Genomic DNA, 124,435 nt, shown 5'->3' on the forward strand with positions numbered 1-124,435 from the left:
ACAGTGGATCTCTTGTTTTTGCCAAACTGAAAAATTGTTTGCATCATGAATGATCAATAACTGTCTTGTGAGTTTCTTTCCAAGGCCAGTCCTCAATCTTCTTACAAAATGTTTGCCCTTGCCAAGTTTGTCACTGAGCCCGGCACCACTTGGTTGTTTGAATGATAACTCTGGAATGTGGAAATTCACCTGTTATAAAGTCACTGTGTCTAGGTAGTACATAAGTGAAAAGATAGGGCTTATCACACATAAACTTCCAAAAGGAAAAACAAAGCAAGAATTTTAGAGGGAAGATTCTCTGCCTATCAGCTAGGCTTATCTTACAGAGACTCTCTGCCTGTAGACTTGACATCTGGCTGTTCTAAAATAATGTTTTGGGCTGTTTTAGAAGTTGTTATCCTCACATTGTGTACTCCTAATTTCCCCAGGAACATTATTCTGCCTTAACTGTTTTGGTTTTACCACTTCCTGCAGTTGTATTTTCCCATATGACTTGTGGCACGGTTTCCTCCTAGTTCCCCTCTGTCAAAAAGGAGAATAGAAGCTTGGGCATACATAGCATCTCCCCACAGCACTGTTGGCTTCTGGTCCCCTGGAGCTGTTTAATTCATCCAAGAGATAGTGATAGTTTCTTTTTCCTTTTCTGCCACAAAATTGACCACCCCAGAGTCATCTGCTTCTCCAGACCAACCAGATTGCTTCATGAAGTCCTAGAAATACCAGCCAGAAAATGCCATCTGGCTCAATCAACTGGCTTTTTCTCTACATCTAATTTGCTCTTCTATACCATATCTACAGTGATGCATCTGCCCTCAGCTCTCTATTCATTGGCTTCCTGTTATACTGACAAAAATAAATTTGACAGTACACACTCTCTGATGGACTGAACTTGTTTTAAATTTATTCTTCTAATAATGTTGCAGAAGAAAATTTGGAGAAACAATGGTGAAATGTGTCCAAAATGTCAAACCATGGAGCAGAATGAGATGCTGAGATCCAGCTGTGCAATTCCACAATGGATCTCCTCTCAAAGATCTGCCAGAGAGGAGCTGGGCTGTGCTACTTGTGGCTTCAAGTTAACTCTACACTGAAAGTTGGCACAAAGAGGAAAAATGTCCCTTTTTCTCTCACTTCTAGCATTTTCCCAGCAGGGACCAGTGGCCACCAGCCAGGTTTCAAAGAGAGCTATGATTGATGGGTGAATATGTAATGGGGAAAATATCTTGCTGCTTCCTCATGTCTGATTCCCACTGCTTTTGCAGGCTGTATCCCAAAGCACTGCTGGGAATAAACAAGTGAGTTTCCTTTCTTGGACATCTTGATGCTCACGAGATGGACAGTTCAATGTAAATTCAGTTCATGCTCATTAAGTGACGATTTGTCATTTGTATACAAAGGTGCATATGCAGAGCTTCCCAAATAATCAGAATTAACAAAGACTCATTGTTAATGGTGGAAATTATGGCTTTCAGTGGTCAGATCCGCTGTGGGTGGAGATCAATATAATTCATATAGAGTCCTCCTAGTGCCACTGAAAATAGGTCTTCGTTCCTTACTGTTCCAAACTCAGCAATGAGATTGTTAATGTCCTCATTGCAGAATGCAAGGTGGGTATTTAAATAGTGTCCTAATGACAGAAAATGATAGAGAAGTAAAGGACAGCCTTGTTGCAGATTGCATTTTTAGTTTGCGGGAGTATAGGCATCACACAAATGAGAACTTTCTTGTTCCTCTAGAATAGTTTTTTGGGTGTTCCTGGAGGGCTGCTGGTTGTTTGGTTCTCTCTTGCTAAAAAGAACAACTTTTTGATGACTTCCCCTAAAATCATTACATCTTCCATTAGATGAAAAGAAACGTCAAACCCCTGTAAATAAGTGAAAAAATAAACCAGTGGCAAGAAAGGCCCTATTAAGTATTTATTTATTTTTTTCCCCACATTTTGATTTCCCTGTTTCTGCAGTGAGTATGTGGCCATCCATTTTTTTTTTTTTAATCTTCAAATTCATTGAGTGCCAATGATTAGTTGTAAGGCAAAAAATCTTCAGATGCCTAGATAGTGTTCTGCAGATGTTATCCATTGTAGGTGATGCTGTCTTGAAGTTAACTACAAAATAATAAAAATCCCAGCCTCAGAGAGAGTCAGAGAGCTCTTGGGAGTGGTAATGCAGTACAGAGCCTTTCACCCTGAGGTCAGCAGGTCAAACCCATTCCAGATCAGGAGTGACCAGCAGTTATTAAATGTCTGCTTTCAGATTTGCAGAGAGGATTTGCAAAGTGTTGCTTTTATTACTGCTACTGGAAGGCCATTAATGCGCCTATATTGCAAAATCTGCTGATCTATGTCATTCATGCTAGACACCATGGGAGTGAATACTTTATAAATGTCCAGAGATACAAGTTTATTTACAGTATAAAAGTCATCAGAGTTGTCACCATTTGCCCTTTAGTGAGCCAGCTCAGTGGAAAGATCAAAGATGCAATTGACCATGGTTAAGAACTTTATTCTCTTACCTTTAGATATGGTCTCTGGGGTCAAACTCAGAACACTAATAGTTCCCACCACAAAGCTAAGTCATTCTTCTTGGGTATTTCACTAGAGATGTTTATCATCAAGAAGTGTCCAAGAATCTTAAATCACTGCAAATAAAACAGTGTGCAAATCAAAAGATCAAATGCAATAAATTGATTGAAATAAAAAGAAAAAAATAGCAATTAGAAAACAAAATCCTGTATTTCTCTAAGTCTGTTAGGGGCAGTGCTGACAAACATACTCACCTTCCACAAGAAATATAGCTGCAGGCAGTACATTAGACATGTGAAAGGAGTACTGCATGAAGTCAAAGAAAATCTAAGCTTCTTTTCCTCTGCCATAAATCATAGCATGTGTTTTTTTTTTCCAAGGCAAGGTGAAAGATTGATTTTTGCACAGTGTAGGGTTGCATATATTAGCTTCTGATTTTCAAGGAAATGGCACCATTTCTGAATTACGTGACATGCATTATGTTGTCAGTTTCAACAAGTGAAATAATATCTAAACTTACTCCATCCTGTAACCCTGTTTTCTTCTCTTGTGCACCATCCCTTCTCCCTGATTGCTGCTGTTCAAGCAATCTCTCCTAACCAGCTTTCCTTCTCACTTTTCAGCTGAAATTTGAGGCTGTGAAAGATATTAACTTCTCTGAGGCAGCACTTGAATGAAATCCCTATCCCCCATCACAGATTTAGGAGGTCAAATGCTTTGACTGAAGGAATCAGAGTATATCCACACCATGTAAAGCAATACTATACATTTACTTAGGATGTCACTGGCATTCTAATAAACAGTGTAACTGGATCAGACTAATTAATCCAGCTGGAAGCTAAACAACGATGTCAACTTTGCATCACCATGAAATCTGTTTTTGCAGACCGTGCATTGCTCATTACCTACAGTAAACCACCCAGGAGGATAAAGGAGAAATAAGTCTGAAAGAACAGAAAATAAAAAAGTATAACTGTAGAGGTGAGGACATGAGTTTTAGGAGGAAAAAATGGAAGCACACAAAAGATATGGAAATCCTAAGCTTAATTAAACCTTGAAGAGGGGAACCTATTGGGCTTTCTGTCTTAAAACCAGTGGTGCCAATAGGCCGCCTTCACAGTGGATTCCTCCCCTGGCAGTGCCACTCTAGAGGCCCCGAACTGTAGCAATGTTGGTGCCTTTACAACAATTTGTGTTTGCAAGCTCTTTGTACAGCACATCACGTACAAATATCAAGCACAAACTTTCATTTGTTAGAACAAGAGAACAACAATGGAATTGCTCTCTAAAATGATTTTCATTGGAAAGTAACTAGAAACCATCTTTTTCCATCTCAAGAGTTAAAGTAATTGGCTTGAATTCAATGATGGCCTAACAGTAGGGGCCTTGAGTCTATGCCTAAACCACCCTCCTTTATTAATTATTACCTTCTATCATGTCTATGAGGATAGTCTCTACAGGCAAAATTTTGTGTTGGGTACAGACTGGTATGATTAATGGGAATCTCCAATCCAAGCAGTGGAACTCTCCTAAGCTAATTGCATCCATTTCCCCCTCTGCCTAAATTCTGCTTTAAGCCAAGCTTTACTATTGCCTGTAGTTTGTGCAAGGCAATGATCTGAAACACTGAGGGACTTTTCAGGTGGTTTCATTCCAAGTTGGCTTACTCTGCATCCACATCAGTTGGGAGCTGGCTGTGCCACAGAGATAGTATAAAATGAATTGCTTCATACTAATGCCTTTTCCTAGCTGATCTGAAATGAATTTGGGTTCTCCGGGTTAGTGGATTCTGCCACAAATCTGGGCAGAATCCAGTGTGCAGGCAGCCTGGCAAAACAAAGCAGGGAGGTTCATATGCCCATTTCACTGCTCGAGCCTCAGCTCTGCTTACCCTCCCTCCTTCTGCTGCTGAATGGCCAGTTGTTCAAACAGCTTTTTAAACAGTGAATTTAAAGAAACACAGACAAGGTAGAAACAAGATTACAAGGTCACAGAGGTGAGGGGAATTGACCCCATCTGAGAATAAAGGAAACACGAGCGCAGGATAGATGCGGTCTGTGCTCTGCTGCGGTGACCCTGCCTTATGAACTGTCTGCCCAAGAGCCCGCTGCTCCAGCTGATTTCACTTCCTGGCTCTAGGTGCCAGTGCTATGAAGACAGATTTCTTACTGCTCCCCACTTGCTGACACAGGCCTCCTGTGAGCTTGAGTAAAGGAGGGAAGCAAAATCTTTACGGGACCAGCTTCTTTGTGGCTGTTTTCTGCAATAGGAATTTTTTGCTTAGAATTGTATCTGTACAGCGCGGCAATAATTGCATTTGGATGTTATGTTTTTGTTTGTTTCTTTCTTTTTTTTCTCTTTCCCTGTGAGGCCTGAAAACACATAAAAAAATGTTGAAATACCCCTTAACAGGATCCTCGTGGGTGAAAATCCCATGAAAACATTTCTGTTTACACAAAGTAGGGAGCAAGGTAAGCCTTCATTCGTGTCTCAGGTAAGGATGACATTCATCTGAACTGAGAACTGTATGTTAAGTGATGACTAGTTGCTGCAGTGACTTTCTCCACAGTAGCAAATTCTCCCCTAACTACCTGTTGGATTGAAGTCTTTGCAAGGAGAGAAGTTTAATTTAGGAGAATCGCAAACCCCCAAGAAGCTGAACTCCAAACCCCCAAGAAGCTGAACTCATATTTTTCTTTGAAACTTGAGATTTGCAGAAAGAAGTCTCTCTGGGCCCTATGTGGAGAAGATCTCGCTAGAGAAATGAAAATGGGGAGGAGTGCCACAATAAAATCACGTTGCTTGGAGACTGTGATGCTGCCATGCCTGTTCAAAGGCTTGCACTCTAATCTGGGACTGTTTAGAAGGGAAGATACTCAACGAAATGAAGGTCACCACTGTTATTCCAGCTATGCACTACCCATCCCATGCTAATTGTGTTAATCTTGCTTCGGAAGGGTGTTGGAGAAATTAATTCCTTATATACTGTAAGAGGCGAAATCTTGCACTATAGATGAGGGCAGGGTGACCTGAAGAGTTCCTTCCCCCACAAATAAACATGCTTCTCACGTCAAAGGGAACTAAGTTTTTGGTATATCCCAAACATGCAAATGTCAAACTACCCCACAGCTCCTCGGGCTGGGTCCTCAGGAGGCTTTTGAGGTTTAAAAACAACAGAACTTGCTTCCCAGCTGCAGGCTCTGAATGGCATATCTGTTTGTTATGAGCTCTCTGAGCAGCCCCAGATCTCTACTACTTAATTTCTATTTGTGGATGGATACGGCTTGCTTCTACTAGGTGTATTTAAAGACTGTAAACTAACTCTTTTACTGATATGGGTGTTCCTTTCAAAGCTTGCCGGATATTTAAAAGACTTTCTTGGCCTTGGGCACACAGCATTACATTCTGCTCTACTGCTGTAGTTTACTTGATGTTGACAGCTCCATTCTCCCTCACAGCACCTTGGTACATGGCTCCTTTGCACGGAGGCTGTCTGAGGTGTTCCTTTATGTGTCTTTGGGTTATCGGCCCTCCATTTTTCTCCCTTTCCCCCTATAAATATTTTTCCATACTTAACCTCTGAGTTATTTTTTCTTTCCTCTACACTGGTATTGAGGTACAGTTTTCCAATATGTAAGCATTTCCATTTTTTCCCTCCTCCCCCCAATATTTGGCTAAATTGGACCAGAATCTATTCTTCTCTTAATTCCTAATATACCAGAAGTTCCCCAGACTCAGCAAGGACTGTTGGAAATTATCGTCCTTTCAGTTTCTGAGCGAATGGCAGCAGCACTGTTGACAGGGATATCATTTTACAGAGAAGCCTCTTTGGGGCTTTCTTGGTCTGCTGTCTGAAGGACAGACTCATCAACAGAAAGGCTACAGCCAAGGATCTGCACCTCTAAGGTCTTCAGCCCCAGCAGAGACCCCCAGGAATCTGGGCAGATTTCCATTGGAAGTTTGCCTTGGATTCAATAAAATTTCATTAAACCCCTACTGTGCCAAATGTAGCATATCGGGCTCAATGAAAAAAATTTCACTGGCTCTCATAGTTTTCCCAATACAATTCTCTGGCCCATACTTTCTATTTCTACTGCCTCTTTGCCCTCACAGCAAAATTAGCTGTTGTATACAACAGCTGTAAACAAGAGGAGAGCTAAACTGTTAGCCAAAGACCACTACTGCAGTGACCCAAAATAATTAAAAAATAACTGAAAAATTTATAGCTCTGCCAGATTGTATCTTAGTTGTCTGCTGTCTCTTATAGACTTCTCTGTACCACGCTTTCCAGGATATCCCAGCCTAGGCCAGCTTTCCTTTTGTAATTTCACTGCTAGAAGTATTTGTGGAACATGTCTTCAAAATATTGCTACTACTTTAGGAGCTCCCATCACAGTGCCAATTTTTGTCAACAGTCTTTCTCAAAACCATGGAGCCACAAATATTAATAACAGAAATAAAGTTACAGAAATTTGGAAAAGATCTTACAAAAAGCGATGTTGATCTGAATCTAGAAAACATGCTTTACAAAGGGGAGTGAAAGCATTGGCTCTTCTCTAAATGTATATATATATATATATATATATATATTTTTTTTTTTTTTTTCAAAGAAGACAGCTTGATCTATAAACTAGCTAAACTTTCTTTTTGATGCACTATGTGGGATAACTGGTTTATTCTATGGCAACAAAACCTTGCTAGATCTTTTCAAATTCAGTTTAAAAACATTGCAGAAATAGAATGAACTAACTGAAAGCATTGAGAATTGTCTCTACTTTGCTGTTTAGATGACAATTTTTTTTTTTTTTTTTTTTTTTTTTCCAGCTCGGATAGAAAGTGTAATCATACTGCAAGAATTCTTGAGTGACATGGGATTTTATTTTTTGGCTGGTGCTTTGTGGAAGGGGCAGATTAGAACAGTTTCTTCTACATTAGAGATTTAAGGTCTGTGAAATATTTGTAGCACCCATGTTGTGAAAGCTATTTCATGCTTGCATATGCCAAAGCCCTGGGGAAATGTAATCCTAACATTTCCTTACCTATTTACATAGAGGAACACTATGATCACACCGAGAAAAGTACAGAGGAATAAAACAATAAAGATGGTTCAATGCATAAAAATAAGCTTTAATTCATTTTCCTTTGAGTTTAACTGGATAAAAGCAGTGAAACATTTTATTTTTACCCGTAGATTTTTTACAAATAGACTTAAAATATTTCTCTTCAGATTTGTGGCTCCAACAGCTGCAGCTGAAACCAGCAATCAGCAAAGCCCCTTGTTTTTATTGGAGCTGAAGTGGCTTGTTGAAAATGGATTGGATTACGGGGATCAATCAGCAGCAGGTCGAGGATGCAGAGGGAACTCTGCCAATGCAGCCGGCTGCCAGGAGCAGCGAAAATCCTTGGGCTAGTGGCAGGTCCTAATGTACTGGAAAATCCATTGTTTTACAAAGAGCTTTGGAGATAGGAAGTGGATCGAGTTGCAGAAGAGTGCAAAGATAACAATAATTCTCCCAAGTTCCTCTTGTTCCTTTGCACATGGCTGAAAGGAAAATAAACTCGTTAGAGATGCTGCCTGAGTGTGTGTCCAGCCAGTGCCAGGAGATGAGCAGAAACAGGACAGATGTTAAAGCATGGTTTGTCCTGAGTCATAATTTAGGAAACAGAGCACTTCTGAATTTCGATAGCAGTCATCTTAGAAATCTGAAAGCTGCTGTATGTTTCTGTCCCATGCAGTTCTGGATTCTCCAAGAACGGTGATGATTGCTGTTGCTTTCCATTAAATTACAGGGTTGAATAATATTGCCATTGTTCTGGAGATGGTCAGTTCTCAATGTATTAGGCCTTGGTTAATGTCAGGATGAGCTGACACCCCTTTGTCTCCCCAGTCACACAGCAGATCCATTACCCAACTTGATGAGAATATTACTAAATAGACTAAAACCAGAGCAATGAATCACTTCAAAGTTCAACTCCTTTAGACTTCAGTGTTGGTTCTGTACTTGCCACTTGTGAATTAGTCCTCTCATTCAGCTGGAGCTGTCTCATAGCCATTTGAAGTCTGAAACTTGTTCCAAAAGAGACCACAGATGGCAAAGACACAGTCATGAATCCTGCCTGCCCTTGCTGACACAGGAATCAGAGTTTCTAGATGAAAGACAGGCATTTGCTGATCTACACTCATGAGTATTTGGGAATATCAGCCTCCAGCTGGATGTGAGCTTTGCTAAATAGAACAGTAGTTCACAATTCCAAGAAATATTTGCAGTGTGTGGCTTGTTCTCTTGAACTCTAATCACACGGCGAAGGAACACATGTTTTCCTCAAATATCGCCATTATTAAAAACAGGTAGCTCCACTAGAAGCACAGAGGCAGAATGGATCTATCTGATGACAACATATATTCCTTTGTCAGTGGCAGGATATGGCTCCCATGAGACCATGTGTCAGATATTAAACTGATACTGCACTTGAACTTAGCCAAATGTCTGGCATGAAAGGGTTAGAAAATCTACTTCACGAGCAGGGTTTATAACAATAATAAAAGTTCTCCAAATTTGGGAGCCTAATGAAAATCCATATAACAGTCCAAGAAAAGCAGACCAGTGGAAAAAGTGAGGCATTTGAATATTCTCCCTCTTTCTGTGTCGGGCTCTGGTACCCTTGGTGGGACTGACTCTTAGGCACTGAAGAGCTACAGTTCCCCTCAGAGGAATGTTCTCCTCCCTGACAAAACAAACAAACAAACAAACAAACAAACAAGATTTTGAACTGTAAAACGCAAAGAGAAAGTTTCAGAGATTTCTTATTCTGACTTAAAATTCCAAATTCTCTGTTAAAAAATTTTGGGAATAAGTTTTTTTCTGGACAAAGAAAGTATTTCATTCTGAGGAAATCAGCATGCCTGATTTCAATGTCGACTCTTAAAACCTTGTGGGATAAGATGGAATGCAGGGGTTTTTAAATGTCCAAATGACATGGTATTTTCAAAGGAAAATGGCAAACATTTATTTCTCCAACTTGAAGGCTTCTGAACATATTATTCTCTGGAATAAAGCACCAGCAAAATGGAAGAGTTTTTCGAGTTTTTCCTTTATCTTTTTTTTTTTTTTTTTTCCACTGCCTTTCTCCACTCCATTTTATTTTTATATTTGAGCCATAGTTGGATGATTTGGGAAAGGAGTGTCTATTTCTGGTTGTCCAGTGGAATTCCTGGAGCACTTTTAAAAACATTTTTGGATAGTATAATAATATAATGAAATTCAGGGATCCTGGGATATTCAGTTTAAAGTGGAGGAGGATTATTTCTGTTTCAGGCAATGTCAATTTTCCAAGTCAGTGATACCGGTGTCTCTCCCAGAGCATAAAATATGCAGGAATAGGTAAGATGGCTGTATTCTGTTGCTTGTAAGGCTGAGGATAACCAGAAAACTGTTATTTTCCAAAGTTTTGTGGTAGAGCTGCCAGGAAGAAGGGCATTATAAGGGAACTGTAACCCCTTTTGTGGAGGACTGTCTTTCAGACCATATTTCATTTGAACTGCTTTCTCATCCCAAAAGCTCAGGGACATCTTCAGAAGCACATTTCCAAATATTGGACTACCTCACATATCCTCCTGCCGTACTGTGCACAAACAGTGAATTTCTGTCTGCTGCCAAGACTGTCTACTCACTAATTTTTTACATTTATAATAGACTGTGAGTATCACGGGTTGTCACAGACCATACAAGGACTCCTGGATCAAAGAATAGATCTCTGCTACTTGAATGGGCAAAAATGTTAAATATTATCTTTTAGGTAGATGGCAGAGAAAGAGTGTGGCACACAAAACATTTTGTATTTTAGGCCCTGGGTGAGCTGTCTGTGTAAGTATGCATGTAAACTGTCAAACCCTGTTTATGCCTACTGATGCAAAACCATTGTATACCTGCATCCCATTTAGAAAGTTGTAACCAGTATATGTGGATTTCATCAGTTAATATTTCCTTTGCATTTCAGGCCTAAAGAACTGACGAGCAGAGTGCTTCAGCCAGTCTTCTGCAAAAGTCTGTGAACATGTAAAATACTATACATATTACTTTAATTTTGCAAACAAAGCCCACTTTATGTTGAAAGATTCAATTTGTGCAGCAATGCTTTGAATGGAAACATTGCTTGCCCATGTGTGGTAGGACGAATAGCATTTTAAGTGACTCATCAATGGCTCCCATGACATCCTCTTAAACAATCAGAGGCACAATAAACCAGTGATTTAGATGAAGAAGCTTCTTGCTGGAGAAATAGATCAATAGAATTTAATGGAAAAAGTCACTAATTTTTACTCCAGAGTAAACACTGATGATGTGACTAGAAACTGGATAGTTCCTAGGCTTGATTCTCAAGCAACTGACATGTTCATGTGCAAGATATTATTCATCTTTGCTCTGACAAGGATCTTCCTTTCTCCATTTCCCCCATCCCTCGTAGGAATCAGGTTTGGCTAGCAGGCACCTATGTAACTTGTATTTCATATTTATCTTGCTGCAAAGCAAGACTCAGCTTTGGTTACTGTGGCCAATTGATAAAACACGTTTACCGGTGCCTTAACCAAAGAAAGAAGACCCTGGAGATTTCATGGTAGCAGAGATTTTGTGTGGTAATTAGGGGCCTGCCTAATTTTTTCCACGTCTTTCCCTAGATGATGGAAGCCTCTGAGTCTTCAAAGAGAAAGAAAAGAAACAGGATGACTATGTCTATGTCTTTGCATCACTTTCTACTCAATCCTCATGCAGTTTCTCTTGCCAGCTATCTAGAGGTCCAGAGCTGCCACCACTTTCCCCTGTATCTACACTGACTCAGGGGATTTTCTGGGTCCATTTGTTAGGTCACATCACCTGGAGGTATGCATCACTCATGTTATGTCAGAAGGATGTAAATCGTGCTCTTGTCTGGACAGCGGGGTTCAGCAACAGCACAAGCAAAGCATGAATGGCCTCAGCTGTCTGTGCTACACATGGCTTCTTCTTTTTCATAGTCACGTTTGGTGCACTTGGGGCTTTGCTGAGCACAAGACTCCTCAACAGACCTCCTGCACTCTCCAGTAAGGTATTCACTCAATTTGGGATCACCTCCTTGTCTCACCACACCTACATGCTGGAGGGAGGAGAACTTTCTGTCCCAAAGGGCATGACACTGCACATCTTTCTTGCAACATTTCCTAGGAGCAGAACAACCTCTAGCCTCTGCTTTTTTTTTTTTTTCTTTTTCTTTTTTTTTTTTCTTTTTTCTTTTCCTTTTTTCCTTTAAAAATTAGCATTGAATTAGGCATTGAATTAATTTTAGGGATTGAATTAATAAAGGTAGTGTTTGGATGGTCAGAACAGGAGCTGCAGTTCACTTTGCACTTCTACCCTGAAGGGAGCATCTCTAGCACAGATGAGAAGACTTTGGTTGCAGATCTCTGCAAATGAGCTTTGTTGTTTTTTTTTGTTGTTGTTTGTTTTGTTTGGTTTGGTTTGGTTTGGTTTTCTTTTGTTTTCTTTTGTTTTTTTCTTTCCCCCACTGGCAGCTAAGGGACCTCCAAGGTTCCAGGCTTTTACATTTTAAGAAGTATGTTTTAACTGCTCACTCATAAAGCACAAGCCTGTCTGGAAAGAAAAACATTGCAATCTATTATTTGTTTTGTTAATTGATTCAGGCAGCCGATGGAGAACTCATGTATGGGGAGAACCAATCTAAATCACTTTTATGAGCAGAGATAGTCGGTAGGGGATTTTGTTTTTACTGAGCTGCGTTTGGATATTCGGTATCAAGCTTCCTAAAAGGACGTAATCTTGAGATTATAGCTCTCTGTGGAGCCATTGGGGTCACTTTGCAATTACCCAGATTTCCACACTTCAGGTGATGAGAAGGGAATGGCACAGGAATGGTGTTCTTGTACTCGTGTCAATAGAGGAGGGCCCTTTCCAGGAATGGAGGAGGTGCCAGTTTGCAAGGGTTGGGGTGAGTGCAAAAGACCCAAAAACACACATCTATGCACTTTTAGGACACCTGATAATCATACCTGGGAACAGTATATATTTCCTCTGAAATTATTTTTCTTGTGGATTTTGTTGTGGTTGGATTCACTACAGATTTGACTTCCTCATTTAAAGCCATCATTGCTAAGCCATGGACAGGAGGACTAGAACAGGTAGAAAATTTGTAGATGACTGTGATCAGCTGGCCTCAAACTTTTGTTTGTCCCTGGTAAAGGACACCATCAAGCTAGACTTCATGCAGAAGGTAACACAGAGACATCAGCTTTACAATATAGCATTATTTCTGCAGCTTAGAAACTTTCCTGCATCCTGAAGTAGTCTTTAGGAAAACAGACAAATAAGCAAAACAACAGGAAAACAAAATATAAACCTGAAATAACAGTATGAAAAATCAAAGCAGAGTTGGGATCATGGTTTTCAGTAAAACACACAAACATGAAAGTTCAATGATACAGGCAGAAGTTAACTGGGAGTTAACCCACTTAGCCCCACGAGTCAGACTGAAATGTATGGAATAATTTTAAGGATTTAGCCTCTCTAACAACAGAGGTTTCCTTCCTTTTTTTTTTTGCTTGGGTCTCATGATGTGCATTTGAGAAATGGTCAGGCAGGTTGTAAGCCTCAGCATCACTGATTTTAGATTTGGTTTCACATGGACCAAAATATACCAAGAAAACAAAGTAAACATACCTGCTGTTTCCAGGAGGAGAGAGGGTCTTCCTCAATATTTAACTGCAGCTTTCTGTGATTTGTTAGCAAAGTGTATGGTCATTACATACCCATATACATTAAGTATATTATTCATTGTGATCCTTCACAACAAAATTAAAAAAGCAGTGAGAACGATCTGCTCTCCTACATGTATATATAATATTTATGTGGTATATGTAACAGATATTAAACATATTCATAGACTCTTATGTGTTTACATAGGTAAATCAAAATGCTAACTGCATGGTTTATTGCCTTGTAAAGAGTGCACTGAAGCTACACAGAACTTCAGACTGTGTGAATGCATGTAACTTCATGGCTTTCTCAGGTTTTGCACTGCAGGGATTATTGTACTTCAGATGAGTGATCCATATTTTTGGAGTGAAACTTTCTGAGTTTTAACCTTATCAGTGAATCTGAAGTCAGTGATGGTATATTCCTGTTGAGTTTTGGAGGAGAGCTCCACAGAAGGCTATTAAACATGGTGGTTAAAATACAACCTCTGATCCAGTAAGTCTGTAAGCAAGAATTGGGAGGCAGTGAGAGGGGAAGGATTATTCTATACTCGCCTTATTACGCTCTTTGCTAGACACCCACTGCTGACTGCTGCCAGATGTATCTTGCACTAGATGGACCTTTGGTTTGACTCAGTATGGGTGTCTCTATGTTCTGTTGCAATCTATGAAAAGTGTGATTACACGTGTTGTAGTGTTGTTACTAAACAGTTCTTGGAGTGGCAAAGCTGCCAGTAATTTTTAGAGCAAAATTTTTACAGAAACCTTTTGAGTTTTGTTCTGTTTTGGAAGAAAATTAGTCCCCAGGTCAGTCTGTGAGGTCACTCAATCACTCAGCACTTCGATGCAGATAGCCTTCCAGAACACGCTGAGAAAAGCTGGCTATTGGTTCGTGTTTCACACCTCCTTAATTACCCACCTGTGTTCCTTTTATTATCAAAGCTTGAATAGGATCGCTCATAAAACGGAGGCCAAAAGGAAATTGCTGGTTTGCTCAGATTGCATCACCAGTGTAAAATGGAATCATTTAATATCTGAACACTCTGCCCCTTTCATTTTCATTTTCCTTTGTTCCTTCCATGCCACTATGGATCTTTCCCACCCAACACCTATGATGCACTGATCAGCAAATGGGGGAGGGAGCCATAATTTTTCTCAGTTGTATACCGTTTTTTCAGTCTAAAATCTAGATTTCACCCAAACTGCTATTTCAGTCCAATGAATTATAGAAAAGTAGCACCAGGTCTCCTCAGCTATGAGGAAATGCTCACACCCCAATTTCTAGTTGGGCTGCTCTGTGAGGGGTATCTGAAGAACCAACAGCTTGAATTAGGAGCTACATGGAGTGTCCACTCTGTCTTGGCATCTGTAACCTGTGCGTGTGGATGCATGCAATCCAGTGCTGTATGGCTTCTTACCTTACAAACCTGGTTCAGATTTGTAAACCAAATATTTAGGATTGTGTATACTTTACTGCATTTGGGGAATTGATGTTTGTCTTCCTTGATCTCCAGGATTTTTTGTGCTCATTCACTCACTACGTTTTCATTTACATATAACTGGAACTGGCTTTGCCCAGTCTGACCTTTCTGTATCTTCACTAGGGCAAAATCCTGACATCATGGAGAGCTCATTTAATGATCTAGGTCCATGTTAGTTTAAAACAAGTTGTGCCATAAGTATCATCACTTCCAGTGGCATCCTATGAATTAGGGCTTCAAGGGTCAATGTAATGTGGATTTTCCAATGGTTAAGGAGGAAATATCCATGCAGTCCCATGAGGACTTTGTTAGTAGAGTGATTTTTCTCTACCCAGTGACTTCTGTTCAAGAAATAGGCAAGAACATAATTTTTTATTCTTCCACATCTGTGCTAAATTTAGTTGAAAGAAGTAGACACTTAAAAATCATTGGGAAACTCAGACAGTCATGTACTGAGACACAAACAGGACAGGCTCACAAGTTTCATTTCCTTGGGAAATCAATCTAAAAGTAAAACCTCCTCACTATTTTTTTTTTTTGTCTTTTCCTTTATCCAGCTCCTCTTCTGAAGGTGCTTAAGTTATTCCATGTTAGTTTGGAAATGCAGTCAGTGATGCCAGCCCGTCACCTGGTCTCAGTTTTCACCAAGGTGAGCTAATTCTGTGAGTGCTGTATTTTGACTGCACAATTAACCTAACTCACCCAGACCTTTTATCATGCTATTCCTTTTCTTCACACCAGCATGGTACTGATGTTAATATTTTCTCCAGGATCTACAGATCCTAATTTTCATATTTCTTCCAAGTAGAAGAACATACATGGTTTCAGTGTATGATGGAGAAAAACAAAAAGATACTAGTGCTATAAAAATATCTTTTAAAATTTTTCATAATCCATGCCTCAGCCAAAAATAGTGCAGCAGACACATCAGTGTGATCTCACCATCTCTGTCTATGACAGGGCAGCAGTTACCTTTAGGGGATAGCAGTGGCTGATGAATCCGGATGTTAAATCAGGGTCAGCTTCAATGCCAAGTAGCTCCTTTTGCGATGGCTTTTCCAACAATGGGGCTTTGAAGAAATTTCCCCCAGAGGAAAAGGAAATGGAGGGAGTTTTCCTTAAAAAACAAAAACCAAAACAGAATCCTGCTTTGCTGGCACAGCAAGTGATGAGCTTGAAGCCAGCTTGAGGCAGTAACTGAAGGGTTTTGCCTACTTCACTCTTTGCTCCTGTTCTTCTTGCCCAGGCTGCTATGTCCAGTGGTAACTCAGGAAGGGGACCAAAGAAGAAGGCACAGCAGTAGTTCAGGCTGTGCCTGCACTAGGAGAAAATATTGTGTTCTTCTTTGAGGTTCATGAGGTACCTGGCCTGGAGCTTAAACCCTTGTGTAGACAAGTCTGCTGTGTGAACAAGTGTGAGCAGGCCACAGTAAAGGTTATAGGGAGTAGCCAACATTTACCTCTCACCACATGCTTTTACAACTCCTGCTCCATCTTCACTGGCTTTGTCATTTTACTTCCCAAACTCTGGCAAACAGAAAGATATATGCCTCTTTCCCCAGTGAAAACGACAACGTCTTTGAGCAAACACTTGTGTAACAGAAATCCTTACAGCTCAGTCCTTTGCTATTACTTTTGCTATGGGTAAGGCCAGTGCTCTTCCTTCTCAAATGAGGGCCTCCCAAAACAGCTTGAGGTACAACCTAAGAGCAGAAATTTTCAACTATTTCCCAGTGCGATGACATTAATGCCAAACTACATCTGTCTAGGTGGCAGGAGGTCCAAGAGGGATTGTCAGCTCTCTTAAATGCCCTTTCAGGTATGGGAGCAACGGGGCAGAAGTCAGAGCACTGGGTCTTGCAGACTGCAAAGGACAAAGCTATGGGAATTGAAGGTGTAGATAAGAGTTTGTACAGGTTTTGGCAGGTTTGTGTCATTTCATCCACTCAGGGTGGAGGAAGAAAATCACAAAGGGGACATGCAGCAACAAGGAAAAACTGTTTTCTCTTTCAGACTCTTCCTGTGCTATTCTTCTTGTCCATTTTAACCTCCCACTTTCATGAAATAAAAATGATGGAAGCAGATAAGAAGTGAATTCAATTAAGACTGATTCTTCCCCTTAAAGGGGAATCCAGGAAGCTCTCTGCAGCCCTGTTTCTCCCTTTGAAGTGTTGTCTTATCACCCTCCTCCCATTAAAATATAATGGGCTAGCAGTGGGTGTGCTGGGATTTGACACCCAGTGGGGAACCGCACCTAATCCTACACCATCACCTGATCTGGTTTGGCTTATTTTCACAAGCCACTGACCCCATCTTCACCATTCAAAGTGGAAGAGGGGGAGGACCAGAGAATTATTGTGGAGGACTTAGCCCCAGCTAGATGGCCTCTGCATAGGTGTCACGGAAGAGGGTTTCAAACACGGCCACATAAACAAATGCCTGCAGGCAGGACTGCCTACAGACCTCCATGAGGAGGGAGGGGAGAGGGTTTATCAGGTGTCTGGGCTCATTTGATCACAGGATGCTCTGGATACTGCCTTTATCTTCCCAACACTGTGGGTTGCGGTGACTCACCAGTCACTTAGTGGAGTGGGAACAGCTTATGGGTCACGGCAACAAACAAACAAGGAGAGGAGCTGGGGAGACAGAAGACATCTGCTCTGACACCATGGGCCTTATCTCTGTCGCTGGGCTGCATGCACAGCGCCTTGGGTCTGGCCATGGTATCACTGTGGGCAGCAGAGCCTTAACTGAGCTGCCATGAAGCTGGGGGTACGATAAGGAAGGGTGCAGAGATGAGCTTTATGGTTTTCGGGAATGGCTGGGGTTTCCTTCAGAGATGCAGAGTTGTTATTGCCTCTAGAAACTTTCCTGTTTCCTAATGAGAGTGTCTCAAATAATCTACTCTAGTAGCTCTTCCATCCGAGTGATGAACAACACCGGAGCAAGGATTCACCTTCCATTTCAGCCTTCTCTTTCTTCAGCCATAGAAAGGCAATGGGAACTGAGGTTCTCATCACCATGCACAGATGCACTCTGTGCATCTCTCTTCTGGCATACCACTAATAGCCATACCAGAGTGCTCACAAAGGGCAGTCCTATAAGCATATAAAAAGGAAATGCTTATAGGACTGCCTATAGAAAGGAAAGCTGTTCCTTCTTTTCACCTACTATGTGGAGGGTAATGTGCTTTACAGCCCCATCTAGGAGAAAAACCTCAAATATTACACAGCAGATAACCTGCCCGGGAGCATATTTCCTGACCCACTAGCTGCCTTGTCACATCATCTGGACATTGTTCTGGTGGTTGCAAAAGCCTCGGATGGGACTGGGACTGAAGTTTCGCTCTGGAAGAGTAAGATAAATGATGAGGGGCATGTAAGGGTTTTTTGAGCAACAGCTGCTTTTTATATCCTGTCTTCCCCTGTTTTTCCTTAATTCTGATGGACTTCCCTGGGTATTTGCGAACAATTTTTTTTCAACAAAAATGGAATTAATTCATCTGAGCTGTAGATTAATACCTCCAGTCATTGCAATCACTCATCACTGCTTGTTCACAGATGGCAAAAGGAAGAGCAGAGTTTGGCATACCTGGTCTTTTCCCAGGCCTGTTTCTTTTTTTTTTTTTTTTTTTTTTTCCCTTTCTCTTTTTGACCAGTCAAAACCAAGACAGTGCTGTTCACTCAACACGGCCTCAATTTTATGATTATGAAAACAGCATCAGACAGCAGGTTTCCAAGAAGAGCACAGTCGCGTGCACGCCTGTCTCATATGTGAGATAATCTGTAATGATTTTGGCTTCTGACAGTGGCTGTCTGCAGTTGCAGAGATCAAAGTCCACAGAGAAACTGTACCTAAGTACACAAGCCTGACTGGTAAGTAACACCAACACCTCATGAAACTCAAAGTAAAAAGTTTGGATACTTTCTTTTTTTGCAAGACTTTTCCTTTCAAACTCAAACTAAGAAAACCAGAAGATGAAACATAATGCATGTATCATGCTTGATCGTAAGACTTGGTCAAAAAATGTAACTGAATTAAGAGAAAAAATTCCAGCTGGGTTTAGCTAGCACGATGAAGGTGCACCAGCCTCTCTGGCCAGCTATAAACAAGGCACAACCAGTGTTATACTGGGCTGCCTCTGGTTCCCCAGCAGCAGTGACCCGATATCTCACACAGCTCCATTAACGGGGGACAGCTTTTTGTAGCAATCAAGAGCAAGGCACAAACTCATATCTCTTGAGATATGGCAAAACATTGGGATGACTCTTTCCCAGGAGCCCTTTGGCTCCATGTCTGGGTTTTATTGTTGCTACTCACCTCACTGTCTCGAGCACAGTATCCCAAATTCCTCTTTACCTATTTTTAACCAAAGCTGAGAGGAACTCAAATCCAAGCACAGTAACTTAGGCACAGCAGCAGCCAGAACTGAGCTAGAAAATCAAATCCAAACATCATTTCTGATTGTCAGGTGACCTTTGTGATTTTCATCTCTTTTGATGGCTTCAGGGAATTGCTTGTCACCATCAGACTGTCTTTGGTTGTTTATTAATTGTGTTTTCTCCCTAATTAAGTGACCAAAGGTTTCTAAGGGGAAAACTGGCTACGAGTGAGCATGAAATTTCATAAAAAGTTTCCACCATGTAACCATTCATGCCAAAGTCTTCAAAGCTTTCAGGAATTATGAATTTTTACACAAATACGGGTGATTTTCTAATATCTTCAGGTATGAAGATAAACAACAGGATGAATAACTGGAAACTGAAATCAACAAGGAAGTAAATCTGTTATGAACTTAAAACAGTCATTTTTTTTGGTCGAGTTCTGGTCCAACTACAGAGAAAGTTTTGCTCTGTTTGGTTTTCTTTTGAGTCCCACAGAGGCTTCAAAGTAAGAGTTTAGGTTCAGTTCTGGGTTTGTAAAGAAATAACAATTTGAATCAGTTTTCAATTTGGGTTTGGGCTTGATTCAATGCTGTCAAGTACATTCACAGAGTGATTAAAACCGTTCCAACAGCTCTGGCCATGAGGAAGCTCAGGCAAACCCAGAGGACATGCAGATCTGGACAAGTACTCTTGTTATTGGTTAAATTTTTCTGCTAACTAAATATTCGCACAGACCAAAGCCCCATTGTTTTAGGCAGGGCAAGAAGCAGGTAGTAAAAAAATAACCTTGGTCTGACAAATCTTCCGGCCTATAGACACAAAGCTGGTACAAGATGAGAAAAAGAAGCGGTATCTTCTTTCACAGATAAAGAACTGAGGCCCGGAGAGGTGAAGTGGCTTGGCAAAGACAGCGCAGGAAGGCTACAGAGGAGCGGGGAGGTGCACCCGAGTGCTGCGAGCCCCTCGCCGTAACCGCAGGCTGTCTGTCCTTCCTGCCTCCCCGGCCGTGCCTGCGCGGCCGCTTGTCCAGCACCCGCTCAGATCTCCATAAAATAAGACAGAGCAGCGACCCACACGGCTGGGGGGAGAGTGGCGAGAAAGAAAGCCCGTTTATTTTTCTTTCTGCTACTTTATCTCACTTCAATGGGAGCAGTTGAAAATGTCGAGGATAAATGAAAACAACTGTTGGGCATCGGTCCAAGTGGTTAACAAAGAACCCCAAACTCTTTTAAGTCCTACAACTGAAAGGTGCTGGCATAAAAAGAATAGCATTTTTCTTTGTAGAAATCATTTGTTGAACTCTCTAGTTCTGAACAGGACTCATTGCCTTCTCCTTGTTCACTTCATCCACGCTGTAGAAACAAGCCACTCAATAAAAGTAGAATTAAAAAAAAAAAAGAAGTTATTGCAATATTAGATATTTCCTGACAAACACCATGTTGTCATTCACATGTGACATCAGTCTAAGGTCCTGCCATAAATGACAGTCATTAAAAATCCAGTGTGAGGGCCCCCCCTCCCAAAATCATGTGTTGCTCTGGAGTTGGGGTCAAATGCCAGGGCAGGTAACTATTTTCATCCTCGACTGGACAGCGGATTTCCTGCTCTTTGTGAGTCTGTGGTGCGTCCAAAAGCACCTGTCCATCCCTGACGGGTGGGAATGCAGCACCAGAGAGGGGAGGTGGGTGGGTTTGGTCCGAAGTTTCTCCTGATAGCATAGTGAGGCTGCTTTGGAAAATTAAGCAGGAAGCCCAGCGAAAATTTAGTCTTTGAAAGGAAGTCGCCAATGCAATAAAGTGGAACAGACAACCAGAATAGGTTTTGTAACCCAGTAAAAAGGCTGACCTGTGTAACTTGGGCTATGGAAGAGGTTGCTCAGTGAGGAGAGCTGTGCTTTCTTCAGTGCTGGAAGCATTTTGGTGCCAGGGTAGGAGAATGTAGAGAAGATGTAGCCCTAGGGCTTTGATGCCTACAGTGCAGATGAATGCTGTCTTGATCTGATTTGAGAGGCTGAAGTTGTGGCTGTGCCTTCAATGTTTTGTGAGAAAGTCAACCTTTCACCTACCCTGTGGTTAGTACAGGTGGGAGCAGGAGCACAGCTGTAATATTAGGGTGGGCCAGACCTTGTCGTTATAAAACTCTGTTTTCACCTTTTTAAAATGTAGTTGAAATTTGGGTTGAAATCTAACAGATTGGATGCCAGCATTAACATTATTGCTTTAAAAGAAAACAAACAAACAAACAAAAAATCCTAGAATGTGTCTAGAGGGAAAACTGCATTGTTCTACTAATGTAAACCACACAAATTTTTGAAGCTATCCCATTGTGGCCTTTAAATACCTGTGCCATCTTCATTCTCCCTTCTAACAGCATGGTGAAACAAGTAGCTAATTTGACATTTTCAATTCCTCTTTTCTTCTGAATTTCTGTGAGGGGGGACAGAATGATGAAAATGGACACCTCTGGAAAGAAAGGGAAGAATTTACAACTTACAGCACCTCACCCTTATACTAGGCTAGATTAGGACCCGTGATACCTGTCTCTTCCCATTACCCAGCTGGCAGCAGAGACCCCAGTCCCAGGAGAAACCTGCCTGCCTCACTGTGCTCTGATGAGAGGACAGCTTTCTTCTGGAATGGGCTCATCAGGCCTTTGTTCAGATGGCTGAAGTCCTATCCAGATAATGCAGTTGCTGTATTTCTTTTCTTAACTGTTTAATGAGGATGCTAAATGCCCCTGAAAACCTTAATTCAACCTCTTTTATGGCAGTGTTTACTGCCTTGAATGATTATATGTGTGATCCTCCCAACCCCCAAACTCCAGTCCTTTATTGAGTGCTCAGGAAAGCCCCACTCTGCAGACAGAAATAACTTATCTTCTGGAGACATCTGCCTCTGCTGCCAACAAATCCCTATCTGGGATGGTCAAAACCCCTCCAAAAGTACAGATTTGTTCCCTACAAGGGAGTAGGCACCACTTACAGTACAAGGAAGATGTAATGAAAGAGAAAGCAAGCTCTGAAAATGTGCATGAGATCAAAAACTCAAACTGGGACTTCCAGAGTACAGAAACATGTACACATCCAGCACTTCCTAGGAGAGCCCAGGGAACCAGGGGGTGCCACCTGTAAAGCAGACATCACTTGTCTCCTCCACAGTCTCAGAGATTCCTTTTTTTGGCCATGGCGATGCAGAGATCTTGTAAGACTGAGGAGATGCAAATGTGAGAAGGTGGTGAGGAAAGTGCAGTCTGAAGCTCAGCCACAGTTCTGGAGAAGGCAGAACAAGCTACCGCATTGTGGTCTGCTCTGGGCAAATCCTTACATCAGTTTCTCATAAGAGGTTACTTAGATTAATCCTGGCTTTGCAAAGTTTGGGTTTATGGAAGTCCTGAGCTTTCACAGTTTCACCTGTGGTAAAGGTAGTCTGGTCATAAGCAATAAACAAGGGCGCACTATCAGCTGAAAACTCAAATCACGGGCCATTTGTACTTCTCAGACTTGAGAGAAATGTGGATCTTAATACATCTGTGCATCCATTCTCCATCCATAAAGCAGCAGTGACACCAGCCAAACTAGCTGCTCAGCAGTAAGCTGTGAAAATAAACCCATTATCATCATCATTTATGAAATGCTTGGATTCCTTTGTGATAAATGACATAGACAGGCCACAAGGAAATGAACAATCCCAACTTCAGAGCAAAGTTTGAGTAGTGTGCTGAAAAGAGATGACATGGGACCACATGTTGATCATATATGTTAAAGTAAAATATTCAGCATCTCCTTATTAAGCTAGCACTGCTTGTGGGCTGTTAAATTAAGCAAGGGTGCTACCAAAACCAAAATATAATGAAAACAAATAAGGACATCTTTCAACCCCTTGCAATTCAGTAGCTGCAAGAATATCCTTCTCCAAAGTTTCTGTGCTGGCATATGTCTAAGCAGGGAATATCTAATGGCTTCAGAAAACTAAGAGGGTGAGCAAACAGGCCCAAATGAGGATTTACATGACAATAGCATCAGGGTAGTAAACCCCACCCATTCAGTAGCATCTCTCCTTGCTCTCTTCTGTGTTCAGCCCTAGAAAATCTCATCCTTTCATGGGTCTGAGTGTGGTTCTTTTCACATTGCTGTGCAAAAGGAAGGGGAGAAATAATAAGAAAAATCAAATTTCCCCTTCTGATTTCTCTTCCTGATTTCTCAGACAGGAGAAATTCCACCAAAATTAAATGAAATCAGAAAAACAGTGAGTGAGATCAGAATTAGTCTCTAATCATTTATTTAGAATTCCCGAAGGATGACAGAAGGGAAAAGCTGGGGACATGCTGGAACATTGCCCCAGGCACATTCAGCAGTTATTAAAAAGAATTCACTTCCATGCAAATTGTATTTCATCAGCTAATTAAGAAAGTATTTATCCTCTGCTTTAATTAATATCTTGTATCTTCCTTCCGAAATACTTAATCATGGAATGAAATCATCATAGAAATATTGCCCTGAAGTTAGCATCGGCATTTTATATCTCAGAAAATCTCACGTGTGTGTGTATGTGTGTGTGTGTGCGTGTGTGTATATTTTAATAGCAGTAATTATAAACTACTCTGTCAACTTACAGGGCTGCTTTACATTTCTGGCTTGCTGCCAGTTTTTTTTTTTTTTTTCCCTTTTTTTTTTTCCCCAGTGCCTGATGAATAGCAACTGTTGTGTATGCTAGATCTGTGCTCCATTTAAGCAATATCCCCAAAGAAATCGGTCTTCTTAGCTGTTAAGCACAACTTTGTTAGGCAGTGCCTGGGGCAATTGACAAAACCCATTTGTTAACTAAAAACTGTAATCAGTGGTTTGTATATCGGCAGTGTATACTTTCAGTAAGGCCACATTATAATAGATGGAAAATCGGTTATTTCCTGAGCATCAACAACCAATTTTCCACCAGTTAGGCTGGAGATGTATATCCCAGAGGTATGTAGAAAACAGAATTGACTGGTGTCAGCTTAAGCATGGGAAACTAGCAAAACACATGGTAGACTTTCTAAACAAACTAAATCAGCCATGCTGCAGTATTGTTATTGCCACCTGTAATTTAAGTAGAATTTACAAATCTTGCTATGCTATTAATTTTGCATTGAAGTGCGAGACTTTTCCCAGGAAATGTCTCTTATTTGAAATGTCTCAATCCAGACTGCTTACAGTCCTAAGAGAGGAGTTACAATTCAACCAGAAGTTACAAACTTGAAGTAGGTGTGACTGAACACAAGAGACCACCTTGAGGATACTAGTGCCATCCGGGCTCAAAAATAAATCTATGAATCTCTAAGATGAAGCCTCACTTCCTTAACCAAGCCTTACTTGTGCTATTAAATCAATAGGCAATGTTCAGTCCAGTGGAGCACCGCTCACATGAGCACTGTAATCCCATTCATTTTGAAGGCATTCCTCACCCAGAATACTGGATTCAATGCAGCTAATCCATTAATATAAACAAAAACAAACACCAGCAGGATGTAGCTTATCAGTTATTTCTGAAATGTTCTTATCTCCTGTAGAGTTTCTCCCTGGGAAATAACGTGCAGACTTTTTTCCTCCTCTTTCTTGCAAACGTATGGCTGGAGCGCCCAACAACTGCTAAAATGCAAACCAACAGTCATAAGCCTATTTGGACTAATTCACTCACTTCAGTGGTCTTGGGCTTTTGGGTGGTTTGAAGCTTCCCTTTTGATTCAAGAGCTGGAAAATCAGGCCCCACATGCAAGCGATTACGTGTGTCATCAGCCAATGGCACAGAAAGGTCACAAGACCCTGATTTCAAACCTTTAAGTGTTTGTGTGTGTGTGGGGGGAATCTTACTGCCTTAACAATTCCCTTTTTTATTTCTCTTCTTAACATGATAAATTATTAGAACATTATTAAGTTAACTCTTCGTTAAAGAGCATGACAAATCCCTAAGTGAGAGAGCGGTGCCGTTGGACTGACTGGCCCCTGAATCTTGCTGTTACAAAGAGAATGGTTGCAATTCCTTGTGACGTTTTGCAGTGAAAAGATGGATTAGTAGGCAGGCATGTGCTGGAGCTGTAAGTTACAACTTATCTCTGAAAGTTTTAACTTTATGCCTTTGCATGCCTAAGAAGTCATTTTTAAAGGCGGCTTTAGCCTTTATGAGTCCCTGTGGATCTCTGCGCAGATCTGTAGCTGCAAAGACAGTCCAGGCTCTTTGATGAGGGCCTGGGAGTTCAGGCAGGACAAGAGGAGCCATGACTCAGTTTCTGTTCCTGAGAGTGTCACTGACTCCGGCCGTGTCACTAAAGTTCTCCAGGCTCCAGCTTTCCACATAAAACAGGCATAGCCAGATCTGGAGTCTTTTATTGTTTTGTGAACACTTAAAGAAAGGGTTGGCTAAATAGCATCCTCGGGAAGTATGAAGAAGTGTTTCAGATCAGTGTTAGGGGAGAGTTAGGGGACTCCCTGCATCCACACCTTTGTTTTCCCAGTAACCTTGTTGCTGAAAAGGACACTGTAAAGGGCTCAAAGTCCTGGTGGAGCTGGTGTGAAGCCTAATGCAAAGAAACTGTCTTTGTCTGTGCCTTCTTCCTCTTTTCCTTCCCTTCAGAGCTCAGTCCGTGTTGTCCTTTGGTCAATTAAGGTCTCAGGTATTTTTTGCTGACTAAACAGTTAAGAAATCCAGGCCCCTAATTCTGTGTCCATTAATGTCATTTCTTCTCAATATGATCAGGTTCCCTTTAATTCCTGTATATAGGACTTGGTATTTATTACATTGCAGCAGTCTGAACATCCAGAAGTTCAGCTCCTTGGACAGAACTATGTTGGGAACTATCCCAACGTTTTTATCTGCCAAACTTAGAAAAATAATACAGAGAATCAGACCAAAGATAAGAATTCTTGGGATTTGTTCTGGGGACAGATATACTGACAGATCACCAGGATAAGACCACCACCGCCCAGTCCTGGAACAATAGAGCACTTCAGACATTTTAAAGGCTTTTTTGATTTGTTTAGGAGTCTTTTCAGATTTGTGTCAGTTCTTGTATTTTCTGATCTTCACCCGATCAGTCCCCTCATTAAGCAGTGGAGATGGATGCTGCTGGGAATTTTAGTAGGATCTTAGGATGTGACTGACCTTAATTGTTTTGCTTTTCCTTTTATAATAACAAAAATGACATGGCAGTACCAAGGATGAAAAGACATGGATGTTCAGCAATGTGATTAGAAGGGCTGAAGCGGAATATGCATGTGTATACAGAATATATCTGCAAACCAGGCTGTGATTTACTGCTAGGCTTAGAAATGCTTTAAAGACTTCTAAGCACAGGAAGAAATATGCTGTTAGTAAAGCTTCCGTGTTATCAGCCCAGCTAAATAATGATGTGCAATGTGTCATGTGCAAAGAATATATTAATGCTTGGATAAATATTTTCCTAATGTCTGCTTGGTTGATATCTCCTTGGCATATAACCAGTGGATAGTAAATAACACTCATGTTTCTGTTTACTTAAGGTCTATTTTCTCTCCTGCCTTTTACATTGGCAATAATTTTGGGGGCTACAGGGGAGGAAAAGGCTGAGGGAACTGGAGCCTTGTAAAATGTTTGTTTTCCTTACAGATTTCACGAGAAATAAACTGTTTATGTTTTAGTGTTTCACTGCCGTGGAAATGTTAGATGATTTTGTGTGACCATCAAAGTGTTTAATGCTTAGCCAAGCAGTAGCATTATAGAGAGTGGGAGGGGAAGAAAATGAGAAACTGTGGAAACACAATGAAAAAAAACAAATGAGTCCACTTTACCTTGTAGCTCCTAACACGTTATTTTTCCTTGCTTGTGGGCATGACTTAATGCTGGTTACTCCCCTTGGCTTCAAACTGCATTCATTTTAATCATCTGTTTTGACAACCTCTTTCCCCCTCAGGCTCATCTCTAATTGAATTTGTCATGCAATCCTCACCTCCCCTGAAATTGTTTGTACGGGAGGGAGGCTGGGAGGCAGCTGGACCCAGGTTGGTTTCCGTAGTGTTACCTCCAAAAATCATCCTGTTCCAGGTCTCATTTGCAGCTGAGGGTCTTGGTATTTGGTCTGAGTTCCCATGAATATGGCTGCTGTACTTCCAGACCTCATCTAGGACCTTCCCATAGGATTTAGTGGACTTCCAGTTTGGATTCTTACCAGCTCCTGCACTTCCTGCTGTCTTCCATATCACAGAGCAGATATGCTCTTAAAGAGCTTTTTATTTTGAGAATAGATTTCTCCCTGCAATCCCCAAAATGCAGCTTTCTAGCTCAGTTCTTTCCTTTATGACCTCCCTGTAAATCAAATGATGTCAGTAGGATGCACTTAGCAGACAAGCAAGGATGCAGACCTGAAATTCTGTAGCATTACGGACCTCATGCACCAGGTATACAGGCACGGCAGAATTCGGCATGTGATCTTTAGTGAAGTCCCAGCCAGGATTTGTGATAGTGGCCAAAATGGAACTTAAGAGTGGTATTTCTTAATTTTTCTCACTCAAAGAGAAAAAAGTGTCCTCACTCAAAGAGAAAGTGTTCTCACTCAAAGAGAAAAAAGTGTCCTCAAGCCTGTCCATCTCAAATACTGTGCTTTTATTCTTAACAAAGAAAAAGAAAAGGAAAGGAAAGGAAAGGAAAGGAAAGGAAAGGAAAGGAAAGGAAAGGAAAGGAAAGGAAAGGAAAGGAAAGGAAAGGAAAGGAAAGGAAAGGAAAGGAAAGGAAAGGAAAGGAAAGGAAAGGAAAGGAAAGGAAAGGAAAGGAAAGGAAAGGAAAGGAAAGGAAAGGAAAGGAAAGGAAAGGAAAGAAAAAGGAAAAGGGAAAAAGGAAAAAGGAAAAAGGAAAAAGGAAAAAGGAAAAAAGAAAAAAGAAAAAAGAAAAACAACAACAACAAAAAGTGAAAGTATTGCATGTACCAGTTTTTGTACTCAATATAAGGTTTGTTTGCTTTTTACCATTTCCATTGCTGAATTCATCCGAGCGGTTCCATCTTGCTTGCTCCAGTTGATAGTGTTAGGCACTGGGGGGATTAACATAAGGACACTCATCTTGGTCCTTGGCATAAGTGGAGCCATCATGTTGTCTTCATCTACTCAAAAGCGCTGTGTCAATATGTCCCTGTAAAAAAAGTGTTCAGGGTGTCTAGATAACACGTGTCACGTGTTTGACACACCACTGTGTTATCTCATCTGGCCGAACACTAAAGATAAACAGTGTCATGGAAGTGCACACGTGCTTTAGACAAGGTCTGTGATCAACTCAAATTTACAACCTTTATGTCTTACTTAAGCATAAACAAAAATATAACAGACTTATATTGTCTACATTTTAAGATAACCAGTAGGAAAACTTGCATTATAAAATCAGAAGTGTTAACACTGGAAGTCAGAACATTTACCAGCAGAAACGAGAAAATTTCCTAATGGGTGCCAAAATACAAAAGAGATACTTACTGTTATTTTAACTAAATGCTATTTATGTACTTGTTTTGTTTTCTAGATACAGATCCCTTCTAAAGTGTATGCCTAAAAATCTTAAAAGTCATTTTTTTCCATTGTTTTCAACAGATTTTTTTTTTTTTTTTTTTTCTCTGAGCAGCAAACGTCTCCCTCCCTGCTTTGGCCCCCCTCAGAAACAACTCTGTTTCTCTTCGTGTTACCAGAGTGAAGAGGAAATACTTTGAACCCTCCAAAATCCTGTTGTTTCACTGATGAATCACAGAATTTAGTGGTGGGCTAAAGAGGTTACTTTTCCTACAGCAATGCAATCTGGAGTAGATGAGAAATCAAACTACTTATGGCACTACCATTGTAAACTGGATAAATGTTTCCAGACAGTGGATTCCAATTTGATCTATCGTTTTCTTTCTTTCTCTTATATGCAGATCATGTGAGGGACTTACAAATAAAGGATATAATGTCAGGGGGATAGGGGTAGGAAATGAAGATTAGTTTCCTTTTCTTCTACCTTCACCACCCAGTGAGAAGTTAATTTTGGCTGTGTTCAATCTGAGTTCACAGAAGGGAGAACACTAAAAAGCTTATTTCTGGTAAAAGTCCACTGCCAAATGAAATGGAAAGAAGAAACAAAAATTATAATAATGAAGACTGAATTTGAATTGGGGAAGAACAAATATCCTCTTCAGAGTTCAGCTCTCGTCCCTTTGGCATCTTGATTTGCCAACTCATTAGGAAACATCTTCTCAATATTTTGCTCTAATTTAAATGGACAGATGCTATTTCTCCACAAAAGGAAGTGGTATGAAGAAAGTCTGTCAGAGTCAGTTTGGCATTTTCTTTTGTTGCATTTTGTGTTTATTGACCTTTTTTTTCCCTTCCCACAAATAAACTCAATAAGATAGACACAAGTCCTTTGGCAACAAGGAAATAGAAATCACTTGTGGGCATGTGTGCCCGCATCTGCAATCTCAGAAAGCTAAGTCAGGGTCCAGGTTTGACAGATCAATGTCGTATATATCTTTTGGATGCTGGCAGCAGTCCTTTTTATTTAGCATAAACTGAGTACTGAGTGGGCAGAAATATATGGGCTTACCCAAGATACAGCACTGAAAGGCATGGTAGACTGATATTATATGTACACCATGGTGCAAAACATCTGAAGCCTGTGAGGTCCCATGGCTGTAACTGGCAGGAAGACTGTAGAAAGCTGGCCAGCCCTGCTTTGAAGGCCTAGCCTCATTCCCCTCATCCTCTTGGCCCACTTGCAGGAAACTCTGGGTGAGGTTTATGGACTTATTTTTGCAGGAGGTCAACTGAGAGGCATGTAAGTCCCCAGTGGCCTTGGAGTCCAGCAGAGCAGGACTGGATTTTATTCCCATGGCTCTCCTTACTGACTGTTCTGCAAATTAAGTCCAGAAGCTTCCAGAGTAGCATAAGCAATAGATGTCTTCTAGCTTACATCTAGCTAGGAAGAATATTCATTCAGAGGCTTGCATTCACCATGGCCCCCAAGCTCCAGAGCCACCTTCTTCCAGGTGACAATGACAGTGGAACACCCCAGAGATCAAACTCTTAATGGGACATACAGAGGAGCATGGGGGTTCTCCAATGCACACCGAGTATTGGTCTGAATGCCACACCGCTAATGTATCTAATTACACCCCAAATCTATTTGTTCCTTGTCACTTTGATTTATCCTCTTCCTTAATGCCACGTTGAGTGCTGGAGCACAGCCTCACTGGAATCACTGCTCTGTGCCAACAGGCTGCTGGAGCATATCTGATGAGTTAGGCCCATTGAAATCAATGTGCAGGTTCCCATGGGCTCACTGGGGCCTTGCAGTGACTTCTAAACATACGGCCCACTCTTCCCTCTTCCCGAGCTCATGCAGGAAAGCAGCACAGTGGAGCTGGTTTGGAAATCACAGCCAGCAATGACTGACCTGAACTCCCCTTAGTCAGAGACCAAGGTTATTCCAGAGTCACTGCTGCAAACTTCACCGATTCCTGTCAAGGAGAGCTAAGCTGTTAACCTGAAATGCTCCCCCATCCTTCATACCCACTGTTTTATTTTGTTATGTAAAACAGTGGATAAATATACAGCCCTCATCTGCTGTGTGTAAAGGAAGAACAGTGCCTGTCAGGAGAGGAGAGCCAAGAGTTTGCTCCTTACAAGGTTATGCTTGCTCTTAAAAAAAAAAAAAAAAAAAAAAAAAAAGTTTATACCAACTGGGAAATCACAGGCCATGGAGGAAGGTGGTGGCACTGGGCATCTCTCCCCAGGACAGAAGAGAGGCTGCATGCTACAGAAGGCATCCTTCCAGCTCTTCTGCATGTCAGCTCCAAAATGAACGCGTGGACCTGGAGTTACACGGTGCACACGCTGTGGGGTGTGATGAGGTGATTCTGAGCAAACAGAGAGCTGTTAGTGAACAGTGATCCTTAACAGTTATTTCCTGTGTGATGAAATACCCGTCACTTGTGATCAAAACCTATCACTTAATCATATGGCATTTTCCTTGGAAATATGCATTTACTTGGAACATTCATGTTTCCCCCCCCCTTTTTTAAGGAAAGGTTAAAATATACTTTTCACACAGACTCAGAGCTGCGATTCCTCTCTCTGTTCTTCATTCCCATGGCCAGCACTGGCTTCTCCCCTCTGTGACTTGCAGACATGGTCCTGAGAAGTTTTTCGGCATTTGGGAGACAGCCAAGCCCTACTACTCTGGGTCCTGCTCCCAGGTTCTTTCATGTCTCTAATAAGACATGAACTCTGGATTTTTTTCACAACTGGAGCACTTACACTCCTCTCAGGAGATAAATGTTGTCTGAGATTGCACTGGAAGAGTTCTCCCAGGAGGAGAGTCAAGCACTTTCTCTCCTCTCTGTCTGCCTTACTGTTGTGAGAGGTGGGAACGTAATATGCACAAGGCTTCTCCGATGTGTCAAGTTTCGTTGAAATCGGCCCACGTGTTCAGGAGTTGTAAGGGACGGGTGGAACAGCAGAAGGAGAAGGACAGACTGTATGGGTCCATTAAAAATTCAGTTGCAAAATAGCGCTAGTTGTACCATCCCTTAGTGCCACAAGAATTGGGGTTTCTGTTAGCGATTTAAACCCACTCCCAAACGAGATACACCGCAGATGAGATTCAGCCACAGCTCTCCTCACTCTCTCTTGCAAGCTTTATGAATATCATTCTTTTCATTTCCCTTGCTGACAGGGCCGCAGACGACAAGGCCTGCAATTGCAGAAGACGCTGCAAGAGCCCGCTGACAGGTGATTAACAGCTCCTGGATGCTGTGAGCCCGACCACACTTCTGACCACGAGAGCAGTTAAACAAATTATCAGCAGAGCCGTTCTGTGGTTAACTAACCCTTTTCTCTAAACAAGTCTGCTAATGGCGTTCCCAGGCCTGGCACCCCTGTACTCTTGAGAGCCAGGCACTGCACACTGAGACAGGTTGCTTCTCCCATTTAACAGACCCCTTTACAACACAACAATAACAACAACAAAGACCAAACTAGAAGACAAAAACAAATCTGAACTCTTAATATCATGCACAGCAAAATTTGGAGAAATGAATGCGTTTTAATAATTTGTTCTTTGGGGAGTCTTGCAGCAAGGTGAGGAAGCTGGGATTTATTTGGCCCCATTGCAAGGCAGTCTTTTGTCGGAGTTTTCTGTCAGAGCCAATATTTTGCTCTTCATCCCAGACAGGGCCTGAGGGAATGGGGTAAACCCCTGATGTTTCAAAAGATACAAGAGACAGAATCCCAGAAGTTAGCTGAGACCCTAAACACGGGCAGCAATTGAGCAAGCACTTCCCCTTCCTGCTTGTCCACAGCCCTTGTTGAAACCAAACCGCCCCAAGGGCTGAAGGGAGAGGAGGAGGAGTAACCTGGGGCAGGAGGGAGAGGAAGCACTGTGAGGAGCTGACTTTATGGGGGAAGGGGATCCACATAACCCCCTGCAGGGTCATAGCAGGCTTTGTAGAGTAGTGTGTACAGGGGGCTTCACGATAAGTCTCTCAAACAGGATTTGATCATAAATAGGTCACTGATCTGGTAGGAAAAGCAGCCAGGTAAACATGGGAGGTGGCCCAGGGCCTCTCAGGGACAAAACCTTCACCTGCAGTAGCAGGGTGCTCCAGAGCTGCTTCTGCCTGCTGCTTGAACTGTACTCAAGTTTTGGCTTGACCTCACACTTTTATTGTTGAAAACTACTAAATTCTGAAACCGTAAGTCTTCCCTAGGTTGGCTGACCTGCAGCTGTCCTGAGGGTTGTATCACCAAGATGCTCGTACCTCCAGACACTGGGTGCTTGTATCTGCCATTCCCCAGGTGTCATGGGGATTTGTTCTTCCCCTCACACATGAGAGAGCACCTGTTCCTGAAGACATACCACTGAGGGTCCAGCACTACCTTGTAGCAGTATTAAGACAAACTGTCTACCTCAGATGCCTCCCTGGTGTATCAAACTTGCTCAAATTTATAAATGATGAGTTGAGTTAAGAGTGGAAGGGAGATGAGGAGGTTCCAGGCCTAGGGGTGGTTAATCTAATGATGGGGACATCATTGTTGTGACTTTGCAGAGACTTTGGGTTCTTGACATCTGTCTGTCTGTGACTGAGAGTATAGTCTCCTGACAAAACAGGTGCTTAGGGCTAATTTCAGTCTTTGCTCTTCATTTAGAGATGTCTGGGTGAAACTGAATGTGTGAGGATGGAGGACGAAAGAACATGCTTTAGACCTTAAACTTTTAGCTGTGTATGTGTTGTGAAATTTTGGAGGATTCCTGTCATACAGTGTGTTTTATAGCTACTCCTCAGGAGGCTATAGTCATCCAAGGTATAGATATAACCTAGGTCTTCTACAGATCTAAGATGTTCTCTAAAGACGCTCCAGTACTCCAGATCACTTGGAATCCTCCCCATGCTTCCTGGGCTTAGCCATTTTCTGGGACTGATGGGAGGATAAGGCTATCACTCCAGAGATCATTAGATCACGTCCTGAGGGCACAGTGATGAACACACTAGGTGCCACCCTGATTGTGTCTACTTAGAGAAGACAGGAGAGATGGAGAGATGGAAAGTTATAACGACCCACATAGAGTAACCATTTTCATTATAGCTTCTCCTCTTTTGTCTTTTCTCCACTTTTGTTACAATGTAGGCAAGGAATCCTTGTCATGACAATCAATTCAATAGCTCTCCAAGGAATAAAAGCAGATGGTTTCACACCCTTACACAGTGAATTGTGTAAATGAGAGAAGAGTCATTAAGTGCAATCACTAGTGAGAGGTTTTCAGCTCCAGCAACTCTTTGAGGTGTGTGCAGAGAGCACAGAGAGAGAGTACTTACCATACTTAGGCAAATAGAGTTTGGAGAGAAAAACATTATGCAAACCTTCCTTTTTTCTTTACAGCTAATTTAAACAGGTGGATGTCTAAAGTCCAAGCTTGGAGTGCTTTTCACTTCCAAGGCTTTAGAATAAACCACTTTATTTTTCTCCTTAATGCATGGATGAGAAGTTAGATCTTCTCACAATCTGGCTTACACTTGGCATACTTAACCCTGCTGAAAGTGCTTCCTATATTGGTTCAAAATTGAGAAGAAAGAAGAAAACGAAGTTGATGGAGGAAGAGAGGGACATTCATTTCTGTTCTGCCATAAATCTCATCTGGGCTCTCTTTTTGATTTAAAAGAAAATACCTGAAGGTCAAATCACTCCTTCATCCATCTGGTTCTTCAGAAGAACTTAAGCTTGCTGTGGTGCACCCTCCCTTCCTGCTGAAGCTTTGCAGAGAGGAATACAAAACTGAGGGGGCCAAAGGGCAAGAGAGGAAATGGTCTTGGGCTGTAGCAAAACTGCAGATGTAAAGGAAACTGCCAAACTTAAAGAGAAGACTGGAAAGTTCTAGACATCAACCTGTAGAGTTTTTGGACTGTGGTTTTGGTCTAAGCACCTAACTCCTATTTTATTTCATGGAATAATGAAATGTTTTCACTATTTTTTTCATCCCTTTGTAAATGGTTGTAAGTTCCTCAGCTAGAAGCTGGATGAACCTCAAATTTGCATTGTGAGTAAGTGATGACAAAGAGTTATCTTCTACTGTATGTCCTACACCATTGTTATGAAATCACAAAACTAACTGAAGTGCACCTGTTGTGTTATGTGAGCTGCAACAGCCCTATAGTCTCCCTGAAACACTTTCTTCTCTCCAGTGCTCCTAAAACCCACCTTCATTTCCCTGTGCACAGCATCTTGCACCACAAAGGCCTCCTTTGAAAAGACACTACAGGTGTCTGCTGATGGATAGTTAACTGCACCAGGACATCACCACCTGACCAGACTCCTGATCACAGGTGTAGTTTATCAAATTGTGGACAGGGCAGGTTTGTGTTTAACAAACCCTTTTGCTATAAGAAGCCTGATAATGAAGGCAGTCAGTTTGGTATCCTCTTGTGCTGCTAGTTCAGTCTTTTGGGAAGGGGAAAGAGAAGGAGAAGCATTTAAGATCGTTTGATGCTCCACAGAGCAGCGTTAATGAAAACTGAAGGCCAGAGGGAGGGAAGAGAAATTGCCATCTCCTCAGGAAGGAACTCATCAGACTTCTCACCAGGTCTGTTTTTTAATTAACTTTGTGACTGTGATACTCAGTGGGTCTCAGTTGGATTCAGTTGTCTTACTGTAATTGTCTAGTGCCTTAAGATGTATCTTGGGCTTCCAGTTGCCCTTTGGATAAACGTGGGTCTTTGGGATGTCTGCCTGTCCTGTGAGGGTGCTTTGGATATCATGAGAAGGTTAATGTAGCCAGTCACTTGCATTATTCAAAGTCTGGTACTTTTTCTTCTCATCACAGCATTGTATCAAGGTGTTCTCTAGTTTTGGAACCAACCATATTATTTACATACAAATTACCCAGAAAGAGGCCAGGTGCAATCACCTGCAGGATTCACTGTGAAGGGCATTGCTAGGACAAGGAAGTTTTTTAAGAAAGAAATTTTACTCCTGCCCTTGGTTTCCAAAATGAAAGCTTATTTACCCTGTGTTCTTAAGGTCAGAGGATTGCTTTCTATGACAAAACCAAGACAAAAGTCCACTTAAGTCTGGTGATAGTTTAAGTGGTAGACATACTGTTTCTTTAAGTTGAAGGTTTCAGGTTTTTTTTTTTTTTTAGTGGTTAAAGCAAGAATAATGTGCAAATGTGTAATCAATAGCACACTTTCTGAATAAGACTTCTTAAAGAAAAAAGTTCTGAATAGTGTAAGATTTTTTTTTTCTGTTTTCCTGTCCTCTGATATGTTGTAAAACTTCTGTTTTTACTGTGTTTTTGGAGCAATAGGTTAGCTTTGCCAAGAAAAATCTACAAGTTCATGTGTGTCTATATAGCAGTCAGAGTAAGTTTCTGCAATGTTGCTTGATTTTGCAGAAAGATTTGTCAGCAAAAGCTATCTCTTTGTACTGTAAAGGACCATGAACAAACAGCATTTCTGGATTAAACATGTGTTGCTTTCAAATCAGCCATGTAAAAATGAGGTCACTTGCAGGTGAGCCTATCAGTCAAAAATGCACAAAGGACTAATTTTTTCCCCCCAGTGGTCACAAGGAGAAATTAGGGGAGGGAGAGAGAACTGTGTTTTGCCAGCCCAAATCAGAATTTTGTGGGTCATTTGCTGAAATGAGGAAAATAAAATCAGTCAGTTTGGGCCACTCCATTTCACTTTCAGGTTATTTAGCTCTGAAACTAATGACGACAGTTTTCAAAGAATGATCTCAGAACTATCAGAGCAGATATAAGACTACAAAATCACATAGATGCAGAGGGAAAAAAGCCTGTCCGGTTAGTTCGTAATGGTGTATTGGAGAGACAGCGTGATTTAAGTACTAAATTTTTTCCCAAAGTTTTCAAAGCTGAGCCTCCTTCAAAAAAAAAAAAAAGTGAAAGTACTCTACCCTCTCTCCTCACTATGTAAATTCAGCAAAAGCTCAGACAGCGGCATGTGTAGCAGTTTATGATGGTCTTCTTGTGCTTTGAGTGATAAAATCAATAACAAGCAAGTCCTGAGGGCAAGGAACAATTTGGAGGTACTGTTCCAGGCTCTCTGCTCATTTAAGGTGCCATTGCTACCTTGTTATTGTGACATATATTACAGTTTTTTTTCCTATTGTGTGTAGTACAGCAGACAGTGTTTGTAAGACAAATATTCAGTATACATAACATCCCAGGTTATACCTTCCTTTTTCAAAAATAGGTTTGTAAAGTTAATGGCTAGGGCCTTAGGTGTTTCACTTAATGTTTATTGAGACAGCCACTTATATTTGAGGGTCTGAGGCTCTGAGCCTCTAAAGGGACCATTTTGTTTTCACTCATTCCTCCCACAACCTGAATCGTACCCTTATATTTTGCGAAGGAAGTGCTCGTGTTTCAGGTCCAGCACTACTCTTGATCCCCTTCTGGCCTGCAGCTCTTCACTGCTCAGTGCCTCAGTTCCCTCACTTTTGGATAACTGATGATGAAGCTCCTCACCCCACGCTTGCCAAAGCAGCTGGTGATGGGGTGCTTGGAGCAGTGGCGGTGGAAAGCACCACTAAGAGAAAAGGATTATTTGGACAGTGCTGAGCTGTAGCTGTGATGTGTGTGGCACAGAAACTGCATTATCCATAAATATCTAAAGGAAATCATTAGAGACAAAATCCCCAAACAATCTATTGAACTGCCACATGCTGTCTTTCTGGTTCCACAAACTGTCACAGGCAGTCTTTGAACTTCCAGTTTACAATCACTCATAAAATGAATGACGTGCCTTATAGGCAGCTGTCAAATGTGTTTAAACTCTCTCTACTGCTTCCTCCTAGGCAGCCCTGGCAGTGCTTTCGCAAGCAGCATGATGCTGTCTGTATGTAGCTTTGCACTGATGAGGAGACATCTCGGAGGAAACACCTTTACAGTACTTGCTCCTGTTTCCTCTAAGAGGGCAAAGGCAAGCCTTTAACACTTTTGCAAGCTGCCCCTAGACCAAGAAGGGATTATGAGCCTCAAGAAAAATAAAAAGTCCTCCCTGGGAATGTGGAAGTGCTGGTGTGCTTCCCAAAGGATGCTCTCTGGCGTCATGGCTCCTTCCCAGTTCCTCCACTCACACACCAAACCAACCAGACCTTTCTGATGTGGTAGGTCCTTAAGATAGAAGGTGTCATTGCAGAAAGTTCAGGAGCTACAGCAGGGGAGTTTGCCACCCTCACGCACTTCAGGTTTACCTATATTACTTGCTCAATCCTATTTCACATGTAGCAAGACAAAAAGCTATACAGCCCTGGGAACCCACGTGTTTGACTGCAGCTGATTAAGCTCTTGTTACCAGTCAGTGGCCAGCCTGTTTTTCCAACTGTTTTCTAGGAATTCTCTTTCCCTCCCCAGTCCCAGCACCCATGAAGCATTTGCAAAATATTCCTTTTTGGCTTTTGACAGTCTTGGTTTCAGCTTATTTTTGCCAGCTAAAGGATTTCTGGGCAGGTTGACAGACATAACATCTCCTTCTTTTCAAAACAGTCCAGATACTGGAGCGATGGGCTGGGAGCTGTGTTTGTCTTAACTTAAATTGCAGATCTATTGCTCAGGCTGGGAAGATCTCCCTCTTTCAGTTCTTTCTGAAATGAAAAAAGCATCCTCTTTCATCTCTGTCCAGGTTACTTGAAAGTTTCTTCTGCTTTCGTCAGGAGTTTTTTTGGATGTGTGAGAGAACCTTACCCATGAAGAGTGACTTCTGTAAAAATCCTGATAGTAAAGAAGTGAAAGAATCACCAGGAGAGGATCTTTATAGGCCTTGAGGCAGCAGTGCCACCTTTCTTGGTGACTTGATTTGAGCTAATGTGTCTTATTTTGTTACTGTGAAGAGGTTTTTGTGACTGGCTTTCTGGACAGGTCCGAGAAGCTCAAAAGGCCTGGTAGCTACTTGCATGAGATTGTTCGTGAAGCATTTCATGGGACTTCCAATGCTTTAAGCAAAATAGCTAGCACCAGGGATGGGATACCAGAAGTGCTTTGTTTCCACTTACTGTAAATGATCATAAATTCTACTGCTACTTTATTGTGGTGGCTGTAGTTCTTGGAAAAGTAAAGGGGGTGGGGGACCAGTTCCCAGTCAGTTTTATAAAGTACAAGGTTGCTTGTATTGGTACCAAATCCAAAGTGCAATATTTCAACTATGAATGATTGGATGTTTTCCCAGCTTCCCATAAAGTCATTAAATACAGTGTAAAGGGTCACCCATAACATAACCAAAAGATCATTGCATGCAGAACTGGAGCAAATTGTCAAGACAGCCATGGTTTTCAGGAAGGTGAATAAACACTTCCAACTACGTAGCCTTGGAGGTAGCCATCATTGTGAAAATGGGCCTTGTAAAGCATTCTTCAGTAGTCTCCTTTATAGCTCACTGTGGCTTCTCTAGGTCTATCTTAGAAAAGCAGCAGCCAAGAGTCCTTCCATCATTAGGGAACCCATCTCATGTGGAACTCCACTTTGGAGGAATCTTCCCTTAAGACAAGATCCGATCTTGGACTAGTGATCTTCCACAACTGAGGAAAGTGAGTGACTCTCATGCTTTTTGAATGTCTACATGGCAAAGTCCCATCCAGCAGAGTGAGGATGATACCCAGAGGATCTACATGTTACCTCTTCATAGAAGTGACAGGGAGTTGTGTTGTCACCTGTGTTTATTGAACCATTTGGCAGAATTTGGTTGCTATAATATGATTTTTCTATTAACCTATATGACTGTTCAGCTAACTGGTGGGGAAATCATTATTTTCTAGACTGCTTTGTTAGAAGATGATAGCCACTAGCAGCAGCTGGAGGTATTCTACCTGCAAAGACAATGCTAAAGGAAAAAAAACTACAAGAAAAACAGGAGATGCCTCATTATTCAGAGGAGACACTATTGAGCACTGGGATGTGCACATCACCAGTGAAGTGTTTCTCTCAATGTCCAATGGTGTAGGAAGGAAAAAATGAGATTGGGAATCAGTTCCTGGCTTCCATCTTGGCAATATAAAACATAGAGCAATGCAGGTCACCATGCAGATTTAAATGTTCAAAAAGACTTTGTTTTTCTCAGGAAGTACTCCATTTGGAATGGAAAATAAACTCCTTTAATTTTTCTTTTGACCACTGCTGTATACACAGCTCATTATGGAGCTGCTACATGAAGTACTGCCAAATTGAAGCAGAAAATGTTGGTCCATCTGTGACACACAAGAAGCCAATGTGGTCCATTTCATACTTGCTTAGAGCAGCAACAGACGTGGAAGCAGAGACTGGATGCAGGACTGAACTTTTCACAATCCTGGGTGTGTTTGGGTAAGGGCTTTGGCTCAGTTTGCTGTGCCAAAGTACAACCAGGGCATGAATCTGAATTTTCCCAAAGTTCAAATGCAGTCCTATTCAGACTCCTCAGACCCTTGTTTATTTGGCGTGTTGTGACATTTATACACACACACAGGGACTCATTTAAACCGTCCAACTCAAATCCTCCTACAGCCACAAATGCATAAAATTTGAATGCTTTTTTTTTTTTTTTTTCAGACATTTTGGCTGAAATGAAACTTTTTTACAGTAATAAATAACAGAATAATTATTTTTACTTCCTACACAGGAACTCAAATGTTTGATTGATTTTGCTCCTTTTGGCAGAGTTGATAGGTCTGAAATAGTTTTCCCTGGCATCACAGAAATACCGGTTCCTATTAACCCTGAAAAGTCCTGATGTGACCTAAACTCAACTTCAGGATATTTGATTTCTCCTTTTCCCTCCTACCCACATGGGAATGCAGGAGGAAATGTCACACAACATAGTTGTGATTAGTCTCTGACTTTTATCCATCCCTAGCGTCTGTGCAATTGCTTAAGGTAATTTTACAATTGTCTTTTCATAGACATGCCCTTGTTTTCTACTTGGTCTTGGTGGAATTGGAGAATTTTTGATATTTGCCTAGGATTTCCTTATCCAGAAAGAAGAGCAGAGAGCTACTGTTCAGTGCTCAAAGGAAATCTGTGGATCATATCCCTATTACACCTGAAAATTCCAACCATTTCTGGTGTCCACAGCTCTGTGCTTCCTGGAAGTGTTCAGTAAGCCCTGTGCAAACCAAACATGTTGGTCTTAAGGGCCTACAACAAGTATGGCTTGACATTTCCCAGAAACCTCAGGCTGAGTGTGTGTGTGCAGCACACACTGTCTGCACATATACTTCTGTCTGGGAAATGCCAGGTTCCACTCACCGTTGGCAAATGCTCGTGCTTAATGAGAATTACTGTGCTGACAGATCTTTGGCTGCTTTGATTACATGTGAACAGTAAAGACATTATTGTTCTCACTACTGTGCCCAGACCCACATGCTTGCCTGCCCAGGCTTGTTCCATGCCACTGAAGTTTTGGTGGTCTGTGTGGAACACGTCTGTCTCATCATTCACCCGAGCTGATTCAACAACCAAGCAGCAAGCCCAGTCCATGCTCAGTTTAATCTCTTAAGCACTAGCCAGCTTTATTGTGCATGCACCCACAATGATATGGAGGAGATATAAAGAGATATTAAAGAAAGGTATAAGCCTGGGTACATTTTTATATGGAAGAAAGAAGTATAAGCATAGACTTTTATTAATTTAATTTCATTTAAATAATTTATGAAGAGCTCAGAAATAAGAATTCCATATTGAAGAGACAATGGGGTGAAGCACACAACACTGCAGCCTTTTTCCATTGAACACCATTGTGATGATGCTAGCTTTATACTGCAGAAAAACAAGAAGGAGCAGATTAATATGCTAGGATAATGACTGAAATATGTTTGGTATTTCTGCATTACTGATGGAGGACTTGCAGACCATTATTCTGCCAGCAAATTGTTTCAGTTTCTCTGGCCTGGAATAGTAAGGGGGGCAAAGGGTCTTTGCTTTGGAGAACATCCGCTTTCTCACTGTACTGAAACATACAGAACAGTAAGTATTTAGCAAAGTTAATTGTTCCACCAGTCTTTGTTTTCACAGGCCCTATATGATCAGCCAACATAGTCCCTCTTCTTCCTTAATCTTTCCAGTTTGAACTTTTGTTTTTTAAACTGAATGCACCTTTAGGTTGTCTTCTCAAGTGCTCTAGAAAAGTTGTGCCGGCTATTTTCTCATTTGTTCTCATGTTCTCTGGTACAAATTGGCATTGTAGATGGGGATTGTCTTCACTTCCTTGCAGTGAAGACAAAATTGCAAAGAAGTCTGGAAAATGAATTCATGTATTGTGGTGACTTCAACTGTGTCTGGGCATAGTTATGTTGACATCAGCTGCTGACACTTTTGCGCTTTACTGGTCCTGCTGGGAGATGGTAAAAGTTCTTGGCAGGTTCTGCCTTCCACAGGCAGATCAGGTCTTCAGTGGGCTTGGGCACCTTCTGGCCATGCCAGTCTTTCTTTGCCAACCACGCAGTCCCTAGGGTGACACTTAATGGTAGGCACTGTCTGCAGCTAGGTCAACGTGTCTGTGTATCAGTCTGTCATGGGGAGAGTGTCACTGCTTTACCCATGTGGTGGCTGTGAGGATAAACATGTCATTGGAGATGCTCAGAAGTGGAGGGCTGGAGAAGGGTGCATGATAGAGAGGCTGTTGTGTACGAGTAAGAGATTGTCTGTGTGTGTGTGCATAATCTCACTCAAATTATGCTGCCAGGATCCAGCATCTGAGAATCATTTTCTCTGAGGATCATAATTGTAAAGCTTAACCAAATAAATATTGAAAGACATTATATAAAACTCCCACACAGAGCCCTGCAACCTGAAACATAAAATATATATGCAGCATATTCTACTCACCACAAAACTATGCTAGGAGTATAAGAGTATCTTTTAATACAGATTGGCTAGCATCCCACTCCCGGGTCAGACATGACGTCCCAATAAACATTCATGGATCGCTTGGAAATCACAGGCATCCATGATCTGTCTTGCCTGCCCCCCCTTTTTGAGCTGAATATTTAGAGCTGAGCTGATACAGCTACTCACTCCTTCATCGTTGTTCTTGTCTTCTTAATCCCACCAACTAATTCATATGGCGCAGTTTCATCAACCGAGTCATTTTTAAGTAGTTAAGTTCTTTTGGGGGCTTTTAAAACAGCTGGTTGTAGCACTGACTTGAAGTCTAATCTCTGTCTCCTGAGAGGATACTTTTTTTTTTTTTTGCCTCACAGTTTCTTGATAACTTCAGAACCAGATAAATACAATAACTTCTAATGCTCTAGTTGTTTGCTTGAGTTCCTGCTTACAGAGGGAGCCACTATGCTGAGAAAACAGCAATAAGAAAACTCTATAAATTCAGTCTTATATATTCAGAGCCTTGTAAAACTGACCAGAGCATGAATTCCCACAGGCACCAGATGATGTTTGATTCCTTCCACTGTGGGATTTCAGCAGAGTTCACGAACACAGAGACAGGTGTCCAAACTGCTACTGTGGAAGTGACAAAACTACTTGAATAGAGCCTTGCACCCTGACATCATGGTTATGTGCTGTTTCACTACATAGAGTATTGGGAATGCATTAGAAGAGCTGTTATCACTACCTGCATCTGGTGGTTCTACTGGTATGAAAGCATCCCTTGTGCAGGTGAGAAGGTTTCAAGACTTCAGAGAATGGCAGGTCATTTGGTAGTGTTGGATATTTTTCTAAGAGCTTTAGGGGCAGATAGGTTTTCAGGAAGAGAAACTGCATCCTGAACTCAGAGGCTTTTGTCAGATTTTGTTCAAGATCCCTACTGTGCTTAGATCTGCTTTCTCCTGGCTTAATCACGTGCATATCTGGGCCTGTCTGATGGAGCATTTGAGGACCCAGTCCTGAGAGAGCATTGTTATGCAAACCCAGCAGTAGCCCAGCCAGCGCAGAGCAGTTGAATGAGTCACAGGCTTTGTGGCATACAGAGGCTGCAGATGGAGATTCATGTTCACACCGAGAAACAGCCTCATTCTGTACTTGCTGCCATCTGGAGACAGAAATTAAAAACAACTGGCATGTGTTAAACCCCCTCCACCCTTTTATATGGTTTAATCTTTCAAATTGCATTTGTTTAGCAAAGGAAAAATGTATTAATTGTTCTGCAAGTGTGACTAATGGTGGTTAGTCCCATTCTGCTGTCAGGAGAAGGGCTGCCATTAACTGCTTTTAACTCCTGCTGGAAGCTGCCCTGCTTCTTGCAAAGTTTTCACACTTTGGCCAGCTTCAAAGCTAGCACTGTCCATCCAAAAGCACTCTGAGGTTAGCAAGAAGATCTGTGGTCATATACTGTAGCAGATTTAGGTTCGAGCTCTCTAACTTGGAGAAACTGGAGATGTCTGAACACAGAGTTCCTTTTAGACAGAAATATCTGTTTCTCATCCAGCCTGTTGAGACTGCTGACTACTTTAGCATTGCACACATCACTGATTGAAACATTCATTGTTTCTAGACTGGATGACCATAACATGGGCTTTACATCCAATCTGAAGTTGGTTGAGAGCAACATATTCTGTTCCCTAGGCATGGTAACTGTAGACACATGACATTTGTGGCTTGGAGGTTTCAGAGCTGGAAGTCTGATCTCTACAAATTATGTTGGGATCCTCTTCACTACTCAAACTATCCTCCCTTCAATGCAGGGAATGTGGAAAAGGCATTTTCTACACTGCTGGAAATGTACAAATAATAAATGCATCTGCTGAGGTATAAGGAAATGTTGGGATGTCAAATCTATCTACAGTTCCATTTCATTTATTTTTTTAATCCTTCTGCTTCCATCTCTGTCTGTCTTATAATGCATTCACCACTGCTGTTGCATGGTGTGTGGCCAAGAGCACATAAATGTGGCTGAGACAACATAGAAAAGACCACATGGAAATAAGATGCTATCAACACTAATGTTTTTTGGATAGGTCAAGAAAAAATGCTGAATGAAGATGGGACAGCACATACGTGCAGCTCCTCCTCCTCGTATGAGATGTAAAATAAAAATCCGATAAGAAAAGGATTATTTCACTTTGTCAGAGGAAGTAGAATCAGTTAATGAAAAGAAACTATGGTGATGTAGGATAATTTAAGTGGATTATCTTGAGTGGAAAAGTCTCAGAGAAGTGGAAAACTTCTCTTTGCAGACTTTGAGATAAACAAAGCACTGAAAAATACCCACCAGGGCACAAATATCTATGATGAGAACAGAGGTACAGAAATAAAGGCGGATGAGTAGTAAATCTTTCTTTTTCTAGTAATTCTTTTACCAAGAAATCAGACAAACTTCAGTATGTGGAATGTGATTCCATCCTACCATCAGCATCAGCTTCATTGTATGTGTGCTACCATGTTTTCTGCTGCTCCCTTTGCGTAGATCGTGGAACAGAACAGAGAGCACAGAACTGCTAAATCAGAATTGACAGCCTAGGAAGCCAAGCAGTCATATTCCAGCAACAGTCAAGTACTTTTTCAGGGAAGAATTTGTGAAGTAATAAGTTCCATATCTTCTTTTGGCATAGTCCAGAAGGAATAAGCAAACAAAAGGGACAGCATGTCTTCTGTCTGCTCTGCAGCAACGTACACAAATTTTGTCCATATCTCTTTATGGAAAAGAAAGCTGCCAAAGTGAAAGAAAAAGAAAAACCTGAAGTAAATTTTGGCCCATTTTACCAGTGCTATGGAATAGAGGATCTCTTTGGAACTGTCTTCTCAAAATTTTCTGAGAAATGAGTGACTCTCCTTTTGCTGCTCTTTCAATGAAAGGGATATGCTCAGAAATTTAGGCAGGCTTGTGGCCCTGTGGGTATGCCACAGGCCTTCCTTTACTTTCTCATCAACTTGCCAGGCCTTGCCTTTGTACTATGTAGACTCAAACTATGAAGACAGCAGAACTCCAGATGATGCATCTCAAGGGTGCGGCTTCTTTGCCATGGGCAACACGAGCCAATTGCCAAGTTCACTGCTTTTTCCAGCAATCATATTTAGAAACATCAAATTAGAGACTGATGCGATTCAAATTAGATTGTTGGATTTCTTCAGGTCTGCGTTGCTCCTACCATTTTTAATCACATTCCCTACATGGTAAGGAATATGCTGAGTTCAAACCTACCTGCATTTTGTCAGTGACACAGTTAGCCTTGAGTCTAGTCCAAGACTGACCAGAATCAACTGCTCTGTCTCACCTTCGTGGCCACCACTCTGTAGACTCTACCATTCGCTCATTCGGTATTTTCCCTTACTGGAAAGGTATTAAATTAAGGGAGAAGTGATTAGAAACAGAAGGGAACTTGGTTTTAATGATCTGTACTTTGTTCACAAAATAACTCACAAACCATTCACTGATACCTTTTGATTTGCAGACCTTCCTTGCAGGCTCTGAGTCAAATCAGTGATCCAGAAAAGCTCAGAGAGGAGACGTTTTCCCCCCCTCAAAGCAGTGATATTGGAAAAAGATGTGGCCCTCTGCAGCTGTCATGGCCTTTGATATCCAGGTACATGTTGTTTCCATATTGCATAGTGAACTGTGAGACCAGATGATCTCCATAAATAACGCAGCCTCGCGATTTCCTCAATTACTGTTCCAACAGAAACTTCCAAAGGGTCGATGCTCTAGGGAGCACTCTGCGAGCACATGGGGACACCACACCTTTAAAGCACTTCTGAGCACAGATGAGAGATCTCCCCATGTGAGAGGCAGTCTAGACACAGGCATCCAGTCCTGTAGAAGGCTCTGACACTTGGAAGTAAACCTAGAACAACTTGCATTACAGCAGAATATAATGCAGGGCATTGAGAGATCTTGCTGATCAGTGTTAGTGTGGTTTCTGTTGTTCATCTGAGATTGTTATGCATATGAGGTTTAATTGTGAACATGACAAATTGTGAAGATTGACTATGAGAATTCCTTCATAACCTTTAAATCTCTTCCTTCTAGGAAGTCCTTCAAACCTCTGTATGAAAAATTCCTAGATAGAGCTTTCTTCTGCTGTGATATTGTTGCAGTTGTAACAAATTCATTAGATATTTTTCTGCTGCATGAATCTCTAAGGAGCCCCTTTCCCAAAGAACATTCAATAAGAGCTTTTACCCTATACCAAGACGTTGGCCACAGGAGTGAGAAGTATGTATGACTTACACATTTATAACAGATAACATTAAATATAATAAATTTCCTTTTCCCCACCATGGATTATCACCTTTGTGCCTCCTCTACCAGCAGCTATAAATTAATTTCTAGCAGTCAGGCTTATCTGGCCTCCAAAATTTCCTCTTTCCAATGAAATACTGTGTCGTCTCTAAACAGTCTTTCCCAGCTTAGCTGAAGGCATCCTTGAAAGACTGGGCCTTCTCAAAGGGCCTGACTGGGTCTCGTGAATGCCCGTGTTTTTAGATAAACAGCAGAGCAGGATGTTGAGGCAGACAGCACTGGCAGAGCTGAGCAGATGGGAAGGTGAGCTGAAACAGATCAGTTATTCACCCAGGCCCCAGCTGAAAGTTGGTTATACGGAAAGCTGTGTGTAAAGTATTTATAGTTGGGCCTCAAAACTCAAAATCTATTCCAAGAGCGATAGTTTAGATAGTCAAATATATTCCCATTAATGCCTGTATTTTCTTGCTAAAATGCTTTATTTAGTTGTGTGGTTTTTTTTGTTGTTGTTATTGTGCTGTTTTTTTCCAAATCTGCTAATTACTTCTAAACAATATCATCCCTGTGAAATGTTCTTATTGAAAGATTCAAAGGCTCTGCAAGGATTGAGAATTCCCACCTAACTGAGAACAGATTTATGCCTGGATTCAGCCCCCAGTCCTGCCTCCCACAGACTGTTCCCAACAGAAGAAGTCACTGGGTTTCCTTCCTACCCTTTCTGAACACTGGAAGCCACATGCACGTGGGTGCTTGTTAGTAGTTATGCCTTTATTTTGATTCATGGCATGATAGCTTATGATACCATAAAACCTACCAAAAATAGCAACCCAATTGTTGGCTGCAAAAATCACAAAGGCTTTGGAAAGCTCAGTGATGACAACTGTGAGAGCTGGTAAGATGTCTTACTGAAGGGTAGGTAGGTCTTCTCAGAACAAGACACAGATTCACGTACACATTTCCTGACATTTATGTGTATATGCACGTGCACAGGATAGACACTACATTTGAAATTGCCTTCTGTAGTCTGGTTTTACAGCTGTGCTGAATGCAGTCTGGGAGCATGACAAAAGGGTGACACTGCAGATCTCTGTCATACCCTTCCTGCAGGATTTTTACCTTGATACTATTTAGTCATGTTTTGACTGATGTGTATATATTCACACACATAAGCATATCTATGTATGCATAACAATATTTTTTAGAAGGATAAGTTTCTTCTATATTTTGTTTCCTGCTAATGCTGTGATCTCTGGAGACCTGGGCTATATCTTCTCATGTTTGGCTCATGTATACAAACACATCACAATAACCCCTATTTTTTCCAAATAGAGCCTAACTTATAATGGTTTAAGATGAGGGAGGAATGTCTGTTTTTTAATATAAGTTTTGTTGAACTTTCGAGAGGAACTTTGCTGCCATGTGACCTGAGACACAGAAAATGTTGATACCAATAAAATCTTAGCAGAGTATGCCAAGAAAATCAGCATTTAGTTTACCTAGGATATCCCAGAGGAAACATACAGTTAATACTAGAGTTTAAAATATCTTAGCCTTGGAATCTTAAAACTCCATCAGCACTTGGAAGAGGGGGAAGAAAGAGTACTAAAAAATCCCATAGTAGCAACGATGTTAAACACACACATGCAACATGTAGCACGACTCAATAGATCACTTTCAGTGGCTATGGGTTATTTCTGACTGGTTTTGCTCTTGATCTCCTCTTATTTGAAGCACTGAAGAAAAAAAAAAATAATACTTTCCCTTTTTGAGAGTACCTTATAATGAAAACAAGAATATTTTGAAAGGAAAGAATAGGAAATGTTGACTGAGGTGTCCTGCTGCTTTTTAAGTAGTCCAGCTCCCAAGATTTATGTCAAGAGCAACAGAAGGTTGGAAATGAAAGAATGCTCTTGAAGTTATGCTCCGTAACTCAGCTGAGCAAGATCGCTTTTTCATTTACCTTGTCGAAAACCCAACATGGAAAAAAAAAGTTTGGAGATAAAAAAAATAAATAAATAAATAAATCTTACACTGTTACTGGAGACTTACAAATGATGTGGCAAAGTAAACATGTGTTCCATGCATGAGAAAAAGTGCTCTATTCAATGATATAACAGCTCCCTGGCTTGAGACAGGTGGTACAGAGTTTTAAATCTGCAGAACATTGGCTTGGGTTGCATCCTTCTGCTTTGAAGCAGTCCTCATACATGGGCTCTCTGTAAGACTAGGGGCCTAGCCCTGCTTCCCTGCCAGCCTGCAGACAACGCAGCTCTTCCTTTGCTGTCCTTGGTGCTCGTGGGTCTTATAAATGGAATAATTTACTTTCTTTGTGTTTGAATTTGACAGCATCCCATACATTCCACTGTTCTTGCCAAGGTAGGTACTTCTGAATGTGAAAGCAGATGTCAGCAGGGTTTATGTTGTGGGATTATACAGCCAATAAGGATCAGTAATAGAAGTTATGTAAGTAAAAGGGAGCAACGCAGTTCTGTGAAGAGAGTGCTATTGCCTGAGAAAGGTCTCATTTGTGTACAAGTGTGCTGATTTCTCCACTGCATACTTCAGATTTTGACACACGGCACCTTTGAGTTAATGTATGAAACAATTCCCATTGCCTTCCGATGATTTTGGATGTGTACCTTTGGCCTTAGTTGAGTGTTTTTTCTTAAAACCAGCAAGGTACAGAAGTCATTGTGCTGAGGTGTTAATGATTTCTTTCTTTTTTTTTTTTTTTTTTTAATCCAATTGTTTCATCAAAAATATTAAAATCTGGAAGCAGCTTTCTTGCCCTGGGAGCCCAGGCCTCCAAGACTTGATCAGACATAAAAGGAAGCCCACATTTCAGATGTAGTATGAGGCAGGTTGTGCTAGTACCTGGAAAAGGAAGCACATGTACTGAATGGATCAATGATTAGTTTGAAATCAATTATTAGGTGAAGATGGCTGTGCATATAACATGGGCACTTGCAGTGGGCTGAAGTGTACAGTGTATAATTCAGCTGGCCTCTTCTCAAATCTTGATTATCGTGATGTTTCCTAAAATGTCTGATTCTCAGCCTACCCATATATGATAACGATACCTAGATAGTAACACCAGAAAGGATTGCCATGACTGCACAGACTTTTTGGCAGAGCACAGACTGGGGAATGGCACGTAGTTCCTATCCTTAACTCCAGTCTCAGCTGTATCATGTGTGAAACATCACTTTGGTTTCCAAGAAGTAACTATTGTACTGAGTCACTCAACTCATGTGTAATTCACTGCAGAGCATCATAAAAGTATTAAAGCAGGGCAATATCTAGCGTGTCTAATTTAGACACCTAGAACTTATTATTTCAGCTACATTAAAATTGTTGTCGTCTTTACATGGTGTAATTCAAACATCTGGAGTAAAGGCAGTCAAGTGCCTTCTGTCAGTGTCACCTGCCTCTATGCAGGTTCTTTTACAGCAGAAGATGAACATGCTGTAAAAATATATCTCCACTCAGGATCCAGTTTATTAAGTCTTCTTTCCACACAGATTCCCAAACTGACGCTGCAGGAAAGGTCTTTAGCAAATACACATCAGGATATCAAAATGAGCTTGCAGTGCTTTAGACCAGTGTCACAGAATCTAAATACTTAACATTTAAACAGATTCAAACCCATGGAACTTGTAGCTGTTGTACTTGTGGTACAAATTCAGCATCTGCTTCGTAAAAATTGAGAAATGCAACAGGCTAATGACTGCCTTGAAAACACACCCAACCATGTAAAAGGCAGAGAATAGATCTGAATTCCGGTTTCCTTCCTCACTTCTGCCTCTGTAATGGGCCAAGTCAAAAGCCTTCAATCTAAACAGACCTGAACTGCGAGGAAGTTCAGATACAAACTCTTACAAGCCAGGCCATTTCTAATTATTTTTATTATTTCATTAAATTTATTATGAGACAATATTTTTATTAATGCTAGCGACCTCATTAACTCTCTGCAAAGGGTTTGTCACACACAACACTTAACAGCTGCCTGATTTCAGGCATTGTGAACTCACTCATCTGGCCCTCTCCCCAGCATGCATAGATCCATAGCTATCCATCCCTGTGCTCTACTCTCTATCAAGAAGGATTTCATTTTCATGATGTTGTATTTCTTGGAAATTTGCTGTAGTCCTGTTATGGCCAGTTTTTATGCCTTCCTCCTCTAGCTGTGTCCCACATATTTCTTCTCATCTGCCTTGTTTCCTTCTGTGTTGATCCAGATGGGTTGTATACCAGAATCGCATTGTCTCCTGTGGAGAATATCTTCTGGCTTGTTGAGTCAACCAGGGTTTGCAATGCCCCATTGGGGTTAGGCTGTAAAAACCCTCTATTATGTGTTCAGCTGGGCTCTGAGTGCAGATTTCACTTTGTTCTTTCTTTATCCACAATTGAAATGGCTTGGATAGCATAATTATTAAATGCTGAGGATCTGGACCACAGCCTTGAAGGATTGTCAAGAGTTTTGAGTCACTGGTGCAGCTGAGAGCAGGATGTGGGACTGACAGGATCAAGAAGGAAGGAAGCTACCATGTGAACCTGAGACACAGCCAGGTCTCCTATAACTGTCTTGCTGGGTAGGCAACATCCAATGCCAGACATCTGGAGATGAGCACAAGTCAAGAGTCATTTCTGGAAGAACATATGGATCCTGTAGTCATACCCATCCCTGGATCAAGAGAATCAGACGTTGCACCAGCAGGTCTCATCCCATGCACTGACACAAGAACAACCATGTGCAGGCAGGCCCAAGTCCATCCTTTTTTTTTTTTTTTTTTTTTTTTTCCAAGTCAGCCTATACTGAATGTACTGGATAATGGATCAGAAAGCAGGTGTAAGGATATTTCCACAGAATACCCCTCCAGCTTTGGCATAATGTGGTTCAGAGTTCCTGTGCTGGAACATTTAACATTTCTTAATAGATTTTTTTTTTCCCTTGAAACTTTTTAAGCTGTTACAAATATTTGTTCTCCACAATCTCCTGTGGCAAGCATTTCCACACAATTTAACTACACGCTCTATGAAGAACCACTCTTTTTTTTTTTCCTTTGTCTTTAACTTTGCGGTTTGTTTCATTCTTTCCTATTCTTGTGTTAGAAGAGCGTGAATAATTATTTTGTTCGTCTTCTGAAGACCAGTCCTGATTTCACAGAAACCTATTCCTCTCCTTCTCAGTCATCTCTTTTCACATTGCTCCTGATAAATTTGCCATGTTATCTCTGGTAGGTTAAGAATTGTAACAGTCTGAGGATCAGAAAGATATTTTTGTAGTTTTGGGGGAGAATGAGAAACGGAAGTTAGGGAGGAACCTGGACAGCAGGTTGGATTACGTGTTTGGTTGTGAAGGTGGTACAGCTTTCACCTGAAAGAAAATCTAGATTTTTTTAACTTAGGTTTGCTAAGTTTCAGAAGCTGTAAGCATACAAAAAGGAGGACAGGAATTTATGAAAAGATTCAGTTTCTACATAAAACTTTAAGCCCAGTTCTCCTCTTGCCTTTCATAAAAGTAGATCTGTAACATGGTGTTAACTTGAATTATTGCAGGGATTAGGAGGTGAGATGGGTGCAGGTCTTAGTTATTCTCGGCTCTTGGTTTTATGGAGGTGCATCTCTCCTGGATTTATATCTGATTTACACCAGGACAGATGGGAAGAAAGTCAAGCCTATTGTTTTTGCACTCTGCTTTTGACAGTGCTGAGAATCTTCATGCTATAAAAGTGTCCACGCTCTGCTGTCTTCCATCTGTATTACATATATTGTATCTGTCGTGCTGGTATGGAAGAGCTGATGTTTTTGGCAAACTTTCCTTCTTGTACACATCTAGCAACACAGCATTAAAAATAGCGATGGATGGGAGAAAAAAAAAAAAAAAAAACAGCAAATCTGACTCATGGGAAATTTGCATTTTATCCCATGTCGGAGTGGAAAAGAATACAAATTTTTCTACCAGCAAAATGAAAGGTGTTATCAGTTCTCAATTAATTCTCATTCAAATTTTAGGAATAACTGGAGGCATTGGGACCCTTCAGCCATAGGAAGCTCTGATTTGTCTCCTGTAACTGTAGTTGTCTAAAAGTTGTCTTCTAAAATGAATAAAAGAGAGGGATGGGCCTATATAGAGTGACTGTTATCTGAGAAACGGTGTCTAGGATGAGATAAGACAAATCACTGCATGTTTGGAGGTACTTTGCTCTTTGTGTTAACCACATAATGAACTCAGATAAGCCATTTGACTAACTGCTTACCTTTTAGGCAACTAAAATTAGGAAAAAAAAAAAAAAAAAGACCCTCCTCTGAATACTTTTTTAGAGATAATGTTCAGCTGAGAAGAATACAAGATTACAACTAACTCAGAACATCAACTTCCATGAGGAACACCCTGGCTGATACAGAGTACGACGCTGATGGGCAATATTTTATCTTTGTTTTCCTGGCAGAAAATTCCTTTAGAAAACAATTCTCTCCTAGAGAAGACTTTGGAATGAGATGAAGCCCTGCCTTCTCATGAGAATTATTTCACTCAGAAATTAAGAAATAGCTTCAAGTAATAAAAACAAAAACAAACAACAAAAAAGTGTGTATATATATACACATTGATAATGAAGCATACAAGTAGAAGCTGATAGACTGGGAGCTATAATATTCTCAGCTTCCATAGCCAAGATTTATGAGGGATTTTTTTTTTTTTTCACACTGGCAGTCTCTTTAGCCATGCAAAAATTAGATATCCAATCTAAGTAGTGTCTGAGCTCCTTCTGTGCTCAATGCAGAGACACAGGCACCTCTAGACAGTCATCTCATTGGTTCTACAACTGTGTCTTAAAATCTGAGGAACTTAGATGTGAGATAAATCTTCTTTACTCACAGACAATATATATGCGTCATTTAAAAGCCACTAAAAAACTTGTGCTATTCTTTGTGTCAGCTAATAAAGACAGTAGAATGAATCAGCTACCCAGGACAAAATGTGTTTCACAGCTCTAGAGGTGAAGGTTCTTTATCCCCAAAGATTCTTCCCATAAATAAAGAAGTCCAGGGGGTAGCAGATTCAGAGTGACTTTAAAAAGTTCTTGATTAGAACTAACTTCTAACTTTGGCTGATAGGAAGGTCCCTAAATATAATACCTGACCATTGCTATATTTTAAAAACAAAAAAAAACAAAACAAAACAAAAAAACATACAACAACAAAAAACAGCTTCTGTCTTGAGTTCTATTGTTGTCTTTATCTTCACTGAATCAAATTTGCGTGGATTTTCATATGACTTCAAAAGGCTATACCTAAAGCTGTTTTCCAGCCAAATTTCAAGCCTTGTTTTGAAAGTACAGTCTCACTAGGACAACGGAGAAAAAAATGACTTCAGTTTCAATAATTAATGTTCAGCAAGGTCATCAGCAACTGTTTGGTGTGTATTGTGATAGGCAGTACCTAGTGGTTTTCATCAGCAGCCCCGATGCCAGCCTCCTGATGGTAACAGTCCAGAGGCTTCCTGGTGGCTATAAAGTTTAACAGAGTCTATAAATTAACCTCTATCTAAAGCATTCTAAGACAGCTTCTGAGCATGGGGTGAAGGAAGGTGGTGGGAGGGAAAGTAATGTGATCTGTGAGCTGAGTAGTGTGCCAAAGGGGTGACCAGCAGTAAGGTAGGAATATGGGAAAATAAGCAGTAACACAGTCTGGCATCTACCCCAAAACACTCCAACTGCTTCATCGTGTCAAGTAGAAACAGATGAAGACAGAACCCTAGATGACTGTCAATCCAAAAAAAGGAGTTAGTGTGCCACACCGTGAGCCTCCATCTTTTTAGTGTGCTAAGGAAGGACCTGTGGGGACTTGATGCCCTTGCACTACGACTTTTCAGTAAATGCCAATTGCTATCCTATCGCTGCAATTAAGAGCTTTCACCCTCAGTGACCCATAAACACATGCCCTGGGACCTTTCCCTAGAGAATTTCAAATTACTTTACCAACTGACCTAAGTAAAAACGTGGAGTGCCTTCAAAGCCTATGAGCATATTTCCTACACAAAGCGCAAGGTTCAGACTCCGTTTATCCTGCTCTGCCCAGGACTTGCTCTTTTTGTTTTGCACTGAATTTCTTTCCTGTTAGACATTGTTCATGAGCCAAAGTTTTCTTTGGAACGGAGAATGAGAAAGGACCACCTGGGTTAGGAATTCCTGTCCTCTGGAATTGCAGGCTGCTGTGCCAGTTTCATCATTTTTTCTCAGAAAAGAGGTATGCAGTACTGGCTGGGAATCTGTACAGATTCCCTTCCCTTTTGGTACTAGCTGGATATGGACACAGAGGATAACCTCCATCCAAAACAAGATGTATTACATGTATTACAAGATGCATTACTAATAAATTAGTTGACAGTAGATCCACCTAATCATGGCAAGGCTAGGAGTCTTACGAAAGACAACAGTGTAAGTCTGGTATTCAACCACAGTGCTCTGTAATCCTAAGGAAAGAAGGCTGCTGTGAGGGAGGAGCAGGACTAGGTCTACAGCACTTGTCATCCTACAGACCGCTTCTGGTGGGCATATGGAGAGGGAGCAAGGTGCCCATGTGAGCTGCTGTGGTCATGTCTGTGTCTTGTCAGAGCCAAGGAGTGAGGGCACAGCACAGGCGTGTCAAACACATTGTCAGAAGGTGCTGAAGTGGCTGAGTTTATTTTAATCTGGAAATATGGCCCTTGCTGCCTTTTATGATGTGCCAGTCTAAGCTGCCTCTGGCAGCTGTGAGAATATTGGTTTTGGCAGACGGCTGCAAGGAGCAGCAGACGGGAAGGAGTCAGCAGCAAATGTGATAAAAGGAGAAAGTTGCTGATGCCAGGAGGAAAAGCACAAGGTCCCACTGATTACCAGAAAGCCTTCAAGAGCTGTGGAAGAGGAGGCCTCCTTGGACACTGAGATGGATGGACAGCAAAAGACTAGCCTTCTCCTCCTGACTTAAGCTGAATTGCTCCCCTGTGCATGTAAGATGCCCCACTGAAAGGAGGGAAAAGATGTTCCAAAGGGGAAGGGCAGAACTGGCAGGAGATGCCAGGGAAAGATTTCTCTCCTTACCTGGCATTTGGCTGAATTGAGCCTCTCCGATAAAATGGACTGGGCCAAGTCACCAATAAAGGGAGACATATGGACCTGTGGGAGAAAAAGATGTCTGAACTGAAGGCCAAAACCATACAGGTGTGCTAGTTGGTACTACGTTAAGAGGTCTAGTATTTCCCAGAACCAGAAATTTATTGAAAAACAAATCACCTCTGCCTAAAAATTACAACCATCCTCTATGGTTTCGGTGATGGACTTTTTTTGCCAACTAGATAACACATTCTTTGGGACCACAATTTTCTATGTGCTTTGTGCTCACAAAGATGGTGGGATGTGTAAAAGCTCCCAGGTCCCTGTGAATGCCAACAACAATGATGATAATGTGAAGGTTAGTGAAATTCCCACCATTCCTTCTCTAACCAGTTGGCTGTAATGAGAGGGCTCATCAGAGATGCCAAGAACGGATCCCTGGAAAGAAGAACAATTTAGATGCCAACACAGGAATACAAGCTACTTTTTATTATTGTGGTTTCCAGTTACATCCAGAAGTCCAAATTCCTAGCTGAAGGACTGCTCACCCAGTGGCTTCCTGGTTTGTGTTTTGAGCCCCCAAATTTTAGATGATTATAGCAGCAAAAGTTAGCAACTGCCCATAAGTTCACCGCAGCACGCCCTGCAGAGGGGAAAAAGCATGCACTGAGACTATCAGAGTGAGTTTATTTCCTGAATGAATTCCATGCACTTGGCTTTGACTTACACCAATCCACTGTGAGCCTTTACCCATAACTCCATATGTTCCCCATAACATGCCCTTTTTATACACAGTGGGTTAATTTTGCTTGATAATGCATTTCCTATTTCTGATGAGGGCCAGCAAGGGAGAGTGCTGGAGGAGTCATCTGAAATGGTGTTCTACTATTTTCGGTGTAAGGAAAAGTAGAAAACATCAGGTATAGAAGCTTTTTGTTAGGATGCTTCTAGCCCAGCTTTGTAAAATGAAGACCTTTAGGGGAGCATCAAATAAATCTCTGAAGCATATATTACTTACCCAAAACAAAGGCATACTCTGAACGTATATGAGATATGCCTGTGACTGGCTTTCAGAGAGGAATTTACAAGCTCGGAGAAATTTATAGCCAAGAGAACTTTCCAAGAAATAAATGTAGGAATAAATATTTACCTCCTTTCTCCAAATCGTGTTTTTTCTCAAAAAAAACACAAAAAAAATTGTGTTGAAATAATTATCTTTCCTTTTAAGTTGTATTTATTCAGAGACCTATGTGGCATGAAAATGCAGTCCAGATTTAAATAATGGACAATTGTGTTGTTGTGCACAGAAGAACACCATGAGTGTTAGTTACCTCTGGCCTGTGAGGCCTGTCACTTTGTGGTGGCTCTGGAGAGCATATTTGGGAATAAAATAGATGTGGTAAAGTTTGTTGCTTGTGATACTAAATCAAAGTAGTTTGGAGTTTTGTATTGCTGAAATGTTTGCTAATGACCTAGATGGAAATAGCATTCATACCACAAGTTAAAGACCAGGTTGGTGGTTTTCATATAGTTAGGCATACTAACCAGGCATTTTTTTTTTTTTTACCAGTAATTCCAGGCTTGTGAACAGTTGATTTTAATAAAATAACAATCACTATTTTGAGCTGACAAGAAAACTATGTCCCTCGCTATTTTCCAAAGACAACCAACTTCCTGAGGAGTTTCCTACAACCCAGTGATGCTTTGCTTATAGATCTCATTCTAGCATTTCTTTCATAAGAGAAGGGAAGAGAAAAAGGACGAAAAGAAGAAAAGAGTGTGATCTGACTATTAGTATACATTCTTTTCTTTTTTTTTCAACACAGAGCTTTGATGTGCATGGCTGAGTTAATATGTCAGTAATTTCTAGAGATCTGGTTCATGGCATGCTGTTGTTATTTACTAGGGTATCACAGCAATGCCACACCACAGCAAGTTTCAGTTGTGCCAGCTGGTACATGTGCACCTGGAGAAAAATCATTCCAGCTGCAGCACTGAAACCAAGAAAGTGGCAGAGAGAAGACCACGTAATGGTGGCTACATAAAAGAGAATCCATCAGAAAATGACATGGATGATGAGAAGGACTGAAAATATAACTTATGTGAAAAAGATTGACAGAACGTGGATTGTTTAGTCTAGAGAAAAGACAACTGTGAGACAGTTGTGATAACAGTCTTCAAATATGTTAAAGGCAGCCACAGAGAGGGAGGTGATTAACTCTTCTTTATATCCACTGGGGATAAAGCAAGAAGCAGTGGGCTTAAATTGCAGTAGTGGTGGTTTGGGTTAGACAGGAGGAAAATCTTTTTAAGGGAAAGGAAAAATACACAGGGATAGATTTCCCAGGAAGGGTTTGGAGCCTGTGCCACTGTAGATAATGCATCCTTCTTCCAGGGTGGAAGAAGGTATGGTTGGTAATGTCTCTCAAGGTTTTTATCTCTATAGCATGCTTTATGATTTTCAGAACTAAAGCATAGGGAATTGAAGTGATTTGCACAATGGGCAACCTTCAGCAGGACTAGAAATCAAGTATCCTGAGTTTATCAGCTGACTGAGTGAAAAGAGAACAGTGTCAGGGAATAATATTAAAAACAATTAACCAACAGCTCGATATATAATAATAGTAATGAGAACAGCAACAATATAAAAAAAAAAAAAGATCAAAATATTTACATTTTGAAGATTGAGGAATTTTGTTCACTTGTGTTCTTAATGAAAACTGGCCAAAACACCACAAGATTTCCAGCGAAGAATTCCAATATTTTCAAATGTCTTTATTCAGAATCAACTTCTAGATAATATGTTCCATTCAGTGGTGAAATGCAATGTTCTGTATGAAAGGATGAACACAATAATGTACTGTAATAGCTGATGTGTAGTATATGTTCAGATAGCAAATCAGATTATTATCACTGACACATACATTTTAGCATTTAAAGAGCAAAAGGAAAGAAATCAAAATGATTAGTTGTTATTCCCCTCATGCCAAAAATGTAGTTGTTAGTATCAGAATGCTTTGCTGAGCCAATCTGGATTGAAATCTGCCTATTTCTAACATTACACTATGCACTGAAGTTTTTTGAGCAGGCCTGTTCACGTATTTTCCATTATTGCCATTTTCTGTCATTGCTTGAACAAAGTCAAAAGGGCCAGAAAAATCATGGGGAGAAGCAGCTCTAACTGGAAGCAAGGTTACCTGATATAACCCCGAAGGACCTGCTCCCTTGACATTTCCAATCAGTGAAATTACTGGGCTGTCGTCTGTTTATTTTTGTATCAACATGTTCAACACAATGAAGTCAGCTTACCCTTCTGAAAAGCCAAAAAGCTGTGCTGGTATCCACTGAACATTCAATTTTAAAACACATGCAGGAAACACGGTAATATGAACAGAAATGTCTACATGTGGATGGCTTGCTTATATTTATCTGGGTGGTTTTCTTGCTGTCCATGTCTGTATTATCTTGGCCTTCACAAGCAATCACAGAAAACTAACACACTGTTGGAATAACATTTTATCTTAATGTCTTTATCTGTCCACCTCCACAACCAGATGTTATAGTAAGCAGTTAAGATCCTGATTTAAGGGAGATTCTTTGAATCATGTAATGAAGATTGATAAATGCTTGGGTTAGGAACAAATATCCAGAGGTTCCCAATGTCTGAAAGGCCATGTGCATGCATAGATGGATGGGGTCAGTATCCTGAAAGAGCATGGTTGCTCTTTCACCACACAACCCAGACTATGCAGCACCAGGAATTTGTCATGTGGGGACCACAGTTCCCTGCCTGCACTGGCTGGGAGGTAAATCCACTCCCGCCAGAGAAAGATCCCATGCCCACGCACTCCACAGTAGAGGGTGAGCATAGGAGAGCCTGAAGACCAAAATTAGGGTTGGACAGTACTGGCTTTATCTGTGCAGTAACTATTTTGCAGAACAATTTCGTTCCTCAGCCAGCACCTTCCCTTGCCATTAAATCCGCTTCAGAACGGTTCCGTTGTAAGGCACGTACCCCACATGTGGCGCAAAATGTACAACGTGCACAAGTCCTAAGTTGCCATCAGTGCTTCAAGGGCCTGACTGGCATATTGTCAAACATTTTACAATTTAACAAGTTGCCAAATACCTTCTAATTAAACAAATCGTTCCTTGCTTAATGCCAAACAATTAAACGGGTTTATAGTTTCTAATCTAACACTGCATCTGTTTTAAAGGTCTGTTTAAAATATCAGAGCCTTCTGATCATCTAATGGCAGTTGAGAGCTGATGATGGAAAAGGTTGGCATTTGACACATCCATGCCACAGAGTCTGGAGAATTTGTGTTCCTTCTTTTTTTTTTTTTCCTCCCTTGGTGAATTCATGACAAATTGTGCACAGAACCTTTAATACTTTGACTAGGTTTGGAGAATCACCTCTGGTCCTCAATATAAATTAAGGTTCCTCTTTATTTATGAGAGCTTTACTCTAAGGATTATTAATGGGAGCAGGTTTGGTGGATCGTTTTCTTGAACAACTGCAGGGACCCATGTCCTTGTTACAGACCAGATTAGGAAGTACAACTAGGCTAAGTTTGAAAAGGCTTTTGGTGTTTAAGGTTTCAACATCCAACGTGATCCATCTTATTCCAGACTCTGACACATCACTATTTGCCACATCCCCCATAAGAGGGAAGGAGAAGAATCACTGAGGCTCTCTGGGGAGCTGAGTTGAGGATGGAGAGGACATCAAAAGTGATCCTTGGATGAAAGTTGAAGACAATGCCTTGCACCTGAATTATGAACAGAGGGGTTCAGCCAGAGCTCAGACCCATGGTGGTTAGCAAATTTTGAAGCCTGTTGATACTGGAATTATAATTTATTAGCAAATTTCCCAATAGTCAGCAGAGGAGATTAAACAAGTTTTTTTGTTTGTTTGTTTGTTTGTTTGTTTGTTTTTTCTTCACATCCGTGGCAACCAAAGAATCAGGTTCAGCAGTATATTTATTCAGTGAATCTTCTCTTTGCTGTACTAAAGAGCTTCAGAAGTGTCTTTGCAGCACATTGTTACCTTCTATTGTTAATTGCCCATCTTTTCACAAAGATATTCACTCAGGTAGAGGTTTAAGTCAAAGGGGAAGGCAAGCCAGCACACCAAACCATGAAGAAAACAATGGTTGGTATAACAGCTGGGCAAGTAACTAGAAGAGACAATCTCTCTACGATCAGCCAGACCCAGCTCTATTTATGCAGGTGTAAAAGAGCTCTTGCCATTGGAAATAGTGTGCTCTCATTGTATGACACATTCTTTCCTCCATCAGCATCCTGTTTAAACAGGCTCAGTGAGAAGGGGGTGTCTGCTATTCATTTGCGGATGCCTTGTGATGATATGAAACATAATTGTATAATTTATGCAGAATAAACCAAGGAATGGCTGCTGTTCAAGGGAACTTGCAAGGCCCCAAAGTACTTGAAATATTGGAGCAGGCAGAAAAGATAACAAAGCCTGATCTTTTTGCTACTCCTTTCATTAGGGCTGCTCTTGTACAGGGGGAGAGGAAACAGTTAGCAAAAGAATGTGATTCAGATGTGCTTGTGTATTGCTGGAAGAGAGAGAAGCACAAAGGCTCTGCGAACCTATTGAGAAACTCCACCAAAGCCAGTGTACTTGCCCTGGGAATGAATATTGGCCCCTGGACTCCTCTTTCTGTGCAGTGCAGCTCTTCAGATGTTTGTCAAAATGAATGTTCAATTGTTTGTTTGTTTAGAGCCAACAATGTCAGGCTTCACATTATGACCCTGCTGTGCTTGGCTTGTTCATGACTTCTCTGCCCGAAATCATTTTGTTTTTATTTAGCTGGAGAAGGGAGAAAGATGTTGGAGACTTTGCTTTATCTTGTAAGGCATGATTCAAGCTTCAAATGTTAAATCTGGGGCTTGGCTCTGAGGCAGGTCAAAAGAGATTAGCTTGGAATAAACTGCTGATGTGGAGCCTTGCTTTCTACATAATGGCAGGATGTTTTCATGCCATGAAACTATGAACAAGTCCTCTAGAATTACTACAACGTTACCTTCCAGAGAGATTTTCTGGCTTAAAACTAAGACCTCCTGATTCTGACTTCCTGTGCAGTAATGCTATCACTACATCGAGGTAATAAACTCCCAGGCTTTTCATGTCAGTATTCTGATTCAGTTTACAAGAAACTTTAAGCTGCAAGAAAATACTCAGAAATGAACATGCAAAAAGCAAAGTGTTTCAAACTGCACTTGATATGCTGTTCTCACGCACTGGCTCCATTTTTGTGAGAAAAAAAAAACACTTTTTTTCTTGTTGTTCATCAGCTTCCTTTTGAAAACATAGCTTGTTCAGTCTTTTTCCATTAATTGATTTCAACAAAATGATGGCTCAGTGCTTGTAACAACACAATGTTTATTAAAGATGTGACTCCAAACTAAGCAGAATGTGAGGTGCTCACTAAGAGCGAGTGTCAAAATGAAGGTATTTACAACAAGGATAGCGATGGTCTCTTCCAGTCAGATCCATTAATGAAACTCATCAGAATGTGGTGTTACTTGGCAAAATAAAACAACACGTCCTTGCTCTGAGAAATATATATGTGTTCTGACATTTTCAGAACACCATAAAAGGGACATTCGGAGTGTTTTGCAATCATGAGAAATAATGGCAGTAAAAATACACTGATTTTTTATTAAGAAAATATGGTTATCCTAAGTAATAATGTTGTTTTGGCAGCTGTCTTAGAAGGACGTCAAAATATTCTCTGCTAAACCTCTCAAAATCCTAGGGAGGTGGAAAAATAACTTACTAGGGTAAAATTTGTTGCATTAGTGGCATTCCCAGATATGCCCACAGTTACATAGTGCCTAGAGGATTGGGTCAGAGACCAGAGCGAACAGTACGGATCAGTCTGTCCTGCATGGTGATATTGTGATGTAAACATCATTTCTCTTTGGTTTTCATTTGGACAGTTCATCCAAATCTGAGCTGAGTGACCAATCTTTGCAGGTTTGTCAGAACAGAGAGCAGGATAGATCACAACCACATATTCCTTACATTGTCATAATACTACTTAGGTTGGAAGGCAACTCTGGAGTCCTCTGGTCTAAAATCCCTTTCAAAGTTCGCTCAGGGTCCTGTTGAGCCAGGTGCTGCATAGCTCCAAGAATGGAGATTTCAAGGCTTTCTTGACCCCATTTTCAATGTTTGATTATCTTTGTTACTTTTTCATAATTCTTATCATATCAGATTATCTCTTCTTGCAGATTGTACCCATTGCTTCTTGTCCTGTCATTGTGAACCTCTCAAAAGAGTCCGTGTCTGTCTTCCCTACAGACTACTCAGTAGGTATTTGAAGACAGGAATAAAATCACTCATTAGCTTACTCTTCCTAAGATTGCATCAATGGATTTCCAAAGTTTTCTTGGAAAAATGTCATTAAGCTCTTGTTCTATTCATATTTCCTTCCTCAGGCATCTACTATCAGCTCTGCAGGGGAATGAATGTCAGCTTATGCGGACCATTGGCCTTACCACTATTGCATTTACGTATCCCTGGGAAGGACATACTTAGGCTGAGTCACTCCCTCAAAGCCTTTCTGTGAGTTACAAGGTTGTGACTGCAAGTGAGCAAGATGACTTAACTGCTACCAGTTGTTTTAGATGTTTAAAATTTCCTCATGTTTGAAAGCCAGTGCAGTGCAGATGCTTTTAGGATCAGGTTCCTTGCAGATTGAATTGCCCTGACATCTGCAAAGTGACTTGCTTCTCAGTGTCTGTTTCAAATTCAATAAAGTTTACAGTAGCCATATCTGACCACAAAGTGCTCCTATCAACTTCTGTGCAGTCCTGGAGCAAAACCCACCTTTCCATACCTTTTTTTCTGGGGCTTAATTCTCACGCAATCTAGGATGCTACCTAAGTATTCAGCAAATGCCACAAGGTTATGGAATGGTATTACTAGATGCCAGAAACACACCATAAAATGAGAGAGAAAACTCAGGATGCACCTTTTCTGTTTACAGCTTCTTCCACTCTGTTGTGATAAACATCATAAAGAAGCCTTTGTTAGAGCAGTTCTCTAGATATTCTGAAAGGGTGTTGAATTGGTGAAACAGTGCACTTTGCTCAAAAACCAGAAACATGATTCCTGCAAGGCTTCTGTATGTTTAATGAATTAAACAGCAGCAGGACACTTCTCTGCTTCAGCCAGACTGGTCTTCTCTGCCATGGGGACCAGCGTCATGTCCCTCCCGTGAATCACATTCAAAGCCATTCAAAAGATGTAACAATTCTGGTATAAGTGTCATTGATGCAATAAAAGTGGCCACCACTCCTGTCAAGTATTGTCATCCAGATAACTGATGTACGGAGAGATGGGATGTAAGGCTACATGGACTGATGTACATAATGGCTGAAGTTCTCAGTTCATAACCTTCCTCTATAAGCTTTTTTTTTTTTCCTCCTTTTTCCATTCCTTTCCCTTTCCTTTCTCTTTCCCTTTCCTTTCCTTCCCTTTCCCAGGTCCCAGTAGATCTGTCTGCATGCCACTGGTTTCCTGGGTAGTTCTGGGCAAGCCCTTGCTGCTCCCTCTTTTTCAGTTTCCCTCTCCATGAAAACAGATCTTGATTTTCTTTGCAATGTGCAGATGGGGATTTGCTGCTTATCAGTCTGATGGCTATTATTAGCAACTAGGAATGAGGAGTGATAGCAGTAAGTGAAACAGGAAAAGGGCAAATGTCCCAAATGATTTCCACTGATGACTGTTCTCACTGAGCCTGGGGAGAGGCTGTTGCTCTGCAACAATTCTCCTTTACACCAGTACCAATGAGCAGGTGCTTTTGGTGGCATCGACCCTGAAAGTTGAGGAGGTTACCTCTGTAATGGGGTGTATCGTGCTCAGGGTGAAAACTCCTGCCACTAGCAGCCAAGGTTTCATTAAAGGTGTCAGACTTTGTGGCTTCACTTCCAATCCTCTTGGTAATCAGGCAGGAAACCAAAGGATATGTTATTACAGTCAAATTTCTGCCTGATCACCAAACAGCTCAGCAATTTGGTGAAAATTGCCTGGCCCTCCCACATGGAAAAAAAAATAATAAAATCTTCTCTCAGCATTAACAAGTAAAGGTCAGCAATTTTTAATATCCACTAATTCATTTTCTCTCTCTTCACTTGTCCTTCTCCTGCATGCATCTCTTTGCACATTGGCGGACTGGAGAAGTGCTGAGGACACTTGACACCACATAATTCATCCCAAACAAAAGGGAAGAACAGCATGGGAAGGCCAGGAGGTGGAGAAAAGCCCTTTTTAAGGAAATGCTCAAACACTTTAAAGTGTCTTCTCTTGGGGGAGGGGGAAGTAGGGAAAGGAAAAGGGAAATCTTTCTCAGCTCTGGGCTCTCACACATGAATTTTGTGACAGAGATGAACAGAAAGCAGGTGAAGGAATAGATGTAGTGAGAACAGAAAGCATATGGGTAAGGAGAGCTCAGCACCTTTCTCACAAATCTTTTTCCCAGGAGAATGAGCTGCTGCTGATTTGGCTGTCAGCAGTGCTGGGATTTACAAGGTGCTGCTGGGCTTTCTCATCCTAAGTCAAAGAGCGGGATGCAGCAGCATACCATCATCCTTGTCATGGCCTAATGAAAGGACTGGCTAATTGCCTAGTGCAGGTATTCACAAAAAAAGTGTTTGCCTGTTTCATGTGTTACATTCTTTAAAGAAGCAAAATGCTCACCTGGTGCTCAGTGGTGGGGAGTGGAGGAACTTGCATTAAATCTTTTTCTTTAGGAAAAAAAAAAAAAAAAAAAAAAAAAAAGGAGATAGAGTTGGGCCAGACTTGGCTTACTGGGGTTTCCTTCCTCCTCTTTCTGAATTTACCTCAGCAGAGATATTTTTGTTCCTCACTAGTTAGCAAAATGTCATCAGGATTATTTTCACTCTGGGAGAAGTGGGTGTGATGTGTATTTATTTATGAAGAATGTCTGTATTGCTGCCTTTTCCTGAGCATGGTTGAAAACAAGCAGCGGGAGTTGGCTTCTTTGCATGTGGTGCTGAGCCTCTTTCTGCCTGCAAAGCCTCTGCTTTCTCTTCCCTGCCGTGATGTTACTAACTCTCCCCCAGCTGTCTCTGGCACTTCTCTTGCATCTCCTCTGAGAGCTCCTGGGGCTGTTTTGCTGCTTCACTCTCAGATCAACCTCCTACTCTAGTACTGGCCATCCTCCTCCTTGGAAATGCCTCTTGTGCCTCAGCCCCTGCGCAGCCAGATGCTTGGGAGGTGGTTCTTCCTTGTCTCAGTCATTGCTAAACACAAGGTAAGCCGGATTACTTTTAGCCTGGATGGAAGGTGGCTTCCATGTCTTGCAGCCTTAGTGGTGTGCCTGCAGCCTTACTTGTGTGATAGGTAAGAGGAAGCAGAACATTGGGGTTCATTCTGTGGAGACACTTTCAGAGCTGAAAGTGGAAAGTGTTCTGCTGCTCCGTGTGGTAAAGTGTAGAGAATTTCATCTGCCAGAATAACACCAACCTGAACAGTGCACAGGTGTCCTGCTCACAAGCCCAGCTCCATGGCAAGATTTTATTCTCTTTCACTCACGAGAAGTAGTGAGGCCAGCAATGCAGACAAAAGCTGAGCAGGTTAGTGTTGTAAGCAGGGAGCTGGAGATCTCAGTCACCTCTCCTGGACATCTTGTCCTACCAACAGGCAAGGATCCTGCTGAGATGCAACCACCTTGACAATGGCTTGCTTCAGTGCATGGGCCAGAGTTCTCAGGGGTGAAGGCCCCAGTCCTGCACTTCATGCCAAATCTCTTTTGTACCTTGTCTCGTGTGCCAGTATTCTCTGTTATGATGTCTATGCAGCATTTTTGTTCTCTCTCTTCTCCCATAGCTGCTCCAGGAGCCCATGCTGTGTGCTTAAGCCAACCCAAGAGGAACAAAGACAGATGAGGGCAGAGGGCAGAGAAGACATCAGAGGGGGGAGCTGAAAGGGGAGACAAAATAGCTCAAAGTGCTCTGAGATGCTGAGGTGCCATGGGGATGCACAAGTAGAGGCTGACACACCAGACTGGGGCAGCAGAAAAGCTGTAAAGTGTTTTGGGTGCAATGGAGCAGAAATGATGTGCCAGTTGTTTCCAGTTTCCCAGCGGTGAGAAGTTTCATGGCTTAATTCAGGGAATATTCAAGCAAAAGGCCTGAGTGCACTCTCCTGCTCTGGACTAAATCTTGTTCCTTCTCTCTCCCTGCCTTTGTTTAGCTAAAATCCTGAGCTTGCTGGGCTGGGGGTGCTTTTCAGTATGTGCACAGCCTACACCTCACACACCAGGATGCTCTGCAGAGTGCTAGTGAGAGAAATGACAGCTTGTGTTAAAGGAAAATGGTCTGGGGAAGAGCTGGAGCACAGCCAAAGGGGTAGCTGTGATATCCAGGGTATGATGCACCAACTTTTTCACTGCCTCCACTTCCTCAAAAAGGAAGAAAAAAAAAAAAAAAGCCCAGAAAACACAAGGCACAACTGTGTTATTTTTCCTTTTTGAAAACAAACGGTCTTTTCAATTAGACTGATTTGTCCCTGGGACAATCAATCTGAGGTTTATAAAAGCAAACACTAGAGTAATTAGTTCTATCCAGGAAGAATATTAACTCTGTTTATCTTTGTGTAATTAATCACTGACCCTGCCAGCTCTACAAAGCCTCCTTTGCACAGATGGGGCAGCGAAGGAGGGGAGCCGAGGGCAGGAGCGGGGTGAGCAACACGAGATATCCAGCGAGAGCGTGTCAGGATGCTGTAACACACGCCTTCCCCCCACACACAAGTGCTCACGTGTGAATCCTCTGACACCACGTCCTAGCCCCAGAGCCACGGGGCTGTGCAAGGACCGATACCCGAAGAAACACTAAATAACATAGTTTGATATCCCTATTCACGTTAACCTTTCAGCTGTGGGGACACACATGGCTCATTTGCCGAAGTGATAAGGCAGTGGCTGTGTTTTCACTGCAGTGCCCAGGGCAGCCAGCAGCCACCAGGTGAACGAGCACTCAGGTGCCTTCAGGAAGAGGAATCGCAGCCTCTGATCTGGCTGCAGTGACCGCTGCCAAGTGACACCCCAGAGCTGGCCGTGTGTCAGGGGCCGGTGTTACGAGCTAGCTGTGGTTTGCTCTGATCTGAAGCCTACAGGGAATGGAGCAATTCCTGGTCTCCTCCTCTATCCCTGACCTCCCGTTTAACTTTGGAAATGTTTGGATTTATTCAAGTGCTTTTCAACAGCATGAGACAAGATCAAGGACTGGTTCCCTCTTCCTTTACGCTTGGTAGGGTTGTACAGCCCATCTCTCCTATGCTGCTTCAGTAAGATTTTTGATTGGTATTACAGCAGCAGCTGAAAACACTGGAATGAAATACAGGGCAGCAAATATGAAACACTGTGCAGACACGCAGCTAAGAGAAGTCATGGAAAACACAGCAGGTGTGTGCAGTGGGCAGATGGAAAAATCAGCAATAAGATGAGCAGAACTGATGGGCATCTTGTCTTGACTCAGATTAGGGAAGACCAGGTTCCCTAGTGTACAAAACTGTCTCAATTTCTGCCCACAGTTCGTTAACACTTCTGCACTGGTCCCAGTGCTTCCCCAGGAGGATTTTACCATGACATACAGAACACACCTTTCTGCATGCAAATCACTGAAGCTGCTTGTGAGCAGCCCTAGGCTGATCCCTTCTGTTAGGGAGTGAAGTGTCCCCCTTTCACCACCCCCTGATGCCAAGCTACCTTGCCATCTCAGCCACTCTCGGTTGCATCTGAAGAAGTTGAACCGCAGGTCAGAGGAAACCCGATCATCCTCTCCCACCTCCTACCCTGAGCTGATGCTCATTAAGGTGAGGTATAGCCTTACCTTCACGGGACACCCCTTTCGCTCTTTATCAGCCCCACTGAACACTAAGCAGGTCACATATGGTCTCTGTCAGCTGCACTGCAAATCTTTTGTACCCTTTAATGAAAACATTGCCGGTGTTTTCTTTTTGTCGCCGTTGGAACCCAGCCGCATCTCCGTGATAAATGGTGCCTGTTGATGAAGGAATGCTTCGGCCAGACCCACCACTGCACAAGGACACTGTGCTGATCCAAAACTGCAGCCAGGGGTTGTCTCCACTGGTTTTATGGAAATTCAGTGAATGACACCATACCCAAGTAACACACACAAGGAGTTGGATTCAATGGCCCTTGTGGGTCCCTTCCAGCTTAGAATGGAGCTTTCTGTTCTACAGTCAGAGGCTGGGAGATGAAAACCAGGGTGAGGAAAGAGAGTTAAAAATGGGGGTAAGTCTCTGTGTTTTCTTTCTTTCCAGCCAGACCCAGTACAATGGGACAACTGCTGATCAGAGGAGTCAGACATGAGCTCTTTCTGCTTCTCCTGAAGGGTTACCTCAGCTATTGCACAGGTGGTACCCCCTAAACCCACTCTTATCTACCCATAACTCTTTCTCAACCATAGCTAGATTTTTGTATTTGACTGACAACAACCCTAACCAAAAGCCATATAATTTTTTTAGCCAGATCACCAACCATCTCTTCATGCAGCTGTGTGATTGCTGATGGTGATACAAGATGGGGAGCAGGTCTATGTAGCCAAGAGGTGGAGAAAAGCGAGTTCTTGTAGTTTATGTTGATGATCTCAGATCACTTTAAAACAGCCATTAATCCTCTCTCTTTAAAGAGTAATGATTTCAGTGGTGGATAATCTCAGGTCAAGCCCAAGTGGCTGTCAAGATGGGTGGTCATCACAATAAAATATAGGATATCAGGATGCAACTCAATTTAGCAAGTAATCTGCCAAAGTCAGTGACCCTGTAATTAATGTCTTAAGGGAGGGAAAAGAAAATCTTTTCTTACAGGAAGGGAAAGACATTTTAATGTCTTCAGGGGGTTACACAACTGAGCAGTGTTGTCTAAGAATGGAAGCTGGGGAAAGGAATTGCTCTCAATTTCCAGTTTCGATACTTCACTCACAGATGCGTGAGATCTGAGAAACCAATGAGTGTTTCCTCAAAGACAACATAATGATTGTGGGTTCAAGCATATATTTTTCTGTGCAGTCTGAGTGGGTTTCTCTGGCCTTTACTGAAAACTCATCACAGAGATCATATGGAGAGACATCATCAAACTTTATTATTTTTCTTTTCTGTTTCCTTCCTTTGTTTCAAAAACACAATAATTTTACCAAAGCCACTAAATCAAAATTCCACTCGGACATTGCCTCAGACACCCAGCACTTCTGTGCTTGTGTCTACAGCCTTCGATGTAAAGTGTTTCTGCGAGACTCAGGGAAAATGGTGAAATAACACACCTGTGTTTCTCCTCAAAGCGAGACAGCTGGGCAGAGGCCAGGCCACAGGTCAGATTAACCTGATAGTTGTGTATCGAACAGGCACAGCTGAACTGCTGTGGTCTCCAGATGGCTGCCAGGCCCAAGGGGAGGGGAGGAGGTGGTAGGACCAGGCCAAGAGGAAGAACTGGGATGAAGAAGAGGTAGAGCCCTGAAGCTGTTGGTTGCTGCTCCTACCACCAAAAGGAGACTGAGAGGATGGAAAGATAGCTGCTATGAATGGGAAGGACACAGGGATGAATAAAGTGTTTGTTCTCTCCATTAACCTCCACTCCAGGACAGCAGACCATTTCTGTAGAAGCATCTGGGTGTTCTCTGTTCAGCTGCAATTAGTGTTTCCTTGTACCTGACACCACTGATGGGGCAGTGCATGCACAAGGTGTTCATACAACCTACTCATTTCTCCTTTATGCCCACTGGATGCAAACCACCAGTTTTGGAGACCTCTGCTTTTCCAAGGTTCTTCACAAGAGCAGTGAGGAATTTCCACCCTTCCTTGACCTCTGCAGAACACCACTAACACAGGTATGAGTTGTTGGTTGACCCATCTTTGCCCTTTGAGGTGCCAGAGCACAATATAGGTCTCCTTCAGGTGTCTCAATTAGCTGATTGCCTGCCATAGAACCTGCCCAGTTTTTAATCTGTGCATGTTGTGGGAAGCCGCTGCACTTTGGAAGTCCTGGCAAGATACAACTGCAACAGCAGAAAGCATCCAGAAGCAGGGCTGGATGCTTATTCAGTCCTGGCCTTTGAGGCTGCAGTGACACGGTGCAAAGAGATGGGCTCTTTGCCTTTGCCAGTGAATTTTGGAAGGTGAATAAAAAGGGGATTTATTAAGTAGTTTAAGGGTACTGGAAATGCCAGAGGGATGATTCCACATCAGGTGGGAGGGAACTTGTGCACATGTGAGGAGCTACTGCTGTTCCCACAGAGGAGAGGAAGAGTAGGAAAAAAAATTTCTTCCCCCCAAGCCGCTGTCCCATTGCCCTGCCACCAGTGCATGAACTGCAGCATGACAGAAAGGAGTCTGACCTTCAGAAACCAAGAAGGAAAACGTTGCTTTTTGTTCAATATACAGCCTTTGCTTAAATGCCTCTGTGGTCTGTTACAGCCTGGCACAAAGGAGCCTTTGATGGCATGGGGAGTCCCGAGGAAGCGGCAATGCCACCTAAGAAGGCACTGGGCTCCCAGGGGTTTTTTGCTTTCTTTCCCACCTGCCCCAGATGAAAGGCCCCAAGGCAAATGGATTTTAGGAGGTGGAGGGGTGAGCTGTTGTGAGCTTGTGTGTTTTACTGCCATATCCCAGCGGCTGCGCAGCTCCACTGAAAACCGGAGCTCTATTATTCTCTTGTATCAGTAGAAAGGAGCAGGGCAGCAGGGTCAAGGGAACTGAAAGAGGCCTTGCGGGGCAAGCAAAAGAAAGCATTGAGGGGAAAGTAGCACTATCAACTCTTGTGATGTGATAGCAACTTTCACCATCCTTGACCTCTTTCTGAAAAACGGTGCCTATCAGAGACAAATGACTGTGCTGGGAAAGCCTGGAAATTGCACTGGGGAGCAATTCAAAAGGTTTCTAAAAACTGCTAGGGGGAAAAAAAAAACGCTACATGTTTTATATAAAAAGTGTAGGAAGAGTATAACATCAACAGTGTTTTACAAAGAGTAAAATAAATCAATGGTCATTAATGATATTAAAATAAAAGTACATAAAGTGACCATGAACTGAAATGGAGAAGTCTACAAATTTCCAAAAATATTCAAAGATGTGTGTATACATGTGCTATCATAATAAATTATGTAAAATCTATTATAACTATTGTCTATAGAATTATTTAGGTTTTGTCTTAGATATAACAAATAATGTACAGTCTAAGCTGAAGCGTACTCTTTCATAAAACATGTTGTTTATGTCCATGTCCATGATGATGAGGCAGGCTGATGAATTTTGATGAGGATGAGGCACAGGTGGTGACAAGGGTGAAGCTCTGCTGCCTGCAATGTGGCACACATAGACCAGCAGAGCTTCTGGGGTGCAGCATCTTGTTCTCACTTTTAAATGTTCCAAAAAAAAAAGGAAACTGTGACTCAGAGTCACTCATGGCAGTGACTCAAAGACACTCAAAGTCACTGAATGCAGTGGAGAAGAAAGAAGTGCAGGATGGCCTGAAACATGCCTGGGGCCACTGACCTTTGCACTGCAAGGAACATGTTTGCGAAAAGTAGAGAGCTTTTGAGCATTTTTTTTTTCCTTCCCTCTTGCTCTTCTGTTTTCCTGCTAAAAGCCAAATTCAGAGCTAGCACAGTTCGAGTGCTAGTTTATATCCAGTGGAATTGGCATACCCTGGTTTCACTTGTGCACTCACTTTAGCAAATGCTGAAATCTTCATTATGGAAGGTCACCTGGGCAAGTATTTTCCAATCATGATATGTTTCATTCCTTACACAGGATTTAGGATTGCTATTATATTCTAGGCTTTCTCCTGGGGATGAAGGGAGAAAGGAAGCTATTTGTTTATCCAGGTTTCTGTGAAATTGCTGTTAACCTGTGACACGATGCAAGGCTTGCTGGCTCTACCTGCTGGCTAGAGGGGAAACCACACTCCTCTCTACAGGATGTCCTTAAAGCATTAAGAAACCATTTCTAGAGACAGTGGATTAGAAATAATAGAAGAAATCAAAAAGCAGCTGCTACCTGATCATTCTCAAGCTGTCAGGTATGTCAGCAAAGCAAGACTGATGTTCTGGAGCAGTGGGAATTGATAACATTTCACTGCTTCCTGGCAGGCTCTCAATAACTGAGCAACGAGAAACATCAGCCCGGAAACCAGCCCCACTGCAGGAGCTTCACTTCTGTGAAGATTAAAGCTCGGGCCGTTGTGTGTCCCGCTGCAGGTCTGAGAATTGAGGATCGACTTCATTTCACCTCAATATAATGCTGATCTAGGGCGCTGCAAAGCCATGGGCTGCGAGGAAGGTTTTCATTACCGAATTTTAGCTCCGTGGTCTGAGCTCTGATGTAAAAAATGAACAGCTACAAAAGCAAAAAGGGGTTTGTCTGTGGTTTAGCTGATCCCTTTTTATTTGGCATATCGGCAGGAGCGAAGTGAATGGCCTCTTCTCTCAGCTCTTGCTCCAAGTAACGATTGCCTCCAAACGGCAACTCTTATGCAACCAGTATTACAATCTTGACATTGTAATCCTTTCCTGAACACATTTTCAAAGTCGACAGTAAAGAATAGAGTGTTTTTCCCTCTTAACTGCCATCCCAACCTGGCTCTTCATGTCAGCTTCAGCTCCTCTGTTCATGTCTTGTCACAGGCAATCCAAGGTATGTCTCTCCAGGAGCCTTAGAGAGCTCAGATGCGAAACCCCGAGATGAAAATCAGTGGGTTTCCTGTGGAAAAAATGCTCAGAAATCTTATCAGCCCAATAATTTCCAGACATGTCTAATCCTGAGGGACTTGCCACTGGATTTACATCTGGATTGTATAAGTTTCAGTGAAACACCTGCATTAGGCTCCCTCTCCAGCCAGCGGAAAAGATCAGCAGGGTTGACAGAGCCCTCCTGGAGGCACTCTACTCGGCCAGAGACTATGGCAGGATAATAGGGTGATGAGTCTCCTAGCCTGGATGCCTCAACAAAGCACAGAAAATGACAAGGATACACTGGAGCCATAGCTAATAACTTTGTTTGAGTTATCAGACCGGAACCCAGCTCCGATCTTTCCGGAGCAAGCCCTGTATAGTCTGGTTTTATCCCTCAGAGGAGTAGCTGAGCTTCAGCACACAAAAGACCTTGGTCTCTGGAGAAAGATGAGTTCATTTTTAAAGTAAAACCACTCAGCAAAGGAAGAATTTCCCCCAACCCCTGCCCTACACTTGCCAAACTTTTCTCCCACTAGGGTCAGGATTCAGAAGAGCAGGATCACCATGGGTTGCTTTTGAAAAGTTCTTCTGCTATTCAGGAGATGTACCAATGGGATTTGTCTAGCACAGATCAGAAAGTTTTTCTTTTTCTCTCAGTGTGTGTAAACTACTTAATCCCTCAAATATTTGCCCCATGCAGACTGACAGGGACTTGGAAAGCTGGTGTCCTCCCTGAGAGATGTGTTCTGCTCCCATAAGCAAGAAACCAGAAATGGGAGGGCTCAGCTGGGTGTTTATGGTTCCTCCTGGGTACAAACTGGATAGAGATATTGCAGCTGTGCTGTCCAGCTACAAAGAGTTTGGATCCCAAATAGCCTGCCCAATATTTACTACCATCACCGCATGCAAAAAGCCAGAACATCAAAAACTCCCAGATCCAGAATGATCTGTCCACTGTGCTGGTGGAGCTAAACCATGGCATGGTCCTTTTGTTGTTATGCAGGGTGAATTCTGAGCAATTTCCTACTGGCAGATAAAATCTTTCTGTGGGGTTTCTAAAAGATGCTCTGAAGCTCGTCTTTCCGGCCTTGCAAAAGAGCAGCAGAGATGACTAGAAAGAAGACTAGAAAGAAGACTAGAAAGAATTGCTTCTTTAGTACATTTGCCATACTGATTGCACACTATGTGCCCAGACAAGTGACAAAAGTCACTCAGAAGCTCTGAAAAGTCTGATTAAATGCATGAGAAGAGAAATACCTTCCAAAAGCTGCTTTGGACAACGTGATATTAAAATGCTCCACATAAAAGTTACGTTCACAATGGTTCTATTAAGACAAGGACCCCATTGTGCCCAGTACCACCACAACACAAGCTAAGATTACGCTTACCCCAAATAATTTATGTTCTTAAGCTGAGGAAATAGGAAAGTTCATTTTCTTCATGTTACAGGTGGAAGAGAGTAAGTGATTCACCCAAGGTCACACAGGAAGCCTCTAAAAGAGGCAGAAGCACGACCCAGGTTTGCTGAGCCATATTCTGGAGCTGTAACCACAAGGCCATTCCTCCTCTCCCAAAGCAGAAATTGGTTCTGGCTGCAACAATTTCTCAATGAGGGGATTTAACCATCATTTGGGTCTCCGTCATGGGTGGGCGGAGCTGAGACAAACCTAAACCCACGATGGTATTCATGGAGTTGTCCACGTGGATGTCCCCAATGCCCAGAAGAAATTCATTATGCAAATGACCATCAAAATCAGCCCATCATTTCAAGTCGCTAATGGAAAACAACTCTCCCTAAACTGCATTCCCAAAACATTTCCTCCAAGCAGCAGGCTTTAAAATATATATATGCACATATATATTTTTTATTTAATTGGTGTTGTATTTCTCTGACAGATTGGTCCAGAATGCAGAGGGAAGGGAGAAGCCACTGGAATGTGTTCTAAATTAATAGTGAATTGTGACACAATCCAGAGCACTCATAATAATCAAGTTAGTATGTTTTACATTTTCTCTCAATGTGTTTTGCATTTTTGCTGCATGGGGAAGGAGGCTTTAGATATTGAAACAACATAATGTTAAACTTAAAAAATGACAATTCCAACACCGGCTGCTTTAAATAGTTTATACCTTGATAGTCTAATGCTCTGTGCAATGTACACATGGCTTTGTTGGGGACCCCTCAAATAAATATAGAATATTTATGGTTAATGGATGAGTGCTATTATAGATTGAAAAAACTTCTGACTGCTGCCTGGCTAACCACTCAGTATTTTTTTTTTTTCTTTTTCCACATAGTGGTAGTAACAAAAGCATAGTAAATAAATGAATGATAATTTACTTCCATTTTTCCTAATGTCCCTTTACCTGGGACTTCTCTGAGGGTGATGAAGGATGCTTCCCCATGCTCCCTGCAATCCCGTTTAGTGGTACCAAAGAGGTATTATTTCTGCCTTTTCCAGCACTGTATCCTGCTTCCTTCTGTTTTCTCTTCCCATCTATGTTAAATGTAACTCTATATTTATCTTCTGAACTTGAGGAAGGTCACAGGGGTTTAGGCAGTCAGGGCAATTTAGTGGGTTTGTTTTAGGAGTCAGGTAGTTTGGATTTTAGTTCTGCAGTAAAAGGGTGAGAATTTTCTCTAATTTAATACAAAATGTATCTTTTTTAAGGTCATTATAAAACTTCTCTTAATTCATTTCACTTATATTTGACATAATAGATGAATCACAACCAAAGATGCCAGTTTCTCTTCTCTCCTGAATGGCATAGTCCAGAAACCAAACTTTAAAACTGCTGCCGCGAACTGTCTCATAACAAGAGAAAGGAGATGGTCACCTCTCAGGGATCATGGCTAACAGAACTGTTGAGCTCAGCTGAGCAACTGGCACTTCTTTGCTCTGGTTTGTAAATTCCTGGAGTTTCTTCTGGTATTTGTGTATTCGGGTTGGATGTTCTCCAAGGCAGAAGGAGCCTCCTGCTCACAGTTTGTATAGTTACTTGGACCACAGAGCCATGACTTTAGTCAGGGTGGATCCTCCTGTAATAAAGTTCATCTTTTCCTTAGTTTACATTCATAGACCTGCAGGCAGGCAGGTGTGGCATTGGAGACAGCACAGCATTTTTTTCTAGCCTGATTATACATCAAGATGAGCATAATGTCTAATCAAGTCAGTCTGACTATTGATTTGCCCGAACAAATCTCGCAAATCTTGGGAAGCTAATACCTACTTTCACTGTCTTTTCTCTTTGTGCAGTTGAAACAGTATTGTATTTCACAGCCACATTGTCTTGAGAACAACATGGCAAGTATATAAATGTTTATTTTATTCAGGTCAAACAGAAGGACTTGTAAGGGAGTTTCATCTTCTATGCAACTCTCTAATATGCTCTTTTTCCATTGCAGACCTGATAAATAATAAGTGATTCCTGTTGGGCTGATGATTAATTGTATACTTTAAGAATTGGTAACACCATAAATCACTGTTTAGCATTCTTCTTTGGATGTGTATTGCTGGCTGACTAATCAGATTAGACCTGTCTAATCACTGGAAATGGGTATATTAATTATGTCTCCTATTACATTGATTTCTAAGTCAGAATTCAAGATCACATTGATTCTCTAAATGCAGACAGCTTAAGTCAATAAATGGTTCTTGGAGAAAGGAAGAAAATTGAAATAAATTGATGGAAAAATGCCTCCGTGTGCACATGACTTGTATGAAAAGAAAGATCAGCTGACGTGTGTCATCTTTGCTTAATTTTTGAAAAGCTATTTACATCCTATGGTGATGGCTTTGATACATAAATGAGATTCTAAGAATGAGACTGACACAGTGAAGCCGGTCTGTTATGTGCAGTAAACAGTGCTGTTGTTAAGTTTGGCTTTTACACTAGAAGTGCATAGTTTGAGGTCCCTCATTCCCATGCTAACTGCTAGTCATGTCTACAGACCAAGACGAGCCTCAGCGCCAAAGAACACCAAGCTAAACAGAACAAGCTGAAAGGGAGTAAAGAATGAAACAGTTGACAGTGGGTATCCATCTGATGATGGACAGGTAGTCAAACTAACACCCAAACAAGTACAACCACTACTTAACAGGCAATTCTAATAGACTGGAGAATGTTTAAGACAACCCCATTTGTCATTGTGCCCGGTTAGATTAGCTCTAATAATTCAACATGTTAACAGGAAGGTGAAAGTATGAAAAATACAAGGTGTTATTAATTTCCAACCATGGTCCCTACCCTACTCTCATATAGAGTGCCAATAAAGAAAGAAAAGTCACTATCTAAAGGTCTTCTAGCCAGACTGGAATATTCAGGAGCCTCTTCTCCTAGGAACATCTTGAAATTATCCATGAAGTTTTCCATATAAAAATCTCTTCTTGTTTACGCATCTAACTCACTGACCTGAATTTTCCTAGACTGAGCTTTCTTAGCAATTGATCAGAACCTTAGCTTTCTGTGCTTGCTGTAAGGGATACCATGGTTCTATGAAAAATTAACCAAGGAGGACATAATACAGGATTGATACAAACATGTAACATCTGCAAATCAAGCTGCAGCACACCTTCCAGATGCAGCTTTTTTTTACCCACAATGTGCATCAAACAAACTCATCCTTCTTGAGTCCCAGTGAGCTCTTTTAGTCTGAACATACTTAATACTTTCAGCTCAATTTTGTAAGTTCAGCATACACAAAAAGTTGGACTACCCAGAGCCATAGAAGCAGGTTTTTACCAAGAACAAAAAGTGAATTATTATGATGGGGAAAGAAGAAAATGTTAAAAATACCCAGATCCATAGAGTCCATCTTCATTAGCTCTGCCACTTGTGGAAATACTCGTTTATTATTGAATATTCCTACAAATTCATTTCTTACATCTAGTCACCAGACAACATTTTTTAACAATTTTGTTAACAATAGTTTTGCCTTCATTCTGTTTGTATCATCTGTTCACTGATCTTTGCACAACTAGTTATTTGTGTTTCACAGTCTCCTTTTATGCTGATTTATTAATTCCTAATGTTTCATTACTTCATAAGAGCGTAATGTGATTCACAAGAAGCAAATAATGAAGACCAGTTAGCTATTGAAGTCCTGGCAACACAGTCACTACCTATAGTCAGGGCTTCATGGTCCATCAGTAAGTCTCTAGATGCTTTCAGAAGACAATATGAAGCCACTCCTCTGAACAAATACACTTGTCATTTGTATTCACAAAATACTGTCCCAAATTAAAATATTATGAGTCAATATTTTGAAGTCCTTTTTCCAGAACTGACAGTGCTAATGAGGTTGCTGGCCAATGAATGTGTTAACAAAAGAGATAGCTGCAGCTTTGTAAGTAGAAGGTGTATGCTACTGTTGCTACTACACAATACATATCCGTGTATCAATCCGAATCATGCTAGATGTCAAATAGTTCCTGCTGTGTAAATATGAGCCACTGAAGTTTGAAAGAAGATGCTATTGACTGGTATGAATTAAAATGATAAAATTTTTGTCTGAAGAAAGTGGAATACAAATAATTAAGTCCTTAACCATGTGCTTTCATGGCAGTTATTGCTCTATGGTCCTGAGACCTCATGAAGAACCAAGTTAGAAACATTCAGTGGTAAATCCATGTGGGAGAGAATATTTCAAACAAAGGGCAGTGCTGTCATAGGTGAGAGGACATAAAGAATAGTATAAAATCTGTCTTTATAAACTGACCAAAAATGAGTTCAGGCTAAAAACTGGTAAGAAGGGAAATATGGTCTTGTAACACTCTACAACATGAGGAGGGAGGACAAAGAAGCAAGCAGTAGAAAAGATCTGCGACAAGATTCAAAATGGAACTTGACAAAATTTTATTTTGAATGTAGGTCCAAGAGGTCCTTCTAGATCTGTTATCTCTCAAAGGAATACTCCACCAGTATGAAAAGAGGTCGATAATGTGACACTGACCTGTAACTGGAGAAATTTGGAGAACATAGAAAACCAGTCTCTGTTTATGCTGCTGTGGTTCTGGTATCTGTCATTGCAAGATTAAAATCATGGTCTAAATTGTGTTAGAGCATAAGTATGGAAGCTCTCTTGATGCAAAAACAGTCCCAGCAGATCTGGACAGTGCCATGTTTGTCCTGTGTATGTAAAATGTGGCTGGAAAACTGTATGTACACTTTGTTACTTGTCATGGCAGTTTATTTCTTTTCTTTTGTCTTTAAACCAATCACTTGACTCCCCCCAAATATCAGCCTTTAAATGCAGAAGGCATTTACGCATGCAGGCTATTACTGTACCCACCCAGACCTCCATGCTGATTGTGCAGATTATATAAACCTTTTGGATACATTAGCACCTGAATATGATTTATGAGGGCAGACGGGAGATGCTGATTGACCTGCTTTCATGAAAGCAGCCTGTTTGCTGTGAAACAGCTTCCGGCATAAATCATTTTAGACATGCTTTTACACTAGGACTAAATAAACACTCACTTATGCCTGGTACCTGCTAATATGTTAACAAGTAATGTCCTCGAACAGCCTCATTATTTGATTACATCCGCGATTGAGGACTTGGTGCTGTTGCTTTCTCTGCCTGCCAGGATCTCACTAGCCCAGACACATTAGCTCACTTGAATACAGAGAAAGTGGGATTTTATCAGTCTCCATTATCAACCCAACATAACAAAATAGAGCATAAGGGCATTTATGATCTCATGGCTGAGGCATTGTAACGCAAATGTCTCGATCCCTAAGTTCTTAATGGTGTTGTTGCCATGTCTTTGGGTCAGTAACATTGTGCAGGGTTAATTAAGAAAGACAAACACAGTGGAAATGAAGGAAGCTGGAGGAGTGCCTGCATCCCATTCCTGCCTGTACTTGTGACCAGCGTGCTCTTGGCCTTTGAAAGATAATCTCTGCTGCTGCAACCTCAGCAACCTGTCCCTCTTCAGCAGCAGTTACTGAACTGGACCATGGCTGCAGGTGATCCCGCATCTCCCAAGACAGAGCAAGGCAACCACCCAACAAGGAGAGGCAAAGACACCTCTCTCCCCCCAAAAAACAAGACAGTTTTTGTCTTGGGTGCAGATTTTACTTACTAGCTTTGCTGTCAAAGTAACGCTGGCCAGCAGCTGAAGGTGAACTCACCCAAAACACTGCATATCTGCAGGTAACCACCTCCATGTTCACGCTCCTTACCTGCACCAAATACAAAGCCAGGTGACATAGCTGGGTCCACACAAACCACAGCTAACCTCATCTATGTCACTTTTCTACTTTCACAGCTCAGAACTGTCAACAGTGGCAGCTGTACTCACTTATTCTACATAATATCATTGGGATGGTACTGTGACATGTTAACAGTCCTCAGGAGCCACTTTGGGACCAGGCCTTTTGTTAGCATCAGTCTATGTTTCTGGTTGTTTTTCCAGGCACAGAAGGGTGTGATAGAAAGTGCAGGAGCTCAGGTTATATAGAGCAGAAGGAGGGAAAAAAATAATCTATGAAATAAGAGAGGGAAACGGCAGTCTCCAAGGTATGTGAGCTTTATGTTTAAAATACAGTGGCAACCACTTGTTGTAAGCATCAGCCACCATAAGCACCTTCAGTGATTTCAACAAGAAATGACTCCCCACTGAGATACTTTATCTGGTGGCTGCCACAGCAGCTGTAACCTTACAAGGAGCTGCTCGCTAACTTTCCATGGAAAACAATTTGTGTAATCCATTAAACTGGGCGTCTGTTATCTTGAACAGGTGAGAGTGCAGGCCTCCATATGGCATGTCTGGGACCCCCGTTAGAGGGGAGGGGGTGATCCAGAGGATGCCTCCATGCCATTCAGGAGGGCAAGTGAGAAGCCAGCCTTCACCTGGAAGCTTTATTTCCTACTGACATGCACCTGAAGCTAACCCCATGCGGCAACTTCCGAGTGCCAGACTCATCCTGCTGTCACAGCTCTGGCCTGTCTCCTTAAAACACATGGCAGAATACATCCTGGCATTAATATCTGGACAGGTATTAATGAAGATTAATTCAGGTTGGTACATGGACAAGGATGCAGGGTTGTTGCAGTCTGCAATTGAGAGGAGAATCAGGCCTTGCAATGCCAGGAAATTGTCCCCATTTCAGCTTTATTATATGAGACCAGAGTTTAAGAAATCCTTTAAAATTATGAATAACCAAAAGCTTTAGACATTTGATTCCTCATCTTTGATGGAGTTGTGCCATGCTTTACAATAACATTTTGTTATTCCTTGCAAAAGCTACACTAGCTTTAACAGACTTCAGACCCCGACTCAGGAAAACTTCCCACCATGGGAAAATTTCATAAGTCCCGTTGTAATGAAAGGGACATAAACAGATCCTAGAAGTCAAATGCAGGTTTGGAAATTCTATGAATCAGGCCCTAAATGCAAGCTTCAGGAATGCATTGAGCTCGGGATACCTTTTTTTTTTTTTTTTTTTTTACCTGGAACCACATATTTCTCCCATTTTTGCAAAGAAAAAGTTAAAGAAGCTGATAAAGGTGAACACTGAACAGGGACTATTTTTATTTTATTAGATTTTCTTTGCACCTCACATTTATCGTGGCTGTTCTGGTAGTGATGCTGTCCTAGCCATGATGTAATCTGCAATTAACTAGTCTCCTTTTGTCAGCCTTCATCATCAAAGCCTGTTTTTATGGAGTGTTAAGTCTAATATTTACAGTGTTAAATACTTGGACAATATTTAAATTGGTTTCATCACTTACTATATTTAGTTGGAGTGATATTGTCTGGTTAACAGCAATGAAAACAATTCCGTTCTTTTGGGTTTTATATTTTGAGTGGGTATTAGGTAACTGGAAAATATGGTCATTATATTTGTCTAACATTTCTACAAGTTGTAACATGGCATTTCAATTTGGGCTTTAACTCATGAATTATCCGTACGCAAAACCTTTGAGAAGTTTCCAGGTTCAACATCCAAACAAGCACAGAGTTCAGTGGTGTTTCTGAAAGGAAAGCAGTTTAATATTTATACACATACATAGAAAAGTATGAAGACATTTTTCAGGACCTTTTCTTTCCAGCAATGCTGCTGTTACACAAAGTCTGCTCTAAAGTTATTTTTAATGTCAAACAAAAGACGCAATGAATATGTGATCTAATCCCAGCCTCATGGACATCACTGCCTTTCTGGGCATTGCTCTTGTAGTTTTTGTTTGTCCTTGTGATTCATGCTTTTCTCCACTTGTGGCATATGTGGACAAACTTGCCCGTACTCTCCTGAGTGATTTCATCCTTCAACCCAAAGGCCTGTAAGACTTCACTGCTGTGCTGACTTCTCATCTCCCACAGTAAGGAGCTCTGAGAAGTACCTACCTTCACCAAAGTAGAGGTCTTTACTAGAGGTTTTTGCTAATACTTATGTAGTAGAGCAACTGCTATGTGAACATTTTATTTCAACTGCAGGGAAAACATCTTACCTACTTTCTTGTCTTTAGCTTTTCTTTCTTTTGTTTGTCTTGGTATCAAGACATCTTGTCATCTCAGCTATGTGGTTTCTAGCTATCCCACTGAGTTAGTCATTCTTCTCCTCGATGATTACAGCCATGGTCTCTGGGCCAGAACAATACCTGCTCCGTATATTGGCTCCTGTCCACCAGAAGTTTCTGCTCCAGAGGCTTTTGTCTATAGTCCTATGCAAGACACATAACCGTAAAAAAGAAGCTTTATGGAGAAGGATTTTTGCCTGACTCCTGGAAAGGACAGTGCTCACAAAACCTTAGCTCTGACCCAGCTCTGCTGAGCTTGGTTCTTATGTAGGGGACCCCACTAACAAGAAAGAGCTATAATCCCTTTAGACAGCTCTTTGAACTGCCCAGGAGCTCTTTGACAAAGTCTGATACAACTTCTGAAACACTGGAAACTTTTAATCACCCATTTTATTCTTTTGTTAGCAGATAAAAATAAGAGATTCTGAAAAAAAAAAAAAAAATCTACAGTCAATAGGCTACAGAAAACTAAGTACAAACTAGAAGATAGACAGTAATATTTTTAGTCATTGTATGAAGTGAAAGTTGGTGGACTTCTTCCTTTAATTAGTCATATGCTTTTGAGAGTTGAAATCTGACTGTGGTTAGAGACTTTTTAAAGAAACACAGTAAAGTCCATTCTCTCTGTGAGCTGCAGTTTTGCCTTAACACTGAAATGTGAGTTCACTGAGCTTCAAATAAGTATGAAATATGGGAACAGTTCTACTTACACTTCTACTGTACTTACACCAAAGCCTTCACAGGTGTCACTAAATGGTTGCTTGTGCACAGCTGGCTAGAAGAGGGATGGGGATGAGGAAGGAAGATCCCACCTCTGTGATATGGCCATGCCTGGTGACCGAAGTCTCCTGTGGTGGTTTTAAAGACAGTTTGGGTGCAACCTGCTGAAGCTCCAGCTTTCAGAGTGACTGGCTGAAAGTAAAATTTACTCCTCCAATAAACAAAGAAAAGAGTATAACCAAACAAAATAAGCTTAAATTAACCATCCCTTGTAGATTACTTGGGTAATCTTCCCACTCTGTTGCTAATTAAGTGTTCCTAAAGGAAGCATGTCAAACAAGAGATCTTTGCTTTGGCTTGGATGACAATACCAAATTGTCCAGAGTTGATACAAAAATCTGAGAAGAACCAGAGTCCCTGAACAGTCAGGGGACAGAAGATAGAAGATCTTCCAGAAGGTAGAAAGACTTGATAGCACTTATCTGTTTTCTTTTCTATGTGTTTATGAACTATCTACTCTAACAGAGGTGGGCACAACCTTTTCTGTCTAGGAAATAAGGTGCTGAATATTTCTTCCACAAACACTGGTCTAGTTTAAACATGCTTAAGACTCTTAGAAAGGGTTTGGGTAGCTGAACTTGCCATTTTCTATTGTTTGTTACTCTGCCATTGCTCTTGCAAGTTGGACCTCAGAATTCAGTGCCTAGCGAATATGCTCTTCAAATGTGGTTTGAAAATCCCTGGTGAAATAATAGTCACAGTATGCTATAGGTGTGGGAAGGATAAAAATCTGGGAGCTAATGTATTTTCATTATATTTCCTATTTTGCACTTAGTCACAAGTCTTTTTTTTTTTTTTTCATATAAATTGTTTTATATAAGTTACATTGAATACACTATTTTGTACCTTTTCTGTAATAAGGCAGGATTGCATTTCTTTTTAAGGACTTTTTAATTTTATTTTATTTTTTTGGGTTAGTTAACCTCCTTCCCCAACAATGTTCAGGACAGTTTGTGAAACTTGTAAATTATTACTGTTTGTACAAAAACAATTTATTTCAAACTTTGCTGAAGTATTGGGCTGGTTGGAGAAAAAGAAAAGGAAAGGTTTAGTCATATTCCTTAGTTAAACTGTGTTTTAATTTAAAGATATCACAGATTTTATGGCAGTCTTTATTTACTTTCAGTTAGCCCCAAAATAACAAATATGACTTCCAGATTTGCTACAAAGAGAGTAAAAAAGCAGGAAATGTAAAACAAACTTTGATTAAGAGCCTGATTCTGTTGATTAAAATCAGTGTCCAAACACTCATTGACTCCAGAGATCAGATTTGAACCTTTACTGCGCTGGACCAGCTCCAAACCCCACTAAAGTCAATAGGAGGCTTTCTTTTGAGCCCAGTCACTGGGTGTCTGTCTGCCTTTTTCTCTCTTAAAATATAAATCACCGAGAGGAGTTTAATCTTGCAGTTTTCGGGGCCAGTGTGACATTTATTTTAACTTCGGCTGTTGACAAAGTACCCCGCATCCTGCATTTCCCTGCCGGCAATCACGTCTATTCTAACTCACGTTACTTTCTGTCAGTGATTTTATTTTATTTGCACTCTGCTTATTCCCATCTACTTCCCCAACCCTCCCTTTGCATCTGTCCATCACATTTGGCAGCAAGAAAAATGAATCTATTCTGCAATACCAATCTCAGTGCCACTTGCCAGTCCAAATAAGAGTTGTGTATCTAACACACCATACAGGGTCTCAGTTTCTGGATTTTGTCACAAGAGCTGTATTTTCTCAGCAGCTTATTAACAGCGTGTGTTTGGGGTGAAAATTAAGCAAATGGAAAAAGGATGTCACAGCAAGGAGCTGTGTTGCAACACTTAGGTTATTATATTGCATTAAGTTAAACAAAGAGTGTTTAGCCATGTTATGACTATGATTCTCATTCATTCCAGTCCCTTAAGAAAATGTATTTGAAAAGAGGCAACTTTCCTCAATCAATTTCCCATTGTTCAAAATGATCCCAGGTGCCACTCTTGTGAATTTGGCAGGGAAAAAAAAAAAGTTAAGGGGGAGTAGAGCTTGGGGAGGGGGGAGGAAAGATTGCCATAACTCTGCTGATGCCAAGAATAAGAAGAATAATGGGAACCGCTACAGATCGGAAACTTTTTTTTGGTCATTTATCAAGTCCATATTATTTTCTCATCTTTCACTGTCTTCAGAACGCATGTGTCAGGTGAACCAAAAAAAAAAAAAAAAGTTACAAGAAATCTTGACTTGTACTCCACTTTCCCAGAAAAATGTGCTGACTGTCTATCATGTGCCTGAGGTCAACCATGCAGCTTTCAAAACGACTCTGGATCCATAAATAGTCCTTGGACAAAGCTGCCAGGCATCTGAGAAGGCTTTGAATTTCTCGTTCAAGGAAGGGGTGACATGCAGTTGCTCAGCACCAACCCTTCTGTTGGCTCTTTCCACATCTGGCCAATGACTTTGTTGCCTAAATGGGAGCTGAGCAATTCTGGAAATTGGAGTCTAAGTAGAAAACATTCCCACTTCTGCTCTGTCAGTTGTGTTGGTGAGGAAATACAGCACTGTGACGCCTTTACCATATGTGAATTTCAGCATAATTTCTAATTCCCCTGTGCCTGAGACATAGTTTGCTGAACAATTCCCATCAACTACTGCTTCTGATTAAGGTGGAAGTGATGCAGGTGATTTTGATAAGATGAACTCCTTGGGTGACTTATTTAAAGATGTTATTCCACTTTGCAAATGCTTAGCCGCTTGGTAGATTTTAACAATAAAGTTCTTAATTCTCAAATGAAAGGGACAACAGTGTCTGCCAGGTATGTCTCACTGACCTCCAGAGAAATCAGCCCTTTCATGTGCAGTAAGAATGCAATATCCTTTCTCCCTGTAGGCTTTCCCACTTTGAGGTCTTGCTTCCAAGTCTTCACAGGCAACCCACTGCCTGCAAATCTCTCTTACTTACCTAACGCGGGCATAAGCTGTTGGAATACAACTTCTATTTCCTTAACGAGGGATGCTGCCCTCAGTCACAGCATTCTCTACCTGACAGACACATTTTCTCCCGCATTCCTTCATTTGCTACCCTTCTGTTCCTGTTTGCTCTCAAAAACTCATTTTGTCCACAAACCAGATGGCAGCGCATGACCTACTAACAGACAGGCAGGTGAGGAGTTGTGTCTCTGCTCCTAAAATACATCCTGCTTGTGGCCTACTGGTAATCATACTTCTGATCATTACATCCACATTATTTCAGACTCCATCCATCCATCCATCCATCCATCCATCCATCCATCCATCCATCCATCCATCCATCCATATGACCTGTCTAATCTTAAATGGCATCTGACAGAGAAAACACAGCCTCAAGGTAATAAACAATGGGCAACACAGACTGATATGTGTTGCTAAGCTGTGAAACTGCTTGCTACAGGGAACTGAGGATATGAAAAGATTTAGAAGTAGCTGGACAAGTTCCTGGAAGCCAAATTCATCAGGGGCTATTAAATACAAAGACACTACATCTGGCTCCGGAAATCCCAGCACCACAAATCACTGGCCCTGAGCAGCAATGTGCTTGCCCTGTTCTAATTTCCTTCCTAAAGTACCTGCTGGCTACCATAGACAGAGGATGGGGCTGGGTGGACCTTTGGTCGTAACCAGTTTGGCCATTCCTGTGTTGTTGTATGAATGGATGAGCTGGGACTGAGCATCACTCTCGGCACTAATGTGTCTGCGCTCACCCAGCAGTATTTCTATCACCAGCACTCTCCAAGCTGCTTCTGCCATAGCATCTGGACATCACGTAGCACCTGAAGCACATTAAGCTTTTTCAGCAGGTAATAAACCCCTGGATAGTGTACGGCAGGCGAGTCCCATTCTCTAAATACCCACCACGGACATTGCTTTCTCCAGCAATTGTCGAAGCCTGCTTTAGATTAAACTACTGCAGACCAGCCACTTCAGAAGAGCAAGGCTGGAAACGGAAGTCTCTCTTGTTTTGTTTGGGTTCTTTTTTTCCCTCTGATTGGTTGTTTTGGGCTTCTTTGTTTTTTGGCAAGTTATTTAAAGGACAAATATAAAGTTAGACAGCTGAATGCATCAAGAAGTTCAGCCAATTTCTCAGGCTACTGTCTTTTTACAGCTGTTCCAGACGTGAAAAAAAGGACCAGGAAGGGCTGCATCTTCCTGTTTCCTTTCCACAGCACAAGGTAGACTTCTCTGATATAAAGCAAGGGGTTAGAGATGTCACTAGAAGCTGGGGTGGCACTGCCATACAGGATTCCTGTACTACCCTCTCCCTGCTGGTGAACTGCTCTTTTCAGAGTCATTCCCAGTGTCATATACCCAGGCTCCACCTGTCTCATGCTCACTCTCCATTAGATCCCTGAAAGGTGAAGCACAGCATCCTTTTCTCACATAAGCTACAGGGGACAGGGCTGGGAGCAAAGGAAGGAGACACCTCCACTTCAGCTGGTTTCCCCAGAGCTCCCCTGGGAATTGTTTCCCTTTTGTCTTGTCTCTTGTCTGTAACTGGGACAGCTTAGCTTGGAAAGGGTTGCATGGAGCAAGCTGAAGGAAAGAAAGGAGGAAGGAAGAAAGGAGGGAATGAAGGAAGAAAGAAAATGAAACAATGAGAAGAAGGGAAGGGAAACAAAGAAAAAATAAAATGTAAAATGCAAAATGTAAAATCTAAAGAAAGGAAGGGAAGGGAAAGAGAAAAAGAAAAAGAAAAAGAAAAAGAAAAAGAAAAAGAAAAAGAAAAAGAAAAAGAAAAAGAAAAAGAAGTATGCATTTCTGATGACAGCTGCACAAGCATGCGTTATTCTGGCAGATCTCTCAATTAAAATCAAGCCACCCTAATTTAAGGGGAAAATAAACACAGGCCCAATGCTATGTGCTTTGTTTTCAAAAGGAATCAGCCTGAGGAGAGGCAGCAGGGCCCTCGTCTCGGCAGCTGTTTGCAAGGGAGCTGCCGCTGCGGCTGCTGCTCCCTGACCTGAGATGAGGCTGGGCATGGGGCTGTCCTGCGTGCGGCAGGAGATGCTGGGCCATGTCGTGTCGTGTCCATGTAGGCCATGTCACATCTGTGTGGGCCCCAAAGCTGCGAGGGAGCCCTCGGACAGGCTCTGCCCAGGCACTGGCCCTTACAGTGAAGAATTAGGAAGTTCAAAGGACAACTGTGTTTTCTAGTGTTTTCCTTCTCCTACATTTTTAATTAAAAAGTGAGGCTCCTGTTCACTCTTCTGCTGTTGTCTTTTCTCCTCTTCCCACTGAACCCACGGTGAAATGAAGAATTGCCATCACCCTTTGGAAGAGAAAATAGCTGAAACCAAATGAGTTTGTTTGCAGATTCCCTCTGTGTCTCCCATGCTTGTCTGATTAAACTATTCATGGAACAGTAGAAACCCTCTGTGCCATTTCAGGTTTGGTTAATATTGCATAGCAGAAACAATGTGATCAGCCCTGGGGTGTTGCAGACCTCATCGAACCAGGTACAGCCCTTTGCCTGCCCAGGGGAAGCTACTACTACCATGCGATGGAAGAAACCAAAACCAACAGCACAGGGACGCAGAGGTCAAGGGTAAAAGGGACACTTACCCACCTTGGACACCTAAAATGTCCATTCTCTGCACAGAGGAAATCTGCCTGAAGTTTCAGGGAAGAAAAAAAAAAAAAAAAAAAAAAAAAAAAAAGAAAGAAAGAATGTAAAGACTGTCATAGAAGTAAAAACGTGCAAACTCTTTGGCCTAAGCTATCATGGATTCGGCTCTGGATTACAGAGGTTCAAGAGATCAAAGCAATAGCAACCAGAAGGGGCAAACCAGAGACAGCACACAGATAAAAGGAGAGATGAAAGCCAAAGAAAGCTTGGATAGGAGGCCAACATTGGTAAATGAGAAACTGGGGTTGGATTAAACCAGTAGTGCTTGATGTGCTGTCCAGTCCCTTTCTTGGCCCCATCGGCTCCTGCAGAACTGAAGCTTTGGTGTCTGGGGGAAGGGGAGAAAGGATATTTCCATTTTTTGTCCTTACCAAGAAAATCTTCTGCATGAGAGTTACGTCTGTGCTGCCTGGGGAAGGCTGCAAGGAGCCAGGACAGAAGGGATCCTCCTGGGGCTCAGGGGGACGGTGGACCCAGACCTGGCTGTGCTACGGACTCCCCAGGTGTCACCCTATAGGGGTAACCACCACCTAATCTTTGTCTCACCTGTACAGGCAGACATTATTTTACATTGTGCAGTGTCTGCTGACATGCAGTGAGGGGAACTGAAAATAAGCTGTGGGTGCGGATGGCCACAGGGAGGAGAAAGGGCTGGGAGGAGGAGAAGGAGGAGAAAAAGAAGAGCAAGAACAAGGACATCTTAAAAGAGGAGGTGGAGCTGGAGCAGGAAAAGCAGCGTGGCAGGGTGACCTGGTTCTGTGGCAGGAGTGGCTGAGATGGAGGGAGAGGCTCTCTAAGCAGTGAGGCCCAAAAATGAGAGCAGTAAGTGATAAAAACAGAGAAGCACTCACTTCTGGGCCTTGTGCTGCAGGGAACTGCCATAGAATGGCAATATGATGTGTTATGTGAGGATTTGGGTGTGAGAGGAGCTGTCTGTACTCAGGGATTGTTCCTATACTCCATGTTACTTCACTCAAAATGATTTTGGGGAGTGGTTGGGACATGCACATGTGGGTCTGAGGTTGGATCAAGATAGAAAATGCGATCAAAATGATTATGTGGTTTGAGAGTTCAAGCTCAGGGTGCAGGAGGAGGAGACGTGGCTTGTGAATCTCCCGATTTCCTATGCACGGGCACACGAGCACCGTGTCCTCCCCAGCCCCTTCTCTGTCCATGCCGGAGCTGCTGGTGCACGCTCCTGCACCCAGCACCAGGCCGCGAAGGGGGAAGACTGTGGCCCTGCCCGCTGCTGTAGCTGAGCCTGCACCTAGGTCACCCATTATTCACAAGCTGCACTTGTGAGGCTGGAGAAAGCCCAAATTTCCCTCCTTACTGGTGTGGAGCAGCACCTCTGCGATCTCCAGCTGCCATCTGCTGGTAACTGCGCCGTGCCGGAGCCGGACGGCCAATGCTTTACTGCTGGACACGTCTCCCTGGCCAGCACAGAAGCTGAGCATCCTTGGGACCAGGATCTGCAGCAGCCATCAGCATCCCACACCAGTCCCAGCAATGCGATGCACAAGAGCCACCTGATCTCAAGGGACTTTGTTGTGAGGTGTGTGTGTGGGAAATTGATCCTGGTACAGCAGAGCACTGAAGGACAAGCAGGATTTAAGCATGGCAGTAAACTGTGATTTATTAGAAGCTTTTTATTTTTTTTTCCTGGATGGATATCGAACCTACCTTGGGGAGGTGGGGAAGAGGTGGGAAACAATCTGCTAAAATATGTTTCTGCAGTTTTCTGGTCACTTAGGCACAGAAAAGCAGGTTACAAAAAGTGGAGCTGTTATTGAGAGCCTGAGTCTGTCTCGTGGTCTTGTTTGTTTTTCAATGAACTGTGCAACTTCAGAACTATTCTGCTGCATGTTTACCACTGAAGATACAAGTCAGAGTGGTCCAAAATCCATTGCATGAGTACTGACTGCCCCCACAGCACAAATGGTTGGTTCATGGTGCTGTTTGGACTTCTGGCTGACCTGGAAGCACTCTCTCCCTGCCCACAGCTGCCCCTCTTATCTCCTCCCTTGCCAGGTACATCACATAACATGGTGGCCAGCCATGGCCTGTGGCCTGACCACCGGCTGGTATCTGTCCCCTCTGCGTCAGGCCCAACACATCACTCCTTCTATTTTCTCTAAAGCCCCAGTTCCTGCCAGTTTCTGGAGTCATGGTATCGCAATAAGCATCCCAAATTTCATGCAAATAGGAGACTTGCTGCTAGAACTCCTTGTGGTGGAAAAAAAGTATAAAAATGCACCCTTGGGGAACAGAAATCTGAAGGAAAAAGAAAAGCTTCTCTGCTAAAAAGAAAAAAAAATCCTCAAGATATCTAAGCCAGTATCATTCGATTTTGGCCCCCAACTTAAGAATTTTTAAGGGTTGGAGTTGGCAGTAACAAAACTCTCCTGATGCTTTGGCCAAGAATAAGGGCAGTATTTCTTGTGTCCTGGCCAGAGTCCCAAACCGGATGATTCCCCTTCCATGTACGCAAAACCCTCCCCTGGAAATTCATCTCCGCATGGGTCTCTTTATCACATTTTGTCCTCAGCTTCTCCAGGGCATCACAAAACAGCAGCATCCTCCCACACAAAGTCTCATCACACTGTGCAAGTTGATGGCAGTAGTTTATCAAGTCTGATGTATTCCTCAGGATACAAGCTGCTTGAGCAAGGTATAGGAGTCATATAAGTTATTATCACGGTGTGGATTAGTGTTGGGGGTGTTGCTGGAGAATGTCACAGTCTTTCTATTTCATTCTAATTTTTTTTTTCTTTTGGTAGGGTAGCTAGGTTTGAAACTCAACCAAAGAGACTTCTTATTTTTATTTTATTTTAGTTTTGTTTTAAGAAATCTGGCCCTGGAGGGAGCTGTCACTTTGGATGCTGATTAGCTTTTGCAAGTTGACAGGGAGCAAGGCGGCTTTCTCTGTAGCGATCCCAAGTTCTTTCGCCTAATCAAGCCAGCACTGCAGGCTCCATGTGGAGGAAATGTAACCCTATCTCACTGCCTGACAACTCCTTTAGTTCCAGACTTTTTTTCCTCAGTCCCCACAAACTGTAACAAACCATTAAGTTTGATTTTTTTCATTCTTTCAGCAACCATTTTAGCTCTGCCTTCCTTGCTGCTTTTTTTCCTTAGGGATAGTCACTCCAAAGACTGTACTCACTTCATATATATCCCTCATCCTTAGCATTTTTTAGCATCTATTGTATCAGCTGGTCATAGGATATGCAGCATCCTTCAAAAATGCCCCTTTTTAGCTGGGGGGAAGAAAAGAATTTGTATCTTATCTGTCCAGCTTGCTTTGGAAAGACATCCCAACTAGAAATGGATCGTCAGGCTTTGCAGAGGACTCTTACTGGAGCTAAACAGAGGGTCTTGCTGTTGCAGGGTTTGATTCAGAAGATGTGGATCTCATTTTCAGTTCTGTGAGAGTTTGTAACACGGTTACTGCAGACAAGTGACATGAAATATGACCGTCTTTCACTCCGATATGGCAAGCAGTTAGGCTTGCTCATGGAGCAAGAGCTGCTGCCCCAGACTCTCAAGACTGCATTCAAGGGAGGGGAGGCAGCCAAATGGTGTAGGCAGAAATGATTTCCCTGGGTCCCCCCATGCAAACAGACACTGCTTGAGGAGCTGCATATGAGGGAGGGAACAAAGGAGCCCAGAAGACTATGGGGAATACAGTGTAATTTTAATAAAAGGCCTGCAGAACTTTGGGACAAAGTGCCAGCTGGGAAGAAACTTGTGATTCCTTCTGCTGGACTTCAGTCTTTCTAAACAAGCAGGTTCATACCACACTTTGCCTCCCAGTGAAAACCACCTCCAAGCCCACAAACATTGACTGATCTGTCAGAAGGAAGAATGTCCTTATTCCAACTCCTAACTCTAAGATTAAGGATATAATTCTTCTTTGCCATTTTTTCCCTGACATGAAGAAGGATTTTCTAAACAGTCACCAAGCAGAGATGGATCAAAGCTGCCGATACCTGTCTGAATCTGGAGTTCCAAAACACTCTGGCTGTTGACATTTGTGGGTTTGTTGTGGAGCCTTTTCTTTTGAAATGGGCCACCCAGTGAAAATTTAAATGCATTGCATCACTTTTTAGTTGTGCACAGGGAGTGCTTTTTTTGCAGAACACTTATCAAAATCATTCAGCAATGACTGTTTTGTTCCCTGCTGTGTGATTTGGAAGAGGGTTGTGCAAGATCATACCGGGGAAGAGGGATGGGTATGAGCCCATCCCTTCACCTGTCCTGGAGGAGCTTTCCAGGTCATCGTGCACCACCTCCAGCTTTTTACAGTATCGGTTTAAGTTCCTCATGGTTCTCAGACAAGAGGTTGGAGGACAACATCAAGGGAACCCGGTTGTACCTGAAATACATAATGCACATACCCTTTGCAGGGGCTGTGAACCATTAGCTTACCTGCTTTGCTGTGGAGCATCACAGACTCTGGCAGCAAGATTCACCTTCTCCTGCCCTCCCTCTTGGCTGGCTGTGGTCTTCAGAGGCACTCGGAGACGAAGAAATGAGGTGGATGTGTTCTTATTGCAGCTCCTCCACTTCTTCTACTGATTTATTCATTATTTTTTAATCTTCGTTTTACTGTGGTAGCTAGTGGCCACAGCTCACAATGGCCTCATCGTGCAGCATCACCATGAACACAGTAATTCACAGCCCACATTGCAGCGTCTGCATGGCTTTCACTTCTTCTTTGGTGTTTCTCAGACCATCTCTTCATTTTCACTCCAAACCTGAACCATCTTTTCAGAAAAGCAATACCCAGAGTCCTAACATAAACTACACACAGATCCCTTCATGTCTTAAATTCGCTGAAAATGCTCTTAGAAAAAAGATTTATTCCCAGGGCTTTTACCCAGACTTCTGCATGGATTTGACAAAGACATTACATAATAGCTAAATCTTCATTAGTTATATCTGTTTGCTTTGTGCCGTCGTGACAATGATGAAAGCTGTAAATAAGTATATTGTCCCATCTTAACAAGGATAGCGTATCCATCAATAAGGACACTTACTCTGCTGAGATCTTTGCAAGGCTGTACAGGGAAGTAAATTAAAGGGAGAACAACATCCTTCATCTGAAGTGTCCTTGTTCTGTCACTTAATGTTTTACCCTTGCTAATATCTTTCAAAGTCTGGCTCTCAGTCAGAAAAGTCACTCTGTAAATATGACATATTTTATCCAGCCTAAGTCTACTCGGTCCTAGAATTATTTTTCTGGGCAAGTGCAACTTGAAACTCCACCTGTGGCATCTCAGCTGGATTTCCCAGCGGTCACAGAAGATTCCCAGATTCCCAGCTCAGCTGAACATGGAGGCACAAACCCTTCTTCAGGTTGGCAGGTGATGGAGTTGGAGTAAAAAGCAGGTGGGATGAGGCTCCACTCACAGAAATGTTCATTTCAACCTAGACTAAAATGTCTGGTAGCACCACACATGGCGCAGGGCATCTCAGCTCGTGTGCTAGCTTGAAACTGCCCTGTATGCCAAGGATCTCCTTAATCTACATGTATACACAGATGATAGGGTCAGTGTTCCACAGCGTTCAGGCAGGAGCTGCAGGTGATGGTCAGGAGAGAGTGAGGAGCAGGTAAGTGACAGTAAGGGCAGGCAGGTGTTACCTCCGATGCATGGATCCCTCCTGGTGAGATGGGCATGTAGAGAAACCTACCAAGGTACTGAAACCAGCACCTTTCCTGGCTCTTCTGCATGGTGTTTATACCTCTGACTTCATCGCAATTATCCCTGACTCACCCCAGGGTAAAATAATAATAATAATAATAATAATAATAATAATAATAATAATAATAATAATAATAATAGAACGCAAGGAGAGTTGATGGACTTGCTCCAGGCTTATGGGACAGTCCAGGAGTGAAAATCGGAGTGTGGCCTGCAGAGGGAAGAAAAGAGCTGTGGTAGCACCGCCGCGGCTTCCCGGGGGTCTGCTCCTCTTCCCGCTGCCTCTGCCTGCTCCCCACCAGGCTGCTCCTCGGGAGCAGGCAGAGTTGCTTGCCTTTAAACATTAAATACATTAAAGCTCATTCGTATCAAACCGAAATTAAACTGTGGGATTTTATTTGAGAGTCATTCCCTCTGAGAAAGGGCTGAGAAGAAAATACAGGTTAGCTGAATGCCTCTCCCATCCAGCCTGCAGAAAAAAATACCCCCAGGAGGTAAGGTGAGAAGAGAGGCTTGGCTATTGTCTTGCCTCATTGCATTGTTATCTGTATACAGGCTAATTCCTCAATCTATTTAGAAATTCACTAATTGTCATTGGAGCTATTTGCTGACGACTGTGAAGTAGCTTCATAATGAAGAGGAAGTCCATTTATTCGTTAACATTTGCGAAAATAATTGCCTGTCACTTAACCGAACATCCTTTGCTCCAGAAGCACTTGCTCTTCAGCACTTTTTTTTTTTTTTTTTTTTTTTTTTTTTTTTTTTTTTGAGCTGCACTCTTTGAAACGTCGCTTATAATTTCCAGTCCCTGAAGGGCTCATTCTCAGCTGCTGTGACATGAGTCAGAGAACAGACTCCACAAGAGGACACTAAACGTCCTGTCACTTTTACTGCAAGGAGAGCAGAGCACATTAATGAAGCCGCATTGCTGTGCTCCAGGAGGGCTCCGGCAGGTGGGCTGCAGCTGAGATACTGCTTAAACAGCGGGGTTTGGGGGATTGCTGCTCCTCTGCGGTCTGTCCTGCTCCTCTGCTGAATGTTACTGTGGTGCTGGGGGAGGCTGTGGCTGCAGGGCTCAGTGGTAATGGAACCAGCTCTGGCCAAGGAGATGGGGCACATGAGGTATCCCTAACCCCACCACCTGAGCTGCAGGGGCTGCCTCCTGCCCCCCAGCTGCAAGCTATGCTCCCATGTGAGAGGCTGAAAAAGGAGCAAGTTCCGTAGGGAGAAGGAAAGGTGTTTCAGGAGGAGGAGGAGATGCAGGTGGAGGTCTCTATCTCCCACCTCTGCTCAGCCCTATGTGCCCGTTACATCTCCACCAGATCCTGGTCATGCCATGGGTCCCCCATGCTCACCAGCCCACCCCTGCCCTCCACGCCCAGCTCTTCTGCAGCCACTACCAACAAAGATGAAATAAGTCATCCTGTCCCTTGGCTCTGGGGAAGCAAAATTAGGCTTTGCCGACATGACTGAGAGGCTCTGAGCTGCTCTGCCTGCTGGGGAGGGCGCTCCGCAGTTAACCAGAGTGCTCAAGGTGCATTGCCATGTCCCCTGCGGATAAGTGGGAGCAAACGAATTTGCCCCCCCCAGAATCAATAGAGACCTGCCTGCTGGCACCCGCCGGGCTTCTGCTGCTGTAATAGCTTTCACTCCAATGCCTTCTTGTTTGTTCATCACTGTGTTGAATATTTATTGTTTCCTGGGCACCTGAATTCCTCCTCCGCCCCATCCATTCCCAGGGCAAGGAGTGCCACATCTCCCAGGGGTGAATGCCTGCCAATGTTGACTTAAGAGCATGGTGAGCAGGAGATAAGCGCTGCCCTGCTGCTGGGGCTGCCAGAGCTATGCACCTCGCACCATGCACCCGCTCCTCACCCGGGGTTCCTGCAGCGGGGCCAGGAGCCACACAAACGTCACTGGGATGTGTCATCCCCTCGGCTGGGGCAGGGACAGGGATGGGTGTCCCTGGGGGCGTGGAGGGGCACACCTCCACGGCCAGCCCCACGGAGCAGTGCATGAGCAGGACCAGCAACAGGAGGGTCACAGGACTGCCCTGAAGAGGAGAAGAGCACAGCTGCAGACAGGCTCAAGGTATGATCCTCAATGGAGATGCAGGCGGTGCAGTCCTACCCTGCTGCACTAGCAAAGGGTCAGCCCTTACAGCCTGGGATGGTGCATTCAGCGAAATAACACTTGGCAGGGTCCTTCAGGCAGAAGTCAGTGTCATGCTTGTTGGTTCAGATGGCTTGTGGTACCTTGGAGCTGCCGGGAATGGCTTGCAAGGTGTACTTACTTTTCAGGGCGCAAGCTTTCAAGTGCTTGCCTGTGTTAATTGGTGCTGGTTCAGGGCCTTGGGATGGTGGGGTGAAAGGGGTTGGGTTGGGTACCCCCACAGAGAGTAGGATTTCTGCTTTGGGAAGACAGGAGATACTGGTTTTGTTTGATTCATGGTCAGGAATTTGATGAATTTCAAGATTAAGAGACTGTTTTTTTTTGCTTTTGGGTGCTGTGATGTTAAGAGGGAAGTGTGTGGGTGAGTGTAAATCAGCACTGTGCGCAGAGAGCTGCCTGTTTGCACCAGGGGATTTAGGCTTCCAGATATTTAATTTCTGGTAACTTTCCTTCAGCTTGTTGAAACATTTCAGTCTTGAAAAGCCTCTTGTGGATAATGAGACTATGGGGAGGCACCGCTCCCAGAGAGCTTCAGACTCAGGAGCGGGGGAGGACAGGGGCCGTCCGTTAGCAGTGCAATTAATTAGCAAGTAGGTAGCCAGCATTTGCAAGGAAACACTGGGAGAGATGGGGATAAAACAAAATGAGAGAGTGGGTTTGATGCTTCTCTCGCAATCAAGTGCAAATGAAGCTTGCATAACTTTAAAATGTCCCACTTGATATTTCATGGGGAGGAGGCAGCAATGGACAGCAGAGAACATGGCGGGGTGGTGAGAGATGGTTCTGCTTTGAGGTTTGGGGACTGCCAGGAGAAGGCTTGTGCCAGCTTCAGCTCCACAGCAGCTTTGCGGCCCTAGAAGGAGCCTTGGGCAGCCCCCCCAGAGCTGTCCCAAGGGAGTAGGGGGGTGGCTTGACACGCTCCCTGACTCGGAGGGCTGGCGGTGCTAGACAGCTGCAGGCAGGGGCAGGAGGAACCTTTGCAGCCACATCTGAGCATGGCAGAGATGAGATGGGGGAAAGAACAGTTTCCCCACCCCACAGTCTTCCAGGCTCGGGGGATTGCTCCTGCAGGGCTGCGTCCATCTGCCTGTCCCCAGCACTTGTGTTTTGACCATCAACTCGAGCACCCACAGGGACCTTCGTGGCCTCCCCCCGGTGCTTCTAAGCAGGGTCCCAGAGCAGAGGGAGGTGGAGGCACAGGTTCTACCCACCCTGAGTGTCACAGGGTGAAGAGCGAGACATCCCACAGAGCTGGGGAATGGCCCTGCTGTGCCAGGACAGGGAGGAGGGTCTGGTGGCTCACAGCTTGTCACTGCATGGGGCATGGCCCCCTCCTACCTGTCTGTGGCCCAAGACAGCTGCTGCTCCTGCTGCTGTTGCAGCTTTCCTGGTGTCACGCAGGGGACCTGGCAGCTACTCTGCTTGTCACGCAAGCAGCTTAACTCCTTTGCTGCTGCCAAGGAGCCTGCCGAGAAGGCTCAGCTGTCTCCTCTCCTGTCTTTCCCCCTGTTGCTATCTGTGCAGTGAATGCACAGCTTAATGTGTCCTCCCTGCCTGCTGACCGCCCGTCGGGCCTCTCCGCAACACGGGGCTCCCCACTCACACCTTCTCCACCTTGTTAATTATTACAAGGGAAGCGATGAAGACGAACGTGCGCCAAAGTCCAGTGTGAAAGAGAAAATCAGCAGTTCTCTCGCAGCCATGAGCCAGCCCACCCCAGCCACCACGGAGCCGCCTGCGCTGCCAGGGGAGACGAAGGCAGTCTTTGGGGTGGCAGACATCATCGTGGTGGTCTTTTACTTCGTCTTTGTCCTCGCTGTTGGGATATGGGTGAGTCCCTGAAGTTACAGGGGTTAGGTCTGCAAGCATTTGACCCTCCCCACTCCCCTGCTGGGTACAAAGGTGTCTGCCTGCAAAAGGCATCCCCTGCACACACCGTTATCCCAGGCCCTGCTGAGCAGGTCGGGGAGGCGATATCTGTGAGTCTCCATCCCCACATGCGGACAGCTTTGGTGCTTGTCCTGAGGAAGGTGCCTGCCTCCTGTGCTGCAAAGTAGTCATGGGCGGGAGACCAGGGCAAGGGGAAAGCTGGGGATGGGGGTGGGAAGACTGAAACAGGATGATAAAAGCTTTGGAAAAGTTGTTATCAATTATAAGTTCATGTTGCTTTGTGTAGGCCTCTTTTATAGAGATCTACAGTGTTTTTCTCCTTCCCAATGTGTACATTCAAGAAGAAGACATTAAATAAGTACTAGTGGCTTCTTTCCAAACCTATATTACCAGAAGCCTGCAGGAAGAGAGGCAGAAGCACACAAGCAAAGGGCTGCTGGAAAGGAATGGCAGAGTGTTTCAAGGCTGCTGGGATGAGCGTTGGGTCTGACCTGAGGGTGGGTGAATGGAGAAAAAGCTTTTTCTTTCTCCTGTGTTTCCAGTCGTCAATACGGGCAAGCCGGGGAACCATTGGAGGTTATTTCCTTGCTGGACGATCCATGACCTGGTGGCCTGTAAGTGAAATGCATCCCTCTGTTTTTCATGGTTTGAAAGTAATTCTCTATTTAAGGAGGGCAGGCCTTGTGTGGGGATCCCATCCATACACTTTCTGTGCCCCTGTGACAAAGAGAATCCACCAGAAATCATCCCAGGCAACTTTGCCAGGGAGCTGCAATATAGTGCTACCAGACCAAAAAGATAGTTCAGCATCTTCAGTTGTTTCTCATCTTTAAATTTCTCTGCTAAAGTAAGCAATAAAAATGTCCATGCTGGTAGATGTGGAAGAGCTCTGACTGCCTAGTTGTGTTTGGCCCCAACTCACCAAAGATTCCATTGTCCCCAAAGCCAAGACAGCATTAGGTAATCTAGGAATGTGCTTTCCAGTGAAAAAAGCATTTAGAGACTGAAGAAAAAATAATCCCAAAGCCCAAGACTTTCTGAGCCCTTACTATTTAGAGTAAAGTCGAGATTATTGACAAACGATGTAAAGGATATAAACTTCAAACCACCAAAGTATAAATCTTCACTATGAAGAAAAAAAATCTATTGAAGGCATCTTTTCTTGGGAGTGAAAGGTACATATAAAGATAATTTAAAGTTTGAAAGGAATAAAAATGCCACAGGAATAAATATCCTTCTCAGCCAATGCCAAACTCCAGCACTATATATCTTTCTAGTGAGTCATGAGTAGCAGAATGCACTTCTCAACCAAAACACTGTTGTTTTTTTTCCCTTTTTTTTTTTTTTTTTTCTTTGCATGTGTGTTGCCCATAAATTCACTAGGCTAAATTTTCAGCCTTTTCCATCAGAGATACATCTGTCTCTCAAATATGTTATTTCTTAAACATTCTTTACACTTTTGCTCAGCCAAGTGACATTTAAAGAAAATGCACAACTTGATGCTTTTTTCTAATTAGGAGGGGAATAATTAAAAAACAGTAAAATGGAGTATTTTTCACCCAACAATATTCTTCTTCTTCTTTTTTTTTTTTTTTTAATTCTTATTTCTTTTTGCTCCAACCACAGGTGGCCACAGAATCCTCTGGGTACAGGTTGGCTCTTGGCTCTTTTGATTTACAGTCCTAGGTCCATAGCAACCTCTAATACTGTTCACTTTTTATGTTGTTTGTCCAGGTAGAGAGCCAACTCTGCAGCACTTCTTGCAGGCTCAGTTCCTCGTGGCCTTCACCTTGAGTACACGACTGGCTTATATGTACTATTTCTTTTTACAGGGGTGACAGGTCTCTTTTGTGTTAGCCTCAGATAAACCCTGATGTTACATTGCTGCTCCTGTACAATATATCATCTTCTGTATTTTTGTGTCTGATATAGATATCAGGAAAACAGATTACAGTTCTTGAGAACACCACTCCCTACCTAAGTTGCAAACTCATGTTGCAGCAGCCAGCTCTCTAATCAGGAGTTTTCTTTGACAGACACGAAGGCAGAGCTGTTGGCAGGATTCAGTGTGGGTGTTCATGCCATATTAATGTTTTACCTTGCTCAGAGGTGAGAAGCGGATCAAATTCCATCAGTCTTTGTTTCAAGTTTAGCAGTGCTAAGAGAAAAATTCCTCACAGGAGACGTAGCTGAAAGCAAAGTTCCTCTGGAGAGAAAAGGGCTCGACTTGTACTTTAGGTAACATCTCGTTTGACCCTGAGAGGGATTTGGCATTGGCATACAGAAGGGAGGTGAGGCTTTGTGCCAAATTAAAGTATTAATTAAGTCATATAGTCTTTGCCCAGTTTAAATTGCCTTGGAGCTTGCATTCTTCCAATTAGGGTGTCAATGAGCCATGGTAGGGACAGCATCAAAGTTAACCTGAAGAATTAGTATTTTCCAGCCTACTGCAGGGCTGAATATCTTTGAACCTATGTGTACACAACAAACACAAAGGACTACATGTTGCCAACATTGTCCCTGCTACTGTTCAGGAACATCTTGTGTTAGGAGGAGCTTCAAGAGGGTGGTCATGTCGCCGTGGCCTTGTAAACCACCACATGCTTGTTCAGTGCAGGACTTAAAAGAGGCTGGGATGTCTGCAAGCTGTGAAGAGGTAAAGCCTAAAGGGTCAACAAGGTTGCACATTGCTGGCTGTGTACCAAGGGAATTGAGAAATCCATCACATTTCATAGACACTGAGGTATCTGTGGCTGCCACCAGGCTTCCCTCACCCATCCGTTTCCCCCAGAGCAGACATTTATCTCAGGAGAACCCTTGCCAAAGCAAACCCTGATTCTCGGGGAGGAAAACCCAACTCTCCAGTAACACCCAGCCACCTACCTGCAAGGAGATGACATCCTGGGGAAAGGGAGCACCTGGGGAAAGTGCTTGGGCTAATAGAGAAATTCCTTGGGATGACTTTCTGTGTTCTGTGCCTGTGCTGTGTGTTTCAGATCGGAGCATCTCTGATGTCCAGCAATGTGGGCAGTGGCTTACTCATTGGCCTGGCGGGCACTGGAGCAGCTGGGGGCCTTGCTGTTGGGGGCTTTGAGTGGAATGTAAGAGCCTGTTATTTTGTCAACTAAAACATCACTGTTTACAAAGGACTGTGGGTTCATCTCCAAAACCTGATGCTACTGGTATCAGCAACTCCAGGTTCTCAAACCTCAGAAGGGAAGCCTCCAGAAATTGAGACAGCCTAAGAAACATGAAGTCTTTATTTTAGTTTTAAGTGGAATCCACTTAGATGCTCTTTGACCTTCCTGGAAGCGTATGGCTATATTTTTAAGCTTTAGTCACCACTCATCAAGATTAAAAGATAATAGATGCTGAAAATGTAGTTGGATAATCACAGGATTCCGGGAACAGGAACTTTGAAAAAAACAAACAAACAAACAAAACAAAACAAAACAAAACAAAAAAACACAGCATGTACTCCTAAATTCAATGCAAAACCATGAGAATTGGCAACACTGCATTCACCTGTCAGCTGCCAAAATGTGACGTCTCTGGGGTGAACATCTGGGTGCGAAGGCAAGTCTCATTCTGCCCTATTGAAATGCCCTGGAAAATTGCCACTGACACCACACAGAGCATGAAAACCAGGCCCTTTGTGTGTGATGCTAATGAAATTTCTCAGCTGCAGTGATGAGGAGTGAGATTAGTGCCAGCCTCACAATAAACATCACTCACCTAACTCTAAATCTCTTGTCTGTATCAGCAGAGCCTGCTAATAGTGCCGGATACTTGCCAAGCACAGGCAGGGCCCAGCCCACCAAAGGCTCTTTCCTGGGATATCTATTCACTGCAGCTATTTATTTTTTTTTAAACCCTTAAGATCACCTTCAAGTCCTTTGTGAAGAAACCTGAGCCTGCTTTCAGGCTGGTGCATGTAAGACATATCACTGTATTTTAAGTAAATCTATTCAAGTAATTTTAGAAGCCCATGAAGACAAGATTGTATGTCAGGACAAATCTAGCTTCATGAGTTTAGATTCATTTCTTTCAGATTGGAAAGGGACCTTAGGATATGCCATTATTCTCTCCCTTCGGCAAGGGACATCACTCAGCTGCAGGGATCATATGGGCATCTTTTACCTAAGCCAATCTCTGCCACTGCAGGAACCACGGCTGTTCTCTTCAATCACGCTCAACCTCTGTCCCCAGGGCTCAGTTTCATTTCTGATAACTTAAATAACCAATCAAAGTAAAATCTGGACTAATGGAGGGTACTTGGAAGAAAGGTAATGTCCAGAACATTCAGGAAGTGAGGTCTGGTAACCCAGTGGCTTTTATTTATGTTCTGGATCTCCGTTCTGGGCTTTTGCTGGGTTTCAGAAAGGAAATACACGATGCCTTTAAGACTCTTCACCTGTGGCAAAACAACTGAACTGCCCCTTTATCTACCCGCAACAGAAGCAGATCTGCTTCAGCCTGAAAGGAGAACATCCCAGCAGAGTCTTGCTGTTGCTTATTTTTATGCTCTGCAGGGAGGCTGCTGCCTCAGCCTCATCACTTGCTAATCAAGCAACAAACAGATGCTTCAATCCTTCTCTGAATCACTTAACTATTCACTGCCACAGAGTCAGTGATTTCAAAGGCCACCAAATACAACATCATCTTTAGAGACCCAGAGCAACAGAATACACCATCTTGCCCAAAAGATTCAGATAAGGAATGGATATGCCACCTGTGACAAAGAAGCATGGGGTGTAAGAGGAAAACCTCAGAAACTTTTAAATATATTGTGATAATGCTTTCATTTGTCTTTTCATCTTCTGAGTAGGGACAAAAAATCCAAGTACTTCCCAAATACATTGCATGGCACCACACACTCCTTTCTTAAGTTGTCCACTGAAAGGGAAGATGAGAATTGTGTTCTTGTGTTGAATCACGTGCCTTTATTTTCTCTGTCTCTTTATCAGGCTACCTGGGCACTCCTGGCTCTTGGCTGGATCTTTGTGCCTGTTTACATCGCAGCTGGAGTGGTCACCATGCCTGAGTACCTGCAGAAGAGATTTGGAGGGCAGAGGATACAAATCTACATGTCTGTACTGTCCCTCATTCTCTATATATTCACCAAGATATCCGTATGTATCCAATTGAACACAACCTTTGTGGCTAGGGCAGGGGTAGGGCATCCTGGCACAATGCAGAGATAGCTCAGATGTCCTTCGAAGGACCAGCTCAGCTACCAGAAACAATATCAGTGTATTTTGTGCTTCTTTGCTTAAGTAAATACCTGCCTCTGCATTGATCATGGAGATTTACCTTGAGAGAGAGAGTACTCATTAAGGAGCAATGCACAGGGAGAACTTTACAGGGATATAGCAGCTAATTACTAGATGGTGTAAGTACCACAACCTGCCTTTTCCCTTCCATCAAGTCAAACCTTTGGTAATTTAGACAGGGGAACTGCAGCATTACGCCATCTGAGCATCTGGCTGGTTACATCCTGTAGATATGAAATCCTCTTAAATGATCATAAATCTGCATAGTCCTAGTGATTAGTTTGCTATTGTTCTTGTTGAGTTTTCAGCATTAGGGATGTTATTCCTCTCTCTCTCTGTCACTTGTGTTGTATAAGGAGGGTATAGCAAAAGGGGTAGGTTCTAGCTTAAGACAAAACTCATTATCCTTTCTGGATTGCTTGCAGTGTTGTACCCTGTTGGTAGTTAAAATGCAAGGTAAGCTGTTGGGTATTTCATTTCATTTAAATGCCATTAATAAAGAGGTAGAACATATGTTCAGAGATTTGATAAGAACTACCCGTGCCCTTGGAGGGACAGGACTGTATTTCAAAGCCCATTACAGGGACTGAAAATTTTTGTTTTGGCCAGTTTTGACTAGACTCCATTGAAGTATTTAGACGTCAAATTGCCTTAGAAGATTTTGAATGAAGATGAGGCACCCATGTGCCTTTTGCAGCCGGCCTCAGTGTCCGTCCCCCAGGCTTATTACTTCTCAGTTCCTGGGGGGTGCACTGGAAGATGGCTCAGGGCTGGGTGCATGGGATAGATTTCATCCTCTAATGGCCAATTGTTGGTCATGTTGCTTGCCCCTTGCTGCCACCACTGCCCCCAGGAGCTTTGCTCTCTGCAGTTGGAGCATTTCTCAGGACGACGTCTAGGAAAGAGATGTCTGGAGCAAAACTGGACAAATGGAAAGTCTCTCCTGCAATAGCACAACAGTGTGCACAGCTACACACTCAATGCACAATGTGGAAAAAGACCAATATTTCAAAATGACCTTCAGCAGAGCAGAATTTGCCAATGCCTTTCAGGGCAGGACCCTGGCCCCAGTCATTGCTGTTTCATCTCAGTGGTTTCTCCTCCATGCAGCTAATTCACACGTGGCTGACGGATGTGGCTGGCGCAGTTTATGGGCATGACAGGTGCTTTCTATTAAGCAGTGCCTTTGTTTGTAGAGAGCTCATTTAGCGGCTGGCTGGACAGCCAGCAGTTGGTTACAAGAAGGATTTTTCTTCCTGTGCATTTTGCCCAGGTGTAAGTTAGCAGCTAGGTCATTGCAGAGTCCTCCCTGTTTGCAAAGAAAAGCAGAGATCTCAATAAACAGTGCTGTCAAAGGACTCAACCTGTGTAGCTACAGAGCTGGTTGCATTTCCTGCTGGGAAGTCAAAGACCAGAAGACTTGCTGGCTCCTGTAGTGCCCTGGTAGTGGTTGTCCCATCTCGGGGTCACAGAGATCAGGAACAACACTGGATACTTGCTTATTTGGGGCACAGCAAAGAGAAATCTTGTCCCATCCCTTCTGTCTTGTTTTACAAATGTCTTTGCCTGTACCTCACCCCATACCAGGTGTACAAGTGTTCTTCAGATTGATTTCCCAACACATACACATCTCCCGTATCACCTTCCACATCTGAACGATGCTATCTGTATAATTCTGGGTTTCACTCAGTTTCTGGTTTCACTCTCCCAGGCAGAAGGTCCAAACAAAACAGAGGTGGTAGGGGTTGCTATATTTCTAAGGAGGTCCTCAGCAGGTATAACCTGTTTTACTGGAATCATTTTAATGCTGAACAGTGTAAGTAGAAAAGCAGGTTGATGACCTTTTCAGATAAATAAAACATGGTACAAGACAGCAGTGACACTTTACAGAGGTCTTCCAAGCTGAGAGTGACTCCTGGCCACCAGGACATGGTGATGGGCAGAGCATGGTCTGTGCTATTTCCACCTTTCCTTCTGTGGATACATGGGCACAGGTTTGATGTCCCCATGACATGGGATGCTGCTCACCATGGGTGGCTTCACTGTCAGTGAAGCTTGTCAACGCTTTCATCTGCAGAGGGCTGCAGGCTGCTCTATGAGATTGCACTTACACAAAGCAGAGCTAACATCAGACTTTTATTATAATTATTATTATTATGAATTTATTTTCCAGACAGACATTTTTTCTGGAGCATTGTTCATCCAAATCTCTTTGGGCTGGAACCTCTACTTGTCCACTGTAGTCTTGCTAGCAGTGACTGCCGTCTACACCATAGCTGGTAAATAACAAATTTTAAAATAAACACTATAAGCTATGGGCAAGCCCCTTACCATGTTCTTCCTGGGAGGGCTTGTGTCCTGGGGTCCAGCCCAGTACCAGCTTTTCCCAGTGGATCTGTTCTGAAATCACAGAGCTGGGGCCAAGGAAAGCCTTTTTCCAGGTGGAATACCCGTTTCTATGTACGCAGGGACACTGTTTTCTCACTGTTTTTCCTAACAGGTGGTTTAACAGCTGTGATATACACAGATGCGCTGCAGACCCTGATCATGATACTGGGAGCTTTGGTCCTCATGTTCATAGGTAAGGGGAATCTGCAGGGACATCATACACTAGTTTAATGATCCCAAGGTCGTTAGACCTTATTGGGGTACCTCACCTCACCCTTTCAGGTATAGTGCAGAAATGAGTTTCAATCATTCACAGAAGTGGTGCTGGTACAACTCTCATTCACCAACAAACCAGACTTGCTTTGTCCTTTGCACTAACTGTATGGTGGTGATGTCCTGGATAAGTTCATCTTGCCAGTTGGAGCGTATCTGGAGCTGCCAACAAGCTTGCAAAACTGCATCCCCAGGGACAAATTCAGCTCTCACTATGCTCATGTAAATTCAGAGTAACTCTGCTGACTTTCCTTGTTGACTTTGTGGATTACTGTGGATTCACCTGGGCGTAACTGAGAATTATAAAAAAATAACAAGGAACTGACCATCATTGGTCTTTGCTTTAAGCCTCCTTGGCAAACAGAAATACGGATATATCCTGTTTAATTGCATACCTTCCTGCTCCAGTTCTCGGAAGGTGTATTGGCAAAGGCTAGATGCTGAGCACACTGTGAGGATTCGGGTGACAGTTTTTCCTGCATTGATCCTCTTCCAGGATGTGCTGTTCAAACCACAAGGACTCTGGGCAAAATCCAGCTTACTCCTGTACACACTTTGACTTCCAAAAGTGAGGGTGGAATGAAAAGAAAGGAGATGAGAGGAAGATAGGTGCAAAGAAAAGCAATCATCAGACTCAGATAAGGAAATAACATTAAATCATTGGTATTTTCTTTTCAGGATTTGAAAAAGTTGGCTGGTATGAAGGCCTGAAGGAGAAATACAGCACAGCGATTCCAAAGGTGATAGTCCCAAACACGACCTGTCACCTCCCACGTGCAGATGCCTTCCATTTGTTCAGGGACCCAGTCACAGGTGACATTCCTTGGCCTGGACTTATATTTGGCCTCTCCGTGCTAGCTCTTTGGTGCTGGTGCACTGATCAGGTAAAGAAAACCTTTCCCTCTCAGGCACCCCACTGCAATGTTCTTTCCAACCCACTCCTCACTTTGTAGATCTGTGAGTTGAAACATGACTGTGTCTTGCTGTGCAGGAGTCACTGCCTCTGTTACTGGACTAAACCTGAATAGTTCTCTCCTTCCACCTTCTCAGCAAGCTGCTACTTTTGTGCGCTTTTTAGGGTGGGTGAGCAGATTATTTTCATGTCTTTATCCTGCTGTGGGCTGGTGAGTACTGGGGGTCTGCATGCAGTTTGTGCAATGAGGTTACAAAAACAGGGAGCTGGAGCTGGTTCTGCAGTGACCTTGTGCAGACCTCCAGACAAGCTGCTCATATTCCAGCAGGTCTCACGTTTCTTATCCATATCCAAGTTACAACAGGGAGAACTGTATTTGTTTCTTAAGAAACTGTGCTTTCGTTGTTCAAGGTGGGATAATCACCAAAACCCACCACTGAACTTTTACCAAAACATCCTTGTCTGCTTCATTCCTTGTCTCTTGCTGCTGTGTAACTGCTGTCCCCAGTCCTCAAGGTGGCTTCACTTCAGTCAAGGGCGAAATGATTCCTCTAAAGGAAATTTCCATGCTGCCCTCTGCCATAGCCTGTACACTGAGCTCTGAGCAGTGGCAGCAGGCTGCAGTCAACCGAGATGGGAAAGTTGCCATTGGCATGCAAAACACTCTGGGATCCTGTCGCATGAAAGTCATCCATGAGAACAAGAGGAGAGATGGATCCTGCTCTCTCTGCAGTGCTCCGGCTTTACTCCCCGCTCCCTTTCTGACCAATTGCAGGTGATAGTCCAGAGGTCGCTCTCTGCCAAGAACCTCTCCCATGCCAAAGGTGGATCAGTGCTGGGAGGATATTTGAAAATCTTCCCTATGTTTTTCATCGTCATGCCAGGGATGATCAGCAGAGCTCTTTACCCAGGTGAGCCTTCCCATATTCCTCACCACAGGGCGTTACACCTTGTATGAGCACTAATCCCACACAGGTCCTTCAGCACTTTTACACCTCAGAAACTCCGCTGTCTTGCAGGTATACTTGTATATATTCCTGTTGTGCACAGATGTTCCCATGCCCTTCTTCCACCTCCAGTGCTCCCACAGCAGAAGAAATTAGTGGGGGTATCCTAATGGGGCAGATTGTACCACTGAGAACAAAGAGCTCCATGCTGTGGGCATTATGTATATCTATCTAGACGGAGTCGAAGACAAGAAATATATGAAGCACTGAGGTTGCCCTTTAGGTTCTGTGGATTACTTCCATTGTATATTTGGTGAGAATCTTGGCAATCTCCCACACAGATTCATGCAGTTCCCAGTGGATTATGTGAAACAGCCCTCCTTTGCGGAAGAACAAGAGTTCCCCTCGTGTTTTCTCCCAAGGAAATGTCATTGCTCATTCCTCCAGAGCATGCCACTTCCTGGGGAGAATGTCCTGGTTAGAAACACTGCTCCTGGAGGAGAGTGCCTCATGTGCTTCCAGACTTCATGAAATAGGAGTAAATCAGCCTGCAGCATCATTGGCAACCCAGCTGACAGGCTCATGGAAGCTCTGCAGTTCCCCCAAATAACAAATCATCAAGGACTACAATTACGTAGCATCCAGGAGACTTATGTCAGTACCCTGAACAGAACTGCAATATGTCATCTCAAAGTTTCACCTTTATTTTAGGACATAAAAAAAATACTTCAGCTCTACTTGCTCTAGCTGCATTCCAGCTTCACCTCTGATTTTATATTTACCTACACAGGGCATCAAGATTTGTTCCCTTGAGTTATGTGTCCTATGGTTCAACAGTGTTTACATGACTTCTTGTTATTTTCCTGTATCCTACAGATGAAGTGGGCTGCGTGGACCCAGACATCTGTAGAAGGGTCTGTGGAGCAGCAGTGGGTTGTTCCAACATTGCCTACCCCAAACTTGTGATTGAGCTCATGCCTGATGGTGAGAAATCTTTACACTTGTGGAGGTGGGCTTGAACCAGGCTGTATGTAGAATCAAACTGCCCTTATCCATCCTAAAGATAAGGAAATCTTCCTGCAGTTACCAGCCAGCCGGAAGATAAAAGAGTGCTGGGAATCCAAAGGGTCTAGTCCTGATTTTTTTCCATGTTTTCCTCCTGCAGGGCTCCGGGGTTTGATGATTGCAGTGATGATGGCAGCCTTGATGAGTTCCCTCACCTCCATTTTCAACAGCAGCAGCACTCTCTTTGTTATAGACATCTGGCAGCGAATCCGCAAAAAGGCTTCAGAGCAGGAGCTGATGATTGTGGGCAGGTCCTTACATTTCTTTGTGTCTTGTTGCTGTCATCATCTGTTTTGACCGCAGCACTTACATTCTTCAGTCTGGACCCACTAAAAAAAAACTGGTGCCAAAAACATAGAAGAGGAACACAGCATGGGAAAGAGCATTACCTTGTCCAGCTTCACCTCAGATAGATGTAGTCAGAGAGAAACACTGTGCTAAGTAGATCAGTACCCCTCTCTTCTCTTAACTTAGCATAAGTACTGCCTTAAATCTGTATTTTAGAAAAACCAAAGGTACTCTAGAGTCACCATCACCAGAGGTCTTTAAAAACACGTTATTTTTGCACCAGACAGGAGCAATACATTGCAGTTGCTCCTTTTTCATGAAAAAGAGCAGGCTTGATGAGCTGGGCCTCCCAGCTCTCTATCTTTGTGATAAGTTATAGTGCCCTTTACGAGCAAGCTTTAGCACTGCATTATATCAGGGGCATATAAAGTTCTCCTCTTGATAGCAGAATTTAAGCTGCTTTCTGTATGTTTGTACTGTGTTTCCCTCTCCAGTCACAAGCTAGCAAGAAGTTTCAAAACTTCATTTTGGGACAGGTGAGGGATGCAGGCAATAGCTTGCTCCACTGCTGTGAAGTAGTGAAAGGGAAAATACCTCCTGTTCAGCAATATGGGCAAACCTCTACAACATGCAATGCAAGATGAAGGAGGATTGTAGTATGCACCTGAGATCCCAGAAGCAGTTTTAATAACCAGAGAATGTGTTGGAATTTGGCAAAGACACCAGACTGAGCGTGTTATCTGCTTGGAGAGGTGGCAGAAAAATTCCTAATGATCACAGCTTCCATCTTCCTCTGTTGCATCCAAGAGGAAGTCCTCTGAAGATCATGTCACTCTCTAAGACACATGGAGATGAGGGGCTTGCACTGACCGAGCTCGTGGTGAGAGTCACCAGGCCCTTGTGGATCTCTTGTGCATGTTGACTGCAAGTCCCAGCGCAGCTCACTCTGAAATCCATGAAATCAACCCCGGGATTTGACTGAATTGACCTTCTAAAGGAGAATGATTTTGTCTTTACTTGTGTCCATGTTACTCTTGACAGTGATCTCTGGTTTTATTCTTAGGAAATTCTGAAAGCAATTGTAAGTTTATTTTGCTGCAAAATTTCATTTTCAGGTAGACTCCTCCAACTATAGAGCTAATACAATTTCATACTCATCTTCCAGAGTCTTTATCCTCATCCTGGTAGTCATCAGTATTCTCTGGATCCCCATCATTCAGTCAGCCAACAGTGGCCAGCTCTTTGACTACATTCAGTCTATAACCAGCTACCTGGCTCCACCGATCACAGCTCTCTTTATCTTGGCAATCTTCTGCAAGAGAATTAATGAGCCGGTAAGTGGGATGTAAAACACCAATTGATGCACATATTTAATTTGAGAAAATAAATAAATAATTTTCCCTTCACTACCTAGCTTAGGAGATTCCTTAGATTCAGAGCCAGTCCAGCTAAAGTGTGACAATTAGAAAGAATTTTCCTGGCATGCATTAGTGGAGCTTAGCCCAGTCTCTAGTGCATGTGTGTTTGCTTCCAAGAAGCCACTGCAAGTGGTGCTTCTTGGCAGTCTCCTCTGAAATCACAAAAGCCAAGGTTGTTCTACACTTTAGGGAGGATGCCTCGAAGTCTAGTTGGAGGCTTGTTGCTAGGAGGAGACTCTTGCATTGTCTGTGCTCTATCTATTCCATGTTCAAGAGTAGAAAGAGAAAAATGAGGATTTTAAACTGAAAACATCCTCCTTTAATGAATGTCAGTGTAAGATGCCATCAGGTCTATCAAAGAGCTGAATTTAAAAAAAAAAAAAAGGCAGAGAAAGGGAACTTCAACCAAGGGTAACATGCAGTGACCTCTTCTTTATGTCTGCCTTTTCTCAGGGTGCTTTCTGGGGCCTTGTGGTTGGGCTGGCTATTGGACTCGTTCGGATGATCATCGAGTTTATTTATAGCACACCGTCTTGCGGTGAGGAGGACAGAAGACCAGCTGTGCTAAAGGACTTGCACTACCTCTACTTTGCACTCATCCTCTGTGTCCTCACTGCCATTGTCATTGTCCTTGTTAGTCTCTGCACCCCCCCAATCCCTGAAGAAAAGGTAAGTGACTTTTCTCAGAAGCCCCGTTTGGTTTCCAAAAATCTCTGAAATCTGTCCTTTTCTTTTCCTTCCATGGCTGAGAAGTGGAGTGTAAAGCATGCGCTGCAAAGAAGCACTTGCTCCTCAGCTTTCTGTTCCCCAGGTCTCATAGTGTTAATGCTTCCCGAGGCACTGAGTGCTTGAAATTGAGTGCGAGTTTCCATGCTGTGCCTAGAGCTGGGCAGACACCACAGCCCATCACTGCTGGAATAGAAAGAAAAGAAGAAGGGGGGAAGGAGAGGAAATCATATTATGGAGCACTGCTGAGGAGGAATTAAATATATCTAATTGTAGCATATACCCTGTTTCAGCAGAGCCAGCATCAATCTTGCAGGCAAACAAGATTAATATCTTTTGCAACATGGGCATTTAGGAAAATAACATTTTGTCCCAATGTGATCTCAATTACATTTAATAACTTTGAGTCAGGCACAACTTTCTTTTACTTAACACATTCACATGGTGCAGAGTTGGGAGGCTTTATATAATAAAACCTCAAAGCAACTCTTCCCGGTCCCAAGTTTTAAAGCAGCTGTCAATATAACAAAACTGCCATCTACCTCCAAACAAAGGTTGCTGGATAGATTTAAAAGACCTTTTTTTTCCCCCCTGTCTAACTGCATGAGGAAATGAGGGTGATGCTGTCACAGCATTTTCTATCTGTTGCTTCCTCATAACTTGTAAAGCATTAACCAGCACCATCAATGTTTGATTGAATGTTAGTGGTGTCAAAGATACCCAGCTCCTAAAGATTACATGAAAGCAGGTGCTCAGATAGAGGAGAGGCAGAGAGAGAGAGAGACTGCCTTTGTGTCTGCTTTGAGATAAAGTCTCATCTTTTATTAGCTATCAGAGGATCCACATGGGAGAGAGAAATACTGGCAAGAAGACACCATTAGTTCTGCAGCTTACGTTGTTCACTACTGCTCAGGGGTGGCCAGATGGTTGCCAGCAATTAATTACTGTGGTTTAATGAGTTTCCACTCATCATCTGACCTGTGATAACTAAACGTGTTCAGTGCTCCCTGCCCACAGCAATAGCAAGATAAGATGCATTAACACAGAACTGGCAAATAGCAAACATCATACCAACAGTTCAGAAAGTGAAAAAACTGGCCGCAGCACCAGAAGGCTTTTACTCTGACCTCTGAGGTATAAAAACAGTTAAAACATGCTCTAAGGAGTGCATGTGTTGGGGGAGGAGGGAGAAGAAAAGTCTTGTAGATGCATGAAAACCTAGAAAAAAAATGTAACATATTTATCAAGACTTGAACCAAGTCCTAAGAAGGACTTGCCTGCCTAACCTAACTTGCTAGACAAAAGAAGCTTTGTATATCATAGCTAGCTGGATTTTATGAACCATATTTAATACCATACAGGATGTGATTAGCTACCCTTGGGAAGCTGAAGTAGGTGCCAATATTGCTGGGTTGCTGCGTGTCTGGCATGACTCTGAGTGGGCAGTGTTAAAACCAGCACCTTTCATTTTTCCTTGGTCAGACTAGCCCAACTTTTTCCCTGGACCTGAGCACATCAACAGGGTTGGACGGTGACCCATAGTGGTGTGCTTTCCCTTGGTGCCCTGCCGAGGTGCTATGGGAATGCTGAGATATGAGATGTTCTGTGGCCACTCTGAGATGGTTCAAGGACAGAAAGGCTGAGAGAAGGAAGAGCAGGAGGTAGAAATTGGGATGGATGTGTCAGCCCCCCTGGACCCAAGCTAGCACCTGAATTTTGTGTGGCCATTAGCAACCTCGAGTTGCTGGGTTTTGCCATGCAAGTGAGCAAACTTGTAGTGAAGATATTTTATGTCACCGTGACAGTGGCTGAGGGGCAGCAGGCATCCTAGCCAGAGCTGCCTGAAGCTCTGGCCCTTCCCAGTCCCAGGTGCTGGACAACTCGCTTTGAGAGCCTCAGATAGCCACCCATAAACATTGTGTGGGGCTAGTTCTGGCAGCCCTTATCTGTGCAGCACTTCGAGAAGTAATGATGAAAGACACCTTATAAGGGCAAGAAATTACACCATTTATTTTGTCACGTGAAAGGAAAAGAAAAAACAAGCCACCAAAAGAAAAGCCAAGGAAATATAGTGATAGATCAGATTTCAGCAGATGTAAATCAGCATAGCTTCATCGCCTTCAAAGACCAGGAACAGCTGCTGAGCACAGTTATGCCACTTTACATCAGCTGAAGATCTACACTGGACAACTTTAAATATTGAATCCCAATTCTTTTCAGATAGCAAATGAGCAAAAGGAGAAAAGAGATTTGTATCTGATGTTAGAGCGGTACAGCTAATGTGCCTGGCTTTAAATGAATTACAATCCAAGAACTGCAAGCTGTAGCATTTTCTCCGGCTGTTTTGGACACTCTCCCATCCCTGTGGTGATTGATGCTGTGCTGGAAAACAAGTATGCAAGGAATTTGTTTGGTATGCTCCAGAGTTCATATGTCTTCATTGTAGGTAGTCCATATTGTGTCACGCCGTCCTTGAAAACCCTGCAAAAGAGCTTACAATTAAATTTGAGACTGTGAAACTGAAACACAACTGTCAGGTGCCAGATGGCATTTCGGAACAGAAGGATTTATTCTAGTTTACAAACAACAAAAGAAAAACTTTGCTGAGTTATTGCAAACTCCCTTGTCCAAGGAGAATGTGGGGGTGAAAAGGGGAAGAAACAGCCCACAAAAAGAGAGCTACGCAGGCAGGTAACGTCCCCAGGGGTCAGGGTTCGTGCTGACAGGCTGATGGATAGGCAGTTCCAGCTGATGTGCTCCAGAGCTGGGGATGTTTTCCCAGTGTGCTGAGGTCTGGATTCAGCATCTCCTTCAGGTGCAGAGCTCAGGAGAACTGAACCAGCTGTGGCTGGCCTGGCCCCACACCGTGCACTGCAGAGGTGCTGCAGCGGGGCAGGCTGGTGCTCCCCCTGCACCCCATGGTGCCACTGAGAGCAAAATGTTTTGTAACCTCTGCTGAGGAGCTGTAGACAACACGAGGCTTCACCTCTAGGGTGGTGGCTTGCCTTGTTGAACAGGTTGGCCACAGGCAAAGCAGCAGCTCTGTGTGGCTCGGTGGTGAGATGTGAGGAGGTTACCTGTGTGTCCATGCTGCTTTCAACTGAGAATTGCTCCCACCTGGCAGAGTCTGAGCCCCAGGGAAACTCCAGCCCCTGCAGGCTTCACTGAGATGTGAAGTGACAGTCACTCGGTGACACATGGGAAGAGAAGTGAAAGGAAAAAAAGTTTCTCAGATGCTTTAGTACCCTGAAACTTTGCTATGTTCCAGTGACATTTTCTAAGTGATTAAAAAAAAAAAAAAAAAAAAAAAAAAAAAGAGAAAAGAATCCTTGAGAAAGATGAGGATCATCAAATCAAAGCAATTTAGCACATCATGACAAGAAAGATTAGCCCTGCCCAATGCTCATCTTGGTTGAAAATGATTTAAATAAAGCTATAAATCTTCTGGAAATTATGCAACATTTTATGTCAGCTGGAAACTGCTGCCTACATTTGTGTGTGTAAAATTCAAAAATTAAACTCACGTTATTTTGTAAGTGACCCGTTCAAGACATTCATCTCCATAGGGGCAGAGCAGGGAGGCAGTCGCTCATCGGGCAAACGCACGACTTTGCCTGGCCTGTCAGCAGCAGCACAGCCCCGCTGCCCTGGTCCCATCCTGTGGGAGGGCAGGCCGTGAACCTTGTGTGGGTTTGATGAGTGCAGTCCTTGCTGTTTGCCATGGTCACAGCATGCAGAAGTTAGGAAGTGCCACCAAGCTGCTCAGCGTGCATGGTCGGCCAAACAAGCAGCAGCTGCAGCTTGAATTTAAAGCCCTGCACCCCCTGGGATGGTTAACCTACAGCTGGCAAAAGGAGCGCTGTGGGGTTTGCAGGATGAACCCCTCCCTGGGTGCTTCCTGTGGCTAAGTGAGGAGAAGATGTTCAGACCTACCCCAGGACATGAGTTTCAGACATCCTAGTTTTGTAAAGCAGAGGAGATTGCAGCCACAAAAGCCTTTCCAGAACAGATCATCCTTCATGGCTTGTCATTGAAAGGACAATGCAGAGCACGGTAATGTCTTGTATTAGACCAATAGAGAAAACTGGAGTTAAACATAAATAAAAACACCAACACAACAAATGAAGAAAAAAAAAAGAGAGAGGGAAGAGACGTTTGTACAGACAAGTCTTACAGCGTGTGCCCATTCCTTTCTTCTTGCGACTACACCTGTTGGTCTGATGCATGTTATTGCCCTCGCTGCAAACTGCGACCTGTTTATCTCCACCATGGCTCTGTCCCTCTGTGCTGTTGCAGTCACAGGGCAGAGACACAATACTGCTGCTCGTCCCACCCAGAGCCCTGAGGTAAGCTCCTTTGGAAGGGCAGGTTTCTGCTTTGATGTGAGATTGTCTCAACTGTGGAGTTTAATGTTCATGTTGGATTTTCTCCTCCTATTAAACTGCAACTGAGATGGGACACAAGATCCTCCAGTCTCTCCCCATGTCCCACAGAGCCATTTAGATATCAGTGTCCCCATGGCCATATAGGTGCATGCTAACACCCAGCTGATCTTCCTGTGATGAGGGTACAATTGCTGTCTGTAGCTGTCCATAAACAGAGAGGGTTATCTTAACTTAATTTTTTATTCCTTCTCTCTCTTTCTTTTCCCCCTTTTAATTGACTTTGTTGCCCTTTCCCTGTTGGAAGGCTGCTGTTCTGGACACAGATCTTCATCATTATTTCATGTCAGTAAGCTGAGCAAAAAGGAGTCTGCTTCCGCAGTGTCTGCTAAAAGGTTTCTGGTAGAGACAGGGATGGAACTGATTAAGCAGAATGACAACAACAAAACAAAAGAAAACAACAACAAAAAACAGATGGATCGAAACTAGATTAACTCATTTTTTTCAGCTTTCCAGCTCCAACTGGATGATACCAGCTTTTTATTTTTTTTTATTTTATTTTTTTTAAATTTCCCCAGTGTGTGGGTATCTGCACAAAAGGTAGATGAGGGAAAAGCAGGGGAAAAAATGTCACTTTAGAACTCCTCTGCCAGCACCATGTTGGACCTGTCTCCCCAAAGAGGGCCATGACTTACATGCCAGTTTGGGACGGGCAGGCCATAACCTGTGTGTTCTCCATCTCTCTTTGCAGCTCGCTTGCCTGACATGGTGGACAAGGCACAAGAAATCACCTGACATTGACCTGAGAAATTACAAGAGCGAATCAGCACAGATGAACTCAGCCAATGGAGAGGGCGACATGCTTGAAAGCGCAGATTTGGGCAATAAGGAGGAGGAAGGTAGGTGCCTGACTGTGGACAAGCACATTCATGTGCATGTGAATGCATAGCCAGGATCTCACACATGTGCCCTCCAAAACTCATGAGAGGTCACCTGTTGTAGTCACTGGAGTCCATGACTTGTACTTATGGGGATACCAGTTATAGAGATGTGATGAATGGAAGTGTGGCTGTTGGTCTTCCCAACGTATCTGCTAGCATTTACTTCCACATCACAATCATATGAACGGCTCAAAGGAGCTACTGTTCTTGAAAAGCAAGAAAACCCACCACTAAGTACAATGTTTCTCCTCCTCTTCCCAATGAAGTCATTTATCCATGTGAACTACCCTGGTGCAGTCCTGCCCAGGCTGCAGTGTTATTTTGGCACTTCAGGCCTGGACACCTGATGGCAGGATGGACTCCTCAGATGGGGGTCAACAGCCACCTACAACAGCCCCCCTGGGGGTGGAGGTCTGTGCTGCTGAGACCCTGCTCCCTGGCCCATTGGCACTGGGGCTCTGTGCCATGACACTGCAGCTATTTCTCTGTCTCACCAAGATGCCTTTGAGGAGATCTGTATTGATCCTGCAAGCATAACCAAAGCAGCAGCTAGTAGTAGCACTCTCATGGCAGGCTCTGTAATCAGCACGTACAGATGGTGTCCCTTCCTGTCCCCATCACTGCCAGGAGATAAAGCCCTTGTCCATGTGCTCGAGATGCCTTCTCCTTGCCCCTGTGTGGTCTGTGCTGGCCAAACTCACTCAGCGTTGCTGTAATATCCTGCATCAAAATGGCATTATGGTCCGAAGAGTAGCAGGAAATGCTACATGTGCAAGTTCTGTTCAGAGTGAAAAAAATAATAATCCAGCTTTCTGGTTTTGAGCTTAACCTTCCAAGGTTACAGAGCAGAACTCAGAAGAAAGGCACATACACAAGATTTTGCTACTCCCTCCTTTTGTTGGTCAGGCCAAAGGACACTGGTACCAATTACAGCCAAGCTAAACAAAAGAGAACAAATAAAAGAAATCTCATTTTTTTCCCCATTAGAGTAAGTTTGGGTTTCAGTTGAATGCAGCTGTTCATCATTATTTATTATTTTTTATCAATTCCTAGTTCACTTAACTGGCTCATATTTTTATAAACAAATGTCTTGGTAATTTGGTGAATAGTAATGATGGGAAAGGAAATACAGAACAAAGGATCTGACAGTTTAATGAGATTTTTTTCCTTGGGTAACACCTTGTTTTCAAGGCCTTCTACCTTTCAAAAAAAAAAAAAAAAAAAAAAAAAGAGGTTATATTTGGAAAGAACAGCCAGAGCAATATACACAGCACAGGACTGACAATTAAAGCACATACTTCACCTGGCCTGTCACGTGTAATAAACAAGCCAGGAGATCTCTAAATGGACCATCATGCTGTCAGGAATATGTGAAAGTGGAAGGAAGCTGGGTTGGGGAGGAAGGGGAACAGCTCCATTAATTAACAACTGGTGTTGCAATCAACCTGCAGTAATCAGGCTGTGCTGTACATGGCAGAGCTCACTGCTTCCCCTTCCCATCTCCATCTTCTGTCCCATCTGAAGTGCCCCCAGGCCCCGCAGGCTGGCTGACACACAGATGAGGGAGGGCCGTGTCCCAGCCCGGCAGTAACATTTTGTCCATCTCTCACAGCACCCAGGCCTCCCTGCTGGAAAATGCTCTACCTGTGGTTCTGCGGCCTGTCCCCTGGCCCCGCACGCACTCTGTCCCAGGAGGAGAAGGCCGCCCTGGAGCGGAGACTCACCAGCATCGAGGAAAAGCCCCTGTGGAGGACTGTTTGCAATGTTAACGCTGTTCTCCTGCTGACCATTAATGTCTTTCTGTGGGGATATTTCGGCTGAGGTGGGGTGAGGTGGCAGCACATGGCTTTGGTTTCTCTCAGGGCTTTTCAACTTCATGTCCAAGCTGGAGGCGTCAGGTGAAAGAGGTTCTGGTGATGGTCCCCGTGGTGCTGGCGTGCCTGGGGCGGCTGTCCCCGGAGGCCCTGCTTGCTGGAAATGCCTGCGGGGCTCGGTTGGTCCATGACTAAGACAAGGTGCGACCGAGACTCACAACCGGTCGCATCCAGGATGTGTGGGTCAAGCCAAGAGGCCTGGGGGCAGCTTTAAAAGGTGCAGAGCCGAGCCTGGCAGAGGGCAAGGGCTCTGGAAAAACCTGGCTGTGGTGCTCGCTGCCCTCCTGCGAGCTGACTTTGCTTGCAGGAGAAGGACTCCTGGTTTACACTGGTGTGAAGCACTACTGCAGGTTTCTGTATGGCTGAATTGAGACAGGGTTAGCATGGAGCACTGGCTTAGCTCAGCAGCAACAACCCATGCTCCTGCAGCCCCCCAGGACCTGTGCTGGACCCCCCCAGCTGGCACTGGCAGCAGGGACGGGGTCTCCCACCAGCCCCCTGGCCTTCCCGCTCGCAGCACGAGCCTGTTTACTCACCGCACCAATCCTGCCCTTTAACAGCATTACAGCAATAAAAGTGCCTCAGTAACAAAGCCAATTTCGACTCTGGGTTATTGTGGTTATATATCCTTGCACTGATGCACAAAGGTCTCCTTGGGACCACGGTGTCTGGGCTGTGGTGGGGAAAATGAATACACCTTGTGCCAGGTCACCTCTATCTGGGCCTCTCTGATCCCCCCTTGGTACCCTCCTGAAATGTGGCATTGCTGTCACATTTTAAATCACCTCCGTAGGAAGAGGTGGCAGTGCCCACACTAATATCATGATGTGGTGGTTAGGACATGCACCTGAAGAAGGTTACAAACACCCATGGGGATATGACCCTCTGTGCTCCGGCATTGGAGGGGCACGGCTGAGCTACCGGGCATGGGCTGTGCAGGGAGTGAGGGCATCAGGTGAAGCACAAAGCCATGAAGATGAAGACGGTGAATGATGATCCTGCAAAGAGAGGAGACACGAGACCCTGTGCCTACCCAATACAGGTCGTGGTTTCCCCACTTGTCCTCTATTAGGGTAGAGGAGAATGAATCAGCTGTGCAAGACAGAGTCTCTGTGTGTGTGTACAGATCAATACAAACACTTTTTTTAAGATGAAAAAGTACATTTTCTTTAAATAAGGGAACTCTCAGCCCTGTCAGTGGCCCATCTGTACCCATGGGAGGAGGTACACGCTGCAGAGCTTGCCTTGCCTTTCCAGTATTCAATTTTGAGCAGGTGGTGCCCAGATCAGAGGGTGCCTCAAAACATTTAGAGGAAATCAAGTTACCAGCTGTGATTAATAGCTGGTAAATGCCTAATAATAATGGACACATTTCTAATGCATTTAGAAATACTAAGGCTCGCGCCTCCTCGCCTGGAGCAGCGAAGCGCTGAGTGCTCCTGAGCCACACAGCCCCTCAGCAGCACTTAGCTCAATGGCTTTATTGGCTTTTTGGACCACACATCCTCTAAAGCCATGGGAAAAGCAGCACAGAGCAGGATGAGGAATACCACAGCAGATTTTTTTTTTTTTTTTTTTTAACATTTGAGATTACTCTTTTCTCCCCTCAAAATTTAGTTTTGCAGAGAATAGAAGTGGAGTTTAATAAGCTTTTTTTTTTTTTTAATGACACAAATAGTTTTATCTATGGACATACGGCCCTGACTCTCCTGCTCCTCATCTCACCCTGTGGATCCCAAATAATGGTACCTCTAAAATGTCGATGCCTATGTCAGTTAAATGAACTAATATACTTTGAGAGATGTGGCCGCATCCCTGAGCGTGGCCACAGAAGAGTGGTGACATCCGCACTGCCAGATGCAGCCAGCTTTGCACCCCGCAGCAGAAATTTATTTCATTGGTAAATTTACGTGCCGTACTACTGTGCTTTGAACCACGAAAGCAAAACAAAAGAAAAAGAAACATCAGGGAGAGGGGAGACTGAAATGTTTTATTGAAAATAAACCAGTTGTCTCAAAACATCTTGCTGTGTGTTTTCCAAGAAAGAACAATATTTATCCAAAAAACATCAAAAATAAAAAAGTTTTTCCCTCCCTGTAAGATTGGAGCTGAGAAGGGTTTCATCTCCATACTATTCCTCATTTTAGTCCCTCTGCTCCTTTCTTTTTGTCTGCCAACATCCTAGCTCCCCTCTGCATCTCCCAGCCTTGGTAATTTCTGGTCAATGTGCGTCTCCCCACAGGTCACACAGGAACACGGTGCCTCCAGCTCCTGCTCTCCTCCTTGCACCAAGTGGGGCCTTGCTGGCCCCTCTGCTCTCCCTCAGACTCACCCTGAATGTCATCGAGGCACAGGGATGAGGACAGGGCATGGCAGGACGGATCTCGATCCCCGGCACTGCAGGTGATGCTATGTCGGGGAGCACTGCAGCTCTGGGCAGCATCTCAGGAGCATGCTGGAGTTTGCAAAGGAGCGAGATCACACCTGAGGCTCTGCAGGTGCAGTGATTATATGCCCAAAATAAAATGTTCATTTCCTAAGAGGGATTAGCAAGGCCAAAACACAAGGCCCGTGACACTCCAACACAGTAACTGTGAAGAGCTTCACCTCCTAACATGTTATGCATCCACAAAAGGAGAGGGTCTGTCTCAAAGTCACGTCAGTTGAAGACACACAAATGCTTAAACACCTGTGGCAGGGTTGGAGAAACATTTTTAGAGATACATGAGGTGGGATGAGCTGCGGCTGCTGCAGGCAGCACTCCGGGCTGGAGCACCTTCTGGGCACAGCCCCTGAGGGAATCAGGATCATCCACGAATCCAACCATCTACAGCCCCAGAGCAAGGAAGAAGCACCGTCACAGGGCCTAGAAGAGGCTTTAGCGCTGGCACTGGGAGAGGCAGAGCCCGGCAGCGTGGGGCTGCAGTGCTGACAGCCCCCTGGGAAGGCGGCTGCGGCTGCGCTCCTCAGAGCCCTTCCCGGGAGCCGCCTGTCAGCACTGCAGGGACACAGCCCAGCCTCGCTCCTCACCGCCCGTGATGGATGGCAATATCCTAACAAGAATGCATCACTTTCGGAGCTGTAACCAATATACAAGTCCATTGGCAGCAGATGTTATTAATGATGCCAATACATATTTTCTTATTAATCTTCCATACTAGGCTTGTGTCTATCTGCAAATGATTATCATTCATTTTCCTGACAAATCTATCAAGATCATTTATTACTGTTCGGCAAAGGATCTTCTTTTATACAAAGATTAATAACATTGCATTTTATCTGGCTGGCTGAGCCAAAGGAAATGAAATTAACAATGAACCCTACAAACATGTCATCACTTTAATTTACCGGAAAATATTTTAAAATGTTATTTAAAAGAATATACGCTATGGTAGGCACAGTTTATTATAAAGGAAAGAAATGAAACTCTACACATTTTAGCCGGATGAAGAGCAAGTTAGCTCCATGCTTTCTCTCGTTCCTTGCACTCATTTTCTGGGACAGAGAGGGAGCAGCGTGCACAGACCTCACCTGCTCAGGGGAAGCGCAGCTGGAAGTCACTGCTTGCTGGGTTAAAGGGCATCCTACCCAGGAACACCACCTCTCATCCCTGCAGGGACCACTGCCCTCCATGTAGTCAAACATCAGAGTAAAACTCGGAGAGATCTGAGGGAGAGGAGGGGAGGTGTGGGTTTATTGGGGAGGCCTGGCTGACAGTGTCCCAGCACCCTTCTGGTCACTGCTAGGAAAAGAAACGCACCTACTGAGCTTACATAGGCTGGTTTCTTTTATTCTTTTGTGTTGGGTTATTCCCCTCCCTTGAGTAAAATACTTAAGAAATAAATACACACCAAGGAACACATCAGAATTTCCCTCCTAGTTTTACTGCAAATAGTAATGCAAAACAAACAAACAAAAACAAACAACAAAATGGCTTTTGAAGTACTTTGATCATACCCATGAATTTCAACTTCCCTCCACTGCTGTGCCCCACGTTCCCAGCTCTGGCCATCTCAGGCAAGGGGAATCCCACCACTCCCCTCCACAGCCCTCTGCCTGGAAGCATTGTGCTTAAAGCATAGATTGCTTAAAACAATTTTGAACTATGTAGTCAAGAAGTGCTTCTCCAACACTCCAACAAAGCCAACTTTCTTACCTTCAGTGGATTCATTTTATCTTACCCAGATACTAGGGTAGGAGCAATGGTTTAAACCCCGGACAAAAGAGCATAACCCTGCTAAAACCTCAAGCTTTAACAGTTTCAAAATGCTGATGTATTGGCAAGAGGATTTCCAAGTGTTCATTTGTGTATCTCTGGGGAGCCACAAAAACCACACTTGTTAAACTGGTTGGCGTTTAACCAAACATTTTATCACTACTTAACAAAGTCTTCTTGATTCCTTTTAATTTAAAAAGTCATCAATAGCGTGTAGGTCTGTAACAAATTTTTAGCAAATAAGAAAAGCCTTTTCTCTGCCTTTCCCCAAGTGTACCCTAACCCTCAAAGTCATGTATTTTCTGCACCTTTCCCTGACCCAGTGAATCTTGAAACTCATATAGGAAAGCTGGAAAATGCTTCTGCCCTGAAACAGCCATGACCCAAGTACTGGGCACTTCCAGAA

At 42.9% G+C, this 124,435-nt stretch overlaps 2 protein-coding genes and 1 long non-coding RNA gene across 10 annotated transcripts; 2 read left to right on the top strand and 1 right to left on the bottom strand.

Moving 5' to 3' along the window:
* Window positions 1-7,627: 7,627 nt before the first annotated feature.
* Window positions 7,628-34,899, bottom strand: LOC311440602. Its single transcript, XR_014695480.1, has 3 exons — window positions 34,846-34,899; window positions 28,099-28,261; window positions 7,628-9,247 (listed from the first exon to the last, which is right to left on the bottom strand). It is a non-coding gene; the product is annotated as an uncharacterized lncRNA (long non-coding RNA).
* A 143-nt stretch (window positions 34,900-35,042) lies between these two features.
* Window positions 35,043-76,741, top strand: LOC311440323 (uncharacterized protein). 8 transcript variants are annotated; one of them, XR_014695336.1, is made up of 5 exons: window positions 35,043-35,227; window positions 45,985-46,116; window positions 63,131-63,208; window positions 63,338-63,464; window positions 66,753-67,099. XR_014695336.1 is itself a non-coding variant. In XM_084527063.1 (5 exons), exons 1-4 carry the CDS (start codon window positions 35,131-35,133, stop codon window positions 75,564-75,566), a joined length of 357 nt encoding a protein of 118 aa, XP_084383189.1. In that variant the 5' UTR covers window positions 35,043-35,130; the 3' UTR covers window positions 75,567-75,607; window positions 76,338-76,741. The 8 variants fall into 8 exon arrangements, 1 of the variants encoding a protein (XP_084383189.1); XM_084527063.1 differs by lacking the exons at window positions 45,985-46,116; window positions 66,753-67,099 and adding exons at window positions 75,512-75,607; window positions 76,338-76,741; XR_014695337.1 differs by lacking the exon at window positions 66,753-67,099 and having other exon boundaries at window positions 63,338-64,202.
* A 20,300-nt stretch (window positions 76,742-97,041) lies between these two features.
* SLC5A9 (solute carrier family 5 member 9) lies at window positions 97,042-120,410 on the top strand. Its single transcript, XM_084527649.1, has 15 exons — window positions 97,042-97,354; window positions 99,068-99,265; window positions 99,868-99,939; window positions 102,322-102,426; window positions 104,293-104,457; window positions 106,772-106,877; window positions 107,099-107,179; window positions 107,938-108,143; window positions 108,948-109,083; window positions 109,996-110,103; window positions 110,285-110,435; window positions 111,638-111,806; window positions 112,344-112,559; window positions 117,750-117,897; window positions 119,552-120,410. Exons 2-15 carry the CDS (start codon window positions 99,137-99,139, stop codon window positions 119,758-119,760), a joined length of 2,001 nt encoding a protein of 666 aa, XP_084383775.1. The 5' UTR covers window positions 97,042-97,354; window positions 99,068-99,136; the 3' UTR covers window positions 119,761-120,410.
* The last annotated feature ends 4,025 nt before the right edge of the window (window positions 120,411-124,435 follow it).

Source organism: Aythya ferina (assembly GCF_964211825.1).
Source record: "Aythya ferina genome assembly, chromosome: 8".
Lineage (NCBI taxonomy): Eukaryota > Metazoa > Chordata > Aves > Anseriformes > Anatidae > Aythya > Aythya ferina.

Coding starts and splice junctions, on each gene's coding strand:
- LOC311440323 (XM_084527063.1), top strand. CDS start 35,131: ATGCTCCACAGAGCAGCGTTAATGAAAACTGAAGGCCAGAGGGAGGGA. Junction 63,209..63,337: donor TCTTCCCTACAGACTACTCA/GTAGGTATTTGA, acceptor TTCCTTCCTCAG/GCATCTACTATCAGCTCTGC. Junction 63,465..75,511: donor CACTCCCTCAAAGCCTTTCT/GTGAGTTACAAG, acceptor TTTCTCTGACAG/ATTGGTCCAGAATGCAGAGG.
- SLC5A9 (XM_084527649.1), top strand. CDS start 99,137: ATGAGCCAGCCCACCCCAGCCACCACGGAGCCGCCTGCGCTGCCAGGG. Junction 99,266..99,867: donor TCCTCGCTGTTGGGATATGG/GTGAGTCCCTGA, acceptor CTGTGTTTCCAG/TCGTCAATACGGGCAAGCCG. Junction 102,427..104,292: donor TTGGGGGCTTTGAGTGGAAT/GTAAGAGCCTGT, acceptor TCTCTTTATCAG/GCTACCTGGGCACTCCTGGC.